At 45.9% G+C, this 144,179-nt stretch overlaps 2 protein-coding genes across 4 annotated transcripts; one reads left to right on the top strand and one right to left on the bottom strand.

The window, feature by feature from the left end:
* Positions 1–25,413: 25,413 nt before the first annotated feature.
* On the bottom strand, positions 25,414–75,107 carry LOC144696743 (ras-related protein Rab-19-like). 3 transcript variants are annotated; one of them, XM_078568418.1, is made up of 4 exons: positions 74,927–75,107; positions 61,136–61,331; positions 59,757–59,940; positions 25,414–26,086 (listed from the first exon to the last, which is right to left on the bottom strand). In XM_078568418.1, the coding sequence occupies exons 1-4, from the start codon at positions 74,950–74,952 to the stop codon at positions 25,812–25,814; spliced, it is 681 nt and encodes a 226-aa protein (XP_078424544.1). In that variant the 5' UTR covers positions 74,953–75,107; the 3' UTR covers positions 25,414–25,811. The 3 variants fall into 3 exon arrangements, with proteins under 3 accessions (XP_078424544.1, XP_078424546.1, XP_078424547.1); XM_078568420.1 differs by having other exon boundaries at positions 59,757–59,934; XM_078568421.1 differs by having other exon boundaries at positions 75,021–75,100.
* Positions 75,108–80,181: 5,074 nt separating this feature from the next.
* LOC144696324 (lysine-specific demethylase 7A-like) lies at positions 80,182–139,858 on the top strand. The gene is made up of 15 exons (XM_078567541.1): positions 80,182–80,319; positions 101,593–101,678; positions 107,367–107,484; positions 108,937–109,097; positions 110,417–110,558; positions 113,216–113,402; positions 115,505–115,667; positions 117,274–117,361; positions 124,468–124,574; positions 125,437–125,528; positions 127,970–128,059; positions 135,854–136,078; positions 136,168–136,295; positions 138,298–138,452; positions 139,842–139,858. The coding sequence occupies exons 1-15, from the start codon at positions 80,222–80,224 to the stop codon at positions 139,856–139,858; spliced, it is 1,857 nt and encodes a 618-aa protein (XP_078423667.1). The 5' UTR covers positions 80,182–80,221.
* Positions 139,859–144,179: the final 4,321 nt, after the last annotated feature.

The following is a 144,179-nucleotide window of genomic DNA, read 5'->3' as shown; positions in this document are numbered from 1 at the left end:
GCAAGAACGGAGCTGGGCCGTATAGACTGGAACCAAGGGTTGGCGGGAAAACCTGTAGCTGAACAATGGGCTACCTTCAAAGTAAAAATGGTTTGGGCACAGTCAAAGTATATTCCCTCAAAAGAGAAAGGTAGGGCAAACAAATCCAGAGCTCCCTGGATGAAAAAGGAAATAGGAAATTAAGATAAAGAAGAAAAAGTGTCTTTATGACAGGTGCCAGGTAGAAAATACAATTGAGAACCAAACTAAATATAAAAGGCTGAGGAGAGATGAGAAGCAAGTTAAAGAAGCATTTTGGAAGGTCAAACCAAGGTAGGACATACACAGTAAATGGTAGGGCATTGAGGAGTGCGGAGGAACAAAGGGATCTGGGAGTTCAGATACATAATTCCCTGAAAGTGGCGTCACAGGTAGACAAGGTTGTAAAGAAAGCTTTTGGCATACTGGCCTTCATAAATCAAAGTATTGAGTATAGGAGTTGGGATGTTATGGTGAGGTTGTATAAGACATTGGTGAGGCCAACTTTGGAGTATTGTGTACAGTTCTGGTCGCCTAACTACAGGAAGGATATCAGTAAGATTGAGAGAGCGCAGAGAAGATTTACTAGGAAGTTGCCGGGTCTTAAGGAGTTGAGTTACAGGGAAAGATTAAACAGGTTAGGACTTAATTCCTTGGAGCGTAGAAGAATGAGGGGAGATTTGATAGTTTACAAAATTGTGAGGGGTATAGACAGAGTAAATGCGAGTAGGCTCTTTCCACTTAGATTAGGAGAAATAAACACGAGAGGACATGGCTTTAGGGTGAAAGGGGAAAGGTTTAGGGGGAACATTAGGGGGAACTTCTTCGCTCAGAGAGTGGTGAGAATGTGGAACGAGCTACCATCTGACATGGTAAATGCGGGCTCACCCTTAAGTTTTAAGAATAAATTAGATACATGGATGGGAGAGGTCTGGAGGGTTATGGACTAGGTGCAGGTCAATGGTACTAGCGGAATAATATTTCGGCACAGACTAGAAGGGCCGAATGGCCTGTTTTTTGTGCTGTAGTGTTCTATGGTTCTATGGTTCTAAGCAAAGAGGGATTATGAGAAAAGACTGGCAGCCAACATAAAGGGGAATCCCAAAGTCTTCTGTAAGCACATGGGTAGTAAAAGGAGGAGTAGGGCCGATTAGGGACATAAAAGGGAATTTACACATGGAGGCTGGGGGATTGGCTGAGGTGTTTAAAAAAATACTTTACATCTGCCTTTACCAAGGAAGCAGATGCTACCAAGGCCATGGTGAGCCCAGCAATTACAGCCCAGTCAGTTTAACTTCAGTGGTGGGCAAGATTGTAGAAGCAATTATTCAGGATTGAATTAGTAGTCACATGGAAAAATATGCATTGATTAGGGAGAGCCAGCATGGATTTCTAAAGGGGAAATCATGTTTAACCAACTAGCTGGAGTTTTTTGAAGAGGTGACAGAGGGTTGATGAGGGTAATGCTGTCGATGTGGTGTACATGGACTTTCAAAAGGCATCCGATACAGTGCCACACAACAGACTTGTGAGAAAAGTTTTAGCTCATGGAATAAAAGGGACAGTAGCAACATGGATACAAAAGTGGTTGAGTGACATGAAACAGTGAGTAATGGTCAATGGATATTTTTTGGGATGGTGGAAGGTTTGTAGTGGAGTTCCCCAGGGGTCGGTATTGGGACCCTTGCTTTTCCTGATGTATATTAATGATTTAGATCTTGGTGTGCAGGGGACAATTTCAAAGTTTGCGGATGATACGAAGCTTGGGAGTGTTGTAAACTGAGGGGGACATTATAGAACTTCAAAAGGACATAGACCAGTTGGTAGAGTGGGCAGTTAGATGGCAGATGAGGCTCAATGCAGAGAAGTGTGAGGTGATGGATTTTGGTAGGAAGAACATGGACAGACAATATATAATAAGGGATACAACTCTAAATGGGGTGCAGGAGCAGAGAGACCTGGGTGCATATGTGTATAGATCATTGAAGGTGGCATAGGAACATAGAAACATAGAAACTAGGAGCAGGAGTAGGCCCTTTCAGCCTGCTCCGCCATTCATTATGATCAAGGCTGATCATCCAACTCAATAGCCTGCACCCGCTTTCTCCCCATACCCTTGGATCCCTTTCGCCCAATGAACTATATCTAACTCCTTGAAAACATACAATGTTTTGGTCTCAACTACTTTCTGTGGTAATGAATTCCACAGGATCACCACTCTCTGGGTGAAGAAATTTCTCCTCATCTCAGTCCTAAATGGTCTACCCCATATCCTCAGACTGTGACCCGCGGTTCTGGACTCCCCCACCATCGGGAACATCCTTTCTGCATCTACCCTGTCTAGTCCTGTTAGAATTTTATAGGTTTCTATGAGATCCCCCCCTCATTCTTCTGAACTCCAGTGAATATAATCCTAATCGACTCAAAATTATGTACAAAATTATGAGTTGTATGGACAGAGTAGATAGTCAGAAGCTTTTCCCAGGGTGGAAGAGTCAATTACTAGGGGACATAGATTGAAGGTGAGAGGAGAAAACTATAGAGGAGATGTGCGGGGCAAGTTTTTTACGCAGAGGGTAGTGAGTGTCTGGAATTCACTGCCAGAGGAGGTGGTGGAAGCAGGTACGATAGTGGTGTTTAAGAGGCAGCTTGACAAATACATGAATAGGATGGGAATAGAGGGATACGGACCCCAGAAGTGCAAAATGTTTTAGTTTGACAGGCAATATGATCGGCGCAGGCTTGGAGGGCCGAAGGGTCTGTTCCTGTGCTGTACTTTTCTTTGTTCTTTGTTTTCTTTGATTCAATCTCTCCTCGTCTGTCAGTCCCGCCATCCCAGGAATCAGTCGGGTAAACCTTCGCTGCACTCCCTCTACAGCAAGAATATCCATCCTCAGATAAGGAGACCAAAACTGCACACAATATTCCAGGTGTGGTCTCACCAAGGTCCTGTACAATTGCAGCAAGACATCCCTGTTCCTGTACTCGAATCCTCTCATTATGAAGGCCAACATACCATTTGTCTTCTTTACTGCCTGCTGCACCTGCATGCTTACCTTCAGTGACTGGTGTACAAGGACACCCAGGTCTCGTTGCACATTCCCCTCTCTCAATTTATAGCTATTTAGATAATAATCTGCCTTCCTTTTTTTGCTACCAAAATGAATAACCTCACATTTATTCGCATTATACTGCATCTGCCATGCATTTACCCACTCACTCAGCTTGTCCAAAATGCAGGACAGGTGGAGAGAGCAGTTAATAAAGCATATAGTATCCTAGGCTTTATTAATAGGAGCATAGAGTACAAGAGCAAGGAGGTTATGCTGAACTTGTATAGGACACTCGTTAGACCTCAGCTGGAGTATTGTGTACAGTTCTGGGCTCCACACTATAGGAAGAATGTGAACTCATTGGAGAGAGTGCAAAAGAGGTTTACGAAAATGGTTCCAGGCATGAGAAACTTTAGTTATAAAGATAGATTGGAGAATTTGGTACTGTTCTTCTTGGAGAGGAGAAGGTTAAGAGGAGATTTGATAGAGGTGTTCAAAATCATGAGGGTGCTGGAGAGAGTAGATAGGGAAAAACTGTTCCTGCTTATAAAAGGATCGAGAACGAGAGGGCACAGATTTAAAGTGATTTGCAAAAGAAGCAAATGTGATGTGAGAAAAACTTTCTCTCACAGCAAGTGGTTCGGGTCTGGAATGCACTGCCTGGGAGTATGGTGGAGGCAGGTTCAATCGAGGCATTCAAGAGGGCATTATATGATTATTTAAATAGAAACAATGTGCAGGGTTATGGGGAAAAGGCAGGAGAATGGTACTGAGTCATAATGCTGATTTAGAAAGCCAGTGCAGACACAATGGGCCGAATGGCAGCCTCCTGCACCTTCAGTTTTTGTGAATTAAGCTGTACTGCTGCATGTGTACATGCAGTTAAGCTGTACTGCGTGTGTACACGATCATTTAACCTGTATTCCTGCACATGACACAAGCATTTAAACTGTATTGCTGCATGTGTGGGTGTGCATTTAACCTGCACTGCTGCATGTGTGGGTGTGCATTTTATTTCTGTGTGTGTGCGTGCACATGCATTTAACTTGTATTGCTATCTATCTATGTGCACATTTAACCTGAATTGCTGTGTGTGCACTCATTAACCCATACTTATAGTACGGTGTCAATTTTCACATGTACACCGATCACCACCACCTCTCTCAAACCCTCCACTGTCTCTAAATTATCACACTGCTCATCCAACATCTAGTACTGGTTGAGTAGAAATTTCATCCAATTAAATATTGGATAGACCTTTGTCTTCAGTCTCCACTCCAACCTCCATTCCCTAATCACTAGATCCATCCTTCTCCCTGGAAACTGGGACAAGTGTGAAGCTACCTACCTAGTGAATCAGTTGGGCCCTCATCTTGAGGAAGCCTCTGGGTTCCTTGATACTCATAAAACTCAGTTGGCAGCTGTGAAATTTTAAAAGTTGCGGTTGAGTCCCTATGTCATGAAAATAAATCAAAAACTGTATTCTTTTGCCATGTTTAAAAAATGGACTTTCTGCTGAACCAAAAAAGATGGCTGCTACAAGTCACATGACCACAGGGTTGGCACTTTGTTCTGGGAGCTACCACCAGGAGTTATAAGAACAACAGAATTCCTCTTTTATCCTGTGGAATTTCTTACCTCATTGTACAGATCCCTTGTAATCAACGAAAGCAGAAGAAGTGCAGACGAATGGCTCCCCCAACCTAAACTATTAGAAAAGAGAGCGAGCAAAATTGATGACACTGGAAGAGATGCAAATAACCACCTCGTTTCTCTCTTAAAGAGGAACAAAGGAATTCTGGCCAGAAGCACAGAAACTGATTGTTGGGCTGCTTTTAACCATGAATGGGCCATGTCACATGTCCCAAGCCTCTAATCATTTTTGCACAGTTTTAATGCTACATATTTAGCATCATACTGTTTATAGCAGTGCTGTTTAACATCCAACTTGTGAACCACTGAGAAGCTGGCCTTCAGTCAGAACAACAACCTCCTCGAAGCCAGTCTCTGCTGGAAGATTTCCTACCATTGCCCTCAGAACCAACCCAGTCTTGGTGTACCTACTTCATTTTGCAGTATCAACACCAACTGTTAAGGGAATCAACAACTCTGACCTTCAGCCAGCTGAACTCGAGTTCCCAGGTGAAAGAATTCCTCATTGAATCCTGACTCTGGAAATCACGTGAACTAATGTTCATTTCTGTGGTTCTTGTACTGCTACTATCCATAGTTATAAACTCAAGTTTTCTATTCGCCCAACCTCCTTTTGAATGTGAAATAATGATCATAATGGGAGTTTGCTGCGAGTAATTAGTAAATTGGATCAAACAAATCAAGGGTTTAGGAAAACACGGCTATGCATACTTAAAAAATAATTCAAAACACCTGCTCCTTACAGTCGGTGAGAGGAAATTTGCTCTCTCACTCTCCTCTGTAACAATGAGGCTCATAATCCCAATATCATGTTTAAAGCTTCAGCCCCCATCCTCGGAGTGAGTTGGGTGTCTGCCCAATTTCTGGCTTCAATTAAAGTCAGCAGTGGGGATGGTTGAAATTTTGAGGAAACCAATTTCTGAAACTTTAACCTCCCTCATCCCCCCACTTGACCACTTCCCAAACCTTCTTTTCTTCTGAATTCTTTTCTTCAGTTAAAATTCAGCTTTATAGCTCTCTACCTTCCTTTCTACTTGTCTTTCTCCCTTTATGATATTCCATGAAATCTACCCACTTGACCAAGCTTTTGATCATTGTCCCTAAATGAAATTGCAATGAGTCAAACTCGGTTGACCAAAAATTATGGTTATGTCAAAGTTGCCAACCATTCCCGATGGCAGAATAGCAAATCCCATAAAATGATGCTTGTGATAAACCAAAATTTTGCACTTGTAACTCTGGATTAGCCAAACTTGTCATTATGACCCAACCAATCAGAGTGGGGTTAGACCAACTAGAGCACAAAGAAATGGAGTGCTGGACAAGCATCATTTGACAGTGAGATCTGTCTGAGACATGACGTGCAAAATATTCAAGTATGGCTAAACCTGTGAGAAAGTTAAATGCTGTTGATCGGAGAGAAGGTGAAGTTGATACAGCAAGTGTGGCCTGCAGTGAAAAGCGCACATCACAAAGGAGTGGGAGATTCCACCATCAAGCTTGTCCACCTCAGCCATGAAGGTCATGGAGATGCTCCAGGATTTTGCACTGCAGCATAAAAATACTGAAAGCATGTTTGACTGCATTGACAACATGGTGGACTGTACTGTGCACAACTGAAGAGAGCATGCTAAGGAGAACAGGATTACAGAGTTTTCCGGAGCTAACTCCCAACATTTTTCAAAGCAAAGCCCTGGCCTTTTACAAGGTCAGCCCATTGTAAGGTGTGAACGAATTGAATAAAGACTTTTTTCACGCACTTCCGCATTACTGTGTTTTTATTTTCACTTGAATTGGTTGTTTTTGACATAGACCATTTATAAGCATAATCAGGTTACATAACAATCCATTTATGTGAGAATGGGGTTTGCTTAGCTATCACAAAGCTTCACTTAACATGAATTTGGAGGCGGTTCCAATGGGATTCGCCTCATCAAGATTTTACAGTGTGTGGCTCGGTGTTTGATTTTGCTGTGAAGCACCTTGGGGCATTTGATTATGTTAAAAACACATGAGTAGAGTAATGAATATTTTGATATGGATCCTTTTATTCGTTCATGGGATGTGAGTGTGTCTGACAAGGCCAGCATTTATTGCCTATCCCTAAATCCTAAAGGCCTCCTCTGGAGGTCTCCAGCATCTCACATGCCAATTTTCAGCCCAATTCGATTCGCTCCACGTGATATCAAGAAATGGCTGAAGGTACCGGATACTGCAAAGGCTATGGGCCCTGACAATATTCCAGCAATAATACTGAAGACTTGTGCTGCAGAACTTGCCGCGCTCCTAGCCAAGCTGTCCCAGTACAATTACAACACTGGCTTCTACGCAGCAATGTGGAAAATTGCCCAGGTATGTCCTGTCCACAAAAAGCAGGACAAATCCAACCTGGTCAATTACTGCCCCAGCAGTCTACTGTCGATCATCAGTAAAGTGATGGAAGTCAATGGGAATCAGGTGGAAAATTCTCTGCTGGTTGGAGTCCTACCTGGCACACACCAACACTCACAGGCTTGACATACCCAGGACAAAGCAACCTACTTGATTGGCACCCCATCCACTAACTTAAACATTCACTCCCTCCACCACCGCTGCACAGTGGCAAGAGTGTGTACCATCTATAAGATGCACTGCAGCAACTCACCAAGGTTCCTTAGACAGCACCTTTCAAACCCACGACCACTACCGTCTAGAAGGACAAGGGCAGCAGATAGATGGGAACACCACCACCTGAGAGTTCCCCTCCAAGTCACGCACCATCCTGACTTGGAAATATATCGCCGTTCCTTCACTGTCATTGGGTCAAAATCCTGGAACTCCCTCCCTACCAGCACTGTGGGTGTACCTACACCACATGGACTGCAGTGGTTCAAGAAGACAGCTCACCACCACCTTCTCAGTAAATTCCTGAACGGGTGGTGGAGGCAGGTTAGACCAAGCTATTCAAAAGGGAATTGGATTGCTACCTGAAAAGAGAGAATGTGGGATAAGGCAGGGGAGTGCTAGGTGGAATGCTCTTTCAGAGAGCCTGTGCAGACTCGATGGGCTGAATGGCCTCTTTCTACACTGTAAAGATTCTGTGATAGTGTGATAGTAATGCAGAAAATGTGAATTTAAATTCCACCCTGGCATTTCGAAATTTTAATTTAATTTTAAAAAGTCTGGAAATAAAAAAGCTAGTATCAGTATAAGGGACTGTGAAGATGTTGGATTATCATATAACCCAACTGCTTAAGTCATGAGTTTCAGGGAAGGAAATCTCTGTCTGGCCTAAAGTTCCCTCCAATCCCACAGCAATATGGTTCCCTCTCCTCGAAAAGCCTACCAAGCACATATCAACAGCTAAACAAGGTCCACAACAACTTTTTCTCAGGGCAACTGAGGATGGTTAATAAATGTCAGCCTTACCAGCAATGACATTCCAAGAATGATTTTTTTAAACTCACTGCTCCTCCATTAAAGTCACAACTTGCCAAGAATCACCTTTAGCTTGCAGCTCAGCAGTGTTGGACCTCACTACTCTGTATCACCCAGTAAAGGATAGATCAAATGCTTCTAGTGGAAGAATTAACTCCATTAATGAACAGCCTTCTCTCAATAGCTATGATTCATCGGCACAAAATGACCTGACACTTGGGTCCAGCTCACTGCAGGGTGGACAGGCCATCTGTGTGTGTTCACTTGCTGCTCACAGTACCTAGAATTGCACTTCCTCTCATTACTTCACAAGTCAGGTCATATTTTGACCATGTAAGGCACTTTTGTAACTTATTGAGCAGGTTTATTCAAAAATAGAATGTTAGTAGCTGACAGTATAAAGATCCCAAGCTTGAAACATGCCAATAAACCAGTTTTACAGCCATGTAGGAATGCACATAAGGGACAGAGCTAACTCAACACAGTAACACCGGGACTAATTAAAAAGTTAAAATAAACAGAGAATGAAGGCAGCGTACAGGGTATATTTATATCGCTCTGTGTCATCTCAACGCAGAGTGACTGTGAGGAGAGCTTATACTCTTCCATGGCACCGTGTCTGGACAGTATTTACAAGGCCACTGAGAACAACTTGAGGTATGAGGTCTTGATCAACAAACCGAGTATAATCGTGACTTTGCTGACTGCCTGGCCGGCAAGCTGGGTGAAAGCAGGAAATGGGACATTTCTGCCTGCTTTTTCTATATTCATTCCTGGGATGTGGGCTTCGCTGGCTGGGCCAGCATTTATTGCCCATCCCTAATTGCCCTTGAGAAGGTGGTGGTGAGCTGCCTCCTTGAACCGCTGCAGTCCATGGTGAGTGTTATCTTTTATGCTCGTGTTGGTGGGGGGCGGGGTGCAGGGGAACGGAGAGAGGGATAGAGGGAGAGAGGCAGGAATGAGCTCCTCGGGGGTGGAACAGGGAGAACAATAATGTGCCAGTTTAGAACCTGAAGGGCCACAGTCATGGCTGATAACGGTTGCTATGTCTATAATTGCAAGGCAAATGTCTCTCTAATGTGTCGTGAGGGTGCTGAAGGAAAGCCCAATAATTTTTGAGGGAGGGTACATGGACACGGCTTTCATAACCCCAGTCAATGCTGAGTCTCCATTTACATGGACACATGAACGACAGGAGAACTCATCTGTGGTCCTCCAGGAAGAGCTTCACCATGGTGGGCTGCAAAGAGGCCAGGGTTCAACCGATGCGAGCTACAGGGCTTCCCATTGGCTGTGGGGAGGCGATTGCATAGTGGTATTGTTGATGGACTATTAACCCAAAGATCAGTGGTAATGCTCTGGGGACCTGGGTTCGAAGGTGGAATTTGAATTCAATAAAAATCTGATGACCAGGAAACCATTGTCGGTTGTTGTAAAAACCCATCTGGTTCACTAATGTTCTTTCTGGCTTACATGTGATTCCAGACCCCAAAGTCACTACAAAGCCTCAGAAAAGGAATGAAACTGGACGGACCACCCGGCATCAACCTAGGCACCGGAAACGACAACAGCAATTGCAGCCCTGTCGGCCCTGCAGAATCCTTCTTACTAACATCTAAGTGCCAAAATTGGGGGAGCTGTCTCACAGACTAGTCATAGGCCTGACATAATCATCCTCACGGAATCATACCATACAGATAATGTCCCAGACACCACCATCACCGTCCCTGGGTACGTCCTGTCCCACCGGCAGAGGTAGTGGCACAGAGGCATACAGTAGCACTACTACTGACCAAGCTGGCCAAGTCCTAAGTGACATAGCTGCTAGACTGGGTCTGCAGCAGGTAGTGAGGGAAAAACATACCTCATCCTCACCAACCTGCCTGTCACTGATGCATCTGTCCATTACAGTATCAGTAGGAGTGACCACCGCACTGTTCTTGGGGAGATGAAGTCCCGCCTTCGCATTGAGGAAACCCTCCATTGTGTTGTGTGGCACTACCACCATGCTAAATGGGATAGATTTCAAACAGGTCTAGCAACTCAAGACTGGGCATCCATGAGACGCTGTGGACCATCAGCAGCAGCAGAATTGTACTCTGTACAATCTGTAACCTCATGGCCCAGCATATCCCCCACTCTACCATTACCACCAAGTCAGGAGATCAACTCTGGTTCAATGAAGTGTGCAGGAGGGCATGCCAGGAGCAGCACCAGACATACCTAAAAATGAGGTGTCAACCTGGTGAAGCTATAAGACAGGACTACTTGCGTGCCAAACAGCACAAGCAGCAAGTGATAGACAGAGCTAAGTGATCCCACAACCTACGGATCAGATCTAAGCTCTGCAGTCCTGCCACATCCAGTCGTGAATGTGGTGTACAATTAAACAACTCACTGGAGGAGGAGGATCCACAAATATCCCCATCCTCAATGATGGAGCAGCCCAGCACGGCAGCGCAAAAGGTAAGGCTGAAGCATTCACAATAATCTTCAGCCAGAAGTCAAAGTCAAAGAATCATAGAGGTCTACAGCACAGAACAAGGCCCTTTGGCCCATCGAGTCTGCACCGGTCAAACAAGTACCTAACTATTCTAATCCCATTTTTCAGCACTAGGCCCATAGCCTTGTGTGCCATGGCATCGCAAGTGCATATCCAAATACTTCTTAAATGTTATGAGAGTTTCTGCCTCTACCACTCTTTCAGGCAGTGAGTTCCAGATTCCCACCACCTTCTGGGTGAAAAAATTCTTCCTCACATCCCCTCTAAACCTCCTGCCCCTTACCTTAAATCTATGCCCCCTGGCTATTGATCCCTTCACCAAGGGGAAAAGTTCCTTCCTGTCTACCCTATCTATGCCCCTCATAATCTTATACACCTCAACCATGATCCCCCTCAATCTCCTCTGCTCCAGGGAAAATAACCCTAGTCTATCAAATCTCTCCTCACAACCAAAACATAACTAAAAGTGCAGAGTGAATGATCCATCTCAGCCTCCTCCAGAAGTCCCCAGCATCACAGATGCCACTCTTCAGCCAATTCGATTCACTCCACGTGATATCAAGAAATGGCTGAAGGCACCGGATACTACAAAGGCTGTGGACCCTGATAATATTCTGGCAATAGAACTGAAGACTTATGCTCCAGAATTTGCTGTGCACCTAGCCAAGTTGTTCCAGTACAGCTACAACACTGGCATCTACCTGGTAATGTGACAAATTGCCCGGGTATGTCCTGTACACAAAAGACAGGACAAATCCAACATGACCAATTACCGCTCCATCAGTCTACCCTCGATCATCAGTAAAGTAATGGAAGGTGTAATCAACAGTGCTATCAAACTCTCATTGCTCATTGCTAACCTGCTCACTGATGCCCAGTTTGGATTCCACCAGGGCCACTCAGCTCCTGACCCCATTATAGCCTTGGTTCAAACATGGAGCTGAAGAGAGCTGAATTTCCGAGGTGAGGTGAGAGTGACTGCACTTGACATCAAGGCAACATTTGACAGAATGTGGCATCAAGGAGCCCCTAGCAAAACTGGAATCAATGGGAATCGGGGAAAACTCTCCGCTGGTTGGAGTCATACCTAGCACAAAGGAAGATGGTTGTGGTTGTTGGAGGTCAGTCATCTCAGCTCCAGGACATCACTGCAGGAGTTCCTCAGGGTAGTGTCCGAGGCCCAACCATCTTCAGCTGCTTCATCAATGACCTTCCTTCCATCATAAGGTCAGAATTGGGGATGTTCACTGATGATTGCACAATGTTCAGCACCATACGCGATTCCTCAGATACTGAAGCAGTCCATGTCCAAATGCAGCAAGACCTGGACAATATCCAGGTTTGGGCTGACAAGTGGTAAGTAACATTCATGCCACACAAGTGTCAGGCAATGACCAGAAACTGAACTGGACTAGCCATAAAAATACTGCGGCTACAAGAGCAGGTCAGAGGCTAGGAATCCTGTAGCGAGTAACTCACGCCCTGATTCCCCAAAGCCTGTCCACTATCTACAAGGCACAGGGCAGGAGTATGATGGAATACTCCCCACTTGCCTGGATGAGTTCAGCTCCCACAACACTCAAGAAGCTCAACACCATCCAGGACAAAGGAGCCCACTTGATTGGCACCACATCCACAAACATTCACTCCCTCCACCACCGACGCACAGTAGCAGCAGTGTGTACCATCGACAAGATGCACTGCAGGAATTCACCAAGACTCTTTCGACAGCACCTTCCAAACCCACAGACACCAACATCTAGAGGGACAAGGGCTGCAGATAGATGGGAACACCACCACCTGGAAGTTCCCCTCCAAGTCACGCACCATCCTGACTTGGAAATATATCGCCGTTCCTTCACTGTCGCTGGGTCAAAATCCCGGAACTCCCTCCCTAACTGCACTGTGGGTGTACCTACACTGCATGTTCTGCAGCGGTTCAAGAAGGCAGCTCACCGCCACCTTCTCAAGGGCAACTAGTGATGGGCAATAAATGCTGGCCCAGCCAGTGAAGCCCACATCACATGAATGAATTTTTAAAAAATACTCCGGACTGGAGGGACATCTGCAAAGAATATGCTGATGGGATGGATCACTGCAATTTGTTCACAGGTCGCCTCAAGCATATATAATGCTGGCTCCAGGAAATCCTGCACTTCAAATGGCTATGGTTCAGCTGAGGATGAACCAGCAGAGGCAGCAAGAGGCAGAGGCAGCAAGAGGCAGAGGCAGCAGGAGGCAGCAGGAGGCAGCAGGAGGCAGCAAGAGGCAGCAGGAGGGAGCAAGAGGCAGCAAGAGGCAGCCAGAGGCAGAGGGAGCCAGAGGCAGGGGGAGCAACAGGCAGGGGGAGCAACAGGCAGAGGGAGCAACAGGCAGAGGGAGCAAGAGGCAGCAATTACTGTTAGATCTTGTTCTTGATTCAATATTACTTAGTACTCACCCCGACTCAATATTACTGATAGTTCCCGCCCCGCATCAATATTACTGTTAGTTTCAGTCCCTGATTCAATATTAGTGTTAGTTCTTGTTCCTGATTCAATATAACTGTTAGTTCCTGTCCCTAGGTCAATATTAGTGTAGGTTCCTGTCCCTGATTCAGTATTACTGTTAGATCCTGTTCCTGATTCAATATTACTGTTAGTACCCACCGCGGCTCAATATTACCATTAGTTCCCGTCCCTGATTCAATATTACTGTTGTTCTTGTCCCTGATTCAATATTATTGTTAGTTCCTGTCCCTGACTCAATATTACTGTTAGTACTTGTCCCTGATTCAATATCACTGTTGTTCCTGTCCCTGATTCAATATCACTGTTGTTCCTGTCCCTGATTCAATATCACTGTTGTTCCTGTCCCTGATTCAATATTACTGTTGTTCCTGTCCCTGATTCAATATTATTGTTAGTTCCTGTCCCTGACTCAATATTACTGTTGTTCCTGTCCCTCATTCAATATTATTGTTAGTTCCTGTCCCTGATTCAATATTACTGTTGTTCCTGTCCCTGATTCAATATTATTGTTAGTTCCTGTCCCTGACTCAATATTACTGTTGTTCCTGTCCCTCATTCAATATTATTGTTAGTTCCTGTCCCTGATTCAATATTACTGTTGTTCCTGTCCCTGATTCACTATTACTGTTGGTTCCTGTCCCTAATTCATTATTACTGTTAGTTCCCTGTCTCTGATTCATTATTACTGTTAGTTTCTGACCCTGATTCAATATTACTGTTATTTCCTGTCCCTGATTCATTATTACTGTTAGTTCCTGTCCCTGATTCATTATTACTGTTAGTTCCCATCCCTGATTCATTATTACTGTTATTTCCCTGTCCCTGATTCATTATTACTGTTAGTTTCTGACCATGATTCAATATTACAGTTAGTTCCTGTCCCTCATTCAATATTATTGTTAGTTCCTGTCTCTGATTCAATATTACTCTTAGTTTCTGATCCTGATTCAATCTTAAAGTCATAGAGTCATAGAAGTCTACAGCACAGAACAAGGCCCTTCGGCCCATTGAGTCTGCACCTGTCAAACAAGTACCTAACTATAAAAACAAAAAACTACTGCGGATGCTGGAAATCCAAAACAAAAACAGAATTACCTGGAAAAACTCAGCAGGTCTGGCAGCATCGGTGGAGAAGAAAAAAGTTGACCTTTTGCTTTTGCTGTTGAAGGGTCATGAGGACTCGAAACATCAACTCTTTTCTTCTCCGCCGATGCTGCCAGACCTGCTGAGTTTTTCCAAGTACCTAACTATTCTAATCCCATTTTTCAGCACTAGGCCCATAGCCTTGTGTGCCATGGCATCGCAAGTGGACATACAAATACTTCTCAAGTTTTATGAGGGTTTCTGCCTCTACCACCCTTTCAGGCAGTGAGTTCCAGATTCCCACCGCCCTCTGGGTGAAAAAATTCTTCCTCAAATCCCCTCTAAACCTCCTACCTTAAATCTATGCCCCCTGGTTATTGATCCCTCCACCAAGGGGAATAGTTCCTTCCTGTCTACCTTATCTATGCCCCTCATAATCTTATACACCTCAAGCATGTCCCCCTTCAATCTCCTCTGCTCCAGGGAAAATAACCCCAGTCTATCCAATCTCTCCTCATAACTAAAACTCTCCAGCCCATGAAGACCTGATGCCCTGGATGAGGCTGGACATGATGAATCCAGCAGTGCCTCAGAGGATGAGGAAGCACAGGGCGATGATGAGGGGCAGCTCGCTGACCCGCATTTACACCAAGGAGGCAGGGACACCCGGGACACTTTAATCCAAAGAAGCTTCAGCTAGCTCCACACACATGGATCAGCAGGAACAGCATTGCCTGGCACTTCCACTCGTGGCACTTAGGTGCCACATCTTCCACCTGATCAGCTGCAAATAAGGCCTTAGTGCAGAAACATCAATCTCCACTCTAACACTCATGATAATTATGTGAAAATGAAAAAAGCACCACAATGAAAAGACGCTCAGCCATGGTTACAAAGGTGGACTTTATTCTGTCCATAATTAAAGCCCACATGATTATTCGACAATGTTACAAAAAGGCCAACACAAAATCACCAGTGACATACCCGTGGAGGGCCTAAGCTGCCTTATGCTTACCTTTCCGGGTGCTACGTCTAGGTGACACCCCATCGCTCGGAGTGGCTTGTGAGACAGCCTGCTGACTCTGCTGTCCTATTGGCCTCGATGACCTTGGCGGGCGTCCTCTGGCCCGTGGAGCCTGTGATGGCCCCGCCTGGGAGGGAGTGGCCAGTTCCAGAACTGGTACCTCCCCAGTTGACACAGCCTCAACGGAAGCAACGTTGACTGGAAGAGGGACGGAGGGGCTGCTGCCCTCATCCGGAGCACCCTGAGAGGGGCTCGCAGTGACGACAGGCAGCTGCTGCGCCGATGTGAGGTCCAAATCTACCTCCCTGCTCACTGCAGATGCAGGGGCACCGAGTGCTGGCGCTTGGTGTCCACAACATCTCCCACAATGGAAAACACCACCTGTGGCCAGTACCGCTGTGAGGGCTTGCAGGTCATTGGATCATATTTTGATCCATTTGGCGGAAGCCCCTCTCTGAGAGTCGCCAATCTCTCATTGAAGGAATCCTGATGCTCTGCCCTGAGGGCAGATTCTTCACGTGCACTCTGCCTGGACTCCTCCGTCGCAGAGAGCAACTGAACCACTCCCTCATGCAACCCTGCCAGATGCAAACGCACTTCCTGCCGCCTGTCCTGCAGCTGCTGCATTGGAGACAACTCCAGAGGCACATCATCAGTGCCAGACTCAGCATGTGCCTCATCCCCTGCAGCCCTCTGACTGCTGGAGCCATCAGCACTCTCTGCCCCTACCATCTCCTCCAGCGATCGTGATGTGCCCTCTCCACTGTGACCCAGGACACTAACCGACGGTAAAGTCCCCACCGAGGTGTGTGTGTCTGCGCTGGTGCCTGGCTGGCTGAAATGATGTGCCGCAAGTTGCACATGTTGGCCCTCAGGTGTGGAGGGGGAGCTGCGTTGAGGACGTGTGGGTCGCTCTGGTGGTGATGCTGAAACTAACAAGGACAGTGCATAGTTAGCGTGTATTCACTTCAACCTTTCATCCCTTTCCCCCCCCACCCTCATAAGTCGCTCACCCTTAAAGACCCTTAAAAGAACATTGGTGAGGTCCAAATGAGTCAAGATGGGCCCCAAGCATTAAACGCACATGCAAACAGGCTGGTTAGATGGCCTCATGAATGGCACATGGCTTGTAAAGAACCAGAGGAGTGGAGAGAGTGCAGATGTATCTGATGTGGATGTATTGTGGCCTGGATAGTTGCGCGGCTGAGGAAACATCACAAACAGTAGCAACATTTGCCATCGATCACAGGAGATTGAGAGGTCACATTATTGGCCTTCATTCCGTAAGGAGGGGCATAGACCGGGTGGGCAGAAGGCAACATTTCCCCTTGGCGCAGGGATGAGTAACGTGGTGGCATTCATTTAAGTTGAGTGCCTTGAGGTTCACAGCTGAGGAGCTGAGGACCTTCTGGACAAAGTAATGTGGGTCACACTGGCTGAAAGGGTGCTGGAGGTCCCAAACCCCCTAGGATGGAATAGCTCTTTGGCTGTGCAGCAGCGATCCAATGGCATGTTAGACCATGGGGATAGTGGTCACAAATGGGGTAAGGTGACTTTGGAAGGTGGTGGGGAGGCTATTCCTCAAGGGGATGAGGATCCCTTCTGTATGACCCACATGTCAGAGTGTCTCAGTCTGTGAATGAGCAGTGTTGCAGCATTAACGATTGCAGCAACCATCAGTGGTTTGGATGGTGGGAACACAGAGTGGATGGGACTGTGGACCTCAAATACCTGCCCACTGGACCCCAGCCTCACCACTCCCGGCCGCCCTGGCCTCCTGCCTCCTGCCCAGCTCCATGGCCTGCTCCTCAAATGGGGAGAGGCGCTGGAGAAGGGCGCGCCCACCACCAGTCCTCAGGCATTCCCGGGCATTGTGGTTACTTTTTGCCTGCAAAACACAGGAGGATTTATTGGGGCTGATCGCTCATGTACTCTGCACGCGCACGCCGCACTCCAATTACAGTGGGCCATCTGAGGCCTCCAGCGGCTCCTGTCCACACTACTGGTGACCAGTCCCCAGAAGATAGTACGGCTGGTCCCAAACCCCTCCCCCAATGGTCCCCTTGGACATATTCGGCGTCCATCACTTTGAATAGCACACGGGTCCTAGCGCCCATGGAAAGGAGGATCAAATAGGTGTGGCGCCGATGCCAGCAGATGGGACTTGCCCAAAAGACCTTGAGGCACCCCTTGCACCATCTCATCACCATCAATATGACATGTGTTGGAGTTCTGAGTATGTGTCTACCGGCCTCCCCTGCAGCTTGCCCCCAAACTACTCAAATGCCACAGAAAAAAGGAGAACCCTTCTTCACCTCAACCACTAAGGCTGATGTAAGTATTGTCAGTTCCCATTTGCCCACCCAGCATGCACCAAATGCCCAATGCAGTAACGGCAGCAAGACATGGTGGGGGTGGGGGGCAAAGGCTAAGGCTGCCTTCTGCCTCAAATAGCCCAGACAGACATGGTACTCACCATCCAGAGCGCAGCAAATCATTGAAGCCTTTTCTGCACTGTGTGCCAGTGCGTCTGACATCATCATGGGCACTTAAAGCCTCGCCCACCCCCTCCCACGCCTGCCTGGTAACATGGGGGGGCCCTCCTCCTCCCATCCTCAGGATACAGAACATCACATCGCTGGCCCACCTCTTCCAGGAGAACAGCAAGGCATGCATCCGAGAATCTGGGTGCACAGTGGCCTCCCTCCTCCTCCACCTCCTCCTCCTCCTCTGTCCTCCTTGGAGCATTTCTACCTCTATGAGTGGCCATGGTGCACTGCCTCAAGCAGGCTGCCTGGCCACTCTTTATACAGGCTGCTGGCTCCCCATTGGAACCCGCAGTCTGAGGCCGCTCGGCCCCGCGACTATTTTCCCATTCTCCACGGGAGTCGCTTACCCGCGGTGCAGGCCTTAATTGGCCCGCCCACGAAAAATGGTGGCGTGGTCCATTTTGCCAGCGGCAATCGGCTGCCCACCCGCCACCAAGTCGGTCGGGCCTGCCCGACCGACGAACGTAAAATTCTGCCCTTTGTCTTTACTGGAATATGTTGGCCTTTACTCTCCCTATTTCCTCCTTGAATAAGTCCCACTGCTCTGACACAGATTTACCTATAAGTAGTTGCTTCCAGTCCACTTTGGCCAAATCATATCTGATCTTATTAAAATTGGTCTCCCCCCAATTTAGAACTCTGATTCCTGGCCCATCCTTGTCCTTTTCCATAACAACCTTGAATCTAACGGAGTTATGATCACTATCTGCAAAATGCTCCCATACTGATACCTTTACATTTGCCCAGCTTCATTCCCTAAAATTAAGTCCAGGACCGCCCCCTCTCTTGTAGGACTTTCTAGGCACTGGCTTAAAAAGCTCTCCTGGATGCATTTTAAGGATTCCACTCCCTCTAAACCTATCACAGTATGACTAACCCAGTTAATGTTGGGGAAGTTGAAATCCTCTACTATTAGTACCCTATCATTTTATTACAATATTTATTTATTATTTAATATTTATTATTATATTAATCTAAGTTCCAGTCCCTAGCTCATTATTACTATTAGTTCCTGTCCCTGATTCAATACTAATGGTAGTTCCAATCCCTGGCTAAATATTACTGTTAGTTCCTGTCCCTCGTTCAGTACTAGTGTTAGCCCCTGTTCCTGATTCAATATTAGTGTTAGCTCCTGTCGATGATTGAATATTAGTGTTAGTTCTTGTCCCTGATTCAATATTACTGTTAGTTCCTGTCCCTGATTTAATACTATTGTTAGTTCCTGTTGCTCATTCAAAATTTGTGTTAGTTCCTGTCCTTCGTTCAATATTACTGTTAGTTCCTCACCCTGATTCAATATTACTGTTAGTTCCTCACCCTGATTCAATATTACTGTTAGTTCCTCACCCTGATTCAATATTACTGTTAGTTATGGTCCATGATTCAATATTACTGTTAATTCCTGCTCCTGATTCAAAGTTACTGTTAGTTCCCATCCCTCATTCAATATTACTGTGAGTTCCTGTCCATGATTCAATATTACTCTTAGTATTCTGTTCCTGATTCAATATAATTGTTAGATCCTGTCCCTGATTCAATATTACTGTTAGTTCCTGTCTGTGATTCAATGTCAGAGTTGTTCCAGTCGCTGATTCAATATTATTGCTAATTCCTGTCCCTCATTCAATATTACTGTTATTTTCTGTCTGTGATTCAATGTTAGTGTTAGTTCCCATCCCTGATTCAATGCTACAGTTAGTTCCTGTCCCTGGCTCAATATTACTGTTAGTTCCTGCCCCTGATTCATTAATCCTGTTAGTTCCAGTCCCTCATTCAATGTTACTGTTTGTTCTTGTCTCTGATTCAATATTAGTGTTAGTCCCGGTCCCTGATATAATATTAGTGTTAGTCCTGGTCCCTGATATAATATTAGTGTTAGTCCCTGTCCCTGATTCAATATTACTGTTAGCTCCTGTTCGTGATTCAATGTTAGTGTTAGTTCCTGTCCCTGAATCAATATCACTGTTATTTCCTGTCTCTGATTCAATATTACCTTTAGTTCGTGTCCCTGATTCAATATCAATGTTAGTTCCTGTCCCTGATTCAATATTACTGTCAGTTCAATTCCTTGGTTCAATATTAGTCTTAGCTCCTGTTCCTGATTCGATATTAGCTTGAGCTCCCATCTCTGATTCAGTATTATTGTTCGATCCTGTCCCTCATCCAATATTAGTGTTATTTCATGTCCCTCATCAAATATTAGTGTTATTTCCTGTTCCTCATCCAATATTAGTGTTATTTCCTGTCTCTGATTCAATATTATTGTTAGTTCCTGTCCCTGATTCAATATTACTGTTACTTCCAATCCCTCATTTAATATTATTGTTTGTTCCTGTCCCCAACTCGTTATTATTGTTAGTTCCAGTCTCTCATTCAATATTACCGTTAGTTCCTGTTCCTCATTCAATATTACTGCCAGTTCCAGTCCTTCATTCATTATTACTGTTAGTTCCTGTTCCTGATTCAATATGAGAGTTCATTCCTGTCCCAGGTTCAATATTAGCGTTAGTTCCAGTCCATGATTCAATATTACTGTTAGATGCAGTTCCTGATTCAATATTAGTATTAGCTCCCTCCCCTGATTGGACATTACTGTTTGTTCCTGCCTCTGATTAATTATTATTGTTAGTTTCAGTCCCTCATTCAATATTACAGTTAGTTTGTGTTCCTCAGTCAATATTAGTGTTAGTTCCTATCCCTCATTGGATTTTAGTGCTAGTTCCTGTCCCTCAGTCAATATTAGTGTTACTTCCTATCCATAATTCAATATTACTGCTATGTTCCTGTCCCTCACTCATTATTACATCCTGTCCCTGATTCAATGTTAATGTTAATTCATGTCCTTGATTCAATACTACTGTTAGTTCCCGCCCCTGATACAATATTACTGTTTGTTCCAATTGCTGGTTTAATATTATTGTTAGTTCCAGCCCCTGATTCATTATTACTGTTAGTTCATGTCCCTGATTCAATATTACTGTTAGTTCCTGTCCCAGATTCAATATTACTGTTAGTTCCAGCCCCTGATTCAATATTACTGTTAGTTCCTGTTCTTGATTCAATATTACTGTTAGTTCCTGTCCCTGTTTCAATATTACTGTTAGTTCCTGTTCTTGATTCAATATTACTGTTAGTTCCTGTCCCTGATTCAATATTACTGTTAGTTCCTGTCCCTGATTCCATTATTACTGTTAGTTCCTGTTCTTGATTCAATATTATTGTTAGTTCCAGCCCCTTATTCAATATTACTATTAGCTCCAATCGCGGGTTTAATATTAGTGTTAGTTCCCGTCCCTGATTCAATATTACTGTTAGTTCCTGTTCCTGATTCATTATTACTGTTAGTTCTTGTCCCTGATTCAATATTACTGTTAGTTCCTGTCCCTGATTCAATATCACTGTTAGTTCCTGTCCCTGACTCAATATTACTGTTAGTTCCTGTCCCTGATTCAATATTACTGTTAGTTTCAGCCCCTGGTTCAATATTACTATTAGCTCCAATCGCTGGTTTAATATTACTGTTAGTTCCTGTCCCTGATTCATTATTACTGTTAATTCCTGTCCCTGATTCAATATTACTGTTAGTTCCAGCCCCTGATTCAATATTACTATTAGCTCCAATCGCGGGTTTAATATTAGTGTTAGTTCCCATCTCTGATTCAATATTACTGTTTGTTCCCGTCCCTGATTCAATATTACTGTTAGTTCCTGTTCCTGATTCATTATTACTGTTAGTTTCAGCCCCTGGTTCAATATTACTATTAGCTCCAATCGCTGGTTTAATATTACTGTTAGTTCCTGTCCCTGATTCATTATTACTGTTAGTTCCTGTCCCTGATTCATTATTACTGTTAGTTCCTGTCCCTGATTCAATATTACTGTTAGTTCCTGTCCCTGATTCCATTATTACTGTTAGTTCCTGTCCCTGATTCCATTATTACTGTTAGTTCCTGTCCCTGATTCAACATTACTGTTAGTTCCAGCCCCTGATTCAATATTACTATTAGCTCCAATCGCGGGTTTAATATTAGTGTTAGTTCCCGTCTCTGATTCAATATTACTGTTAGTTCCCGTCCTTGATTCAATATTACTGTTCGTTCCTGTTCCTGATTCACTATTACTGTTAGTTCCTGTTCCTGATTCATTATTACTGTTAGTTCCCGTCCCTGTTTCAATATTACTGTTAGTTCCTGTTCTTGATTCAATATTACTGTTAGTTCCTGTTCCTGATTCATTATTACTGTTAGTTCTTGTCCCTGATTCATTATTACTGTTAGTTCCTGTCCCTGATTCAATATTACTGTTAGTTCTTGTCCCTGCTTCATTATTACTGTTAGTTCTTGTCCCTGATTCATTATTACTGTTAGTTCCTGTCCCTGATTCAATATTACTGTTAGTTCTTGTCCCTGCTTCATTATTACTGTTAGTTCCTGTCCCTGATTCAATATTACTGTTAGTTCTTGTCCCTGCTTCATTATTACTGTTAGTTCTTGTCCCTGCTTCATTATCACTGTTAGTTCCTGTCCCTGATTCATTATTACTGTTAGTTCTTGTCCCTGATTCAATATCACTGTTAGTTCCCTGTCCCTGATTCACTATTACTGTTAGTTCCTGTCCCTGATTCATTATTACTGTTAGTTCTCGTCCCTGATTCAATATTACTGTTAGTTACTGTCCCGGATTCAATATTAGTGTTCGTTCCAGTCCCTCATTCAAAATTACAGTTAGTTCCTTTTCCTAATTCAATATTTCTGTTAGTTCCTGTCGCTGATTCAATATTCTTGTTAATTCCTGCCCCTCATTTAGTATTACTGTGAGTTCCTGACCATGATTCAATTTTATTGTTAGTCCCTGTCACTGAATCAATATTACTGTTAGTTCCTGTCTCTGATTCTATAGTAGTGTTAGTTCCTGTCCCTGATTCAATATTGGCTTTAGTCCCTAATTAACCACATTGACAGAGCTGAAAGTTTTATGAAATGAATAAAAAATTTTTGACACTTCATAAACATGTCCCAGCTCATGTAACATTGTCACATGAGGGTACATGTCTGAATAATTTTTATCTTTCCTTTTTTACAAACTTTAAAAGTGAACTTTATCTCTCTTTGAGGCAGCTCTGTGCCATGGAGATTTCTGCGCCCTTTCGCATGCATGCACAAAAGAGTGCAGCTCCAACTCTCCTCCGACTGCCCACACAGCTAGCACTGAGTGTTACCGGGCGCAACACGCGCTGGGCAGGCCTTAATTGGCCCGCCCACGTAAAATGGTGGCATACAGCCGATCGCGGGCAGCAATCGGCTCTGTGCCTGCTCCCGATCAACCCGCCCGACAGGCAGAAGATTCTGCCCAGAGATTTGAAAAGACTCAGGCAAAGAAACATGATACCCTGAGCAATCCAATTCGAAGTTAGTTTTCTTAACTTTAGTTCTTTGTAGATAGCAGCTTGAGGTGTAGATGCTGGAGGCTTTTTCATATTTGTTTTAGACCTTAGAATTCCTGCCCTTACACACAACCTTCTCTCCTTTATACTTATTTTCCCCTTTGAATGAAAATTCCCATTGTTTCACGATGTCTTTAGACTTTACCTCTCTATTAATAAAAATCTCTCATAGTACCAATATTACTAGTAATCTTTGGGAACAATAAACACATTGTTTCTTAACTTCTCCTGGCTAGGTGAAACATTTCACCTCTCCTTTGAAATCAATGTAGTCTGGTTTCTTAAAGAATGTAAATATTTCCTTTACACCTATGTTTACCTACTTAACATTTCAAATCTATCTTATGCTCTGTTACATCAAAGCCATCAGACCAGCCGCCTTTAATTCAATTAAGACACACACACACATATCACCCCCTGCCCCCCACCTCCCACCACCACCCCCCCCCCAAACCACCATTACTCTACAATAAATTTCAATAACATTGTGCAAATTGTTATATCTTCCTGACATGGGAGTGTTTGATGGGACAGTGTAGAGGGAGCTTTACTCTGTATCTAACCCCGTGCTGTACCTGTCCTGGGAGTGTTTGATGGGGACAGTGTAGAGGGAGCTTTACTCTATATCTAACCCTGTGCTGTATATGCCCTGGGAGTGTTTGATGGGGACAGTGTAGAGGGAGCTTTACTCTGTATCTAACCCTGTGTTGTATATGCCCTGGGAGTGTTTGATGGGGACAGTGTAGAGGGAGCTTTACTCTGTATCTAACCTCGTGCTGTACCTGTCCTGGAAGTGTTTGATGGGGACAGTGTAGAGGGAGCTTTACTCTGTATCTAACCCCGTGCTGTAAATGCTCTGGGAGTGTTTGATGAAATGAATTAGGTGCTTATCACCACTGCATTTATTTAAAGAAGGATAAGCCAATGAAAGATATCTATGGTGCCCACAAATAGCCTCTCCCAATCAAAGTGGCAGCCGGCAGAGAACTGAAGGCCCAGGAGGAGGGATCCAAACTGGGCCCTGTACAAGAGGACAAGCTGGCTGGCAGTATCACATCCAGGTATGCACAAAATTGTCCGGCTGTTTTGAGAAATTCCATGCCACTCCAGTATAAACGTGACTGAGACCGTGTTCGATTGGCAGAGAGACTGTCACTTTGATGCAGCCCGGCGGAGTTTACTGAGGGAGCGCCGCACTGTCGGAGGGTCAGTACTGAGGGGGCACCACACTGTCGGAGGGTCAGTACTGAGGGAGCGCCGCACTGTCGGAGGGTCAGTACTGAGGGAGCGCCGCACTGTCGGAGGGTCTGTACTGAGGGGGCACCACACTGTCGGAAGGTCAGAACTGAGGGGGCACCACACTGTTGGAGGGTCAGTACTGAGGGAGCGCCGCACTGTCGTAGGGTCAGTACTGAGGGAGCGCCACACTGTCGGAGGGTCAGTACTGAGGGAGCACCACACTGTCGGAAGGTCAGTACTGAGGGGGCACCACACTGTCGGAAGGTCAGTACTGAGGGGGCACCACACCATCAGAAGGTCAGTACTGAGGGGGCACCACACCATCGGAAGGTCAGTACTGAGGGGGCACCACACTGTCGGAAGGTCAGTACTGAGGGGGCACCACACTGTCGGAGGGTCAGTACTGAGGGAGCGCCGCACTGTCGGAGGGTCAGTACTGAGTGAGCGCCGCACTGTCGGAGGGTCAGGACTGAGGGAGCGCTGCACTGTCGGAGGGTCAGGACTGAGGGAGCGCCACACTGTCGGAGGGTCAGGACTGAGTGAGCGCCGCACTGTCGGAGGGTCAGTACTGAGGGAGTGCTGCACTGTCGGAGGGTCAGTACTGAGGGAGCGCCGCACTGTCGGAGGGTCAGGACTGAGTGAGCGCCGCACTGTCGGAGGGTCAGGACTGAGGGAGCGCCACACTGTCGGAGGGTCAGTACTGAGGGAGTGCCGCACTGTCGGAGGGTCAGTACTGAGGGAGCGCCGCACCGTCGGAAGGTCAGTACTGAGGGAGCGCCGCACTGTTGGAAGGTCAGTACTGAGGGAGCGCTGCACCTTCGGAGGATCAGTACTGAGGGAGTGCTGCACTGTCACCTCTGACAATCTTCATCTCTGTTGCTACAAAATCAAATTTGACACAAGAAAACAAACAAGATCCTACAACGTAGATAATATGACTTTATTTGAACAGTCCTCTCCTTGCACAGGTTCCTAAGTTACAGCAGCTGTCACAAATTGTGGAATAGATTTCAATGCTTGCATGAGGACCTGGAACATGAGGAGTTGTAGTGAGTCTGTCTCTCCTTATTTTACAGAATGCTTTTCAGTAAAGGCCCAAGAAATGACATGGACTTTCATTAGACGCATTATGTTCAAGAGATAGCTGAACAAATATCACAGCAGCAAGTGCAGAGTGACCATCACTTCTCCAGTCTTATCTCATCTATCAGCTTTAGTGATGTCCCTCAAGTTGTTCCAGGAAAGGGATCATGTCACCCTGGAGGCTGTTATGCTGCAGGATCCAAACTGTGGCCTCACCTATGATCAAACCTTGCTGCTCAATGTGGTTTACAGGAGCAGGGACTTTTCTTGGTGCTCACAGTGGCATGAAGTGGCCGTGAGTCCAGCTGGAGTGTACTCTGAGTGTTCTCGCTGGACAAGTGCAGCCCGTTCCTAGCCAGCAGCTCTCGGGTCATCAGTATAAAGGCCTCTTCAACGTTCTGTGCTTCTTTGGCTGATGTTTCCAGCACGGCCAAGAGTCCAAACTTCTCCGCAACATTGCAGGCTTCCTCGAATGGAACCTCGCGTTTTTCCTTCAGGTCAGCTTTGTTCCCTACACAGGGAGAGAAAAGGAAATCAGGATCAGTCCCAGGTCAGACAGAATCATCTAGTGAAACTGCAAAAAGCGAAGCTATTCAAGTCTTCATGCCAGCGTTGATTCTTAAAGAACCATCCAATTAGTCCCACTCCCCTGCTCTTACCCCATAGCTCTATAGAAAACAACTTGCCTTTGAGTATTTATACAATTTTCCTCTGAAAGTTACGATTGAATCCACCTCACCAGGCAGGGCATTCAAGGTCAGAACTCATGGCATTGAAAAAAATCTCATCTCCTTTCTGGCTCTCAACTTACTCCATCATCTCCAGTAGAGGGGTGGGTGATGGTGTAGTGGTATTGTCCCTGTCACTGGACTAGTAATTCAGAAACCCAGTGTAATAATCTGAGGGACCTGGGTTCAAATCCCACCACAGCAGATGGTAGAATCTGAATTCAATAAAAATCTGGAATAAAGTACATTTAAAAAGTCTAATGATGACTATGAAACCATTGTCATAAAAACCCATCTGGTTCACTGGTATCCTTTAGGGAAATTTGCTGTCATGTGACTTCAAACCCACAGCAACATGGTTAACTCTTAAATGCCCTCTGAACAAAGGCAATTAAGGATGGCAATAAATACTGGCCCAGCCAGCAATACCCACATCCCATGAACAAATAGAAAAAAACTCACCTTCTGCCACTGAAACAGTTATCTATAATAGTCATAAAAGCACAGAAAGAGGCCATCAAGTCCATGCTGACTCTGTACAATAATTCAGTCAGTCTCATTCCCCCCTGCAGGATTAATTCCCTCAAGTGCCCATCCAATTTCCTTTTGAAATCATCATCTCTGCTTTCACCACCCTCATAGGCAGTAAGTTCCTGCTCATTATCACTTGCTATGTAAAAATGTTCCTGCTCACATCCCTCCTGCATTTCCTGCCCAAAATCCGTGTCCTCTAGTCCTTGCACAATCAGCCAATGGGAACAGTTTTTCTTTGTCTACCTTATCTAAACCTGTCATAATCCTGTCCACCTTCAAATCTCCCCTCAATCTCCTTTGTTCCAAGGAGAACAGCCCCAGCTTTTCCAACCCAACCTTGTAGCTAAAATCCCCTCATCCCTGAAACCATTCTGGTAAATCTCCTCCGCACCCTCTCGAGGACACTCAGTTCCTTCCTAAAGTGTGGCAACCAGAACTGGACACAATACTCTAATTGGGGCCTAACCAGAGCTTTATAAAGGTTCAGCATAACTTCTCTGCTTTTAATAATAACTCTTTTAATGAAGCCCAAGAACCCATAAGCTTTGCTAACCACTCCCTCAGTATGTCCTGTCACCTGCACATGAACTCAGCTCCCTTTGTCCCTGCACACTCTTTAGACCTGTGTCATCAAATCTATATTGCCTCCCCTCTGCCAAAATGCATCACCTCACACTTCTCTGTATTAAATCCCCTCTGCCACTTGTCTGCCCATTCTGCTACCATAGCTATGTCCTGTTGGAGCCGATTGGTATCACCCTCACTGTTTCTGCTTCTCCAAATTTGATATCACTGGCAGATTTTGAAATTTTACTTTGCATTCCAATATCCAAGTCATTTATATACATCAAATAAAGCAGCAGTTCTCACACTGACCCTTGGGGAACACCACTGTGTACCATCCTCCAGTCTGAAAAATAACATTTACACAGCTCACTGTTTTCTGTCCTTAAGACATTTTTTAATCCAGACTGACACTGACCCTCCTATTCCATGAACTTCAATTTTGGTATCCAGTCTATGTGGTAACCTGCACATGGTGAATATGAACACCTTGATTAAATCTCCTCTTTAAAACAAAAGCAAAATACTGCAGATGCTGAAAATGTGTGATGGAGGTGGTGGTGGCATAGTGGTATTGTCACTGGACTGGTAATCCAGAGACCCAGGGTAATGGTCTGGGGACCCAGGTTCAAATCCCGCCACAGCAGATTGAGCATAACTTGCTAATAAAGCCAAGGATCCTCCCTCTTCTTTTTAAATAGTCTTCTCTGCTTATCTTGCCTAATTCGAAGATTTTTGTACCTACTCAGCAGCTCTGTCTATTCCTGCACCCCTCCTAAAATTGCACCATTTAGTTTATAAAAACAGAAAGTTCCGGAAACGCTCAGCAGGTCAGGCAGCATTTGTAAAAGGGTAAATAGAGTTAATGCCCTGGATTTTCGTCCTCGAGGTGGGCAGGGGGAGTTGGGAAAATTTCCGACTCACCCACCCTGCCAAGGGGGGATCTTTGTGGGGGGGTTGGGTGGGTGCAAGCTGGAGTCAGGCCAGCTGGCCCGGGGAGAAGTGCAGAGGCGGGCTCTTTGAAAGGCCCACCTCGGTACCATGGGACTTAGTGGAAAAGAAACAGAGAGGCATCCATTCCCCACCCCTCACACCCACTTCACTCTCCAAGCACTCCCCATGCCCCATCCATACAGTCCCGAAATATAGTCCACAGAGGGTGTCGCATTGTCATCGTCTGCTGTGCCCTTTACAACCTGGCGCTGCAATGGGGAGAGGAGCTGGCTGAGGAGGAGATGGAGGAGCTGGAGGTCTCCTCTGATGAGGAGGACGCCGACGGGGGATGAGGGTGAGGAGGTCCACGAAGGCGACAATGACGGCGATGAGGCCCTCGCACTGGCCAGACAAGGCAGGAGCTCAGGAGGCCCTCGTAGCTCCTAGATTTATGGAGGATGATGACGACATGCAATGAGGAGACACCATGGATCCTCTGTGAACGTTTGACTCCTGTCTGGCTGTTGGCAGCGCACATACCCTCAGTGATAAGGCTCCTGTCATGGAGACGCAGCGGATGCCCATAGTCCCTACGTTCCAGGAGGATGATGATGACCTGCAGTGGGGACACTCCATAGTTGATGTGAATGTCTGACTCCTGTCTGGCTGATGGCAGATCACTTGCGCTCTGTGAACAGGGTCATATCATGGAGACGCAGTGGGGAAACTTTAACTTCCCCTGATCCTGTGACACCCTTCATGACCTGAACCCTTCAGGAGCACCCTGTCACCGGACACAGATGCTGATGGGATGGGGGCCAGCTGCACCTCATGGTGCTGGGAACACACGGAGACAATGACGAAACTCTGTGCCATGGGCACAGGACATTCTGGCAGCAATGGCCAGCCCCATCAAGGCACAGGAATGACTGATGTGTCCAGTGAGTGTGAGGCTGGACCATCACTTTGGTCTGAAGGTTACACACTGCTCAGGGAAGAGGCCCTGGACTGAGACACCTGCCTTTATCTTGTGCAGAAAGGTTTCACATCTGAGTGACACAAACACTGCTCATCAGAACAAGGAGCCATAGGCAGGGAGACATTCTTGGGAGTTTATTAACAATAGTGAACAGTTTACAAGTGATTAACACCTGTGTCCATGTGGTGAATCCACATCTTCTTAACTGTCCTAACCCTGCCGCCATGTATTGTTGCTCCCCCGACATCCACAGTGGAGGTGGAGGCAGCCTGCTGACTGCTATACCCTGTCTGTGGTGACCTAGGTGGGGGTCCTTCTGGAGGGCCGAGACCTGGAACCCCCTGGCCTGCTTTCAGGTCCTGCCGTGTGGCAGTGACACCCTCCTTGGCCTGTGGAGCTGGAGCTGTTGGGGTCACAGGAAGAGGGGATTCGGATGGGCCGGACACTCCCGGAGTCACCTGGGTGGATGGCCCCAGGGTGTGCACCTGCTGATCCTCCTCCCTATGGGTGCCCAAGGGCTCCAGGCTGACTCCTTGAGGAGCAGGGGATGCTGGAGTGAGATTGAGCTGCCCCACACCCCTCTCACGTACACACTGTTGGAGGTCAACTATGGCATCAGCGATGGAATTCAGCCTGCACAGCAGCACAGGGCAGATCTACTGGACCAAGGTCTCCATAGTGGCTGCTACCCTGCCAGTGTTGACCTTGGTGCATTACCATGCCAGTGCTGTAACCTCAGCCTGAAGGCGATGGGCTCCTCTAAGAATTTTTTTCTCTCAGAGGGTTGTGCGACTTTGGAACTCTCGGCCTCAGAAGGTGGTGGAGGTGGGGTGGTTCAATATTTTTAAGGCAGAGGTAGATAGATTCTTACTAGGCAAGGGAATCAAAGGTTATCGAGGGTAGATGGGAATGTGGAACTCGAAACACAAACAGATTAGCCATGATCTTATTGGGTGGCGGAGCAGGCTTGAGGGGCTGAATGGCCTACTTCTGCTCCTATTTCGTATGTTCTATGCTCCTATAACTCATGGTTTTAAGTGTTTGTGGCTATTGAAACTTCAAAGGCCCTGGATAATTCATTCTTTTATTAGCTTGTAGCACAGACATCATTTTGTAGGAGAAATTTATGAATGGTGTACATTTCTTCACATGTTTTTACACATCCCACTTTACACTGTGGTCTTCATTGGTTCTAGAACATGTATGGTGGGTTACTAGGCATGGAAGTGCCAGAGATTGGCAGAGTGGGCAGTGGGCATGAGGGGACATATGGGTGGAAAGGCAGAGCTTGGCATAAGAGTCATGAGGGGACAGAGGGGGTGGGTGGTGTAGTACAAGGGTCTGGCATAGAAAGGGTTAACGTTGGACTGGGTACAGTACTGCCCACACTGTGATATAAAGCAACACATTACCCTAGTCCGGCGGGCAGTTTTGTACTAGACAGTGTGTACAGGCAAGCATGGAGACAGCTCTGGCTTAGACCTTATAATATATATATGGGTATTTTTTATTAATTCATGGGATGTGCGCTTTTCTGGCTGGGCCAGCATTTATTGCCCCATCTCTAGTTGCCCTTAAGAAGGTGGTGATGAGCAGCCTTCTTGAACCACTGCAGTCCATGTGGTGTAGGTACATAGTTACAAGTAGTTAATAAATACTCACTGTTAAATTATACAAGACTCAAAACCTCTTTGTGAGACTTACTGAACTACACACAACATCTTACAACATGGTGGCAGCTGTTGGAACAACCCAGAACTGCGCAGAAACTGGAGAAGAAATTTCTCTTAAAACCTGGAATATTGAAAATGCAGCACTGACTTGACAAAAAACACCAGAAGCGAAACACTGTGGGGGGATGGGGATAGGGATGGAGAGAAGCTCCAAAGCAGGACTGGAGGCAGAAGGCAGAAATAAAACTCTGCACTGCAGCAGAAAACTCCATTGAATCCCATGGAAATCCAGCTTCAATACTCAAAGAGTGCGGAGTCTGAAGATCTAGCAGCGGTGAGCTAAAAATGATTAAGTTCTTGGCTAGAACAAGTTTAAAAAGCTTTTGAGTCAGCAGCAGTTAGAACGCTGTTTTAAAATGCACCACAAACTGTCCAAATCCCGAATCGGTGCCTGGACAGGTGCCAGCCGAGCTCGCTCTGATTGGAAAAAATGTAATTGAACAAACAATCAGCAGTTAAAATACAGGCAAAAGCTGGGGGTTGATGCTTCATGACCCTAGAATGCTTAGATATTATGGGGAAGGCTCAGAAAGGTCAATTCAGGGAGTCGCTGCTAAAAATGTTAAAACCCAGAAACCACGAACGCCATTAATGTGGGAACCCGCCAAAAATGACATGTGTGGAAAACATTGTTGAGGCAAGGTGTACTGCGCCATCTTGGATTTCATTATAGCATTTAAAGGTACACACACTTTTAATTTTAAAAGACCATGGATCAAAAATCTATCTTACCAGACCAGTTTGGACTCATCCAAAGCCCAGACCAGTCACAAAATTGGGGATGTTAGATGAACAGATTCCTTAGATACATGATAGCTTCAGGTCCAGGAAAAAAGGCAGAAACTAACAGGTTAACACATTGCTTTATTCAGTAGGTCCAATAGATGACAATATAATACCTACACTAGAAATCAATGAATCCTCAGCAAAATTTGACACATTTTAATTTGAGCAGTAACAAGATCCTTGAAAGAGCAAAGCTTAACAAACATGTCCAACAGCCAGGAGAATCTGTTGACTCCTTCATTAATGATCTGCACAGAATGGCTGAAAGCTGTGACTATGGTGACCTGAAATCAGACCTAATCAGGGACAGAATTGTTGTCAGAGTGGCAGGTGATGCACTCTCAGACATGCTTCAAGCAAAGGGAGATCTGACCCTTGAAAAGGCCATTTAGATTGTCAGGCAATGCAAAATCTGTTTACAGCACAGATCCATCTTAAGGGGTGAAGACAAGCCATGGTACAGAGCAACCCCATTGTCTATCTAGTAAAAGAGCAGAGGAGCAGGGAAGCAATACGGGTGAAAAGAGGGTGTAGAAGAGCAGGCAAAAAGAGGACCCAGAGGCAGTATCAGCCATCTAGAAGTTATCCAATCCAGTCCAATCTGTGTCTCAAGAGCAGAGCGACCAAATTCTGACAGAACTCAAAGTGTGCCATCACAGGAAAACAGAGAAGTATTTGGTTGGTAAATATTTTATTCATTTGTCTTTAAAACTGGCATAATTTATTGGTAATTGTAAGGTTTCATTAGCTGTGGTAAGATTTACTAGCAATAGTAAAGTTTGTTCGGAGTAGCAGTATTTATTAATTATAAATTACATAAGGATAAATTAATTAATAATAAAGATGGCAGGGCAGGTGATGTGTTGCGACTTCAGAATATGGGATTTCCTGGACACTGGGGTGATCCAGGGCAAACACATCTAAGTGTCTGCAGGTTTAGGAGCTTCAACTCAGAGCCATTGAGCTGGAGGCCAAACTGCAGACGCTATGATGCATCAGGGAGGGGGAAAGTTACCTAGAGATTTTGTACCAGGAGGCAGTCACATCCCTTAGGATAGGGTTTTCTAATTTGGTCAGTGGTCAGGGACAGGAAGGTGAGAGTGTGAGTGAGGCGGGTATGGGGACCTAGAATATAGAAATGGAGGAGCCTCAGTTTTATGTCTTGGGTAAATGCGGTCGTTGGCCAACTGAACTTTAACTGCACGCCTTCCTGTGTTCTCAATTTCTGCTTGCAATCAATAATGGGGAGAATTATCGGTGGGGCCTGAATAAACAGTGATGGTTTATTGAGACATAGGGCAGAGCACCAGATCATACGCGCTCACTCAGAAACCTCCAGAACTAGACTTACAGTTACCAGTTGCCCGTGCTGTACAGTGATTTGTCAGTGCTGTCACATGATCAGTACACTCTTAAAGGGACAAGGTACCTCACTTTACCACATCCCTCCCCTTTTACTTAAAAGTACAACTAACAAGTTTAAAACACATCAACTGTTTACACAATAACTATCTCTCAGGAGGTTTTCTCGGACGTGTTCAGCCTCTCAGTTCAACAACCTCAGCTGGTTTTTCCAGGACCTCTTTTTCAGGGGACAGTTGTCCACTAGGTTCCTCAGTGGAAATCGGCAGGTTTGTCTCCCCGACCCCCTCAGGTCTCACAGGCCCCACCGATAATTCCAAATCATGTGACCTGTCCTCAAGCGTAGATGAAGACTGCATTTCTTCTTGTGGGACTGGTGTTCTTTTGTGGAGATGATCCATGTGTCGTCTAATTATTTGGCCGTTACCAATACATTATAGGAGAGGGGTCCAGTTACTGCACTCACTTCACCTAACAGCCAACAGGGCCCATCTCCAAAGTTCTTCGCGAAGACTGTATCTCCCACCGTGAAAGTTCTTTCACAACCATGACCATCCTGCCTGGTCTTCTGCATCTCTTGGCTTTTCTCCACCCTCCCCTCTAAATTCAGCCAGATAAGGGTCAGGTGGCTGCGGAGATGCCAGTCTCAGTGTGTGGCGTGTATGCGAACAAGATCCAGGACAATCTCGTGTTGATGGAATCCCCTTCCATCTTTTTCATCCTAGATTTAAAGGTGTGGACTGCCCACTTCGTCATGCCGTTATCCCCACTTGTGTGAAGCGTTTGAGTGCCTCTTCTAGATTTGCTAAGTGTTCATCGTCAGTCAGTCCCGTGACCAATACGTCATCCAAGTAAATGATAACATGGGGCAATCCTTGGAGCAAGTTTTCCATAGTTCTTTGGAAAATAGCACACGCCGAGGAGACCCCAAAGGATAGACGTGTGTGTTGACGCAATCCTCGGTGTGTGTTGACGCAATCCTCGGTGTGTGTTGACGCAATCCTCGGTGTGTGTTGACGCAATCCTCGGTGTGTGTTGACGCAATCCTCGGTGCGTATTAATGGTGACAAATTCCCTGGAGTGCTTTTCCAACTCTACCTGCTGGTAGGTATGGCTCGTGTCTAATTTAGAATATGTGGTGCCCCCTGTCAACTTCAAATACCCAAGATTGAGGAATTGTATCGGGTGTCTATCCAGTTTGGCCACCTTATTGACACTTAGCTTATTGTCACCGCATAAACGCATGCTTTGGTCTGGCTTCAGTATAGGTGTGACGGGTCCCTCCCACTCAGAAAATTGCACTGGCTGTAGGAAGCCCAATTTTTCCAGTCTGTCCAGTTCGGTTTCAACCTTGTCCCATAGAGCATAAGGGACTGGTCTGGCTCTTATAAACCTGGGGGTTGTCTACATGTATCCTGGCCTATAGCCCCCGAGTTCTTCCTAACTTGTCACTGAAAACAGAGGCATACTTTTACAACAATTCCCGTAAGTCTTTCATTGTAATTTGAAAAACTTTGGCCCATTTCAATTTAATCTTTTCGAGCTAGTTGTGGCCTATAAAGCTGGGTCCCTCTCTGGCTACCACTAACAAGGGCAATCTTTCAATTTGATCTCCATATGTCACCGAGGCTCAACATAACCCTTTCAGTCTTATGTCTTCACCCGTGTATATCCTCAGCTTTATGTCCGAAACTTCAAAGGATGGGTTCCTTTACTCAGATATCTAATTGTATGCTCTCCAATGACAGACATCGACATTCCCGTATCAACTTCCATCTTAACGGGTTGTCCGTTAACTGTAATGACTGCTTGGATTGGCTGTTCTACCCACTTTGAGGTTATATAATGAATGGATGTCTTATTCTATTTCTTCTGGCTCTTCCATGAGGCATATCTCACAATTTTTCCTTCTGCCTTTATAGTGTTGTTTTATCCTTTCTCTGCAGTGCCACATTATGCGGCCATAGTGATGGCAGAAAAAGCACTTGACTTGTTTGAGTTGTCGTTTGCTCACAGGAGGCCTGGATGTATTTCTCTCATTCATTTTGTGGGTTTTCACTGCAGTATCATTGTTTTTTTAATGATCTGGAGCTAGGGAGCGTTTCTTTCCTTTCCGTGGAGTCCGAAGTTTCCGCACCTTTTGTTGTGGGATTGTCCCGCTCAACTGGATGGACGGCGCCATTTGTATCTCTTTTTTAATTTCAGAATTTTTAACATCACTCTCCATCATGGTAGCTAATTCTAATGCCTTATTGAAGTCTAGACAAGGTTAGGCGAGCAAACGCCTTTGGATAGTATCATCTCAAATCCCGTATATCAGCCTGTCTCTCAACATATCACTAATGGACGTTCCGAATTCACAATGCTCAGTTAATGCCTTTAAGATGGCCACATAGTCAGCTGTTGTCTCCTCCGGAATCCTGTTCCTTGAATTGAACTTGAAGCGTTCATAGAAACTGAGGGCCTTAGTCTCAGGTGGTTTTGTACAATTTTTATTAACTCGTTGAAAGTTTTTGAGTCTGGGGCGCTAGGGGACGTAAGGCTGCGGATCAGTCCGCACGTTTTGCTCCCGCATGAGGACAAAAGAATCGCCTTCTTCTTCTCCTCCCCCGCGATGTCGTTAGCGGTAAAAAAGAACACTAGGTGTTCGTCATAGTGAGAACAGTCATCTGCAATAGGGTCGAATGGATCGACACGCCCGAACTGCGGTATTGTGAACAACTGCAAGGAGACTGCACTTCTGATAGGCTTTCCAGATGATGACGAATTTAGGTGTTTGGCTCACCATGGAGTCGCCTTCTCTCTGGGGTCTCTTATAATTTTCAGTCCATAGCTGTTTTTCATATATTTACCAGTTTAAATGTATTGCTGCTTTAAGCACAGTCACTTTTTCTTTTAACTCTGTCTCTGCAGCTATGGGCTTTTCTCTGCTGGATTTTGTGCTCTTTTCAGGTTTTGGCAGGATCTCCGCGATCGTGATTGTGCAGGGTTTTTAATGTTAAACTGCAGCACTGCTTTCTGCTCTGATTGCCGGCTGTCGCCTATTTTACAAGTTCAGTACAGGTGCTCTTTCCAATGCTTTGCTCACCTGTCTTGAAATGAGCTCATTGGCCAACTGAACTCTAACTGCTCACCTTCCTATGTTCTCCTTAATTGCTGTTTGCAATCAGTAATGGGGAGAAACTGATGTAAGAATAAACAGTGATGGTTTATTGAGACATGGGGCAGAGACCAGATCATACGTGCTCACCCAGAAACCTTCAGAACTAGACCTGCAGTTCCCAGTTGCCCATGCTGCACAGTGATTCATCAGTGCTGTCACATGATCAGTATTTGCATTATGTTAAAGGGACAGGGTACCTCACTTTACCACACTCAGACTTTGCAATTGTCCAACAGGTTTGAGGTTCTGAAGCAGTCCTTGTCCAAATGCAGCAAGACCTGGATAATATCCAGACTTGGGCTGACAAGTGGCAAGTAACATTCACACCACACAAATGCCAGGCAATGACCATCCCCAAAAAGAGAGAATCTAACCATCATCCCTTGACATTTAATGGCATTACCATCACTGAATTCCCCACTATCAACATCCTAGGGGGTTACCATTGACTAGAAATTGAGCTGGACTAGCCATATAAATACTGTAGCTACAAGAGCAGGTCAGAGGCTAGGAATCCTGCAGCGAGTAACTCACCTCTTAACTTCCCAAAGCCTGTCCACCATCTACAAGGCACAAGTCAGGAGTGTCATGGAATACTCCCCACTTGCCTGGATGAGTGTAGCTCCCACAATACTCAAGAAGCTTGACACCATTCAGGACAAAGCAGCCCACTTGATTGGCACCACATCCACAAACATTCACTCCCTCCACCACCGACGCACAATAGCAGCAGTGTGTAACATCTACAAGATGCACTGCAGGAATTCACCAAGGCTCCTTAGACAGCACCTTCCAAACCCACGACCACTACCATCTAGAAGGACAAGGGCAGCAGATAGATGGGAACGCCACCACCTGGAAGTTCCCCTCCAAGTCACGCACCATCCTGACTTGGAAATATATCGCCGTTCCTTCACTGTCACTGGGTCAAAATCATGGAATGCCCTCCCTAACAGCACTATGCGTGTACCTACACCACATGGACTGCAGCGGTTCAAGAAGGCAGCTCACCACCACCTTCTCAAGGGCATTTAGGAATGGGCAAAAAATGCTGGCCAAGCTAGCGAAGCCTAAATCCTGTGAATGAATAAAAAAAACAGTTTGTCTGGATGAAAGTGGTGGCTGCAAGGCGGATGAGTAAACTGACCATTCGAAGGGGTTGGGGGTGGGGGCAGGGTTTAATAGGAATATAGTGGCAGTTGGGGAATGTATAGTCAGGGGGATTGACACTGTTCTCTGCAGCCCAGAGCGAGAGTCCAGACGGCTGTGTTGCCTGCCCGGTGCCAGGGTTCAGGACATCTGCTCTGGGCTGGAGAGGAACTTGCAGTGGGAGGGGGAAGGTCCAGTGGTCATAGTTCACATAGGTACCAACAACATAAGTAGGAGTATGAAAGAGGTTCTGCTTGGGGATTACGAACAGATAAGGGCTAAATTAAAAAGCAGCAGAACCTCAAAGGTAATAATCTCTGGATTACTACCTGAGCCTCAAGTTAATTGGCGTAGGGTAAACCAGATTAGAGAGTTAAATACGTGGTTTAAAAGTTGGTGTGGGAGAAATGAGTTCCGATCCATGGGGCACTGGCACCAGTACAGGGAAAAGTGGGAACTGTACCGCTGGGACAGTCTTCACCTGAACCATGCTGGGACCGGTGTTCCAGCAAGTCATATAACTAGGGCAGAAGATAGTCGGGCCAAGAGACCAAATTTGGGAAGATATGATAAATTAAATTGAGAAGACAAGGCAAAAGAGCAAGGTAGGGATAAAGGAAATGATGATGAGTGTGTGGCAGGAAAGGACAGGGTTGTACAAACCTAAGAATGCGCCAGCAGATAAGGCTAGAGGTTACAAAAATAGTAAAAAGACAGAACTAAAGATTTTGTATCTGAATGCACATAGCATTCATAACAAAACAGATGAATTGACAGCACAAATAGAAATAAATAAGTTATGATCTGATGGCCATTACAGAGACATGGCTGCAGGATAACAAGGACTGGGACTTGAACATTTAAAGCATACATGACATTTAGGACGGGCAGGAAGCTAGGAAAAGGCGGAGAGGTAGCTCTGTTAATTAAGGATGACGCTGGTACAATAGAGAGAGAAATATGACCTTAGTTTTGGAGATCAAGATGTAGGATCAGTTTGGGTAGAGGTGAGAAATAGTAAAGGTAAGTCACAGTGGTTTATAGGCTCCTAACAGTAACCAACTGTAGGACAGGGTATACAGGGAGAAATAATGTAGGCTTGTGAGAAAGGTACGGCAATAATCATGGGCAATTTTAACCTACATATAGATTGGACAAATCAGATTGGCAAAGGTAGTCTGGGTGATGAGTTCATAGAGCATTTTCAAGACAGTTTCTTGGAGTAGCATGTTCGAGGCCCAGAGAGCAGGCTATACCAGATCTTGTAATGTGCAATGAGACGAGATTAATTGATGACCTCAAGTGAAGGCACCCCTAGGTAGCAGTGATTCAATTTTACATTCAGTTTGAGGGAGAGAGGAGTGGATTTTTAAAAAAATTCAGTCATGGGGTGTGGGCTTCATTGCCCATCCCTAATTGGGCATTTAAGAGTCAACCACATTGCTGTGGGTCTGGAGTCACATGTAGGACAGACCGGGTGAAGACGACAGATTTCCTTCCCTAAAGGACATTAGTGAACCAGATGATTTTTTACGACAATCGGCAATGGTTTCATGATTGTCAGATTTTTAATTCCAAATTTTTATTGATTCAAATTTCACCATTTGCCGTGGTGGGATTCGAACTTCGGTCCCCAGAGCATCATTCTGGGTCTCTGGAATGCTAGTCCAATGATAATACCACCATCTCCCCCTAAAGAGATCTAAGGCTACTGTTTTAAACTTAAATAAGGACAATTATGAGGGTATGAAGGTAGAGCTGGCTAAAGTGAACTGGGAAATGTGGTTAAGGGATAGGTCAGTTGAGATGCAGTGACAGACATTTAAGAAGATATTTCACAACACTCAGAAAAGGTACATTTGAGTGAGAAAGAAAGACTCCAAGGGAAGGAAACACCGCCTATGGCTGACTAAAGAATTTAAGAATAGTATTGAATTGAAAGAAAACGCGTATAATTACACAAAGACAGGTGGCAGGTCAGAAGATTGGACAGAATATAAAGAACAGCAAAGAATGACTAAAGATTAATAAGGAAGGAAAAATTAGAGTACAAGAGAAAGCTAGCTAGAAATATAAAAACAGATAGTAAGAGTTCTACAGGTATTTAAAAAGAAAAAAAGTAAAGTGAGCACTGGTTCTTCTGAGAGTGAGAATGTGGAATTAATAATGGAAAATAAGGATATGGTGGATGAATTGAACAGACATTTTGCATCTGTCTTCACTGTAGAGGATAGAAATAACATCCCAGAAATAATTGAGAATCAGGAGATGAAAGGGAGGGAGGAACTTAAAACAGTTATAATCACCAGGGAAAGGGGACTGAGAAAATTATTAGAACTAAAAGCTGACAAGTCCCCAGGTCCTGATGAACTTCATCCTAGGGTCTTAAAAGAAGTGGCTGCTGAGATAGTTGGTGCATTGGTTTTAATTTTCCAAAACTCCCTAGATTCTGGAAAGGTCCTATCAGATTGGAAAATAGTGAATCTGACTCCTCTATTCAAGAAAGAAAGGAGACAGAAAGCAGGAAGCTTCAGGTCAGTTAGCTTAACATCTACCATATGGAAATTGCTGGAATCCATTATTAAGAAGGTTATAGCAGGACACTTAGAAAATATCAATGTAATCAGACAGACTCAACATGGCTTTGTGAAATGGAAATCATGTTTGATTAATTTATTGGAGTTCTTTGAGAAAGTAACAAGCAAAGTCGATAAAGCGGAATCTGTGGAAGTGCTGTACTTAGGTTTCCAGGAGATATTTTACAAGGTGCCACATCAAAGGTTATTATGCAAAGTAAGAACTCATGGTGTAGGGGGTAACATGTTAGCATGGATAGAGGATTGATTAGCTAACAGGAAACAGAAAGTAGGGATGAAAAGGTCATTTTCTGGTTAACAAGATATGCCAAAGGGATCAGTGCTGGGGCCTCAACTATTTACAATTTATATCAATGACTTGGATGAAGGGATCAAAGGAATGGTTGCTAAATTTGCTGATGACACAAAGATAGGTAGGAGAGTAAGTTGTGAAGAAGACACAAGGAGTCTGCAAATGGACATAGATCAGTTAAGTGAGTGGGCAAAAATTTGGCAGCTGGAGTATAATGTAGGGAAATGTGAACTTGTCCACTTTGGCAGGAAGAATAGAAAAGCAGATTATTTAAATGGAGAGAGATTGCAGAACTCTGAGGTACAGAGGGATCTGGGTGTCCTAGTGCATGAATCACATAAAGTCTGTATGCAGGTACAGCAAATGATTAGGGAGGCAAATGGAATGGAATATAAAAATAGAGACGTTTTGCTACATTTGTACAGAGCATTGGTGAGCCCACATCTGGAGTACTGTGAACAGTTTTGGTCGTCTTATTTAAGAAAGGATTTAAATGTGTTAGAAGGGGTTCAGAGATGGTTCATTCGACTGATACCTGGGATAGGGGAGCTATCTTATGAGGAAAGGTTAGACAGCCTGGCCTATATCCATTGGAGTTTAGAAGAATGAGAGGTGATCTTATTGAAACATATAAGATCCTGAGGGGACTTGACAGGGTGGATGCTGAAGGGATGTTTCCCTTTGTGTGAGAGACTGGAACTGAGGCACACAGTTTAAAAATAAGGGGTCTCCCATTTAACATGGGGATGTGAAGAAATGTTTTCTCTCTGAGGATTGTGAATCTATGGAGCCCTCCTCCCCAGACAGCGGTGGAGGCAGGGTCAATGAATATTTTTTAAGGCAGAGGTAGATAGATTCTTGACTAACAAGGGAATTCAAGGTTATTGGGGGTAGGTGGAAAGTGGAGTTGAGACCACAGTCAGAGCAGCCATAATCTTATTGAATGGTGAGCAGGCTCAAGGGGCTGAATGGCCTCCTCCTGCTCCTAATTTGTATGTTCGTAATGCTCTAACCAGTGGGTGACCGTGCCAGCACTGTGCAGCCAAGCAAACCCACACGCATGATCAATGTCCGGCAATCTCAGCAGAGTGTGTTAACTGCAACCGCATAGGACATTGGAGAGCTACGCAAAGCTAACACACAGATGCACAGATGATTCCAAGAGGATTCACAAGGCCGAGGTACCACACCAAGAGGAAACACAACCATGCTTCTTGGGTCAGGTCAAAGATCAGGGATTTCCGTTCTGGAATGTGGGCATCTCAGTTATTACGAACCATAAGACCATAAGATGTGGGAGCAGAAGTAGGCCATTCGGCCCATCGAGTCTGCTCTGCCATTCAATGAGATCACAGCTGATCTGACCATCCTCAACTCCACTTTCCTGCCTTTTCCCCATAATCCTTGATTCCCTTACTGATTAAAAATCTGTCTATCTCAGCCTTGAATATACTTAATAACCCACCCTCTGCCATAAAGTATTCCACACATTAACTACCCTGAGAGAAGAAATTCCTCCTCGTCCTTGTTTTAAATAGGTGACCCCTTACTCTGAGATTATGCTCTCAGGTCCTAGACTCTCCCACAAGGGGAAACAACCTCTCAGCATCTACCTTGTCAAGCTCCCTAAGAATGTTATATTTTTCAATAAGTTCGCCTCTCATTCTTCTAAACTCCAATGAGTACAGGCCCAACCTACTCAACCTCGCATAAGAAAATCCCTCCATACCTGGGATCAACCTAGTGAACCTTCTATGGACTGCCTCCAATGTCAATAAATCTTTCCTTAGATAAGGGGACCAAAACTGTTCAGAATACCTAGGCGTGGTATGCCTTGTATAGTTTTAGCAAGGCTTCCCTATTTTTATACTCCATTCCCTTTGAAATAAAGGCCAACATTCCATTTGCCTCCCCTATTACCTGCTGAACTTGTTTGCTAGCTTTTTGGGATTCATGCACCAGGACCTCCCCAAATTCCTCTGTGTTGCAGCTTTTTACAGTCTTTCTCCATTTAAATAATATTCAGCTCCTCTATTCTTCCTGCCAAAGTGCATAACCTCACATTTTCCCACATTATATTCCATCTTCCACATTTTTGCCCATTTATTTAACCTGTCTCTATCCCTCTGTAGACTCTTTGTGTCATCCTCACCGCTTGCCTTCCCACCTATTTCCCTCATCCAAGTCATTAATATATATTGTAAATAATTGTGGCCCCGGCACTGATCCCTGTGGCACTTCACTAGTTACAGGTTGCAATCCTGAAAATGCCATGCATATCCCAACTCTCTGTCTTCTATTAGTTAGCCAATCCGTTATCCATACTAATATACTACCCCCAAAACCATGGACTCTTATTTTATTAAGTAGCCTTATGTGTGGTACCTTATCGAACGCCTTTGAAAATCCAAATATATTACATCTACTGGTTCCCCTTTATCTATCCTGCTAGTTACCTCCTCAGAATTTTAATAAATTTGTCAGGCATGATTACCCCTTCAAGAAGCCATGCTGACTCTGCTTGGTTAGATTATGCATTTCTAAATGCCGTGCTATTACATTCTTTATAATAGACTCGAATATTTTCCCAATGACAGATGCTAACTGGCCTATAGTTGCCTGTTTTTTGACCCCTTCCCTTTTTGAATAAGGGTGTTACATTGGCAGTTTTCCAATCCTCTGGGACTCTTGGAAGATTACAATCAGTGCATCCACTCTCTCTGCAGCTATTTCCTTTAATATCCTAGGATGCAACTCGTCAGGTCCAGGTGACTTATCGGCCTTTAGCTCCATCAGTTTCCATAGTAATTTTTCTTGAGTGATAGTTATTGTATTTATTTCCTCCCCCCCTTGGCCCCATAATTATTTAGTATTTTTGTTATTCTATTAGTGTCTTCTACAGTGAATACTGAAGCAAAGTATTTATTCAACTCCTCTGCCATTTTATATATTTAAAGAAGCTCTTACTGTCCATTTTTATATTGCTTGCTAGTTTACCCTCAAAGTTTATTTTCTCCCTCTTTTTTTTGTCATCTTCTGTTGGTTTTTAAAACTTTCCCAATTCTCTGGCTTAACACTAATCTTTGCCACATTGTATGTTTTTTCTTTAAATTCGATACTACCCTTAACTTCCTTGGTTAACTGTGGTTGGTTTATCCTCTTCTGAGAATCCTTCTTCCTCACTGGGATATATCTTTGTTGCGAGTCATGAACTATTTTCTTAAACGTCTGCCATTGTTCATCAACCGTCTTTTTTGCTAAACTCCTTTCCCAGGCCACTCCAGCCAACTCTGCCCTCATTCCTTTGTAATTACCTCTATTTAAGTTTAGCACAGTTGTTTCCAAACTAAGTTTCTCACTCTCAAACTGAATGCTAAATTCCACCATATTATGGTCACTGTTTCCTAGGGGATCTTTAATCTGAGATCATTTATTAAACTTGCCTTATTACACATTACCAGATCCAAAACAGCCTGATCCCTGGTTGGATCCACAACATACTGTTCTAGGAAACAGTCCCAATACACTCTATGAATTCTTGCTCATGGCTACCTCTGCTAATTTGATTTTCCCAATCTGCATGAAGATTAAAGTCACCCATGATTAATATACTGCCTTTCTTTATATGCCCTCATTATCTCCTGATTTATTCTCTGTCCTACAATATAGCTACTGTTAGACGGCCCATAGACTACTCCCACCAGTGTCGTCTTCCCCTTGTTATTGCTTACCTCCACCCATATGGATTCCACATCTTTTGATCCAAGATCATTTCTTGCTATCGTACTTATTCTATCTTGTACTAACAAAGCTACCCCACCACCCTTTCCTTCCTGCCTGTCCTTTCGAAAAGTCACATACCCCTGAATATTTAGTTCCCAGCTTTGATCTCCCTGTAACCATGTCTCCGTAATGGCTGTAAGATCAAACACATTAATCTCTATTTGTGCCATTAATTCATTTATTTTGTTCCGAACACTATGTGCATTTAAGTAAAGAGCCATTAATTTTGCCTTTTTACCATTTTTTCCCCCTTTGACCCTATTTACTGCGGCTTTTTTATGTTTGTAAACTCAGTCCCTTCCTGTCACACTCTGGGTATCATTACCTAAATAGCTGCCCTGCAATGCTGCCATATCCTTTTACTTGGTAAGCCTTCGTATCCCCTCTCCAGAACTCTTTCCCCCCTCCTCTATTTAGTTTAAAGCCCTCTCTACAGCCCTTGTTATTCAATTCACCAGGACACTGGTCCCAGCATGGTTCAAGTGAAGCCCGTCCCACTGGAACAGCTCCCTTCTACTCCAGTCCAGATACCAGAACACATGAAATAGCAGCAGGAATAGGCCATTTGGCCCCTTGAGCCTGCTCTGCCATTCAATAAGACCATGGCTGATTGGTTTGAGTTTCGATTTCCACATTCCCATCTACTCCCGATAACCTTTGATTCCCTTGCCTAACAAGAATCTATCTACAACAAAAACAAAAATACCTGGAAAAACTCAGCAGGTCTGGCAGCATCTGCGGAGAGGAACTCAGTTAACGTTTCGAGTCCGAATGACCCTTCAACAGAACTAAGTAAAAATAGAAGAGAGGTGAAATATAAGCTGGTTTAAGGGGGGGGGGGGGGTGGGACAAGTGGAGCTGGATAGAGGGCCAGTGATAGGTGGAGATAACCAAAAGATGTCACAGACAAAAGGTCAAAGAGGTGTTGAAGGTGGTGATATTATCTAAGGAATGTGCTAATTAAGGGTAGAAAGCAGGACGAGCATGGTACAGATAGCTCTAGTGGGGGTGGGGTGAAGGAATCGAAATAGGCTAAAAGGTAGAGATAAAACAATGGATCAAAATACATTTAAAAATAATGGAAGTAGGTGGGAAAAGAAAAATCTATATAAATTATTGGGGAAAAAAGGTGGGGGGGGGGGGGGAATCAGAAAGGGGGTGGGGATGGAGGAGAGAATTCATGATCTAAAATTGTTGAACTCAATATTCAGTCCGGAAGACTGTAAAGTGCCTAGTCGGAAGATGAGGTGCTGTTCCTCCAGTTTGCGTTGAGCTTCACTGGAACAATGCAGCAGGCCAAGGACAGACATGTGGGCATGAGAGCAGGGTGGAGTGTTGAAATGGCAAGCGACAGGGAGGTCTGGGTAATGCTTGCGGACAGACCGAAGGTGTTCTGCAAAGCGGTCACCCAGTCTGTGTTTGGTCTCTCCAATGTAGAGGAAACCGCATTGGGAGCAGCGAATGCAGTAGACTAAATTGAGGGAAGTGCAAGTGAAATGCTGCTTCACTTGAAAAGAGTGTTTGGGCCCTTGGACGGTGAGGAGAGGGGAAGTAAAGGGGCAGGTGTTGCACCTTCTGTGGTTGCATGGGAAGGTGCCGTGGGAGGGGGTTGAGGTGTAGGGGGTGATGGAGGAATGGACCAGGGTGTCCTGGAGGCAACGATCCCTGCGGAATGCCGCCGGTGGGGGGTGAAGGGAAGATGTGTTTGGTGCTGGAGTTGGCGGAAATGGCGGAGGATGATCCTTTGAATGCGGAGGCTGGTGGGGTGATAAGTGAGGACAAGGGGGACCCTATCACGTTTCTGGGAGGGAGAAGAAGGTGTGAGGGCGGATGCGTGGGAGATGGGCCGGACACGGTTGAGGGCCCTGTCAACCACTGTGGGTGGAAAACCTCGGTTAAGGAAGAAGGAGGACATGTCAGAGGAACTGTTTTTGAAAGTGGCGTCATCAGAACAGATGCGATGGAGGTGAAGGAACTGAGAGAATGGGATGGAGTCCTTACAGGAAGCGGGGTGTGAGGAGCTGTAGTTGAGGTAGCTGTGGGAGTCGGTAGGCTTGTAATGGATATTGGTGGACAGTTTATCACCAGAAATTGAGACAGAGAGGTCAAGAATCTATCTACCTCTGCCTTAAAAATACTCAGTGACCCCACCTCCACCATCTTTGGAGGCAGAGAATTCCAAAGTCGTACAACCCACAGAAAAAAAAATTCTCATCTCTGTTCTAAAAGGACGACCCCTAGTGCCCCCTAGTTCCGGACTCGCCCACAAGAGGAAACATCCTTTCCATGTCCACCTTGTCAAGGCCGTTCAGGATCTTATATACTTCAATCAAGTCACCCCTCACTCTTCTAAACTCCAGTGGAAACAAGCCCAGTCTGTCCAACCTTTCCGCATAAGACAACCCGTTTCTTCCAGGTATCAATCTAGTAAACCTCCTCTGAACTGCCTTCAAAGCATTTACATCCTTCCTTAAATAGGGAGAGCAAAACTGCACACAGTATTCGAGACGTGGTCTTACCAATGCCCTGTATAACTGGAGCATAACATCCTTACTTTTATTTTCAATTCCTCTCATAATAAAGGATAGCATTCCATTAGCCGCCTTGATTACATGCTGTACCTGCATACTAACTTTTCGTGACTCATGTACTAGAACACCTAGATCCCTCTGCATCCAGTATTCTGCAGTCGTTCTCCATTTAAGTAATACTCTGCTTTTTTCATTATTCCTGTCAAAGTGAACAACTTCACATTTTCCTACATTATACTCCATCTGACAGATTTTTGCCCACTCACTCAACCTATCTATATCCATCTGCAACTTCCTTATGTCCTCTTCACAACATATTTTCCTACCTATATTTGCATCATTTGCAAATTTAGCTACCATGTCTTCACTCCCCTTATCTCAGCCATTGATATAAATTGTAAGAGGTTGAGGCCCCAGCACAGACCCCAGCTGGTCTCCACTCGTCATTTCTTGCCAATCAGACAAAAGCAGATGAACTGAGAGCACACACAGAAATAAATAATTACAATTTGATAGCCATTACAGAGACATGGCTGCAGGGAGACATGAATTGGGACCTGAATATTGAAGGCTACAGGTATTTAGGAAGGACAGGAAGTGAGGAAAAGGTGGAGGGGTGGCTCTGTTAATTAATGATGGTATTAGCACAATAGGGAAGGATGACCCAAGTTCAGGAAACCAGGATGTGGAAACGGTTTGGGTAGAGATGAGAAACCGTAAAGGCAAGAAGTCACTTGTGGAAGTTGTGTACAGGCCCCCAAATAGTAACCACATGGTAGGATAGAACATAAAGGGTACAATAACTGGAGTTTGTCGGGAAGGCCTGGCGATAATCATGAGTGATTTTAATTTGCATGTAGATTGGAAAAATCAGATGGGCAAAGATAGCCTAGATGAGGAATGTTCTGGCACCTACCAGAGAGCAGGCTATACTAGACTTGGTATTGTGTAATGAGATGGGAGTAATTAATGATCTCATAGTGAAGGCACCCCAAGGTAGCAGTGACCACAATATGATTGAATTTTACATTCAGTTTGAGGGAGAGAGGAATGGGTCTGAGGCTATGTTTTTAAACTTAAATAAGGGCAATTATGTGGGCATGAAAGTTGAGCTGGCTAAAGTGGAGTGAAGCTAAGGGATAGGTCCATAGAAATGCAGCGGCAAACATTTAAGGGGATATTTCAGAATGCACAGAATAGATACATTCCAACGAGTAAGAAACAATCCAAGGGACGGACACGCCATCCGTGGTTAACTAGAAAGATTAATGATAGTATCAAACTTAAAGAAAAAAGCATATCATTATGCAAAGACAGGTGACAGGTCAGGAGATTGGACAGAATATAAGGAATAGCAAAGAATGACTACAGGGCTGATAGGAGGGGAAAAAGTTAGCCAGAAATATAAAAACAGATAGTAAGAGTTTCTATAAATATTTTAAAAAGAAACGAGTTAACAAAGTGAGCAATGATCCTATAGAAAGTGAGTCTGGAGAATTGATAATGGAAAACAAGGAAATGGCAGATATATTGAACACGTATTTTGCATCAGTCTTCACTAGAGAGGATACAAGTAACATCCCAGAAGCAGCTATAAATTCAGGGAATGGAAGGGAGGAATTCAGGAAAATTACAGTCACTAGAGGAGTGGTCCTGAGTAAATCGTCGGAGCTGCGGGCTGACAAGAGCCCGGGTCCGATGGACTTCATCCTAGGGTCTTAAAAGAAGTGGCTAGTGAGATAGTTGATGCATGACTTTTAATTTTCCGAAACACCCTGGATTTAGGGAAGGTCCCATTGGATTGGGAGATAGCAAATATAACTCCATTACTCAAAAAGGGAAGGTAACAGAAAGCGGGAAACTACAGACCAGTTAGCTTATCAACTGTCATAGGGAAAATGTTAGAAGCTATTATTTAAAGCAGTTATAGCAGGTCACTTGGATAAGCTCAAGGTAATCAGGCAGAGTCAACATGGTTTTGTGAAAGGGAAATCATGTTTAACCAACTTATTGGAGCTCTGTGAGGAAGTAACATGTGCTGTGGATAAAGGGGAAGTGGTGGATGTACTGTACTTAGATTTCCAGAAGGCATTTGATAAAGTGCCACATCAAAGATTATTGTGGAAAATAAAAGCTCATGGTATTGGGGGTAACATATTGGCATGGATAGAAGATTGGCTGGCTAATAGGAAGCAGAGAGTAGGCATAAATGGGTCTTTTTCAGGTTGGCAAGATGTAATGAGTGGTGTGCCACTGGGATCAGTGCTGGAACCTCAACTGTTTACAATTTATATAAGTGAGTTGGATGAAGGGATGGATGGTATGGTTGCCAAATTCGCTGATGTCACAAAGATAGGTAGGAAAGTAAGTTGTGAAGAGGACATAAGGAGGCTACAAAAAGACAGAAATAGGTTAAGTGGGTGGGCAAAGATCTTGCAGATGGAGTATAATGTGGGAAAATGTGAAATTGTCCATTTTGGCAGGAAGAATAGAAAAGTAGCATATTATTTAAATGGTGAGAGATTGCAGAGCTCTGAGGTGCAGAGGGATCCTAGTGCATGAAACACAAAAGTTTAGCATGTGGGTAAGCAGATAATTAGGAAAGTTAATAGAATGTTATTGTTTATTGTGAGGGGAATTGATTACAAAAGTAGGGAGGTTATGCTTCAGTTTTACAGGGCATTGGTGAGACCACATTTCGGGTACTGTGTACAGTATTGGTCACCTTATTTAAGGAAGGATTTAAATGCTTTGGAAGCAGTTCAAAGGAGGTTTACTAGACTAATACCAGGAATGGGAGGGTTGTCTTATGAGGAAAGGTTAGACAGGTTAGTCTTGTATCCGCTGGAGTTTAGAAGAGTAAGAGGTGACTTGATTGAAACCTTTAAGATCCTGAGGGGTCTTGACAGTGTGGATATGGAGAGGATGTTTCCTCTTGTGGGAGAATCTGGAACTGGGGTCACTGTTTAAAAATAAGGGGTCGCCCATTTAAAACAGAGGTGAGGTAAAATTTTTTCACTCCTTTGTAGCTCCTTTGGAACTCTCTCTTCCTGAAAAGGTGGTGTAAGCAGAGTCTTTGAATATCTTTAAGGCAGAGGTGGATATATTCTTGATTAACAAGGGGGTAAATGGTTATCGGGGGTAGGCAGGATATTGGAGGTTACTATCAGAGCCGCCATGATCTTATTAAATGGCAAAGCAGGCTTGACGGGCTGAATAGCCCACTCCTGCCGCTTGTTCATATGTTCGACCCATTTATGCATACTCTGTTTTCTGCTAGCCAGCCAATCTTCTTTCCAGGCTAATATGTTACCACCTACACCATGAGCTTTTATTTTCCACAATAAACTTTGATGTGAGAAAAAACTTTATTCACACAGTGAGTGGCTCAGGTCTGGAATGCACTGCCTGGAAGTGTGGTGGAGGCAGGTTCAATCGAGGCATTCAAGAGGACATTAGATGATTATTTGAATAGAAACAATGTGCAGGGGTACGGGGAAAGGACAGGGCAATGGCACGAGGTCATAATGCTCATTTGGAAAGCCGGTGCGGACACAATGAGCCGAAAAGCCTCCTTCTGTGCCATTAAAATTCTGTAGTTCTGTGATGTGGCACCTTATCAGATGACTTCTGGAAATCCAAGTACACTATGTCTACATGCTCCTCTTTATCCACAGCGCATGTTACTCCTTTAAAGAACTCCAATAAATTGGTTAAACACTATTTCCCATTCACAAAACCATGCTGAATCTCCCCGATTACCTTAAGTGCCCAGCTATAACCTCCTTAATCGATCGATTCTAACATCTTCCCCAAGACATATGTCAAGCTAACTGGCCTATAGTTTTCTGTCTCCCTCCCTTCTTGAATAGAGAGGTTATATTTGCTGCTTTCCAGTCTGATGGAACCTTCTCAGATTCTACTGAATTTTGGAAAATTAACACCAACGCATCTACTACCTCATTAGCCACCTCTTTTAGGACCCTAGGATGAAGTCCATCAGGACCCGGAGACTTATTAGCCTGCAGCTCCATCAGTTTGCTCAGTACCGCTTTCCTAGTGATTGTAATTTCACCAAGTTCCCCTCTCCCTTCCATCTCCCGATTTACAGCTATTACTGGAATGTTTTTTGTATCCTCTATAGTGATGACAAAAGAAAAATATTTGTTTATTTCATCTGCCATTTCCTTATTATCTGCTATTAACTCCCCACTGTCACTTCGAGAGGACCAACACTCACTTTACTTACTCTTTCCAGTTTAAATACCTGTAGAAACTCTTGCTATCCGTTTTTACATTTCTAGGTAGCTTCCCCTCATACTCTAATTTCCTTCTACTGATTAACTTTTTAGTCATTCTCTGCCGTTCTTTATATTCTGACCAATCATCTGACCTGCCACTCATCTTTGCACAGTTATATGCTTTTTCCTTAAGTTTGATGCTTTCCTTAGCTTCTTTAGTTAACCATGGATGGTGGGTCCCCCTCTTAGAATTTTTCTTTATAGCAGGAATATGCCTATTCTGGGTATTCTGAAACATCCCCTTAAATATCTGCCATTGCTTCTCTATTGATTTATCCCCTAACCTAGTATCCCAGTTCACTTAAGCTAACTCAGCTTGCATGCCCTTATTTAAGTTTAAAATGCTAGTCTCAGACCCACTCTTCTCCTTTTCAAATTGGGTGTAAAATTCAATCATATTGTGGTCGCTGCTACTTAGGGGTGCCTTCACTCTGAGGTCATTAATTAATTATTGGTCATCTCTAAAACTTTAAATTGGAAATGGGAGCCAGTGTTATGGTCCTCTCGCACAAGGAGCCATAGCTGGGTGACCCAATAGGCGGCATCAAACTCCCGGTGAAAAGCACTCTTCAGGCGACACTCAGGTACAAAGACAAAAGAATTCGAGAGACCCTGTTCATTGTCCACAGCTAAGAACATTCCCTTTGAAGCCAAAAAGCCTGTGTCAACCTCAACCTCCAACAGAAAACTGACAAGGTCAACCAGCAATGGGCTGTTCCAAAGTTTCAAAAGGAGTTCCCGAAACTCTTTACCAAATTGGGGTGACTGAGGATCATATCCAGGATCACATCAAGAGAGGATGCTGAACCTGTGTGCCTGTTCACACCACAAAAAATACCTCATCTGCTCATGAAGCAAGTGCAGCAAAATGTCATCTCGTCGGTCACTCAGCCAACCGTATGGTGCTCAGGGAGGCCTCAGTCCCAAAACTGAACCAGTCCATCTGTATCGGTGTCAACCTGACACAGCTCAATAAAGCTGTGGTGAGAGAAGTCCACCCGATGTCCTCAGTGGTCGACAGCCTACCAAACTCTCTAAAAGCACAGTGTTTTCATAGCGCGCCACGCACACAGTGGCTTTTGACAGGCAGCTCGTGGCTGTCCTAGAATGTTTGCAGGAAACAGGGCTGACATTGAATGAGAAATGAGAGTTCTCCAAGACTGAGACATTGTCAGCAACAGGGCTTCATGGCAGACTCACAAAAAACAAAAGCTAGTGAGTTCCTAACTCCATCCTCGATTCTGGACCTCCAGAGATCGCTGGGGATGGTGAGCCAGTTGACAAAATTTTTACTCAGTCTGGCACAGGTCACAAAACCCCTGTGCCACCTTCTCAAGAAAGACCAGGCAAGGTGCTGGGATACGCATCAAAAGCAAGCGTTTGGTTGCATCAAAGCCATGCTGCTCTCAACCGACATCCTGGCCACTGTGACCCATCCCTGCCCAGCACCATAGCAGCAGGTCACAGACCAGTCTTATTTCAGGGCCAAATGGACAGATATTGCTGGCCAGTGTATTATGCATCCAAAGGGCTGTCTGACACAGACACTAGGTACACCGTGATTGAAAAAGAAGCTCTCTTAGTCATGTCGGTGGGTGAGAAGTTTTTGGACCACATTATTGGCCTACAGATCACCATTGAAACAGACCATAAGCCACTGGTCTCACTGCTAGAGAAGATGGAGCTGGCAAAGATACCCCCCACAGAATCCAGCAATTCTGTCCTCCCCTCATGGGGTTCACATATGAGATGGTGTATGCACAGGAAAAAACAACACTGGACACACTCTCCAGGGCCACAGTGGACCTCCCAATGAGACATGATGTCAACATGAGAGGAGCTCGAATTGTACTACTAATTGGTGAGGGGACCAATGCAAGCTGAGGAGTAGGCCCACATCCAATGTTACTGTCAACAAGGATGGCACAGCAGAGACCGAGTGGCAGTACCATGAGGATTTGGTTTGAACAGCAGAAGCACTTGACCGTCATCAATGATCTGCTGGTAGACAATGAGTGGTTGATCATGGCACCTTCCCTTCAGCCACGGATCCTCCAAAAGATACACCAGGGTATCAGCAAATGCAGGGCACGGGCCCAATTTGCAGTGTGGTGGCCAAGCATTTCAAGGGCAATTGAGGACATTTTAGCGGTGTGACTGCTACACAAGCAGGACCAGAGGGAGCCCCTTATCCCCACACAGTTCCCAACCAGGCCGTTGGAGTGGCTGGGCATCAATTTATTCGTCTTCAATGGCAGATCCTCCCTCATTGGGGTGGACTACTTCTCCCGATGGGTTGAGGGGAAGCAATTGTACACAACAATCACGGTGAGAGTGTTGAAGGAGATGTTCACGAGCCATGGCATCCTGGACCAAATAGTGTCAGGTAATGGTCCACGATTCGCAAAGGAATAGTTCACCCAATTTGTCATCACTTAACGGCTTTCAACACCATACCAGCACCCCAGAAAACTCACAGTTGAACAGTGAGGCAAAAAGAGGGAAGCGCACAATAAAAAACCCTCCTGAGAAAAAATGGCAACTTCCCTGTTCACCTACAGGTCCACCCCGCGGCAACGTACACCTACAGGTCCACCCCGCGGCAACGTACACCTACAGGTCCACCCCGCGGCAACGTACACCTACAGGTCCACCCCGCGGCAACGTACACCTACAGGTCCACCCCGCGGCAACGTACACCTACAGGTCCACCCCGCGGCAACGTACACCTACAGGTCCACCCCGCGGCAACGTACACCTACAGGTCCACCCCGCGGCAACGTACACCTACAGGTCCACCCCGCGGCAACGTACACCTACAGGTCCACCCCGCGGCAACGTACACCTACAGGTCCACCCCGCGGCAACGTACACCTACAGGTCCACCCCGCGGCAACGTACACCTACAGGTCCACCCCGCGGCAACGTACACCTACAGGTCCACCCCGCGGCAACGTACACCTACAGGTCCACCCCGCGGCAACGTACACCTACAGGTCCACCCCGCGGCAACGTACACCTACAGGTCCACCCCGCGGCAACGTACACCTACAGGTCCACCCCGCGGCAACGTACACCTACAGGTCCACCCCGCGGCAACGTACACCTACAGGTCCACCCCGCGGCAACGTACACCTACAGGTCCACCCCGCGGCAACGTACACCTACAGGTCCACCCCGCGGCAACGTACACCTACAGGTCCACCCCGCGGCAACGTACACCTACAGGTCCACCCCGCGGCAACGTACACCTACAGGTCCACCCCGCGGCAACGTACACCTACAGGTCCACCCCGCGGCAACGTACACCTACAGGTCCACCCCGCGGCAACGTACACCTACAGGTCCACCCCGCGGCAACGTACACCTACAGGTCCACCCCGCGGCAACGTACACCTACAGGTCCACCCCGCGGCAACGTACACCTACAGGTCCACCCCGCGGCAACGTACACCTACAGGTCCACCCCGCGGCAACGTACACCTACAGGTCCACCCCGCGGCAACGTACACCTACAGGTCCACCCCGCGGCAACGTACACCTACAGGTCCACCCCGCGGCAACGTACACCTACAGGTCCACCCCGCGGCAACGTACACCTACAGGTCCACCCCGCGGCAACGTACACCTACAGGTCCACCCCGCGGCAACGTACACCTACAGGTCCACCCCGCGGCAACGTACACCTACAGGTCCACCCCGCGGCAACGTACACCTACAGGTCCACCCCGCGGCAACGTACACCTACAGGTCCACCCCGCGGCAACGTACACCTACAGGTCCACCCCTCCGCAACGTACACCTACAGGTCCACCCCGCGGCAACGTACACCTACAGGTCCACCCCGCGGCAACGTACACCTACAGGTCCACCCCGCGACAACGTACACCTACAGGTCCACCCCGCGGCAACGTACACCTACAGGTCCACCCCTTTACAACGTACACCTACAGGTCCACCCCGCGGCAACGTGCGCCTACAGGTCCACCCCGCGGCAACGTACGCCTACAGGTCCACCCCGCGGCAACGTACGCCTACAGGTCCACCCCTCCGCAACGTACGCCTACAGGTCCACCCCGCGGCAACGTACGCCTACAGGTCCACCCCTCCGCAACGTACGCCTACAGGTCCACCCCTCCGCAACGTACGCCTACAGGTCCACCCCTCCGCAACGTACACCTACAGGTCCACCCCGCGGCAACGTACACCTACAGGTCCACCCCTCCGCAACGTACGCCTACAGGTCCACCCCTCCGCAACGTACGCCTACAGGTCCACCCCTCCGCAACGTACACCTACAGGTCCACCCCTCCACAACTTACACCTACAGGTCCACCCCACTACATGCGGCTTAGCTCCATCTGAACTCCCTGTCTGCTACCTGAAGCAGAAAGCTCCGCAAACTCCACCCAATCCTGACAAAGAAACTAATCCCAGCCAATGATTACCAAAACCTCTAGGACAGAGAGCAGAAGCAGGCTGCCTAAAAGAAAATGTACCACATCAGACACCAGTCACATTTACACAAAGACGACAGAGTCTGGATTAAGGACCTTGATAGAGAGGCCATTATTGTCCGGAGAGACGATGACCAACCACGGTCATCCCTCATCAGTGCTCCAGCAGGTCCAATCAGGAGGAACAGGAGGAGATGCCTCCTCATCCCTCGAGCTGATTCCCCCCATTATACATTGGTGAGAAATTGATGGAGATGAGCAAACACCAGAGCCACCAAACCCAAAACAACCTCCTATTCATCAAGCTTAACCCATCGAGGTAGACAGAGTCTACCACTCCTCCAACTGTTATAAAGACAGGACCTGGATGAATTATGAAGGCTCCAGATCACCCGAGCCTGTAAACACAGGGGCTTGAGGTGGGAGAACAAGGGGTTGTAGAAGTCACGTAAATAAATTGGATAAACAGGAATGCATTGTAAATATATTGGATAAAGACTTGGCGGGAAGGTGTAGTATAGAAAGGGTTACTGTGGGACTGGGTTCAGTACCACCCACACTGTTATGTAAAATTATACATGACCCAAATCTGGAGGGCAGTCTTGGACTGGACAGAGACATGTGTAGAAGCAAGCATGGAGACAACTCCTAACTTAGACCTTGTAACTATCTACCTATATACAGTATAAGTAGTTAATAAACACTTACCGTTAAACTGTACAAGACCCAGAACAGCTTTGTGAGACCTACCAAACTACACACATCTTACAACAGGTGGGGGGTGTAACTTGGCATGAGGGACATGAGGAGGATCTTTTGAACTTACCTTTTAGAAGGTCCCCTCATGCAGACTCGGTTTCATGATCCTCTGAGCGGCCGTGAATCACAGTTCTTTAAAAATCTGGCCTGGCTCCATGAAAATTGCAGAGGAGATACCGACCTCCTCAATGGAGCTGGCCAGTTTAGGAACGCAGGTTATGGGCTTTTGATAGGAACCGGCCCGCGTCCTTTAAAGGCACACCTGAAAATCAGACAGGAATGGAGTTGGGAATCTCGGAGCCGGGGCATACCACCATTTTTAAAGGGCTCCTGAGTCATCCTGACTCAGTAAAAATCCAGGCATATGTTTCAGATCAATCAACTTCCATCAAAACTGGAAAAAGTTCAAAATTTAAAACGTTTTAAGTAAGTCCAGAGGAATGGAAAGGTGGGGTGGGGAACAAAGACAAAAGGGAAAGTCTATGTCAGGGCGGAGGTTGGAGAGATTGAGTGGCAGAAGGCAAGGCAAGAAGGCATGAAGCAATAACAGAAACACCATTCTTCCCTCGCTGATCACTGACTAATGATTAACCTACACCCATTGTCCCTCTCTGATCACTGACTAATGATTAACCTACACCCATTGTCCCTTCTGATCACTGACTAATGATTAACCATCACCCATTGTGCCTCTCTGATCACTGACTAATGATTAACCTACACCCATTGTCCCTCTCTGATCACTGACTAATGATTAACCTACACCCATTGTCCCTCTCTGATCACTGACTAATGATTAACCTACACCCATTGTGCCTCTCTGATCACTGAATAATGATTAACCTACACCCATTGTCCCTCTCTGATCACTGACTAATGATTAACCTACACCCATTGTCCCTCTCTGATCACTGACTAATGATTAATCTACACCCATTGTCCCTCTCTCATCACTGACTAATGATTAACCTACACCCATTGTCCCTCTCTGATCACTGAATAATGATTAACCTACACCCATTGTCCCTCTCTCATCACTGACTAATGATTAACCTACACCCATTGTCCCTCTCTGATCACTGAATAATGATTAACCTACACCCATTGTCCCTCTCTGATCACTGACTAATGATTAACCTACACCCATTGTCCCTCTCTGATCACTGACTAATGATTAACCTACACCCATTGTCCCTCTCTGATCACTGACTAATGATTAACCTACACCCATTCTGATCACTGACCAATGATTTAGATCCAAGGAAAAGGCATACAAATTGGCTAAAAAAAACAGACCTGAGGATTGGGAGCAGTTTAGAATTCAGCAAAGGAGGACCAAGGGATTGATTAAGGAGGGGAAAATAGAGTACGAGAGTAAGCTTGCGGGGAACATAAAAACTGACTGTAAAAGTTTCTACAGGTACGTGAAGAGAAAAAGATTTGTGAAGTCAGAAACAGGGGAATTTATAATGGGGAACAAAGAAATGGCTGACCAACTAAGTACATACTTTGGTTCTGTCTTCACAAAGGAGGATACAAATAACGTACCAGAAATGCTGGGGAACACAGGGTTTAGTGAGAGGGAGGAACTGAAAGAAATCTGTATTAGTAGGGAAGTGGTGTTGGGGAAATTGATGGGATTGAAGGCCGATAAATCCCCAGGGCCTGATAATCTACATCCCAGAGTACTTAAGGAAGTGGCCCTAGAAATAGTGGATGCATTGGTGGTCATCTTCCGAGATTCTATAGACTCTGGAACAGTTCCTTCAGATTGGAGGGTAGCTAATGTAACCCCGCTATTCAAAAAGGGAGGCAGAGAGAAAACAGGGAATTATAGACCAGTCAGCCTGATGTCGGTAGTGGGGGAAATTCTAGAGTCCATTATAAAAGATTTAATAGCTGAGCACGTGGAAAACAGTGGCAGAATCGGACAGAGTCAGCATGGATTTATGAAAGGGAAATCATGCTCAACAAATCTACTGGAATTTTTTGAGGATGTAACTAGTAGAGTTGATGAGGGGGAGCCAGTGGATGTGGTTTATTTGGTTTTTCAGAAGGCTTTTGACAAAGTCCCACATAAGAGATTAGTGTGTAAAATTAAAGTGCATGGGATTGGGGGTAATGTATTGAGATAGATGGAAAACTGGTTGGCAGACAGGAAACAAAGAGTAGAAATAAACGGGTCTTTTTCCGAATGGCAGGCAGTGACTAGTGGGGTACCGCAGGGATCGGTGCTGGGACCCCAGCTATTCACAATATATATTAATGATTTAGATGAGGGAGCTAAATGTAATATCTCCAAATTTGCAGATGACACAAAGCTGGGTGGGAGGGTGATCTGTGAGGAGGATGCAGAGATGCTTCAGTACGATTTGGACAAGCTGAGTGACTGGGCAAATGCATGGCAGATGCAGTATAATGTGGATAAATGTGAGGTTATCCACTTTAATAGCAAAAACAGGAAGGCAGATTATTATCTGAAAGACTATAAATTGAGAGAGGGGAACGTGCAATGAGACCTGGGTGTCCTTGTACACCAGTCGCTGAAGGTAAGCATGCAGGTGCAGCAGGCGGTAAAGAAGGCAAATGGTATGTTGGCCTTCATAGCGAGAGGATTCGAGTACAGGAACAGGGATGTCTTGCTACAATTGTACAGGGCCTTGGTGAGGCCACATCTGGAATATTGTGTGCAGTTTTGGTCTCCTTATCTGAGGAAGGATGTTCTTGCTATAGAGGGAGTGTAGCGAAGGTTTACCCGACTGATTCCTGGGATGGCGGGACTGACATATGAGAAGAGATTGAGTCGATTAGGATTATATTCGTTGGAGTTCAGAAGAATGAGGGGGGATCTCAGAGACCTATAAAATTGTAACAGGCCTAGACAGGGTAGATGCAGGAAGGATGTTCCCGATGGTGGGGGAGTCCAGAACCAGCGATCACAGTCTGAGGATACGGGGTAGACCATTTAGGACTGAAATGAGGAGAAATTTCTTCACCCAGAGAATGGTGATCCTGTGGAATTCGCTACCACAGAAAGTAGTTGAGGCCAAAACATTGTATGTTTTCAAGAAGGAGTTAGATATAGCTCTTGGGGCGAAAGAGATAAAAGGATATGGGGAGAAAGTGGGAGCAGGTTATTGAGTTGGATGATCAGCCATGATCATAATGAATGGCGGGGCAGGCTCGAAGGGCTGAATGGCCTACTCCTGCTCCTATTTTCTATGTTTCTGTATTTAGCCTACACCCATTATCCCTCTCCGATCACTGACTAATGATTAACCTCTGACCCCTGCCCCTTGCTATCAACTAATTGGTGACTTGTGGCCTCATTTGCTGGATTGGTGTGGGCAGACATGAGGTTCTCAAATAAACAAAAGAAAATGCTGGAAATACTCAGCAGGTTTGGCAGCACCTGTGCAGAAACAGAGTTAACGTTTCAGGTCTGTGACCTTTCTCAGTGATTCTCAAATTCTCTCACATCCAGACAGGAATCCTACAGTTTAACAAGGCAACCAGTGTCCTGCACCCACCAATCAACATCTGGACGACATTAGCAGCCCCATATCGCTGAATCTCATTCACCCAGTGTGGCACGGAGTTGAAGGAGGATTGCTTGGTGATGTCATAAGCGATCATGGCTCCATGTGCACTGCGATAGTAACTTTGTGTGATGGTCCGGAATCGCTCCTGTCCAGCTGTGTCCCACACCTGCACCTTCACACAACAAATACACCACGTTACAGCTTCACTATCCCCAGGCATTCTGCATCCCACCACGAGGGAGCCAAACCATAACCCCTACCCGCGCCGCCACGCCCAATGCAATTAAGCAAAGTACAAGAGCACAGCACAAAGAGCAACAAACTCCCAGGAGTGAGTGAGAGACAGCGGGGATGGAGTGAGGGGGGAGTGAGTGAGAGACAGCGGGGACGGAGTGAGGGAGAGTGAGTGAGAGACGGCGGGGATGGAGTGAGGGGAGTGAGTGAGAGAGTTTGAGGACGGAGTGAGGGGGAGTGAGTGAGAGACAGCGGGGACGGAGTGAGGGGGAGTGAGTGAGAGACAGCGGGGACGGAGTGAGGGGGAGTGAGTGAGAGACAGCGGGAACGGAGTGAGGGGGAGTGAGTGAGAGACAGAGGGGACGGAGTGAGGGGGAGTGAGTGAGAGACAGCGGGGACGGAGTGAGGGGGAGTGAGTGAGAGACAGCGGGGACGGAGTGAGGGGGAGTGAGTGAGAGACAGCGGGGACGGAGTGAGCGGGAGTGAGTGAGAGACAGCGGGGACGGAGTGAGGGGGAGTGAGTGAGAGACAGCGGGGACGGAGTGAGGGGGAGTGAGTGAGAGACAGCGGGGACGGAGTGCGGGGGGAGTGAGTGAGAGACAGCGGGGACGGAGTGAGGGGGGAGTGAGTGAGAGACAGCGGGGATGGAGTGAGGGGGAGTGAGTGAGAGACAGAGGGGACGGAGTAAGGGGGAGTGAGTGAGAGACAGCGGGGACGGAGTGAGGGGGAGTGAGTGAGAGACAGAGGGGACGGAGTGAGGGGGAGTGAGTGAGAGACCGCGGGGACAGAGTGAGGGGGAGTGAGTGAGAGACAGCGGGGATGGAGTGAGGGGGGAGTGAGTGAGAGACAGCGGGGATGGAGTGAGGGGGAGTGAGAGAGACAGCGGGGATGGAGTGAGGGGGAGTGAGTGAGAGAGTTTGAGGACGGAGTGAGGGGGAGTGAGTGAGAGAGTTTGAGGACGGAGTGAGGGGGAGTGAGTGAGAGACAGCGGGGATGGAGTGAGGGGGAGTGAGTGAGAGACAGCGGGGATGGAGTGAGGGGGAGTGAGTGAGAGAGTTTGAGACCGGAGTGAGGGGGAGTGAGTGAGAGAGTTTGAGGACGGAGTGAGGGGGAATGTGCGTACATTGCCCCACCTTTACTCTCTTGCCCTCGATAGTCAGTGTTTTGACGATAAAGTCGACTCCGATTGTGTTCTGCTGTTTCTCGATGAAGACTCCAGTTTTGAAACGATGGACCACACAAGTCTTGCCAATGTTGGAATCTCCGATCAGCACGATCTTAAAGAGGTAGTCAAAGGCTTCGTCTGCACCAGTCCCTATTGTATTCATACTGCAATGAACAAGTACTTAAATGTATCAATTGGTAATAAAATGTCCATCAAAATTACTGGTCCTAATAACTTCTTTCAAATTGCATTAGACACAGAATGATGACAGCACAGCTGGAGTGCTTTCGGCCCATTGTTTATGTGCTGGCTCTCTCAAGGAACAATTCACCTCGAGTCACTCCCCTACCTTCTCCCCTTAACCCAGCACATTCTTCCTTTTGAGATAATGATCCAATTCGTCTTTGAATGCCTCGACTGACCCTGCCTCTTCCATGCTTTCAGGGAACTCATTCCAGATCCTAACCACTCTCCGTGTGAAAATGTTTCTTCTCATGTTTTGGCAAATCAGGAGTGATTCCCAGTCTCTGGCCTGGCCTCATAGTCACAGTATTTATGTGATTGGTCCAGTTCAGTTATTCTGCCTTTCCCCTGGTGGATGGTGAAAATCCATCCAAGTCTTCAGCTGCCAGAGGGCTCAATGTGTGGTGATGGGGCACATAATCCGAGGAGGATGAGTTTTATGCTGAATTGGGTTATGTCAACTGGTACATCATGAAGCTAGTGGTTATTGGTCTCCTTTAACTCATGTTAGGGAGAGGGGCAGCCAATCACAGCCCCAGGAGCTGCCTCCTTCTGGTCCTAGACACTCAGCAGCAGGAAAAGTTTCTTCATCTACCCTGTCAATTCCTTTCAAAATCCAAAAAACCCTCAAATTATTGTTTAAGCTTCTAACATCCAGCGAATGCAAGCATTGATTATCTAACCTTACTTCATAATCTAACCTTACTTCATAATCTAACCTTACTTCATAACCCAACACTTGGAGACCTGGGGGACATTGTGCTGCACTCTTTCCAAAACCAATATATCCTTTCTAAACAATCAATCAACTAATCAGATCGTGCTTTAAGTTTAAACTAACAGTGTCTTTGTAGAACCTTGTCAATGGTCACCTAGAAGCACATGTAAACTGCACGGTTTCCATTAGCTACTCATCTTAATTTAGTTACTTACTCAAAAAATCCAATGAAGTTTGTTAGACATGACCAACCTCCCTACAAACAGTTCAAGTTTCTCTTCAGTGTTCAGCCACTTAACTGTAACTTCCAATATCTTCATCACAACACAGACATCAACCTGCAGGTCTATATTTTAATGTGGTTTTCCCTCACCCACACATTTCTAAAAACTGTAGAGTTACGTTTGCAAAATTTCTCACCTCAAGGCACAATTACAGGATCTATTATTTATTTGTTCATGAGATGTGGGCATCACTGATTTATTTCCCATCCCTAATTGCTCTTGAGGTGGTGGTGGTAAATCGCTTTCTTGAACCGCCGCAGTTCATGTGGTGTAGGTACACCCACAGTGCTGTTAGGGAGGGAGTTCCAAATCAAGATGGCATGTGGTTTGGAGGGGAACTTGCAGGTGGTGATGCTCCCATGCTCCCATGAGTGTGCTCGGTGGTAGAAATCACGGGTTTGGAAGGTGCTGTCTAAGGAGCCTTGGTGAATTCCTGCAGTGCATCTTGTAGCTGGTACACACTGCCGCCACTATGCGTCAGTGGTGGAGGGACTGGGCGTTTAAGGTGGTGATTGGGGTGTTGATTAAGACTTTATCCTAGATGTCCGAGCTTCTTGATAGGATGTAAATGCATTAGAAGCAGTTTAGAAAAGGTTTACTAGACTAATACCTGGAATGGGCTTGTGAGGAAAGGTTGGACAGGCTAGGCTTGTATCCGCTGGAGTTTAGAAGAGTGAGAGGCGACTTGATTGAAACGTATAAGATCCTGAGGGGTCTTGACAGGGTGGATGTGGAGAGGATGTTTCCTATTGTGGCAGTATCGAGAACAAGGGATCGCTCATTTAAAATGGAGATCAGGTGAAATGTTTTCACTCAGAGGGTTGTGAGTCTTTGGAATTCTCCCTTCGTGAAAAGGTGCTGGAAGCAGAGTCTTTAAATATCTTTAAGGCAGAGGTGGACAGATACTTGGTAAACAAGGGGGGTGAGGGGTTATTGGGGGTAGGTGGATGCAGATTTCAGGTTACTATCAGGTCAGCCATGATCTTATGAAATGGCGGAGCAGGCTCGAGGGGCCGAATGGCCTACTCCTGGCCAGGGCCGACTCCTGCTCCTTGTTCATATGTTTTTACATTCACGCAGGCAATTAGGGAGTATTCCATCACACTCCTGACATGTGCCTCGTAGATAGTGGACAGCCTTGGGGAATCAGGAGGTGAGTTACTGACACAGAATTCTTGTAGCCACAGATTGATATGACTAGTACAGGTCAGCTTCTGATGAATGATGACCTCAGGATGTTGATTTGGGAATGTTGGAAGGTACTGGCTAAAGCACCTGAAATTTCCTGACCCACATCCTGTAAACACTTGACGTGGCAACGATCAGTATCTGTGGCTTTGTCAGTCGTTAGAGAATCGTTGAATTGTTACAGGAGGTAGCCATTGGGCCCGTCATATCCATGTTGGCTCTCTGTAAGATCAACTCACCAAGTCCCACTCCTTGCCTTTTCTCCTGATCGTTGCAATTATTTCATTTCAAATAATTACTTAAGTCTCGATGAAAGATACCCTTGAATCTGCCTCCACCAAACTCTAGAACAGTGTATTCCAGATCCTAACCACTCACTGTCTCCCCAACACTCTCAGACAGTGTATTCCAGATCCTAACCACACACTGTCTCCCCCATACTCTCACACAGTGTATTCCAGATCCTAACCACTCACTGTCTCCCCAACACTCTCAGACAGTGTATTCCAGATCCTAACCACTCACTGTCTCCCCCACACTCTCAGACAGTGTATTCCAGATCCTAACCACTCACTGTCTCCCCCACACTCTCAGACAGTGTATTCCAGATCCTAACCACTCACTGTCTCCCCCACACTCTCAGACAGTGTATTCCAGATCCTAACCACTCACTGTCTCCCCAACACTCTCAGACAGTGTATTCCAGATCCTAACCACTCACTGTCTCCACAACACTCTCAGACAGTGTATTCCAGATCCTAACCACTCACTGTCTCGTCCAAACTCTCACATAGTGTATTCCAGATCCTAACCACTCACTGTCTCCCCCACACTCTCAAACAGTGTATTCCAGATCCTAACCACTCACTGTCTCACCCACACTCTCAGACAGTGTATTCCAGATACTAACCACTCACTGTCTCCCCCACACTCTCACACAGTGTATTCCAGATCCTAACCACTCACCGTCTCCCCCACACTCTCAGCCAGTGTATTCCAGATCCAAATGGCTCACCGTCTCCCCCACACTCTCACACAGTGTATTCCAGATCCTAACCACTCGCTGTCTCCCCCACACTCTCAGACAGTGCATTCGAGATGCTAACCACTCCCTGTCTCCCCCACACTCTCACGCAATGTATTCCAGGTCCTAAAGACTCACTGTGTTCCACACACTCTAACGCAGTGCATTCCAGATCCTAACCACTCGCTGTCTCCTCCACACTCTCACACAGTGCGTTCCAGATCCTAACCACTCGCTGTCTCCCCCACACTTTAACGCAGTGCATTCCAGATCCTAACCACTCGCTGTCTCCCCAACACCCACAGACAGTGTGTTCCAGATCCTAACCACTCGCTGTCTCCCCAACACCCACAGACAGTGTGTTCCAGATCCTAACCACTCGCTGTCTCCCCCACACTCTCACGCAGTGTATTCCAGATCCTAACCACTCGCTGTCTCCCTAATGCTCTCAGGCAGTTTATTCCAGATCCTAACTACTCACTGTCGCCCCCACGATCTCAGACAGAGTATTCCAGATCCTATCCACTCACTGTCTCCCCCAAACTCTCACGCAGTGCATTCCAGACCCTAACCACTCGGTGTCTCCCCCACACTCTCACACAGTGCATTCCAGATCCTAACCACTCGCTGTCTCTCCCACACTCCGAGACAGTGTATTCCAGATCCTAACCACTCACTCCTTTTACCACAGTCTCACACAGTGTATTCCACATCCTAACTACTCACATTCTCCCCCACACTCTCACGCAGTGTATTAAAGATCCTAACCACTCGTTGCTTCCCCCGCACTCTCACACAGTGTATTCCAGATCCTAACCACTCACTGTCTCCCCCACACTCTCACACAGTGTATTCCAGATCCTAACCACTCACAGTCTCCCCCACACTCTCACACAGTGTATTCCAGATCCTAACCACTCGCTGTCTCCCCCACACTCTCACACAGTGTATTCCAGATCCTAATGACTCACCTTCTCCCCCACACTCTCACGCAGTGAATTCCAGATCTTAAGCGCTCACTGTCTCCCCCACACTCTCACACAGTGTATTCCAGATCCTAACCACGCACTGTCGCCCCCACGATCTCAGACAGAGTATTCCAGATCCTATCCACTCGCTGTCTCCCCCAAACTCTCACGCAATTCATTCCAGACCCTAACCACTCGCTGTCTCCCCCACACTCCCACACAGTGCATTCCAGATCCAAAACAGTCGCTGTCTCCCCCACACTCTCCGACAAAGTATTCCAGATCCTAATCACTGAAATCCTTCCCCCACACTCTCACACAGTGTATTCCAGATCCTAACCAGTCACTGTTTCCCCGGCACTCTCAGACAGTGTATTCCAGATCCAAATGACTCACTGTCTCCTCCATACTCTCAGCTAGTGTATTCCAGATCTTAACTGCTCGCTGTTTCCCCCACACTCTCACGCACTATATTCCAGATCCTAACCACTCGCTGTCTCCCCCAAACTCTCACACAATGTATTCCAGGACCTAATCACCTGCTGTCTCCCCCACACTCTCTCACAGTGCATTCCAGATCCTAACAGCTCGCTGTCTCCCCAACACCCTCAGACAGTGTATTCCAGATCCTAATAACTGACCGCCTCCCCCATACTCTCACACAGTGTATTCCAGATCCTAACCACTCGCTGTCTCCCCCACACTCTCAGACAGTTCATTCGAGGTGCTAACTACTCTCTGTCTCGCCCACACTCTCAGACAGTGTATTCCAGATACTAACCACTCCCTGTCTCCCCCACACTCTCACGCAATGTATTCCAGGTCCTAAAGACTCACTGTGTTCCACACACTCTAACGCAGTGCATTCCAGATCCTAACCACTCGCTGTCTCCCCAACATCCACAGACAGTGTGTTCCAGATCCTAACCACTCACTGCTTCCCCCACACTCTCAGACGGTGTATTCCTAATGCTAACCACTCGCTGCTTCCCCCACACTCTCAGACTGTGTATACCAGATCCTAACCTGTCACTGTCTCCCCCACGCTCTCAGACAGTGTATTCTAGATCTTATACACTCACTGTCTCCCCCAAACTCTCACGCAATGTATTCCAAGTCGTAAAGACAAACTGTCTCCCCCACACTTTAACGCAGTACATTCCAGACCATAACCACTCGCTTCCTCCCCCACACTCTCACACAGTGCATTCTAGACCCTAACCACTCACTGTCTCCCCCGCACTCTCACACAGTGCATTCTAGACCCTAACCACTCGCTGTCTCCCCCACACTCCGAGACAGTGTATTCCAGATCCTAACCACTCACTCCTTCTACCACAGTCTCAGTCAGTGCATTCGAGATCCTAACCACTCACTGTCTCCCCCGCACTCTCAGACAGTGTATTCCAGATTGTAACCACTCGCTGTTTCCCCCACACTCTCACACAGTGTATTCGAGATGCTAACCACTCTCTGCCTCCCCCACACTCTCACACAGTGTATTCGAGATGCTAACCACTCTCTGTCTCCCCCACACTCTCACACAGTGTATTCCAGATCCTAACCACTCGTTGCTTCCCCCACACTCTCAGACAGTGTATTAAAGAACCTAACCACTCGTTGTCTCCCCCACACTCTCAGACAGTGCATTCCAGATCCTAAACACTCACTGTCTCCCCCACACTCTCAGACAGTGCATTCGAGATCCTAACCACTCTGTCTCGCTCACACTCTCACACAGTGTGTTCCAAATCTTAACCACTCGCTGCTTCCCACACGCTCTCAGACAGTGTATTCCAGATCCCAAGACTCACCGTCTCCCCCACACTCTCAGACAGTGCATTCCAGGTCCTAACCACTTGCTGTCTCCCCCACACTCTCACACAGTGTATTCCAGATCCTAACTACTCCCTGCCTCCCCCACACTCTGACGCACTGTGTTCCAGATTTTAACCACTCACTGTCTCACCCACACTCTCACACAGTGTATTCCGGATCCAAACTACCCCCTGCCACTCCCACACTTTCACACAGTGTATTCCAGATCCTAACCACTCACTGTCTCCCCCACAATCTCACACAGTGTATTCCTAATGCTAACCAGTCGCTGCTTCCCCCACAATCTCACAGTGTATTCTAGATCCTAACCACTCGCTGTCTCCCCCACACTCTCACAGTGTATTCTAGACCCTAACCACTCGCTGTCTCCCCCACACTCTCAGACAGTGTATTCTAGATCCTAACCACTCGCTGTCTCTCCCACACTCTCACAGTGTATTCTAGATCCTAACCACTCGCTGTCTCCCCCACACTCTCACACAGTGTATTCCAGATTCTAAAGATAACCGTCTCCTCCACACTCTCAGTGTATTCTAGATCCTAACCACTTGCTGTCTCTCCCACACTCTCACAGTTTATTCTAGACCCTAACCACTCGCTGTCTCCCCCACACTCTCACACAGTGTATTCCAGATCCTAAAGGTAACTGTCTTCCCCAGACTCTCACACAGTGTATTCCAGAACCTAACCACTCGCTGCTTCCCCCACAATCTCACACAGTGTATTCTAGATCCTAACCACTCACTGTCACCCCCACACTCTCACACAGTGTATTCCAGATCCTAACCGCTCACTGTCTCCCCCACACTCTCACGCACTGGATTGCAGATCCTAAACACTCACTGTCTCCCCTGCACTCTCAGACAGTGAATTTTAGATCCTAACCACTCGCTGTCTCCCCCACACTCTCAGACAGTGTATTCCTAATGCTAAGCCCTCGCTGCTTCCCCCACACTCTGAGACAGTGTATTCCAGATCCTAACCACTCGCTGTTTACCCCACACTGTCAGATAGTTTATTTGAGATCCTAACCACTCTCTGTCTCGCCCACACTCTCACACAGTGTATTCTTGATCCTAAAGACTCACTGTCTCCCCCACTCAGAGTAGACAGTGTTATCCAGATCATAACCACTCACTGTCTCCCCGACACTCTCAGGGTATTCCAGATCCTAACTACTCACTGTCCCTCCCATACTGTGACAGTGTAATCCAGATCCTAACCACTCACTGTCTCCTCCACACTCCGAGACAATGTATTCCAGATCCTAACCACTCGCTGTCTCCCCCACACTCCGAGACAATGTATTCCAGATCCTAACCACTCGCTGTCTCCCCCACACTCTCAGTCAGTGTATTTCAGATCCCAAAGACTCACCGTCTCCCCAACACTCTCACGCACTGTTTTCCAGATCCTAACCACTCACTGTCTCCCCCGCACTCGCAGACAGTGCATTCCAGGTCCTAACCACTTGCTGTCTCCCCCATACCCTCACACAGTGTATTCCAGATCCTAACTACTGCCTGCCTCCCCCACACTCTGACGCACTGTGTTCCAGATCCTAACCACTCCCTGTCTCCCCCACACTCTCACACAGTGTATTCCGGATCCTAACTACTCCCAGTCTCCCCCACACTCTCACACAGTGTATTCCAGATCCTAACCACTCGCTGTCTCCCCCACACTCTCACACAGTGTATTCCAGATCCTAACCACTCGCTGTCTCCCCCACACTCTCACACAGTGTATTCCAGATCCTAACCACTCGCTGTCTCCCCCACACTCTCACAAATTGTGTTCCAGATCCTAACCACTCGCTGTCTCCCCCACACTCTCAGACAGTGTATTCCAGATCCTAACCACTCGCTGTCTCCCCCACACTCTCAGACAGTGTATTCCAGATCCTAACCACTCACTATCTGCCCCACACTCTCGGACAGTGTATTCCTGATCCTAAAGACTCACCGTATCCCCCACAATCTCTGACAGTGTATTCCAGATCCTAACCACTCACTATCTGCCCCACACTTTCAGTGTCTTCCTGATCCTAACCACTCGCTGCTTGTACCAGACTCTCACACAGTGTATTCCGGATCCTAACCACTCTCTGTCTCCCTCACACACTCCGACAGTGTATTCCAGATCCTAACCACTCGCTGTCTCCCTCACAGTCTCAGACAGTGTATTCCAGATCCTAACCACTGTCTGCTTCCCCCACACCCTTAGACAGTGTATTCCAGATCATATAGACTCACTGTCTCCCCCACTGAGAGTAGACAGTGTATTCCAGATCCTAACTACTCACTGTCCCTCACACACTGTGACAGTGTATTCCAGATCGTAACCACTCGCTGTCTCCCCCACACTCTCACACAGTGTATTCCAGATCCTAACCACTCGCTGTTTCCCCCACACTCTCAGACAGTTTATTCGAGATCCTAAGCACTCTGTGTCTCGCCCACACTCTCACGCAGCGTATTCTCGATCCTAAAGACTCACTGTCTCCCCCACTGAGAGTCGACAGTGTATTCCAGATCATAACCACTCACTGTCTCCCCGACACTCTCAGTGTATTCCAGATCCTAACTACTCACTGTCCCTCCCATACTGTGGCAGTGTATTTCAGATCCTAACCACTCACTATCTGCCCCACACTCTCAGTGTCTTCCTGATCCTAACCACTCGCTGCTTGTCCCAGACTCTCACACAGTGTATTCCGGATCCTAACCACTCGCTGTCTCCCTCACACTCTCAGACAGTGTATTCCAGATCCTAACCACTCTCTGCTTCCCCCACACCCTTAGACAGTGTATTTCAGATCCTATAGACTCACTGTCTCCCCCACTGAGAGTAGACAGTGTATTCCAGATCCTAACTACTCACTGTCCCTCACACACTGTGACAGTGTATTCCAGATCTTAACCACTCGCTGTCTCCCTCACACTCTCAGACAGTGTATTCCAGATCCTATAGACTCGCTGTCTCCCCCACACTCTCAGACAGTGTATTCCAGATCCTATAGACTCACTGTCTCCCCCACACTCTCAGACAGTGTATTCCAGATCCTAACCATTTAATTTATCCCATCTCCATCAAATTCTCAGGCAGTGTATTCCAGATCCTAACTAGTTCCTGCACAAAAAAGATTTTTCTCATGTCACCTTTGGATATTTTGCCTTTGCACTTAAATTAGTGTCCTCTACTTCTCAACCTTTTTGCCAATGAGAACAGTTTTTCTCTGCACTGTGTTATGACCAATGCAGGAACTGCAGTACCGCCATTAAGGATGAGTGCCCATATCCATCTACATGTACTCTGTCCTGACCCCTCATGATTTTGAACAGCTTCATCAAAGGTCCTCTAAACCTTCTCTTCTCCAAGGAGAACAGCCCCAGTTTCTCCAATCTATTTCCATAACGGATATTCCTCATCCCTGGAACCATTCTTGCAAATCTTTTGTGCACCTTCACCTGCCTTCACAGTCTTCCTATAATGCGGTGCCCACAATTGGACACAATACTCCAGCTGAGTCCATACCAGGCTCACAATAACTTCTTTTTGTGTTCCATGTGTCTAATTATATAGCCCAGGATCCTTTATGCTTTATGAACCACTTTCTCAATCTGCTCTTCACAAGTTATGTACATATAGCCCCAGGTGCCTCTGTTCCTTCACTGCTTACACTCTTTATATTGCCTCTCCTCATTCTTCCTACAAAATGCATGGCTGCACTTCTCCTGTAGTAAATTTCATCTGCCACATGGCTCTGCATTTCACCAGCCTCTGTCCTCTTGAAGTCTATCACTATCTTCAGTTCACAATACTTTTATGTCAACTGAAAATTTTGAAATTGTGCCCTGTACGGCCAAGTCTACGTTATTCAGAGATCATGAAAAGCAGGGGCCCTAATACCGACCCCAGGGTAACCCCTTCCTTCAGTCCAAAAAGGAACTGTTCACTCCTTCTCTCTATTTCCTGTCACTCAACTCAATCATTGTCTTTTTATTCCACAAGCTCTAATGTTGCTGACAAACTTAAGTGGCACTTTATCTAATGTCTTTTCGGAGTCTGTATACATCACATCAACCATATTACCCCCATCAAAGCTCTTTATGACTTCATCAAAAAATTCAATCCAGTTAGTTAAACATGATTTGCCTTTAACTGTGCTGGAGTTCTTTCATTAATCCACATTTCTCCAAGTAACTAATTTTTGTCCTGGATCATCATTACTAAAAGCTTTCCCACCACTGAGGTTAAGCTGACTGACCTGCAGTTGCTGGGTTTATCCTTACATTCTTTTTGGGACATCTGTAATTCTCCCATTGTCTGGCACCACCCCTATATCTAAGGAGGACTGGAAGATTCCAGCCAGTGCCTCTGCAATTTTCACCCTTACTTCTCTCAACTTCCTCATTGCATTTCATCTGGTCCTGTTGAGTTATCAGCTCTAAGTACAACCAGCATTTCTAATCTCTCAATTTTTAGCCCAAGCTGTGTCTCTCACTATGGCTTTGGTAAAGATGCAATATCATCATTTCGTACCTCAGCATGCCCTCTGTCTTTCTGTATAAATCCCCTTTTTAGTGTCTAATTGGCCCTACCCCTGCTTTTACTCCCCTATTACTAGGTATATGCCTATACAAAACCTTTAGATTCCCTTATTTTACGAGCTACCAGTCTCTCCTCATACTCTCTCTTTGCTTCTCTTTTCGTTTTTTACTTCCCCTTTGAACTTTCTATATGCAGCACTTGTATTGTCAATCTGACATCTGCCATGTGCTTCATCCTACTCTCTATCTCTTTCATTATCCAGGGAGCTCTAGATTTGTTTGCCCTACCTTTCCCCCTCGTGGGGACATACCTTGACTGTACCTGAGCCATCTTCTCTTTAAAGGTAGCCCATTGTTCTGTTCCAGTTTTATCCACCATTGTTTCATTTCAGATAACCTGGGCCAAATCCCTTCTCACTCCGCTGAAATTGGTTCTCCCTGTTAATTATTAATACTCTGGATTGCTCCTTGTCCTTTTCCATAGCTAACCTAAACCATATGGTACAATGATCATTGTCACTTATATGTTTCCCTACTGCCTCATTTTCTAGAATCAGGTCCAGATCTAGCAGTCCCTCATTCCTTGTTGGGCTGGAAAATTTTCTTGTTCAATTCTTTCGTACTCTCTCCCCTTAACACTCTTATTATCTCAGTTATTATTAGCATAATTAAAGTCCCCCTTTATGACTACTCTATAGTTTTTGTGCCTGTCTGTAACTTCCTTGCAAATTTGTTCCTTCATATCTTTCCCAGTAGTTGGTGACCTATAGACTACACCGGGCAATGTAATTGTATTGTTTCTTAACTCTAACCAAATAGATTCTGTCCCTGACGCCTCGTGGACATCCTCTCTCCAGCACTGTAATACTCATACAGCCACCTCTCCTCCTTTCTTTCCTTCCCTATCTTTCCATCGTCTTATATCCAGGAATGTTTAATACACAATCTTGCTTGCTCAGCTGTTTAATGACAGGAACGTGGCTACAAGAAGTAACTAGCAGCAGCTGATACCTGGGAGCATGTGTCTGTCTCCACAGAGCAATACCACTACCTCCTCTATTCTTCTGGGTAACAAATGACTGATTCCTCTATATTCCTGCAGTGTGCACTGACACCCAGGGTCTGCTCCCATATAGTCACTGCCAACTGAAGCTTCCTGGATCAAGCTGGGGTCCTCGATGGGGTTTTACAGAATGGGGACGCTGGATCCCCATTTCCAGTGAGAGGCTGCAGTCTTCTATTTGATTGGATAAGTCTCGTGTAGTTAGGCTGTGAATCCCTCTTCTTTTTGGTCTGGCCCAGAGGTAGGGATGCTACCACCATGCCACAAGAGCACACTTGTGCTGTATCATTCTATGATTTTGTGACTGCGAGGTTGATAGAGATAATTAAGACGTGATGCATTTTTGTAGGAGGAATAAAAAGGCCACATACAGCTTGGATAATTAGAGTTTGAGTGGGATAGAGGAGTGCAAAAGGACCTAGGGGATCACTGAGAAGTAACGAGGCAGTTTAATAAAGTGAAAAAAAAGCAAACCAAGCACTGGGGTTCATTTCTTGAGGGATAGAATTAAAAAGCAGGGAGACCATGTTAAACGTGCATAGAGCATTTGTCACATGGTGAACGGTTCTGGTCTCCATGTTACAGAAAGATTAGAGGTGGTCTCCATGTTACAGAAAGATTAGAGGTGGTCTCCATGTTACAGAAAGATTAGAGGTGGTCTCCATGTTACAGAAAGATTAGAGGTGGTCTCCATGTTACAGAAAGATTAGAGGTGGTCTCCATGTTATAGAAAGATTAGAGGGGCACTGGAGAAGATGAAAAAAAATGACAAGAATGATACTAGAACTGAGAGAATCTGCTTATCATTAGAGGCTGATCATGGTGGGACTCTTCTCTAGGCTGAGGGCTGATCAGACAGAAATCTTTGAGATATTAAAAGGTTATAATAGGATAAATGTAAAGATTCTAGAACCAGGGGATATAGATTCAAGGTAAGTGGCAGAAGGTGTAGGGAGGACATGAGGAAGAACTTTTTTACGCAGAGGGTAGTGGGTGCCTGGAATTTGCTGCCCAAGTTGGTGGTAGAGGGAGAAACTCTAAACTCTTTTAAAAAGTACCTGGATCTACACCTAAAGTGCTGTAAACTACAGGGCTATGGGCCAGGTGCAGGAAGGGGGGGATTAGAAAGGGCACCTGGGTGTCCTTGGGCTGGCATGGACAAGATGGGCCGAATGGCCTCCTTCTGTGCTGTAACTTTTCTATGGTTCTATGGTGTGTGTGTGACCCACTGACAGCTGCTGTCCATGTTGTTTAGTTAGGAGACTCTCAGTGGGGATATGATTTAACCGCCCTGTCCCCTGTGACCTCCCTCAGCCTCTCTATTAATAGGAGCTCCCAGCCAATCTGAGCTCTCTAAACCATATTCCAAACTTTCCATTTGTAAAAACAAAAAACTACTGCGGATGCTGGAAATCCAAAGCAAAAACAGAATTACCTGGAAAAACTCAGCAGGTCCGGCAGCATCGGTGGAGAAGAAAAAAGTTGACGTTTCGAGTCCTCAAGACCCTACAACAGAATCTGTATCCCACATTTTAAACATCAATCTCCTCATTTCAAAATGTTATTTTAGCTTCATTTTACGGGCACTATTTCCTGTTGGAGGATCTCTGCTTTGACTCCTGCCCATTCCCTTGCCCAAACTCCAGAGGGAAAGGGTTCCTCCCCAGCCACAGGTAATCGCAGCCTTTTCAATGGGGAACTCGGGCCGAAAGTGAAAACCAGATCAGCCTCCCGAACAGAGACGACACTTGTAGCTGGAGAAACAATGAAAGTCGGGGTGAGGCTGAAGACATGTCAGCACATTCCCCATTGCACACAACTGCGTGGCTGGGCTCGCCCGCTGTAACCACAGACAGAGACATGGGAAGCTCTCACTCACCTGGACAGGTACAAATCCAACTTCATCAAATTACCCTGGATTGCAATACAGCACCGAGGCCAAGACTGAGGGTATAGATGGTAAAGAAACTTACTTTACACCATTTATCTGTCTGTTTCTTCCGGAGAGGCGGCGAACTGGCTGCTATATTAAAGCAAACTGCCTCCCTCACCTGTACAACACACCTAGAACTGCAACTTCCGGAAACCTGGGCTGCTGGGGTTTGTAGGAGCAACAGACATGACAGGCTGCTGGTGTGGGGGAATGGAGATCACAGGCTGCTGGTGTGGGGGAATGGAGATTACAGGCTGCTGGTGTGGGGGAATGGAGATCACAGGCTGCTGGTGTGGGGGAATGGAGATCACAGGCTGCTGGTGTGGGGGAATGGAGATCACAGGCTGCTGGTGTGGGGGAATGGAGATCACAGGCTGCTGGTGTGGGGGAATGGAGATCACAGGCTGCTGGTGTGGGGGAATGGAGATCACAGGCTGCTGGTGTTGGGGGATGGAGATTACAGTCTGCTGGTGTGGGGGAATGGAGATCACAGGCTGCTGGTGTGGGGGAATGGAGATCACAGGCTGCTGGTGTGAGGGTATGGAGAATACAGTCTGCTGTTGTGGGGGAATGGCGATCAGAGGCTGCTGTTGTGGGGGAATGGAGATTACAGGCTGCTGGTGTGGGGGAATGGAGATTACAGGCTGCTGGTGTGGGGGAATGGAGATCACAGGCTGCTGGTGTGGAGGAATGGAGATTACAGTCTGCTGGTGTGGGGGAATGGAGATTACAGGCTGCTGGTGTGGGGGGATGGAGATTCAAGGCTGCTGGTGTGAGAGAATGGAGATTACAGGCTGCTGGTGTGGGAGAATGGAGATGACAGGTTACTGGGGAGTGGGGGAATGGAGATTACAGGCTGCTGGTGTGGGGGAATGGAGATTACAGGCTGCTGGTGTGGGGGAATGGAGATCACAGGCTGCTGGTGTGGGGGAATGGAGATGACAGGCTGCTGGTGTGGGGGAATGGAGATGACAGGTTACTGGGGAGTGGGGGGATGGAGAATGCATGATGCTCATGTCAGGGGATGGAGATTGCAGGCTGCAAGTTTGTGATAATGGAGATTATAGGCTGTTGGTATGGGGGAATGGAGGCTACGTCCTGCTGGTGTTGGGGCACAGTGATTACAGGCTGTTGCTGGTGTGGGGAATTATGGATTGTGTCGCTGGTGTGGGGGAATGGAGATTACTGGCTGCTGGAATTTAGGATTGGAGTTTACTGGTTGGCGTGTGTGGGGAAATGGAAATTTTGGGCAGCTCATGCGAGGGAATGAGGAGTACAGACTGCTGGTGTGAGGGAGTTAGGATTACAGGCTACTTGTGTGGGGGGATGGAGATTACAGGCTGCTGATGTTGGGAAATGGAGATTAAAAGCTGATAGTGTGGGGAAATGGAGATTGCAGGCTGCTTGTACATACCAACATATGAATTAGGAGCAGGAGTAGGCCACTCGGTCTCTAGAGCCTGCTCCGCCATTCAATAAGATCATGGCAGATCTGAATGTAACTTCAATCCTACGTTCCTCCCTACCCCTGATAACCTTTCACCCCTGTGTTAATCAAGAATCTATCTTGCTCTGCCTTAATAATATTCAAAGACTCTGCTACTCTCGCCTTTTCAGAAAGAGAGTTCCAAAGAGTCTCAGCCCTCTGAGAGAAATAAATTCTCCTAATCTCTGTCTTCAGTGAGCGACCCCTTATTTTTAAAGAGCGACCCCTAGTTCTAGATTCTCTCACAAGAGGAAACATCCTCTCCACATCCACCCTGTCAAGACCCCTCAGGATCTTAAAGGTTTCAATCAAGTCACCTCTTACTCTTCTAAACTCTAGTGGATACAAACCTAGTCTGTCCAACCTTTCCTCATAAGACAACCCGCCCATTCTAGGTATTCGTCTGGTAAATCTTCTCTGAACTGCTTCTGATGCATTTACATCTTCATTAAATAAGGAGACCAATACTGTGCACACTACTCCAGATGTGGTCTCACCAGTGCCCTGTATAACAGAAGCATAATCTCCCTACTTTTGTAATCAATTCCTCTCACAATAAATGATAATGTTCTATTAGCTTTCCTCAGTACCTGCTGTACCTGCATATCAACCTTTTGTTATTCATGCTTATGTTAGGAAATGGAGATAACAGACTGCTGGTTTGGAGGAGAAGAGATTACATGCTGCTGGTGTTGGGGAATGCAAATTACTGGCTCCTGATCTAAGGGAATAGAAATTGCAAGCTGCTGGTGTGGGAGACAGGTGAATGAAGGGTGCTGTTGTAGGGGAATGGGATAACAGGCTGCTGCTGTGGTGGAATGGAGATTACAGGCTGCTAGTGTTGCTGAAAGAATATTACTGTCTGGTGGTGTGGGGAAATATGGATGACAGGCTACTGGCATGGGGAAATGAAGATTACAGGCAGGCGTGTGTGGGGGGATGGAGATTATGGTCTGCTGGTTTGTAGGATTGGAGATTATTTGGCTGCTGGGATGGGGGAATAGGTATTATAGGCTGCTGGTGTTGGGAAATAGAGATTACAAACTGCTGGTGTTGGAGAATGGAGATTACAGGCAGCTGGTGTTGGAGAATGGAGATTACAGGCTGCTGGTGTGGAGGAATGGAGATTGCAGGCTGCTGGCATGATGGGAGATTACAGGCTGCTGCTTTTGGGCAATGTAGATTACAGGATACTGGTGTGGGGGAATGGAGATTACAGGCAGCTGGTGTGGGGGAATGGAGATTACAGGCTGCTGGTGTTGGAGAATGGAGATTACAGGCTGCTGGTGTGGAGGAATGGAGATTGCAGACTGCTGGCATGATGGGAGATTACAGGCTGCTGGTTTTGGGCAATGTAGATTACAGGATGCTGGTGTGGGGCAATGGGGATTACAGGCTGCTGAAGTTGGGGAATGGAGACTACAGGCCGATGGTGTGGGGGAAATTGGTATTACAGGCTGTTGATATGGGTGAATGCAGATTAGAGGTTGCTGGTGTGGATGAATGTAGATTTAAGGCTGCTGGTGTTGGGGAAGGGGTATTACAGCCCTCTGGCAAGGGAGAATGGGGTTTACAAGCTGCTGGTGTGGGGTAATGGGGATTACTGGCTGCTGTTGTGTTGGAATGGAGACAACATGCTGTTGGTGTGCCGAAATGGAGATTAGAGCCTGTTAGCGTGTGTGAATGGTGATTACAGGCTACAGGAATTGGAGAATGGAGATGAAAAGACTGCTGCGGTTTGGGGGGTGGTGGTGGTGGAAATGGAGATTACAAGCTGGTGGTGTGGAGGAATGGAGGTTGCAGTCTGCAGGTGAGGGGAATGTATATTACAGGTTGAAGGTGCGGGGGAATCGGGATTACAGGCTACAGGTGTGAAGGAATGGGAATTACAGTTTACTGGTGTGGAGGAATGGAGATTAGAGGCTGCTGGTGTGGGGGAATGGGGATTACAGTCTGTTGGTGAGGAGGAATGTATATTAAAGGCTGAAGGTGTGGAGAATGGAGATTACAGACTGCTGGTGTTGGGCAATGTGGATTACAGACTGCTGGTATGGGGGAATGGAGATATCAGGCCAACGGTGTTGGTGAATGGAGATTGCAGACTGCTGGTATGGGGGAATGGGGATTATAGGCTCCTGTTGTGGATGAATGGAGATTACAGGCTGCTGTTGTGTGTGAATTGTGATTACAGCCTGCTGATGTGGGGAAAATGATAATTACAGTCTGCTGGTTAGGGGGAAATGGAGATTACAGGCTACTGGTCTGATGGAATGGAGATTCCAGGCTGCTGATGTGGGGGATGGGGATTACAGGCTGCTGGAGTTGGAGAATGGAAATTACAGGCTGCTGGTGTTGGGCAATGTAGATTACAGGCTGCTGGTATGGAGGAATGGAGACAACAGGCTGCTGGTGTGGGGAAATAGGGATTACAGGCTGCTAACGTGGCTGAATGGGGATTGCAGGCTGCTGGTGTGGGGAATGGGGGTTACAGGCTCCTGGTGTCGGGGATTGGAGACTATAGGCTGCTGGTGTGGTGGAATGGAAACTATGAGCTGCTGCTGTTAGTGATTTTAGATTACAGGCTCCTGGTGTGGGGGAATGAGGTGAACCAGCTACTGGGAATGGGGATTACAGGATCCTGGTATGGGGCATTGAGATTTCAGGAAGCTGCTTTGGAGGACTGGCAATTACAGGCTGCTGCTGTGGTGGAATGTGTACTAGAGTCTGCTGGTGTGGGTTGAAGAGAAGGTTGAGAGGAGGTCTAAAAGAGGCGCTCAAAATCACAAGGGGTCTGGACAGAGTAGATAGGGAGAAACTGTTACCATTGGCGGAAGATCAAGAACCAGAGGGACACACATTTAAGGTAATTGGTAAAAGAAGCAATGGCAGCATGAGGAGAAACATTTCCACATAGCGAATGGTTAGGATTTGGGATGTACTGTCTGAGTTTATGTATTATTATTATGATTATGTATGGTGGAGGCATAGTCAATGGTGGTTTTTAAAGGAGAATTAGATCATTAGGTGAAAAGGAAAAATTTGCTGGGCTACAGAAGGAAGGCGGTGGAGTGGCAATTGGTAAATTGCTCCTTCAGAGAGCCAGCACACACAGTGTGGGCCGAACTGCCTCCTGCTGTGCTGCAATCATTCAATTCCAGGAACCCACATCCAGGGTTAAAGAGGGAGAGTGAGCCTGAGGCTGGTGGGGGAGGGGCCCTACACAACTGATTGGCTGGATTGTGTTGGACTCACAATTTGAGTGGACCGCTGCGGTGCCCGTCCTGTGACGTCACAAAACAGCACGTGCTTTTGTTATTCCCACCTCCTGTGAGTTATGATTGGCTAAGTTGTTTCCAGCTGAGCCATTCCTCATGCTCCTCTTCCCTGATGGGCGTGGGTTTCATCTCAACTGACCAATCACTGTTGATAGCTTCCCAGTCAGGTTAGAGCTCATTTGTGATTTGATGGTGAATAGGCGGGACTACGTCAACAGACTTGATGTTGATTGGTTAATGCTCTGTCAATCTATTTGCAGGCCTTTGTGTACGACCCGTAACAGAAGAGGGGCGGGCCCAATCCTTCGGTTTCCTTATTGGATTGGCGTAGCTGCTGTCAATCCCTGTCAAGTGTTCACAAGGTGCATTGCAGTTGGTTGATGGAGTGCCAATCATATCCGCCCCGCCCATTTCCGGCGGCAGTGGGCGGTGCTGCTGGGTTTTTGTTCTGGGCCCAGTGTGTGGCCCAAAGTTTACAAGATGGCGGCAGTGCCGGTTTACTGCCAATGTCGGCAGCCGTACGATGCCGGACGCTTCATGATCGAGTGCGATGTCTGCAAGGACTGGTTCCACGGCAGGTAACCGGCTCCGGGGGCTGGTGGGCTGGGAGAAGGTGCTCCTGGATATCAGAACCGATCCACACTCCACCACAAAGGGGCTTGTTCGAGCCGGGGCCTGGGACCGGCTGAGCTGGGGAGGGTTGGGCAGGGTTGGGGGTTGGGTGAGGTGAGGTGGGGTTGGGTGAGGTGGGGGTGGGGTTTGGGGTGGGTAAGATGGGCAGAGCTCCTCCCCCCTTCTCTTGCCCCCCCCTTCTCTTGCCTCCCCCCCCTTCTCTTGCCTCCCCCCTCTTCTCTTGCCTCCCCCCTCTTCTCTTGCCTCCCCCCCCCTCTTCTCTTGCCTCCCCCCCCCTCTTCTCTTGCCTCCCCCCCCCTCTTCTCTTGCCTCCCCCCCCCTCTTCTCTTGCCTCCCCCCCCTCTTCTCTTGCCTCCCCCCCCCCCCTCTTCTCTTGCCTCCCCCCCCCTCTTCTCTTGCCTCCCCCCCCCCTCTTCTCTTGCCTCCCCCCCCCCTCTTCTCTTGCCTCCCCCCCCTCTTCTCTTGCCTCCCCCCCCCCTCTTCTCTTGCCTCCCCCCCCTCTTCTCTTGCCTCCCCCCCCCCTCTTCTCTTGCCTCCCCCCCCCTCTTCTCTTGCCTCCCCCCCCCTCTTCTCTTGCCTCCCCCCCCCTCTTCTCTTGCCTCCCCCCCCCTCTTCTCTTGCCTCCCCCCCCCTCTTCTCTTGCCTCCCCCCCCCTCTTCTCTTGCCTCCCCCCCCCTCTTCTCTTGCCTCCTCCCCCCTCTTCTCTTGCCTCCTCCCCCCCTCTTCTCTTGCCTCCTCCCCCCCTCTTCTCTTGCCTCCTCCCCCCCTCTTCTCTTGCCTCCTCCCCGCCTCTTCTCTTGCCTCCTCCCCGCCTCTTCTCTTGCCTCCTCCCCCCCTCTTCTCTTGCCTCCTCCCCCCCTCTTCTCTTGCCTCCTCCCCCCCTCTTCTCTTGCCTCCTCCCCCCCTCTTCTCTTGCCTCCTCCCCCCCTCTTCTCTTGCCTCCTCCCCCCCTCTTCTCTTGCCTCCTCCCCCCCTCTTCTCTTGCCTCCTCCCCCCCTCTTCTCTTGCCTCCTCCCCCCCTCTTCTCTTGCCTCCTCCCCCCCTCTTCTCTTGCCTCCTCCCCCCCTCTTCTCTTGCCTCCTCCCCCCCTCTTCTCTTGCCTCCTCCCCCCCTCTTCTCTTGCCTCCTCCCCCCCTCTTCTCTTGCCTCCTCCCCCCCTCTTCTCTTGCCTCCTCCCCCCCTCTTCTCTTGCCTCCTCCCCCCCTCTTCTCTTGCCTCCTCCCCCCCTCTTCTCTTGCCTCCTCCCCCCCTCTTCTCTTGCCTCCTCCCCCCCTCTTCTCTTGCCTCCTCCCCCCCTCTTCTCTTGCCTCCTCCCCCCCTCTTCTCTTGCCTCCTCCCCCCCTCTTCTCTTGCCTCCTCCCCCCCTCTTCTCTTGCCTCCTCCCCCCCTCTTCTCTTGCCTCCTCCCCCCCCTCTTCTCTTGCCTCCTCCCCCCCCTCTTCTCTTGCCTCCTCCCCCCCCTCTTCTCTTGCCTCCTCCCCCCCCTCTTCTCTTGCCTCCTCCCCCCCCTCTTCTCTTGCCTCCTCCCCCCCCTCTTCTCTTGCCTCCTCCCCCCCCTCTTCTCTTGCCTCCTCCCCCCCCTCTTCTCTTGCCTCCTCCCCCCCTCTTCTCTTGCCTCCTCCCCCCCCTCTTCTCTTGCCTCCTCCCCCCCCTCTTCTCTTGCCTCCTCCCCCCCCTCTTCTCTTGCCTCCTCCCCCCCCTCTTCTCTTGCCTCCTCCCCCCCCTCTTCTCTTGCCTCCTCCCCCCCCTCTTCTCTTGCCTCCTCCCCCCCCTCTTCTCTTGCCTCCTCCCCCCCTCTTCTCTTGCCTCCTCCCCCCCTCTTCTCTTGCCTCCTCCCCCCCTCTTCTCTTGCCTCCTCCCCCCCTCTTCTCTTGCCTCCTCCCCCCCTCTTCTCTTGCCTCCTCCCCCCCTCTTCTCTTGCCTCCTCCCCCCCTCTTCTCTTGCCTCCTCCCCCCCTCTTCTCTTGCCTCCTCCCCCCCTCTTCTCTTGCCTCCTCCCCCCCTCTTCTCTTGCCTCCTCCCCCCCTCTTCTCTTGCCTCCTCCCCCCCTCTTCTCTTGCCTCCTCCCCCCCTCTTCTCTTGCCTCCTCCCCCCCTCTTCTCTTGCCTCCTCCCCCCCTCTTCTCTTGCCTCCTCCCCCCCTCTTCTCTTGCCTCCTCCCCCCCTCTTCTCTTGCCTCCTCCCCCCCTCTTCTCTTGCCTCCTCCCCCCCTCTTCTCTTGCCTCCTCCCCCCCTCTTCTCTTGCCTCCTCCCCCCCTCTTCTCTTGCCTCCTCCCCCCCCTCTTCTCTTGCCTCCTCCCCCCCCTCTTCTCTTGCCTCCTCCCCCCCCTCTTCTCTTGCCTCCTCCCCCCCTCTTCTCTTGCCTCCTCCCCCCCTCTTCTCTTGCCTCCTCCCCCCCCTCTTCTCTTGCCTCCTCCCCCCCCTCTTCTCTTGCCTCCTCCCCCCCCTCTTCTCTTGCCTCCTCCCCCCCCTCTTCTCTTGCCTCCTCCCCCCCCTCTTCTCTTGCCTCCTCCCCCCCCTCTTCTCTTGCCTCCTCCCCCCCCTCTTCTCTTGCCTCCTCCCCCCCCCTTCTCTTGCCTCCTCCCCCCTCTTCTCTTGCCTCCTCCCCCCTCTTCTCTTGCCTCCTCCCCCCCCTCTTCTCTTGCCTCCTCCCCCCCCTCTTCTCTTGCCTCCTCCCCCCCCTCTTCTCTTGCCTCCTCCCCCCCCTCTTCTCTTGCCTCCTCCCCCCCCTCTTCTCTTGCCTCCTCCCCCCCCTCTTCTCTTGCCTCCTCCCCCCCCTCTTCTCTTGCCTCCTCCCCCCCCTCTTCTCTTGCCTCCTCCCCCCCCTCTTCTCTTGCCTCCTCCCCCCCCTCTTCTCTTGCCTCCTCCCCCCCCTCTTCTCTTGCCTCCGCCCCCCCTCTTCTCTTGCCTCCTCCCCCCCTCTTCTCTTGCCTCCTCCCCCCCTCTTCTCTTGCCTCCTCCCCCCCTCTTCTCTTGCCTCCTCCCCCCCCTCTTCTCTTGCCTCCTCCCCCCCCTCTTCTCTTGCCTCCTCCCCCCCCTCTTCTCTTGCCTCCTCCCCCCCCTCTTCTCTTGCCTCCTCCCCCCCCTCTTCTCTTGCCTCCTCCCCCCCCTCTTCTCTTGCCTCCTCCCCCCCCTCTTCTCTTGCCTCCTCCCCCCCCTCTTCTCTTGCCTCCTCCCCCCCCTCTTCTCTTGCCTCCTCCCCCCCCTCTTCTCTTGCCTCCTCCCCCCCCTCTTCTCTTGCCTCCTCCCCCCCCTCTTCTCTTGCCTCCTCCCCCCCCTCTTCTCTTGCCTCCTCCCCCCCCCTCTTCTCTTGCCTCCTCCCCCCCCCTCTTCTCTTGCCTCCTCCCCCCCCCTCTTCTCTTGCCTCCTCCCCCCCCCTCTTCTCTTGCCTCCTCCCCCCCCTCTTCTCTTGCCTCCTCCCCCCCCTCTTCTCTTGCCTCCTCCCCCCCCTCTTCTCTTGCCTCCTCCCCCCCCTCTTCTCTTGCCTCCTCCCCCCCCTCTTCTCTTGCCTCCTCCCCCCCCTCTTCTCTTGCCTCCTCCCCCCCCTCTTCTCTTGCCTCCTCCCCCCCCTCTTCTCTTGCCTCCTCCCCCCCCTCTTCTCTTGCCTCCTCCCCCCCCTCTTCTCTTGCCTCCTCCCCCCCCTCTTCTCTTGCCTCCTCCCCCCCCTCTTCTCTTGCCTCCTCCCCCCCCTCTTCTCTTGCCTCCTCCCCCCCCTCTTCTCTTGCCTCCTCCCCCCCCTCTTCTCTTGCCTCCTCCCCCCCCTCTTCTCTTGCCTCCCCCCCCCTCTTCTCTTGCCTCCCCCCCCCCTCTTCTCTTGCCTCCTCCCCCCCCTCTTCTCTTGCCTCCTCCCCCCCCTCTTCTCTTGCCTCCTCCCCCCCCTCTTCTCTTGCCTCCTCCCCCCCCCTCTTCTCTTGCCTCCTCCCCCCCCTCTTCTCTTGCCTCCTCCCCCCCCTCTTCTCTTGCCTCCTCCCCCCCCCTCTTCTCTTGCCTCCTCCCCCCCCTCTTCTCTTGCCTCCTCCCCCCCCTCTTCTCTTGCCTCCTCCCCCCCCTCTTCTCTTGCCTCCTCCCCCCCCCCTCTTCTCTTGCCTCCTCCCCCCCCCCTCTTCTCTTGCCTCCTCCCCCCCCCCCTCTTCTCTTGCCTCCTCCCCCCCCCTCTTCTCTTGCCTCCCCCCCCCCCTCTTCTCTTGCCCCCCCCCCCCACTCCTCTAAGTGTTTATGCCAGAGTTAGACGGGGGGGGGGATGCAACTTCTCTGTTTTTGAACAAGGGCACTATGTGCCAGCGTCTCATTAGATAGTGGATCATGGTATTCGGGCATGAATTTGCCCAAAATATTATTGATGGAAATGCTAGAAATCTGAATTTGTTTCAGTTCCCCTGTAGAGTGCAATGTTCTTTTGATAGATTTCACATTGTGTTCCTTCAGAGGCTTGGGACTTGCGTTGCCAGCTTTGGTGACTGTCTGAAGGGTGAACAGTGAATCCTTTTGCAAATGCAACATGCACCTTCCCTTTCCTTGGTGGTGATACTATGGTTGTAACTTGAGCTGCTTTGCAAGATTAGAGGCTAAGGAATGTGTTGGTGAATTGCTGGAAAGTACATATCTGATGGATGTGCTCCCTTTTATAGATGTTTGTACTTGTCAGTTTTTAAAAACATATTCCAAACAAAGTGAAATTGAAGAAAAAGTGTATGAATTGTACTGTTGTGGGAGAACTGGTGACTGAGATCAAGGCTCAGTATGTTGAGATTCTCTCAACTTCTCTCTCCCCCCGCCCCCCCACCTTAGACCAGCTTATATTTCACCTTTCTCCTAACTATACTCAGTTCTGCCGAAGGGTCATGAAGACTCAAAACGTTAACTGATTTCTTCTCCACCGATGCTGCCAGACCTGCTGAGTTTTTCCAGGTAATTCTGTTTTTGTGTAGAAGCAAATATTGAAGCAGCTCCTAGCTTGGACCTTTCACTGTATCTATGCATATAGTTTCTAGTAGTTAATAAATACTTACTGTTGAACTACCCAAGACCACGAATACCTTATGACCTAGACTGGAGAGGAGAGGCCAGCGAGAGCAGTATAAAGAGGGGTGAAAAACAGAAGCCGAAACTGGAGAGGAGAGGCCAGCGAGAGCAGTATAAAGAGGGGTGTGAAAAACAGAAGCTGAAACCGGAGAGGAGAGGCCAGCGAGAGCAGTATAAAGAGGGGTGAAAAACAGAAGCTGAGACCGGAGAGGAGAGGCCAGCGAGAGCAGTATAAAGAGGGGTGAAAAACAGAAGCCGAGACCGGAGAGGAGAGGTCAGCGAGAGCAGTATAAAGAGGGGTGAAAAACAGAAGCCGAGACCGGAGAGGAGAGGTCAGCGAGAGCAGTACAATGAGGGGTGAAAAACAGAAGCCGAGACCGGAGAGGAGAGGTCAGCGAGAGCAGTATAAAGAGGGGTGAAAAACAGAAGCCGAGACCGGAGAGGAGAGGCCAGCGAGAGCAGTATAAAGAGGGGTGAGAAACAGAAGCCGAGACTGGAGAGGAGAGGCCAGGCCAGCGAGAGCAGTATAAAGAGGGGTGAGAAACAGAAGCTGAGACCGGAGAGGAGAGGTCAGCGAGAGCAGTATAAAGAGGGGTGAAAAACAGAAGCTGAGACCGGAGAGGAGAGGTCAGTGAGAGCAGTATAAAGAGGGGTGAGAAACAGAAGCTGAGACCGGAGAGGAGAGGTCAGCGAGAGCAGTATAAAGAGGGGTGAAAAACAGAAGCTGAGACCGGAGAGGAGAGGTCAGCGAGAGCAGTATAAAGAGGGGTGAAAAACAGAAGCCGAGACTGGAGAGGAGAGGTCAGCGAGAGCAGTATAAAGAGGGGTGAAAAACAGAAGCTGAGACCGGAGAGGAGAGGTCAGCGAGAGCAGTATAAAGAGGGGTGAGAAACAGAAGCCGAGACTGGAGAGGAGAGGCCAGCGAGAGCAGTATAAAGAGGGGTGAAAAACAGAAGCCGAGACCGTAGAGGAGAGGTCAGCGAGAGCAGTATAAAGAGGGGTGAAAAACAGAAGCCGAGACCGGAGAGGAGAGGTCAGCGAGAGCAGTTTCAAGAGGGGTGAAAATCAGAAGCCGAGACCGGAGAGGAGAGGCCAGCGAGAGCAGTATAAAGAGGGGTGTGAAAAACAGAAGCCGAGACCGGAGAGGAGAGGTCAGCGAGAGCAGTATAAAGAGGGGTGAAAAACAGAAGCCGAGACTGGAGAGGAGAGGTCAGCGAGAGCAATATAAAGAGGGGTGAGAAACAGAAGCCGAGACCGGAGAGGAGAAGCCAGCGAGAGCAGTATAAAGAGGGGTGAAAAACAGAAGCCGAGACCGGAGAGGAGAGGTGTACCCTCTGGACCTTCAGGCGGTGGAGTTTGAGGTGATGTCACGATTGAAAAAGTGACGCGACGCAGGGAAGGCAGCTGATTGGTAAGCAGGGTCAGGTGAAGACTTCTACTTTTTCTACTAATTAAATTGCTGCAGTCCATTAGCTTAAACAAAATAAGGTGAGGACTTTGGACTGTAGTGGGAGTGTTTGGAGTGGAATAAAGCCCCTAGCGTAATTAGTATTCTTTAAAAGGAGCAACTAATGAGCTTAATCCAAAGGGAAGTCATGGCAGCAGAGCTTGCACCTGTGATATGCTCCTCCTATGCTATGTGGGAAGTCAGGGACACTGAAAGTGTTCCTGGCGACCATGTGTGTGGGAAGTGTGTCCAGCTGCAGCTACTGGCTAACCGCATTTTGGAGCTGGAGCTGCGGGTAGATGCGCTGTGGAGCATCTGCGATGCTGAGATTATCGTGGACAGCATGTTCAGTGAGGTGGTCACACCACTGGTAAAGGGGATGGGTGACCACCAGGCAGAGTAGGGGAACGCAGGTAGTGCAGGAGTCCCCTGTGGCCGTCGCCCTCTCTAACAGATATACCGTTTAGGATACTGTTGGGGGAGATGACTTCTCAGGGGAAGGCAGCAGGAGTCAAGTCCATGACACCACAGGTGGTTCTGCTGCACAAGAGGGGAGGAAGAAGAGTGGCAGGGCTGTAGTGATAGGGGATTCAATAGTAAGGGGAACAGACAGGTGTTTCTACAGCCGCAAAAGAGACTCAAGGATGTTATGTTGCCTCCTGGTGCCAGGGTCAAGGATGTCACAGAGAGGCTGCAGGGCATTCTGAAGGGGGAGGGTGAACAGTCAGTGGTCATGGTACATATTGGTACCAATGACATAAGTAAGAAAAGGGATGAGGTCCTACAAGCTGAATATAGGGAATTAGGATGTAAATTAAAAAGTAGGACCTCAAAGGTGGTAACCTCAGGATTATTATCAATGTCACGTGTTAGCGAGAGTAGAAATAACAGGATATATCAGATGAATACGTAGCTGAAGATATGGTGTAGCGGGGAGGGATTCAGATTCCTCGGACATTGGGACCAGCCCTGGGGAAGGTGGGACCAGTACAAACTGGACAGGTTGCCCCTGGGCAGGACCAGGACCAGTGTCCTCCGGGGGGTGGGGTGGTGTTTGCTAGTACTGTCGGAGAGAGTTTAAACTAGAATGGCAGGGAGGTGGGAACCTGAGCAGGGGGACAGAGGAGGGAGAAACAAGGATAGAAATGAAAGCTCGAAAAGTAAGAAGCAAAAGTGGGAGGCAGAAAAAACAAGGGTGAAAAACAAATAGGGGCATAGTGCAGAATGAAGCCAAGATGACGAACAAGGTTAAAAAGACAAGTCTAAAGGCATTGTGTCTTAATGCGCGGAGCATTCGCAATAAGGCAGATGAATTAACGGCGCAAATAGATATAAATGGTTATGATATAGTTGCAATTACAGAGACATGGCTGCATGATGACCGAGGATGGGAACTGCACATCCAGGGGTATTCAATATTTAGGCAGGACAGACAAGTAGGGAAAGGAGGTCGGGGTAGCACCGTTAGTAAAGGAGGAAATCAATGCAATAGTGAGGAAGGATATTGGCTCAGAAAATCATGTGGAATCTGTTTGGGTGGAGATAAGAAACACCAAGGTGCATAAAACATTGGTGGGGTTGTCTATAGGTCCCCAAACAGTAATGGAGATGTAAGAGAAGGCATTAAACAGGAAATTAGAGATGCATGCAAAAAGGGGACAACTGTAGTCATGGGTGACTTTAATCTACATATAGATTGGACAAACCTAACTAGTAATAATACTGTAGAGGAAGATTTCCTGGAGTATGTAGGTGATGGTTTTTTTAAACCAATACGGTGAGGAACCAACTGAGAGTAGCTTATCCTAGACTGGGTATTGTGCAATGAGAGAGGATTAATTAACAATCTTGTTGTGTGGGGTCCCTTGGGGAAAAGCTGAAATTGAATCAGAAACTAGGGTCCTGAATCTAAATAAAGGGAACTATGGGGGCATGAGGCGTGAGTTGGCAATGATGGATTGGGGAACTTTACTAAAAGGGCTCATGGTGGATAGGCATTGGCTAATATTTCAGGAACGTATGCATGAATTACAACAATTATTCAATCCTGTCTGGCGCAAAAATAAAGAAAGAAAGGTGGCTGAACCATGGCTTACAATAGAAATTAGGGATAGTATTAGATCCAAAGAGGAGACATATAAAATTGCCAGAAAAAGCAGCAAGCCTGAGGATTGGGAGCAGTTTAGAATTCAGCAAAAGCGGACAAAAGGATTGATCAAGAAGGGGAAAATGGAGTATGAGAGCAAACTTGCAGGGAACATAAAAACTGACTGTAAAAGCTTCTATAAATATGTGAAGAGAAAAAGATTCATGAAGACAAATATAGGTCCCTTACAGTCAGAAACGGGGGAAATTATAATGGGGAACAAAGAAATGGCAGAAGAATTGAACACACATTTTGGTTCTATCTTCACAAAAGAGGACACAGATAATTTCCCAGAAATGTTAGGGAGCCAATAGTCTAGTGAGATGGAGGAATTGAAAAAAATTAGTGTTTGTAAAAAAATGGTGCTAGAGAAATTAATAGGGTTAAAGGCTGAAAAATCCCCAGGGCCTGATAATCTACATCCTAGAGTACTAAAGGAAGTGGCCCTGGAAACATTGGATGCATTGGTGGTCTTCCAAAATTACATAGACTCTGAAGCAGTTCCTACAGATTGGAGGGTAGCAAATGTAACTCCACTATTTAAAAAAGGAGGGAGAGAAAAGACAGAGTTACAGAAAAGTTAGCCTAACATCAGTAGTGGAGAAAATGCTAGAATCTATTATGAAAGACGCGGTAATAGAACACTTGGAAAGCATTCTGGCGCACTGACCTCTACCTCCCAGAGGCTGAGCGTCAACTCGCAGACGCTTCCTCCTACCTCCCCATGGACCATGACCCCACCGAACATCAAGCCATTGTTTCCAGGACTGTTACTGACCTCATCTCCTCTGGAGATCTTCCTTCCACAGCTTCCAACCTCATAGTCTCCCAACCTCGGACAGCCTGCTTCTACCTCCTACCTAAAATCCACAAACAGGACTGTCCTGGCAGACCAATTGTGTCAGCCTGTTCCTGCCCCACGGAACTTATTTCTTGCTATCTTGACTCCATTATCTCTCCCCTTGTCCAGTCCCTTCCCACCTACATCCGTGAATCCTCTGACACCCTACATCATATCAACAATTTCCAGTTCCCTGGCCCCAACCGCCTCCTCTTCACCATGGACTTCCAATCCCTTTACACCTCCATCCCCTGGATGATCTGATCGCTCTCCGTTTCTTCCTCGAACAGAGGCCCGAACAATCCCCATCCACCACTACTCTCCTCCGTCTGGCTGAACTTGTTCCCACACTGAACAATTTCTCCTTAAACTCCTCTCACTTCCTCCAAATAAAAGCTGTGGCTATGGGTACCTGCATGGGCCCCAGTTATGACTGTCTCTTTATGGGGTATGTGGAACATTCCTTGTTCCAGTCCTACTCCGGCCCCCTCCCACAACTTTTTCTCCGGTACATCGATGATTGCTTCAGTGCTGCTTCATGCTCTCATCTGGACCTGGAAAAATTTATTAATTTTGCTCCCAATTTCCACCCCTCCATCATTTTCACATGGTCCATCTCTGACACTTCCCTTCCCTTCCTTGATCTCTCTGTCTCAATTTCTGGTGATAGACTGTCCACCAATATTCATTACAAGCCTACCGACTCCCACAGCTACCTCGACTACACCTCCTCACACCCCGCTTCCTGTAAGGAGTCCATCCCATTCTCTCAGTTCCATCACCTCCGTCGCATCCGTTCTGATGATGCCACTTTCAAAAACAGTTCCTCTGACATGCCTTCCTTCTTCCTTAACTGAGGTTTTCCACCCATGGTGGTTGACAGGGCCCTCAACCGTGTCCGGCCCATCTCCCGCGCATCCGCCCTCACACCTTCCTCTCTCTCCCAGAACCATGATAGGGTCCCCCTTGTCCTCACTTATCACCCCACCAGCCTCTGCATTCAAAGGATCATCCTCTGCCATTTCCGCCAACTCCAGCATGATGCCACCACCAAACACATCTACACTTCACCCCCCCCCCGGTGGCATTCCACAGGGATCATTCCCTCCGTGACACCCTGTCCGCTCCTACATCACTCCCTACACCTCAACCCCCTCCCACGGCACCTTCCCTTGCAACCGCAGAAGGTGCAACACCTGCCCCTTTACTTCCCCTCTCCTCACCGTCCAAGGGCCCAAACACTCCTTTCAAGTGAAGCAGCATTTCACTTGCACTTCCCTCAATTTAGTCTACTGCATTTGCTGCTCCCAATGCGGTTTCCTCTACATTGGAGAGACCAAATGCAGACTGGGTGACCGCTTTGCGGAACACCTTCGGTCTGTCCGCAAGCATGACCCTGTCGCTTGCCATTTCAACACTCCACCCTGCTCTCATGCCCACATGTCCGTCCTTGGCCTGCTGCAATGTTCCAGTGAAGCTCAACGCAAACTGGAGGAACAGCACCTCATCTTCCGACTAGGCACTTTACAGTCTTCCGGACTGAATATTGAGTTCAACAATTTTAGATCATGAATTCTCTCCTCCATCCCCAACCCCTTTCCGATCCCCATTTTTTCTAATAATTTATATATATTTTTCTTTTCCCACCTATTTCCATTATTTTTAAATGTATTTCCATGCATTGTTTTATTTTTGCCTTTTAGCCTATTTGGATCCCTTCTCCCCACCCCATTCCCACTAGGGCTAACTGTACCTTTATTATCACATTCCTTAGATAATATCACCAGCTTCAACACCTCTTTGTCCTTTTGACTATGACATCTTTTGGTTATCTCCACCTATCACTGGCCCTCTATCCAGCTCTACTTGTCCCACCACCCCCCCTTAAACCAGCTTATGTTTCACCTCTTTTCTGTTTTTCCTTAGTTCTGTTGAAGAGTCATACGGACTCGAAACGTTAACTGTGTTCCTCTCCGCAGATGCTGTAAGACCTGTTGAGTTTTTCCAGGTATTTTTGTTTTTGTCTTGGAAAGCATTAATGGGATTAGACAAAGTCAGCATTTGTTTATGAAAGGAAAATCATGCTTAACTAATCTACTGGAGTTTTTTGAGGATGTATCTAGTAGAATAGATAGGGGAGAACCAGTGGATGTGGTGTATTTGAATTTCAAGAAGGCTTTTGATAAAGTCCCACATAAGAGGCTAGTGGGCAAAATTAAAGCACATGGATGGGGAGGTAATACACTGGCATGGGTTGAGAATTGGTTGACAGACTGGAAACAGGGAGTGGGAATAAATGGGTCTTTTTCCGGATGGCAGGCAGTGACTAGTGGTATACTGCAGGGATCAGTACTTGGGCCCCAGCTATTCACGATATACATAAATGATACGGATGAGGGAACCAAATGCAATATTTCCAAGTTTGCTGATGACACAAAACCGGGCGGAGCTGTGAGGAGGATGCAAGGAGGCTTCAGGGCAATTTAGACAAGTTGTGTGTGTGTGGGCAAACACATGGCAGATGCAGTATAACATGGATAAATGTGAAGTTATATGCTTTGGTGTGAAAAACAAAGGCAGAGTATTATTTAAATGGTGAAATATGGATGTACAAAGGGATCTGGGTATCCTTGTATACCAGTCAGTGAAAGTAAACAGGCAGGTGCAGCAAGCAACTAGGAAGGCAAATGGTATGTTGGCCTTCATTGCAAGAGGATTTGAGTTCAGAAGTAGTGATGTCTTACTGCAGTTATACAGGGCCCTGGTGAGACCACACCTGGAATATTGCATGCAGTTTTGGCCTCCCTACCTAAGAAAGGATATACTTGCCATAGGGGGAGTGCAGTGAAGGTTCACTAGGCTGATACTGGGGATGGCAGGGCTGTCGTATGAGAAGAGATTGGTTCTACTGGGCCTGTATTCACTAGAGTTTAGAAGAATGAGAGGGGATCTGATTGAAACATATAAAATTATAACAGGGCTAGACAGACCAGATGCAGGCAGGATGTTTCCCCAGGTTGGGGGGGTCTAGAACCAGGGGCCACAGTCTCAGGATACAGGGCAGGCCATTTAGGGCAGAGATGAGGAAAGATTTCTTCAGAGGGTGGTCAACCTGTGGAATTCTCTACCATAGAAGGCTGTGGAGGCCGGGTGTATTCAAGAAAGAAATTGATAAATTTTTGGATATTAGGGGCATCAAGGGGTATGGAGAGAAAGTGGGAATATGGCATTGAGATAGAGGATCAGCCATGATATTGAATGACGAAGCAGGCTTGAAGGGCCAAATGGCCTACTCCTCCTCGTTCCTGTGTTTCTCCCAAACTGCGCCCGACACCTTACACCAGGCACCACACTTAAATGGTCATTAATGTACCGGCAAAAGAGTTGAGGAGGGGGCCCAAGTAGGACCAGAGTAAAGAATGTTCCACATATCCCACAAAAAGTCAATAGCTAGGACCTGTGCGAGTACCCATAACAATCTTTCATTTGGAAGAAGAGAGATAAGTTAAAAGAAACTTGTTCAATGAGAGAACAGGTTCAGCCAGGGGGAGGAGGGTGGCGACCGATGGAAACTGTTTGGGTCTCCATTCAATGAAGAAGTGGAGAGCCCTCAGGACATCCTGATGGAAGTTTAGAGAGATTGGGCATCCATGGTGAAGAGGAGATTGTTAGGGCCAAGAAATTGTCAAAAGAAGATAGGGTATCAGAAGAGTTACAGATGTAGGTGGAGGAAAATTAGTGAAGATAAGAAATGAGTTCAGTGGGCAGGTGCAGGCTGAAATGCTAGTTCGAACAGAATGGTCTTGTTTGTGGATCTTGGGAAGAAGGTTTGGGGTTGGTGAGTCTATGGTGGTGAAGGGGGGGAGTTGGGGGGGAACATCTCTGCCTGGAAACAATGGCTTGATGTTCGGTGGGTGCGTAATGTCCTAGGTGGAGGTAGGAGGTAGTGTCAGAGAGTGTGTTGAACTTTTGCTTGGTAGGGGTTGGTACACCAGACAACAACAGCACACCCCTTGTCAGTTGGTTTGATAACAATGTTAATGTTGGAGTTGAGGGAAAGGTGTGCAGTGAGTTCATAGGTTAAGAGTGAGTGAGGGGATAAGAAAAATTGAGATGGCCGATGTCATTGCCAGTGGTTCTCAATTAAAAAAGACCAGAAGGAGAGGTCTGCGTGAAGGGAGAACAGTGGTGACTGGTAAAAGGGGCTCCAGTGTCAGGGGAAGACTCCTGGACAAAGAAATGAGCATGGAGGTGAAGGTGATGGAAGAAGAGCTCAAGGTCCTGCTGAGCTCAGTTCATCCTGGGGGTTACCATTGAACAGAAACAGAACTGGACTAGCCATATAAATACTGTGGCTACAAGAGCAGGTCAGAGGCTGGGAATCCTGTGGAGAGTAACTCACTTCCTGACTCCCCAAAGCCTGTCCACCATCTAGAAGGCACAAGTCAGGAGTGTGATGGAATACTCCCCGCTTGCCTGGATGAGTACAGCTCCCACAACACTCGAAGCTTGACACCATCCAGGACAAAGCAGCCCACTTGATTGGCACCACATCCACAAACATTCACTCCCTCCACCACCGACACATAGTGACAACAGTGTGTATCATCTACAAGATGTACTGCAGTAACATGCCAAGGCTCCTTCAACAGCACCTTCCAAACCCACAACCACTACCATCTAGAAGGATAAGGGCAGCAGACACATGGGAACACCACCATCTGGAAGTTCCCCTCCAAGTCACTCACCATCCTGACTTGGAAATATAGCCCCGTTCCTTCACTGTCGCTGGATCAAAATCCTGGAACTACCTTCCTAACAGCACTATGGGTGCACCTACACCACATGGACTGTAGCTGTTCAAGAAAGCAGCTCACCACTACCTTCAAGGACAATTATGGATAGGCAATAAAGGCTGTCCCAGCCAGCGATGCCCACGTCCTGTGAAAGAAAAAAAACCCAGCTGATCTTAAGCTCTTTTGTCTGTGCCCTATCCCATTAAGACCAGATTCACGTTTCCGGTTCTTTGTGGCATGCATCTGGCGAGCTTCACTTCTTCCATGGCTTTGAGGTGAATACACGCTGTTCTTGCCGCCTTGGGACTGTTCATAACTTCAGTCATGTATTGGGTGGTGGTAGGACAATGGAGATGTAAGAGAAGGCATTAAATAGGAAACTAGAGACTCATGCAATAAGGGTACAACTGTAATCATGGGTAACTTTAAATATAGATTGGACGAACCAAACTAGCAATAATACTGTGGAGGAGGATTTCCTGGAGTGTGTACGTGATGGTTCTTTTAGACCAATATAGTGAGGAACCAACCAGAGAGCAGGCTATCCTAGACTGGGTATTGTGCAATGAGAAAGGATTAATTAACAACCCTGTTGTGTGGGGTCACTTGGGGAAGAGTGACCATAAAATGATAGAATTGTTCATTACCGTTACTCCCTTGCACTCTCTGTCTCTCCCCCCCACCACGAGCTTGTGCCCTCTCTAACTCTTTCCCCCCCTCGTGCTTTTGCCCCCCCCCCCCCCCCCCCATGCTTATGCCTTCTTTCTCACAAAATGCTATCAGGTTCATCAGGCTTGCTCTACCCTTTACAAATCTATGCTGGCATGCTCTGATCAGCTGAACGTTTTCGAGGTGTCCAGTCGCACTAGATTCCAGTGATTTCCTGACAACAGGTTTAGGCCAGCAGCTCTATAATTCTCTGGCCACCTCTCTTAATTAGTGGAGTAACAGGCCAGCTGTGGCTTGGAGTGGCTTCTAAAGTGGCTCGGATTGTGGTGGGTCCTGGCAGCGATGTCGGCAGCACTGATCAGGAAGAGGTTGGATCTCATGAATGGAGATGTGAGAGTTTCAGGTAAAGGGCAGGGCAGAAAGAAGGCCATTTATGTGGTGCTGACTGTCTGCGTCTGGTTAATACAAACAAGAAAGGAATAAAGAAGCAATTAGAGAGAATTTAGGGACAAGGGAAGAAGAACAGCAAAGCAACTGACAAGGACAAAATAGTGAAGTCAGCGCTGGAGGAGTATTGGAAGAAAATAGCAGCAGACCACACTGAGGAAAATCTCCAGTATATGCTCGGCTCAAAGTTCCTGACTGGGGTCAGTGTTACTCAAAAGGTTTTGATGTACAATCAAGGAAGGAAAGCAAAGGGTCGCCCAGAGAAAAAGGAAGAGAATAGCATATTCACCAAGAGTGAATTTAGAAATTTTGAGAGAGTATTTTGGGATGCCCTAATCTCACCGGGAAGTTGACTTTTGATGAAAAGAGTAGGACAGCTGGATGCATTTGTTGAGCAGAGATCACAACACCTAATTAGCTCAAGTCTTAACTATAAAGACTGTACTGGGAACTGATCTGATGCATGAGAAGGAGAGAGACTGTAGGAGGAATGAAAGTCTTAACTATTCCCTAGATCAAGACCAGCCTACAAACTCTGTTGGTGTCTAGTAATTGTTAAAACCCATGATTTGTTATTTCTCAGAGTTTCCCTGCAACATGCAAACATTCGCAGTAAGTATAGAGTAAACATTGTGTTGTACCAGAAAAAAAACAGGCAGGATTGTGATGATGTTTCTTGGACATCCAAATGTTTGGAGCCCAGTCTACATGGCCTTGCAATTTACTGTCAACCCTGAATTACCTGGCTTTTAATGCTGTGTCCAAATTCTCTGATACCTGGTGGACTGTAATGCTGTGTTTCAATACTGTACCTTCAAAATGTGTTTTCTGACTCTGGATGATGAGGATTATTTGTGACACAGTTGCAGAATAATTTATAATGCTTTATTTGTTTAAACATAGAAACATAGAAAATAGGAGCAGGAGTAGCTCATTTGGCCCATCAAGCCTGCTCTGCAGTATGATCATGGCTGATCGTCTATCTTAACACTGTACTCCTGCACTATCCCCATACCCCTTGATGCCTTTAGAGTCCAGAAATCCATCAATTTCCTCCTTAAATACATTCAGTGATTTGGCATCCACAACCTTCTATGGTAGAGAATTCCACAGGTTCACCACCCTCCAAGTGAAGAAGTTTCTCCTCATCTCAGTCCTAAATGGTCTACCCCATATCCCGAGACTGTGACCCCTTGTTCTAGACCTTCCAGCCAGGGGAAACATCATCTTTGCATCTAGTCTATCCCTCCCTGTCTGAATTTTATATGTTTCAATGAGATCCCCCCTCATTCTTCTTAACTCCAGTGAATACAGACCTAGTCGGCCCAATCTCTCCTCAAAAAACAATTCTGCCATCTCAGGAATCAGTCTGGTGGACCTTCGCTGTATTCCCTCTATGGCAAGTATATCCTTTCTTAGGCAAGGAGACCAAAACTGTACATATTACTCCAGGTGTGGTCTCACTAAGACCCTGTACAGCTGTAGTAAGACATCCTTGCTCCTGTACTCAAGTCCTCTCGCAATGAAGGCCAACATACCATTTGTCGTCTTAACTGCTTGCTGCACCTGCATGCTTGCTTTCAGTGATTGGTGTACAAGGACACCCAAGTCCCCTTGTACACCAACATTTCCCAATCTATCACCATTTAAATAATACTCTGCCATTCGGTTTTCCTACTGAAGTGGATAACTTCATACTTATCCACGTTACACTGCATCTGCCATGTATTTGTTCATTCACTCAAATTGCCTTGAAGCCTCTTAACAATCTCCTCATTGTTCACATTCCCACCAAGTTTCATGTCGTCGGCAAACTTAGAAATATTACATTTGATTCTCTCATCCAAATCATTGATATATATTGTGAATAGCTGGGGCCCCAAGCACTGACCTGCGCTATCCCACTAGTCACCAGCTGCCATTCCGAAAAAAACCCATTCATTCCTACTCCCTGTTTCCTGTCTGCTAACCAATTCTCAATCCATGCCAGTATATTATTGCCAATCCCATGTGCTTGAATTTTGCACTCTAACCTCTTATGTGGGACTTTATCAAAAGCTTTCTGAAAATCCAAATACACCTCATCCACTGATTCCCCCTTAACTATTCTGTTAGTTGCATCCTCAAAAAAAACTCCAGTAGGTTTGTCAAACGTGATTTCCCTTTCACAAATCCATGTTGACTTTGTCGAATCCCATTGATATTTTCTAAGTGTCCTGTTATCACATCCTTTTCATAGACTCTAGCATTTTCCCTACTACTGATGTTAGGCTAACTGGTCTTTAATTTGCTGTTTTCTCCCTCCTTTTTTAAATAGTGGGGCTACATTTCCCACCCTCCAATCTGCTGGGACTGTTCCAGAATCTATAGAATTTTGGAAGATGACAAACAACGCATCCACTATTTTCATCGTCACCTCCTTTAGTACCCTGGGATGTAGATTACTGGGCCCTGGGGATTTATCAGCTTTCAGTCCCATTAATTTCTCCAGCATTATTGTTTTAGTAATACTAATTTCCTTCAATTCCTCCTTCTCACTCGACCCTTGGTTCCCTAGTGTTTCTGAAAGTTATTTGTGTCTTCCTCTATGAAGACGGAATGAAAGGAGCTGTTCAATTGCTCTGCCATTTCCTTGTTCTCTATTATAAATTCTCCTGTTTCAGGCTGTAAGAGACCTACATTTGTCTTCACTAATCTTTTTCTTTTTACATACTTATAGAGGCTTTTACTGTCCGCTTTTATGTTCCTTGCATGTTTACACTCATACTCTATTTTTCCCCTCTTAATAAATCTCTTGGTCCTCCTTTGCTGAATTCTAAACTGCTCCCAATCCTCAGGCTTGCTAATTTTTCTAGCAACTTTATACGACTCCTCTATCCTTAATTTCTTTTGTTAGCCATGGTTGGGCCACTTTTCCTGTTGTGTTTTCGCACCAGAAAGGAATGTATAACTGTTGCAATGCATACATTTATCCCTTAACTATTGCCTGCCCACCAACATGCCTTTTAACAAAATTCCCCAGCCTATCTCAGCTAACTCACGCCTCATACCTTTGTAGTTTCCTTTAAGATTTAGGACCCTAGTTTCAGATCGGACTACTTCACTTTCCATCCTAATGAAGAATTCTATCATATAATGGTCACTGTTCCCTAAAGGACCCCACAGAACAAGATTATTAATTAACCTCCTCATTGCACAATACCACATCTAGGATAGCCTGTTCCCTAGCTGATTCCTCGATATACTGGTCAATAAAACCATCTCGTACACACTCCAGGAATTCATCCGCCACAATATTATTACTAATTTGGTTTGCCCAGTCTACATGTAAATTAAAGTCACCCATGATCACTGTAGCACCCTTGTTTCTAATTTCCTGTTTAATGCCGCTCCCTACCTCCCGTTTGGAGGCCTACTGATGTCTTCTGCCCCGTATTGCTTCTTAGCTCCACCCAGACTAACTCTACATCTAGTTTTTCTGAGCCATAATCCCCTCTCACTATCGCACTGATTTCATCCATAACTAACAACGCCATGCCGCCTCCTTTTCCTTTTTGCCTGTCCCTTCTATCGAGTCCCCTTGGGTACTCAGTTCCTAGCCTTGGTCACCCTGCAGCCATGTCTCCATAACTGCAATCATATCGTACCTGTTTACTTCTATTTGCGCTGTTAATTCATCTGCCTTATTGCGAATGCTCCGTATAAATTCAGATACAGTACCTTTCGACTTGTCGTCTTAACATTTTTGCACATTTTTTGTACTATGGCTGTATTGCTGCTCGCCTTTGTTTCCTCTGCTTTCCACTTTCTACTTTTCTGTCTTTCATTCCTATCTTTGTTTCCCTCTCTTGTGTCTCCCCGCTCAGGTTTCCATCCCCTACCTCTAGTTTAAACCCCCACCCCCACAGTACTAGCGAATACCTCTGCGAGGATATTGGTCCCGGTCCTGCTGGGGTGCAACCCGTCCAGCTTGTACAGGTCCCATCTTCCCCAGAATCGGTCCCAATGTCTCAGGAATCTAAATCCCTCCCTCCTACGCCATCTCTCCAGCCACACATTCATCTAACCTATTCCCGATCTCGCTAGCATGTGGCACTGGGAGTAATCCTGAGATTACTACCTTTGAGGTCCTGCTTTTTAATTTATTTCCTAGCTCCCTATATTCTGCTTTCAGAGCCTCATCCCTCTTTTTATCTATGTCGTTGGTACCAATTTGGACCATGACCTCTGGCTGTTCACCCTCCCCCTTCAGAATGCCTTACAGCCGCTCAGTGACATCCTTGACCCTGGCACCAGGGCAGCAACATTCCATCATGATGTCACGTCTGCGGCTACAATAGAATCCCCTATCACTATTGCTCTCCCACTCTTTCTCCCCCCCCCCCCCCACCCCTCCTCTGTGCATCTGAGCCAGTCGTTTGCCACTGACTTGACTCTTGCTGCATTCCCCTGAGAAACCATCGCTCCAGCAGTATCCAAAACGAGAAATCTGTTGGAGAGGGAGATGGACCCAGGGGACTCCTGCATTACCTGCCTAGTGCTTTTACTATGTCTGGTGGTCACCCATTCCTTTTCTGCCTGTACACTCTCTGCCTGCGGTGTGACCATCTCACTGTATATGCTATCCATGAAGATATCATTCTTGTGGATGCTCTGCAGTAACTCCAAGCACAGCTCCAGCTCCGAAACACTGATTTCGAGTACCTGCAGCTGGAGAGACTTCCTGCACACATGATTGCCCTGGGCACTGGAAGTGTCTCTGATTTCCCATGTTGCACAGGAGGAGCATTCCACTTGTCTGAGATGCCCTGCTATGACTTATCCTTAAATTACTCCCTTTACTACTTCTATCTTAGAGAATATTAAGGACAGAAGAAATACTTGCCAGGTCCTACTTACCAAATAGGCTCTTCTTACTGAGGAAAGCTAAGAATTGAAAGGATCATGTCCTGCCCTCTTCAGCGAACTCCCTCTCTTACCAAACTCCAACTGAAGCACTCTAATGCAGCCCAAAGTAGCGTTCTAGTGCAGACAAAAGCAGCATTGTAGATGGCTTGCTTTTATGCTGTCTGAATTTAGCTTCTGAAACCTGTTTAAAGTGGTTTATTTTTATTTACTGTCTATTGAAAATCCTGTTTTGGCTCGTAACTAAGTGTCAAACTGTCTGCAAAAGCTGATTAATGCTACCATATCTAATAAGTAAATAATAGTTATATAGTCGCTCGGTAGTACAGAACTTGAATATTGCTGAAATGAGAGACGTCAGAATTTTTTTAATCTTGCACTCATCAGGACAAACACAAGAAAGGTGAGATGTTGCTGTGGAGAAAACAACAGGCGAATCGTAGTTGACTTGCCAACCAATCAGCACCCTTTTCTCCTATAGTATAAATATTTGTGATTGTTTGAAATTTGCCATTCTTGTGTTTGTCCTGATGAGTGCAAGATGAAAGTCTTCATCATATTTCTCTTCAACAATATTCAAATAATAGTGGAAATTGTATTGCTGATTTTTTTTTTGCCCTCCAGCTGAGGGGCACTGAGACCATTTTCGCACCCCAACAGTACCTAGGTGAAATCCGATTGGGAATGAAGCCCAGGGCTTTATACTGCCTTTGTCAACTGCAAAGTCCAGGGGTAGAGGGTGTTAGAATATTCCATGCGTGGAATTGGTGGCCTTTCAAAGCAAAATTTAGTCTAGGTTGTGCTGGTCTATTCACTCCAAATGAAGATTGGGATGGCCACAACAGTTCTTGATCCTGCCATTGTACTGTGCCAAGAATATACATGCCTGAGCTCCACACTCTGTGTAAGGATTGTGTTCAGATCTGCATTTTGTGTTCTGTATTTCAGCTGCGTAAAAGTGGAGGAGCATCAAGCTGTTGACATTGACTTGTACCATTGTCCCAACTGTGCCATTTTACATGGAGCCTCTTTGAGTGAGTATAAATCTGGAAATATTTGCAAGTAAGCATCTTACTTTCTAGGAAGAGTCATATTGGACTCTGCTTCTCTCTGCACAGATTCTGCCAGACCGGTGTATTTCCAGCACTTTCCAGTTTTTATTTCAGGTTTCCAGTATCTGCAGTACTTTGCTTTTATCTCACCTTTGCAGTTTTCCTTTTGAACCTTTTTTAGATTGCAGAATGCTGATTTTCATTCTTTCAATCCCTCTCCATCCTGACTTTGTGATGTTTTGTATTTTAAAAAATGGGGAGATCTTCGCAAGATGGGTTTTTTGGTCCTTCCCAGACACTGCAACCTGAAGCAGGTCACAGTGGAATTAGCCTGACTGCAGGCATCTGTGTTGAACCTGGCCTAATTCCTGGGTATTGTGGGCGAGCTACAGATATGAATAATGTTTGGAAATGTTAGAAACATACCAGTGAGCTGTCATGTAAGCAGGTGGAAGGGACTTTGCAAAGAGGGAAACAAAATGTCCAGGTTAACAGTAAAGGGAGCAGTAGGGCATCTTGGATTTTGAGCAGTGCAACTGTTCCTGGATCATGTTTGGAAGAGGAAGTGATGCTTTTCTTTCAAATGGGCATGATGACTGATTGGAGTGTTGGAAAGGAGGTGTGGCACAAAGTCACAAAACATGTGAATGCCAGCATCATGTACACTAGGAACTGACAGTATGAGACTCTTGCTGAGGGCTTTTACGGGGAAAAAAAATCCAGCACCTCACACTCCATCTTTCCCACCCATGGAACCAGCAATTTTTGGGGCCTGTGACATAAGGAAGGAGCCCTGAGTAGCATATTACCTGGCAGTGGTGTTAAAACGAAGGGATGCCCCTTGACATTATGCATTTGTGAGCGAAGTCGTTCAGGTGGCTGAGGTGGTGGTGGGGGAGCATTTTAATGATAGCGACCACAACATGGTACAATTTAAGCTTGTTATGGACAAAGAAATTGACAAGTTGCTAAAAAATGTTTTGGATTGGGGGAGAGCGGATTTTATTAAAATAAGGCAGGATCTGGCCAAGGTAGACTGGGAACAGCTACTTGTGAGGAAACCTACAGAGGAGCAGTGGCCGGCGGGGGGTGTGTTGGGGGAGGGGGGGGTGTTCAAAAAGGAACTGGGGAGGGTGCAGGCTCAACATGTTCCCTCTAGGAAGGAATAACAAGCCCAGAGAACCACGGATGACCAGCGATATTCAGGATATGATGAGAAGGAAAAGAGAGGCTTTTAGCAGATACAAGGAAAGCAAATCAGCAGAGGCATTAGTGGAGTACAGTAAGTGTAGGGTGGAGCTTAAGAAAGCAATTAGGAGAGCAAAGAAGGGATATGAGAAAGCTCTGGCTGGTAAAAGTAGGGAAAATCCCAAGATATTCTGTAAGTACATCAATGGGAAGAGGGTAACCAGGGAAAGAGTAGGGCGCATAAGGGACCAAGGGGGCAATCTATGGGTGGAGCCAGAGGACATTGGTAGTGTTGAACGAATACTTCTCATCCGTCTTCACCCAAGAGAATGAGGATGAAGGTATCGAACTTGGGGAGAGAGACTGTGAGGTTTTTAAGCAAATTGATATAGGGGGTGACAAGGTATTGGGGGTGTTGGCAGGCTTAAAAGTGGACAGATCTCCAGCTCCAGATGATTTGTGTCCCAGACTGCTGAGGGAGGCGAGGGAGGAGATCACAGGGGCTCTGACCCAAATTTTTAATCCCTCTTTGGCTACGGGGGAGGTGCCAGAGGACTGGAGAACAGCTAATGTGGTTCTGCTATTTAAGAAGGGTTGTAGAGAGAAGCCAGGGAACTACAGGCCAGTGAGTCTCATCTCAGTGGTAGGGAAACTATTGGAGAAAATTCTGAAGGAGAGAATCTATCTCCACTTGGAGAGACAAGGTTTGATCAGGGATAGTCAGCATGGCTTTGTCAGAGGGAGGTCATGCCTAACAAATTTGATTGAATGTTTTGAGGTGACCAGGTGTGTAGATGAGGGTAGTGCAGTTGATGTAGCTTATATGGATTTCAGCAAAGCCTTTGACAAGGTCCCACATGGGAGACTTATAAAGAAGGCAAATGCTCATGGGATACAGGGTAATTTGATGAGGTGGATTCAAAATTGGCTTAGTTGTAGGAGACAGAGGGTGATGACAGGAAGATGCTTTAGTGACCGGAAGCCAGTGTTCAGTGGCGTACCACAGGGATCTGTGCTGGGTCCCCTATTATTCGTTATTTATATAAATGACATAGATGACTATGTGGGGGGGGTAGGATTAGTAAGTTTGCGGATGACAAAGATTGGCTGGGTGGTTAACAGTGAGGTTCAGTGTCTTGGGCTACAGGAAATAAAGACGGGATGGACAAATGGGCAGATAAATGGCAGATGGAATTTAACCCTGAAAAGTGAGAGGTGATACACTTTGGAAGGAGTGATTTGACAAGGAAGTATTCAATGAACGGCATGACACTATGAAGTTCTGAGTAACAAAGGGAGCTTGGCGCGTGTGTCCATAGATCTCTGAAGGTGGAGGGGCATGTTAGTGGGGTGGTGAAAAAGGCATATGGGACTCTTGCCTTTATCAATCGAGGCATAGATTACAAAAGTAGGGAGATCATGTTGGAGTTGTATGGAACCTTGGTGAGGCCACAGCTGGAGTACTGTGTGCAGTTCTGGTCACCTCATTATAGGAAGGATGTGATTGCACTGGAGGGGGTGCAGAGGAGATTCACCAGAACCTTGTGACAATGGGCATTGGAGTATAAGCTGATGCCTCCAAAATGTGTTTGAATCTTTCTTTGTGTTGGTTGAAAGCTTCCTCTTCCTTTAGTGCTACATCGACTGTCTCTGCCTCAGCAGAGAATGAGTCACGAGACTCTGTTTCATTTTTGATTTCTGGAACATGCCACTGATACTATATTCTTGTTCTATAATTTCATTCAGTCACCTGACAGGGGTCATTTTGTGATGATTGATGTGTTGATTTTCATGAGATTCAAGGAAAGTGTTCAGCTTGGGAAAAGGAGGCTTGACCAGAATAATGGAACTGACTGTTAAACTGCCAGTGGGTCTCGTCATTTAACACCCACTTTTTCGACTGAGAAAAGATGGCCTCTCAGAGCAGGTGGTTTCTCATTGAAGGAATGTTGCAGGAGGCTGACAAATGCAGATTTCTAGGAGTTAATAGGTGACTGAATAAAGGCACATTTTGTCAATGGGACAAAGTCCCAGCCATCTATACTGGACAGTGGGGATTCAGCTCCAGATCCTGGGATGGGTTTATTTAAATAATTGGGACAGATAGCTGCCGCATTGTTCAGGTACCATATGATTGGGTTCTATAGCTAAGAAGAAGGTGCTAGGAAAACTGAAAGGTCTGAAGGTGGATAAATCACCCGGACCAGATGGATTACACCCCAGAGTTCTGAAGGAGATAGCTGAAGAGATAGTGGGGGCGTTAGTGGTGATCTTTCAGGAATCACTCGAGTCAGGGAGGGTTCCAGAGGACTGGAAAATCACTAATGTAACCCCCTTGTTTAAGAAGGGAGTGAGGCAAAAGACAGGAAATTACAGGCCGATTAGCCTGACCTCGGTCGTTGGTAAGATTTTAGAGTCCATTATTAAGGATGAGATTTCAGAATACTTGGAAGTGCATGGTAAAATAGGGCAAAGTCAGCATGGTTTCATCAAGGGGAGGTCATGCCTGACAAATCTGTTAGAATTCTTTGAGGAGGTAATGAGTAGGTTAGACAAAGGAGAGCCAATGGATGTTATCTACTTGGACTTCCAGAAGGCCTTTGACAAGGTGCCGCACAGGAAGCTGCTCAGTAAGATAAGAGCCCATGGTGTTAGAGGCAAGGTACTAGCATGGATAGATGATTGGATGTCTGGCAGGAGGCAGAGAGTGGGGATAAGGGGTTCCTTCTCAGCATGGCAGCCGGTGACTAGTGGAGTTCTGCAGGGGTCAGTGTTGGGACCACAACTTTTCACTTTATACATTAATGATCTAGATGAAGGAACTGAGGGCATCCTGGCTAAGTTTGCAGATGATACAAAGATAGGTGGAGGGACAGGTAGTATTGAGGAGGCGGGGAGGCTGCAGAAGGATTTGGACAGGTTAGGAGAATGGGCAAAGAAGTGGCAGATGGAATACAATGTGGGGAAGTGTGAGGTCATGCACTTTGTTAGGAAGAATAGAGGCATAGACTATTTCTTTAAATGGGGAGAGAATTCAGAAATCTGGGGTGCAAAGGGACTTGGGAGTCCTAGTCCAGGATTCTCTTAAGGTTAACTTGCAGGTTGAGTCAGTAGTTAGGAAGGCAAATGCAATGTTGGCATTTATTTCAAGAGGACTAGAATATAAAAGCAGGGATGTGCTGCTGAGGCTTTATAAGGCTCTGGTCAGACCACATTTAGAATATTGTGAGCAATTTTGGGCCCCGTATCTCAGGAAGGATGTTCTGGCCCTGGAGAGAGTCCAGAGGAGGTTCATGAGAATAATCCCAGGAATGAAAGGCTTAACACATGAGGAATGTTTGAGGGCTCTGGGTCTATACTCGATGGAGTTTAGAAGGATGAGGGGGGATCTGATTGAAACTTACAGAATACTGAAAGGCCTGGATAGAGTGGACGTGGGGAAGATGTTTCCATTAGTAGGAGAGACTAGGACCCGAGGGCATAGCCTCAGAGTAAAGGGAAGACCTTTTAGAACAGAGATGAGGAGAAACTTCTTTAGCCAGAGAGTGGTGAATCTATGGAATTCATTGCCACAGAAGGCAGTGGAGGCCAGGTCATTGAGTGTATTTAAGACCGAGATAGATAGGTTCTTGATTGGTAAGGGGATCAAAGGTTATGGGGAGAAAGTGGGAGAATGGGGTTGGGTAACTTATCAGCCATGATTGAATGGCAGAGCAGACTTGATGGGCCGAAAGGCCTAATTTCTGCTCCTATGTCTTATGTTCTTATAGCTGTAATTCCTCAATGGACTCAGATGCTGCAAATTTGAATTGCAACCTGAGAACACACGAGCAGTTCAGCTCATTGGTCACCTGCTGAACAGTGTAATTATTTATTGGAAGTAAATAGGAGCCCTCCCAGACAAATATCTAAGGTGACATACAAGGGTCTAAATAACAGGCTCCACTGGATAGCGAATAATTGGTGGCCTGGCTTTCACCAATTATATTTCTTTGAATCTTGAGATTTGAAACCCTTTTCCCTTTCTGTACTTGCTGTTTGGATTGAGCCAGATATGTAAGTGTAATACTCAAGTTAATTTTGCCTTACATGTGCCCATCAAGCATTCAAAACATACCAGGCAATGTGATTAAACCACAGATGAGAAGGACCATTGCTTGCCAGCTTGCACTCTCAGCTGTCTCTAGTGTGTCCATTGCATAGTTCCTGAACTGTGTGCAGTGAATGCATAATGTTTGAAAGAATTAAACTGGAGCTTCTGTTAGGTTGAGTACTTACTGAGTTCTGCAAATGTTGGATTGAGTATTTGTTGAATAATAATGTTGGATTGATGCCTTTGGGATGCGTGAGTAAGTTCTATAGTTCAAGTTTGTCTTTGCTTCAGTTGTGCTGATATAAATCCTGCCACTGACCAGGAATGATGTCTTGTGGACATTTGAGTAGACCTCATTTGCTATTTTGTGCTTTGCTCTTGAATAACAGTGAAGAGACGGAACAACTGGCACCGACATGACTACACTGAGACTGCAGATTGTGTTAAACTGATACAGGCAGGGACACCGGTTTTCATCAGGGAGCTCCGAGCACGGCATTTTCCTAGGTATGGGAAACCTTTCATAATTTGATGTTCTAATCATGGTTATAAGGTGTTGGGTAAGGCTTGGCTATCTGTGAATGACTGACTAAAAATACTTCACCCCAGTATTCCTCTCCAGTGTACCTGGTGACCGTGTCACTGGCATTGCACAAAGGCAGTGATGAACTGGAGATCTGTTGTGTGTGGTCCTTCTTCCTGTGTGCTGTCCTGTGATTTCCAGCATATCCCAAAGCAATGCAACACCATTTGCCTGCAGGGTTAAGCATGGTAATAAAAAGCTATTCTCAGCCTGCTGACTCATTCCCCAGTCATGTGTCTACAAATGTGTTTGCAAGGTTGATCCAAGTGGGACTCAGACCTGGAGCCATCTTTACATTGATGAACTGATAGGGTCAGGCAACAAGATGATCAAGACCAAAAAACAAGTATCCTCGTGGTTGAAAAGGTACAATTGGATTTTGGGCCTGTAGTTGGCTACTATTCTGTACTGGAGTTGTCAATTTCTGATACTGAACTGGACCCCAAATGTGGGCACACCTCAGTGCAGATCTGATGTGCACCTGTCAATGTGAAGGGAAGAGCAAAGAAATGCTTGTATTTGTCTACCACCTTTCACAACCATTGGACTTCTCAAAGTGCTTTACAGCTGATGAAGTACTTTTAAAGTGTAGTCTTAACGTAGGAAAATCTTAGAGGAGGGGAGAGGGAAGGGGAAAAGAATGGTAGGGAAACTGGATAACAATAAGAGCGGTTGAACCTAATGTTGGAGAGCAGAGAGAGGGGTTTGACATTTAGGAATGGATAGTTAATATAGGTTAGTAAGGGGGGGGAAAATTGTCAAGTGCGACATGAGTGGACCAACGAGCAAGCTTTGGAATAATTATGTTTCGAAGTGGCAAAGACATGGTTAAGAGTTTTAGTAGTTAGACTGAGGTAGGCATGGATAGAAGAATGTAGCAGTGACTGGATGTGGGGCCTGAAGCTCAGCTCTGGGACAGATAGAGATCAAGGTTTAGCACGGTTTGGTGTGTAGAAATTAGATCCAAACAATTCTAATTTTCTGAAAGTGAGAACTTTGCTTTAAGCAAGAGATTAATTCAAGTATGGCGGGGATATGATGCAGTTCCCCACCCCCAGTCTTTGAACACCATACCATGGCAGACATTTAACTTACTCCCAATCCTCTACCAGTAATATTGTAACGAACCAGAGGGGTGCAGAAGACTGCTCTATATTTATTTCCTTTCAATCAAAACCTGACTTGTGCAGTTTCCAAATGGAAGCATGGGTGAAGTTATGATTCACCTTGTGTGAGAACATGAGTGTGCATCCATGCCCGACTGCACGGTGCCTTTGGTGGACTATGGTGTTTCCCTGTTGTCCCACCATGAGTAGAGGATGTTTATCTACTGGTTCTCATGAGCTCCGTAATGTCCATATGTTTGTTTCTAACAGTGCCAGTGAAATCATCATCAAGATGCACGGTACCCAGCTGACGCACAAGTACCTGGAAAAGCACGGGTTTGAATTTCCCATCATGGTGTCCAAGATAGATGGACTTGGAATTGCTCTCCCACCAAGCACCTTTTCTGTCAGGGATGTGCAAGAGTATGTGGGTAAGAGATGGCTGCACCCAGTATTAACACATGATACAGCCACAAGCAAAGTTCGACAATGCTGCATGTTTGCAGTGTAGCCTCCTGATCCTGGATATTGGAGGGTGGGGGTGGGGAATAGATGGAACATCTCAGAATGTTGCATCCTAAGTGCAGCAGAGGCCAGCCAGTTGCCACCCATAGCCCTGCAAAGTTTTCCCCTTGAAGTATTTATCTAATTTTCTTTTAGAAGCTTTTACTGAATCCACTTCCCCATTCTTTCATTCTAGATCATCAAAACTTGGCCTAAAAAAACAAAATCTGATATCTCCTCTGGTCCTTTTTCTAATCACCTTAAATTAGTTAGTTTCTTCGTTTACTCTATCATAACTCTTCATAATTTTAAATTAAATCTCCCCTTAGCCTTCTCTGCTCTAAGGAGAACAACCCCAGTTTCTCTGGGCATCCATATAGCTAAAGTCTCTCATCTCTAGTACCATTCTACTAAGACTCCTCAACACCCTCACCAAGACTTTTATATCCCTTCTAAAATGTGGTTTCTAGGGTTGAATGCATTACTCCAGCTGAGTTAGAAAGGTTTACTGTAAAATCCTTGTTTTTGTACTGTTTATAAAGCCAGCTATTCCAATGCTTTTTTTTTAAAAAAGCCTTCTCAATTTGTGCTGCCACCTTCAAATGCCTGTGTGCTTGCACCCCTGGATCTCTGTTCCTGCACCCTCTTTAATCCTTGTGTCCTGTTCCTGAGCTGATTTTCCAACCCCCTCATTCTAATTATCATTGACCATATTTTGGTCTCCTTATTATCTTTCAGGCTTTACCCATCTAATTCTTTCGCAGTTTCTTGCTACACAAACAATTTCTCATGTCCTACCTTGCACAAAATCATGCTCACATATCACCCATAATCTTATCAATTTCACAAATTGCCTCCAAGACCTTGCCTACCATTTCTCTTCCAGTCCTACATTGTAATTCACACCTTTTGCTCTTCATATATCTTTCTGCACTCTCTCCCCAACTATGCAATTCTCTAAGTCCCCTCAACCATCTATCCCCTTCCACCTCCTCCAACTCCAGTCAGCCATTTATCCACTTCTCCTTGGCTGCGGATTCAACTACTGCCCTAATTCACTGGTCAGTGCCTGATCGCTTCCTCCCCAGACTTTCTCGTGAAACCCCATGGAATATTTTGCGGTGTTACATCTACAATGTAGGCTGTTATTTGAGCTGTTTCACGGCTGTAGTTGGTTGAAGGGTTATCCTTGTCTAAATAACATGGCTTCCAGATATATCTGAATATTAATTTTTAATCTCTCAAGGTGGTGAAAAGGTGATCGATGTGATCGATGTGGCTCGGCAAGCTGATTGTAAGATGAAACTGCAGGAGTTTGTAGAATATTACACTGCCCTCCATCGAACAAAAGTATTAAATGTCATTAGCTTGGAATTTTCTGATACGAAGTAAGTTGCTTGTGGCTGGATATTTGGAAATGTAGCTGTATAGTGTTGGCATTTGCAATGTAAAGAACCTTTAACAGTTTGTAAACACCTGGCTGTTTTCTGGGCCGACAGATATGCGTGTATTTATCTAGCATCTTCCATGTTCTTGGGGTCATCCCAAAGTGCTTCAGGGCCAATGAAACACTTCTGAAGTGCAGACATTTTGTCTTTGGCAAATGGAACAGCCAATTTTCAGACAAGTTCCCACAAGCAGCAGAGAGACGAATGAACATTGAGAAAATGAAGATTCAAAAGTGATGGACCTTTATAACCTGTGATTACAGCGAAAAGCACAGTGTTAGTTTTCTAACACTGACAACATCCAGCTCTACCTCATCACCACCTCTCTTGACTCCCTCCACTGTTGCTAAATTATCAGACTGCTTATCTGACACCCAGTGCTGGATGTAGAAATTTCCTCCAATTATATATCGGGAGGACTTTAAGTCCCCACTCCAAACTCTGTTCCCCAGCTACTGATTTCATCCCTCTCCCTAGCAACAGTCTGAGATTAAGCTCGTCTGTTCAAAACCTGAGATGAACTCTGACCACATTTGTGTCATCACTAAGACTGCCTATTTCCACCTCTAGCATCACCAAAATTTGCCCCTGTCTCCGCTTATCTGCTGCTGAAATCCTAATTGATTGCTTTATTATTCTAGACTTGATCATTCCAACACACTCTCGGCTGGTCTCCCACTTTCTAACCTCTGTAAACCTGCGGTCATCCAAAACTCTTCTGCCTATGCCTTAAGTTGCATCAAGCCCTGTTCCCTGTCTCTCCTGTGTTTGCTGACCTACGTTTTCTCCTGGTCAGGCAACGTCTCAATAATATAACATAAGAAATAGGAGCAGGACCAGGCCATTCAGTGCCTGAGCCTGCTCCATCATACATTCATGGCTGATCTGATTGTGGCCTTAACTTCTCTTTCTTGACTGTCCCCATAACCCTTGATTTCCTTAGATCAAAGATCTATCCAACTCAATCTTGAATATATTCAATGACTCAACCTCCACTGTTCTTTGGGGAAGAGAATTCAAAAGACTAATGTCCTTCTGAGAGAAGAAATTCCTCCCCAATTTTGCCTTAAATGGGAGACCCCCTAGTTCTAGATTATCCCATGAAGGAAAAACCCTCTCAGCATCTACCTGTTGAGCTCCCTCAGAATCTTATGTTTCAATAGGTCCACCTCTCATTCTTCTAGACTCCCATGATTATAGACCCAACTTGCTCAGCCTTTCTTCATATGACAACTCCTTCATTTCTGGAATCAATCTAGTGAACCTTCTCTGAACTGCTTCCAATGCAAGTATATTTCTCCTTTGATAAGGAGACCAAAGCTGTATGTAGTACTCCAGATATGGTCTTGCTGCCCTTTACAGTTGATTGAGCAGATTTTAAAATTCCCAACTCTGTTTTGAAATCCCTCCATGGCCTCAGCCCTTCCTATCTGTAATCTCCTCTGGCCCAAAGCCCTTCAAGATATCTGCACTCCTCTGATTCTGGCCTCTTGTGCATCCCTCATTTTAGTCGCTCCATGCCTTCAGCTGTCTAGGCCCCAAACTCTGGAATTTCCCCTGTCACATCTCTACCCCCCTACCTCTCCCTCCTCCTTTAAGAAGCTCCTTAAAACTACTACTTTGACTAAGCTTTTGGTCATCCTACCTAATATCTCCTTGTGTAGCTCAGTGTCATACTTTATTTTATAGTGCTTCTATGATGTTCCTTGGCACGTTTTATTATGTTAAAGCTGATAAATAAATAGAATTTGTTGTGATTGACCCTCCTGCAGGATGCCCAGCCTGCACCGTGTATGACCTGGATGTTAACTGGAACAGGTTACGAAGGATGGCAGAGATGGGAAGGATGGAATCCTTACTGCGTTTCCCTGCAGGCTGTGAATATTTTTAACCTCGCAGTGTGTCTTTTGTCTCTGCCAGGTTCCCTGCCTGAAGGTTACCTGGAGTGTGGTCCAACATTGACCCCAGTGGCCTTTGTATGGGTTGACCTGGTGTTTGGAAGGGGGTGGTGGAAGTGGGGAAGAACTTTTTCCCCTTGACCCCACTTGACAATAGTGCTGTGAAGGTACTTCCTCCCTAAGCTGGTCCAGCCTCTCTTCAGCTGCTGAGTTTCCAGAAGTTCACTCTAAAAGTTGCAAATGAGGTTAAACTGAGGCTGCCAGACTCATTAAAATATTTAAATTGGAAACTGATCTTCTGGGAGCAGTTTGGCTGCCCCCTCATGTCCTGCCCCCAGAAAGCACCAAGGGATGGGTATGGTCAGGGTTCACATTTTTAAAATCTGAGTCTCTCTGCAACGTCCCCCCCCCCCCGTCCCACCCACAACACAACCACCACCGAAAAGCCCTCGAGCTACAGTCCTGTGGCATTGCAATGCTCACCTCTACTTTGGCCCTTTTCAACCTTGGTTTTGTTTTACCTGTCATTTATATAAGAAACGTTGCGTAAAAACAAAACCTACCAAGAGTCAAATTTCTGTCCTGCGAGGTGAGGCACTGTTACTGGTTCTACTGATGCTGATCTCAGTTGCACTGTGCTCAGCGATTTTCTATCTGCACCCTGTATCAAACTGCTGTTTTATTTTGGTTTGTACACAGGATGTCGGACCTGGTGGAAGTTCCTGATGTTGTTCAGAAGCTCTCGTGGGTAGAAAATTACTGGCCAGAGGATTCCTTTTTTCCTAAGCCCTGCGTTCAGAAATACTGCCTGATGGGAATGGAGGATAGTTATACTGACTTTCATATTGACTTCGGAGGAACCTCTGTGTGGTATCATGTACTGTGGGTAAGAAGGTCTCTTGGCAAGCTTGGCTCATTGAGATCCCCTATCCCACTTCCCCAGTTCACCCTGAGAGTTTCAGCACCTTTAGCAAGGGGGCATAGAGAGACAGCAGCTTCAGGGTAAGGCGGGAGAGAGAGAGACAGACAGACAGTCAAAGTCAGCACCTTCAGTAGTGGGGAGGGGGGAGAGAGAAAGAGAAAGTTAGCACTTTTGGAGGAGGGAGGGAGAGAGTCAGGACCTTTGCGAGAGGGGAATGTGCAGTCATGCTATGTTTTACCTTCTACATCTGAGAGTTTATCCTCTTGCAGACTAATCCTCATCAATTTCAGAGAATCTTGCAGCACTGAGGAATGCCCAGGTGCAAGGAAGACTTGGCTCTGCTCTCTCTCCTTCCTCGGGTAGATGGAGGGCTGGGCTCTGCTCTCTCTCCTTCCTCGGGTAGATGGAGGGCTGGGCTCTGCTCTCTCTCCTTCCTCGGGTAGATGGAGGGCTGGGCTCTGCTCTCTCTCCTTCCTTGGGTAGATGGACGACTGGGCTCTGCTCTCTTCTTCCTCGGGTAGATGGAGGGCTGGGCTCTGCTCTCTCTCCTTCCCCGGGTAGACGGAGGGCTGGGCTCTGCTCTCTCTCCTTCCTCGAGTAGATTGAGGGCTGGGCTCTGCTCTCTCTCCTTCCTCGAGTAGATGGAGGGCTGGGCTCTGCTCTCTCTCCTTCCTCGAGTAGATGGAGGGCTGGGCTCTGCTCTCTCTCCTTCCTCGAGTAGATGGAGGGCTGGGCTCTGCTCTTTCTCCTTCCTCGGGTAGATGGAGGGCTGGGCTCTGCTCTCTCTCCTTCCTCGGGTAGATTGAGGGCTGGGCTCTGCTCTCTCTCCTTCCTCGGGTAGATTGAGGGCTGGGCTCTGCTCTCTCTCCTTCCTCGGGTAGATTGAGGGCTGGGCTCTGCTCTCTCTCCTTCCTCGGGTAGATTGAGGGCTGGGCTCTGCTCTCTCTCCTTCCTCGGGTAGGTGGAGGGCTGGGCTCTGCTCTCTCTCCTTCCTCGGGTAGGTGGAGGGCTGGGCTCTGCTCTCTCTCCTTCCTCGGGTAGACGGAGGGCTGGGCTCTGCTCTCTCTCCTTCACCGGGTAGACGGAGGGCTGGGCTCTGCTCTCTCTCCTTCCTCGGGTAGATGGAGGGCTGGGCTCTGCTCTCTCTCCTTCCTCGGGTAGATGGAGGGCTGGGCTCTTTGCTTTGGGCCTTGCCTTAGATGTTGGCCTCTCCTGTACCCCTGAAACTTGTCCTGCCGTCTGGTTGCAGGCTGGTGACTGCTCTGCCATTCTGACCAGTAGGTGGACTGCTGCCTCTAAGCTGGGTATGGTCAGTAAAGCACCTGTCCTTGAAACCAAGGCTAGTGGGTGTGTTTTGCATGACAAATGCAGGCCTTGTCAGTGATGCTCCCGTTGCTTGAATGAATAAAACATAAAACTTGTTCCACTGCCATAACTCACTGTGGTTTAAAATAGATGCAACAGCTGAAAGTTCCCCATTTGTTTCAAAAATAAGCAAAGTTTTTGAAAATTAAGACTTCTTCCATTGAAGCATAGAAACTTGGAGTTGGCTACCCAGTTGGGAGCAGTTGCCTTGGCCCCAGAGATGGATCATGCAAAACTCAGCTGGAGCCCCTCACTACTTGGAAAAGAGGCTTCTAGCAAAGTCAGCAGATTAGCATGGTTTCCTGGGCCCCGGCAGCGCTCGGTTCTGCTTGCAAGATGATCCACAACATCTCCTCCCGCAGACTATCCATGCCCATCTTGAATACCTTCCTCCAGCAAAGTACCAATAGCCATTTCCATCACACTCTTGTCAGTAGAAATCAGATTTCTTGGAAAATCTAGAAAGGTTTGGTGAATAGGTGTTATCAAAAGTAAAAAATTCAAACGAGGGTTATTTGGTTTTGGGGCACTGGTAACGAGTGGAAGTGGCTGTGCGTTGGCATCATGTTCTGGATGGCCGCATGCCACGTTTCAGCAAATAGTGGGCACAGAGAGGATTCAGAGTCTGAGTGATCCTTTTTGACCCAATGACTGAGGTTGACACTAAAGTCCCAAAAGCTCAATTATTTTCTTCTTTGCAGGGGGAAAAATTATTTTACTTGATAAAACCAACCAATGCCAATCTTGCACTATATGAAAGTTGGAGTGGTTCTGTCAACCAGAGTGAGACGTTCTTTGGAGACCAGGTGGACAGATGCTACAAGTGTGTACTACAGCAGGGACAAACGCTCTTCATCCCTACAGGTACATAAGAATATAGGGTAGTGCAATAGTCATGGCAGCAGGGGCTTTCCATTCTGCCCAGTGCGACATCATGATGACAGCTTTCCTAATCGCCAGGGCGAAACTAACAGTAAAAGGCAACAGGGCAAAATCTGTCCAACCACTGTTAGCTCACCTTGGATTCAGGGTTCAGGCGGAGTGAAGTTTGGGCTCTTCTTTCATATTTTGCAGGTGGATGGAGGGCCTTGCTCTCCCTCCCTCCCTCTCTCTCCCTCTCTTTTTCCTCCCCACCCCTCACCCCCACCTGTAGGTGGAGGGAGGGGCTGAGCTCCTTGCACCCGCCCCCGCCCGCTCCCCACCCCCCCCTGGCCGAGCTGATAGCCAGCAGGCACCATGTGATGGCAAATGAGGCTTTGGGCACATTACTGAAGACAGGCTGAGGAACAGGTTAGCTATATTAAATAAAAACAGAATTACCTGGAAAAACTCAGCAAGTCTGGCAGCATCGGCGGAGAAGAAATCAGTCAACGTTTCGAGCCCTCATGGCCCTTCGGCAGAACTGAAGCATAGTTTCAACAAGGGAGAAATATAAATTGGTTTAAGGTGGGTGGGGGGGAAGAGGCACATTGAGGGTGTGGTGTGAGCAGATAATCAAAAGATGTCAGAGACAAAAGGGTCAAAGAGGTGTTGAAGGTGGCGGTCTTTGTCTGAGAAAAGTGCTAATTAAGAATGGAAGACAGGATATTCAAAGTACAGCTCTAGTGGGGGTGGGGTGGAAAGACTAAAGGTTTTAGTTTTAGATTTAAAAATAATGGAAATAGGTGGGGAAAGAAGAATCTATATAAATTATTTAAAAAAAAAAAGGCGGGTGGGGGGGGAAAAGAAACGGGGTGGGGATGGGGGGAGGGGGAGTTTAAGATCTAAAGTTGTTGAATTCAATATTCAGCCCAGAAGGCTGTAAAGTGCCTCTTTGACCCTTTTGTCTCTGACATCTTTTGATTATCTGCTCACACCACACCCTCAATGTGTCTCTTCCCCCCCACCCACCTTAAACCAATTTATATTTCTCCCTTGTTGAAACTATGCTTCAGTTCTGCCGAAGGGCCATGAGGGCTCGAAACGTTGACTGATTTCTTCTCCGCCGATGCTGCCAGACTTGCTGAGTTTTTCCAGGTAATTCTGTTTTTATTTTGTTTTGGATTTCCAGCATCCGCAGTAGCTTTTAGCTTTTTGTTTTTATCTTAGGTTAGCTATATTGTTGAGTAGACCCTGCCAAGACTGACTGAGAGATGTACTTGCAAATCATGGATCACAAACCTCTCCACTTAACCCTGAGCTTCTCACTCTTAGCTCCTGCCACGAATTCCACCCCTTGTCATTAATTCCACCCCCTCATGATTGTAACAGGTTGCACTAAGTCATGTTTAACTGCTTGACGCTGAGTTTCAAACCCCAAATCCTCTCAACCATCAAGACCACCTATTTCCATTTAACACCCTGTTGTTGTGCATTTCAGCCCAGGTTTGTCCTTTTCCCTGTTCTCCAGGCTATATTTTAACCCAGGTTTATTTTCTAAATTCTTTGAATTTGCTGTGTATTTTAATCTGGGTTTGCCCTCTTTCCCTAGGCTGGATTCACGCTGTCCTGACCTCCAAGGATTGCATGGCTTTCGGTGGAAACTTCCTGCACAATCTCAACATTAGCACACAACTCAGGTTAGTGGCCATCCTCAATGCCCTTTTCTGTGCTTGCTGCTTCACTCTCCCACACCCGATACCACGTCAGGTAGACTCTGAACTTGCTAGTGCATTTATCAAAATTCCTTATTGACCCTAGTGACCATTGCATTTGGGGTGTTTGAACCAGTTGGATCCCTGAGTATGAACAGTGGAGCTGAACTTTGCCATGGTTCAACATGTGATGTTGGTTGTGAGACTGACCTTTGATTCAGTGAATTTACACTTGAGCAGAGGTTGGGGCAGCAGCCATTGGTCCATAATCGGGGACAGTGGGGATGTTTTTCTGTGCCCCTCTCCCCTAGCACTGAACAGCCAAAGTGAACTGAAGTACACTCTACCTATCAGGGTCAACTTGTGCCCATATTTGATACATCAAGCTACTAATAAAACCCTTGCCCTGACTTGCTGCCCCAGTAGGGTTTGTGCTGCAAGATGGGAGTGAAAAGACCTTGGGGTTCAAAGGTGCATTGTGATTGTCTTGCCTTAATGGATCCACTGGCTCGATCCTATACTCCAGCTGATCTGAGGGAGGTCCGATATTGCTGGAGGAGCCCTGGAAAGAGTTTCAGCACACCTGTTGCATTTTATTACGACCACCTTGTTATCATTTGAGAGTTTGGTGTCCAATGTGTGGCAGCAGGCATGGTGATGGCCTGCATGATGCAATCCCAACTTCAGTACCAAGCGGCCAGTCCTTAAGTGGAATTTAGAAGAGTTGGAAACAAGAGAACGTGTGACCATGGATACAGGATTCTCAAAGGCTGTATTTTGCTGATGTCTCCCTTAATGTGCTGCTGCAGCAGTGAGGAGTCAGAGAGAGAGAGAGAGACACTTCCCCAGCCACATGAGGAAGAAACCTGCTGTCACAAAGATGGTGTGGCTGGAGGTGGCCCAAGAGGTCAGAAGCCAGAGCATTGTGCTACACTTCTGGTTTTAGTCAGTACCCAGTTTTGCCTCCCAGAGGCTGTGTCTGCTCCTCCACAAGTGCATGTGGAACAATCTTTGCCAGGGACTTCACAGGTTTCAAAACACAGATAGTCAGCTAAGAACATCTCAGCAGTAAGAGTATGGATGTGGACAGCCTGCCTCCAGCTCATCTGAAACCATAGGGATGCACCACATAGGAGCAGTAAGGAAATGCAAAACTTTGTGGTTCTGCAAGGGATGCACAAAAGTGTCTGAGGAAATGTTCAATGAAATCAGAAAATGCTCAGCAGGTCTGGCAGCAGTGGAAAGAGAAGCAGAGTTAATGTTTCAGATTGATGACCTTTCATCAGAACTGAAAATGTTATATTCTTGAGTAGAATCTCTCAAATGTTATTATTTTGAATAACTTTCCTACGTCCATTCTTGGCTGCAGGGCGCCAAGTCATCTTTTAATTTGCTTAATGATGAACTTGAAGACACAAATTGACAAGAACCTATGGGGATGATGTACAAGGGATAACTTCTTGTTTACAGGTTTGCTTTGTGACAGTAGAATTGGGGGTGGGGAGGGTAGGCAGCAGGAAGAGTGGCTGATTCATGTGGTTCTTACAACAGTCCACAGGAGCAACCTATATCAATAATCCCAAAATGTTTTCATCTGTGGATTATTTAGGTGGGACAAAAGATGCCTTGGGCTACCTATTAACCCACCCACTTCAGCTTGCCACCAGAAAAAAACTCAGAACTAATTGGAACTTATGGAGACTATACATATTTCTAGTTTCCCCTTAAATGCATCCAAACTGATTGCTTCAACCACTGAGGTAGTAAGCTCCACGTTGTCAGCACTCTTTGGGTAAAGAAGTTTCTTCTCGATTCCCAATTGGATTTCTTGATTACTATTTGATGGTCTTTAGTTTTACTCTGTTTGATGATGCCATACTGGAATCCCATATGGAAGTTCACTTGCAGCATCTTGTAGATTGGTTTCCCCGGGCCTGCAAGGAGTTTGGACTGGTGATCAGCATCAGGAAGACCAAAGTTATGGGCAAGGGTGTCAAGACTCCTCCTTCTAGCAACATTGACAAGCTCGCTCTGGAGGTGGTTGACAGCTTCACATGCCTTGGATCAACAATTACCAGCAACCCTGTCCCTTGATGCTGAAATCAGCACCAGGTTACCCAGGTCGCAGCTGTTATCTCAAAACTGAGAAGTTGAGTGTGGACATCAAACTAACCAAAAATACCATTAGGAAATAGAGACAGTTTAAGTAAGTTATATTTGTATTTGTGGGTGTGAGGAATGAGTTTAAATTTGATTTCTGTATCTGTGCGTTTAAAAAGGTCAAATTCAGTTTTAGTTATATTTTAAAAGGTGCCTGCATTTCTAATGAGAGTTTTAGGACTGTGGCAGCTAGGATAAACAAGAGTAGGATAACTAGGCTGTTGCCTAGCAACAGAGGTCCAGGGATGCAGGTTCCTCTCACAGACATACACAAAGACTAAAGAAACAGCAGTTTTGATTTTCAATTTGAAGACAGCTGCCAAACAGAAACTACCTAGAAAGGACAGGTAGCCAGTCCCAAGCTAAAATTTGTTGCAAGTAGCTGCAAGAGAGAGACTGGAGCAAAAGGGACAGATAGCAAGTCCCAAGCTAAAGAAAAGACCCCAAAATCCAGGGGAGTGGAACAGGAGAAAGTCCCAAGCAGACCTTGTAGTCAAAGGATGGACAGGAACCTGGAAAAGATCCTGGTAAGTGAAATTAAGAGTGAGGGGCAGAGAGAGAGGCTCCAAGCTTCAGATTTAAAGCGAGAACAGCTTGCAAGAGGCAAAAAGGTCCAAAGAAATGGCTGAAGGTCTATAACTCTTTGCTATGGGCATGTGAAGCAGTCGCGTTGACAACTGAGTTGATGAGAGAGAACACATGGAAGATAGCAAATGCATGTGATGACTCAGGGAAGAGGAACATCGGAAGAAGTGTTCGAAATCCTGGAAGTGAACCCTTGCAGAAGGTGTCTGAGAGAAAGTGTTGGTTTGGGAGGAGATTCCAAAGCGAGTTCTTGGAGAGTGGAGATTGGAAACACTCGTGTAAAAGACGGAGTTTAGTGAGACTGATTGTCTCACAGTGTAACAAGCATTTGGGAGGGAGCTGATGAGAGATCCTTAGCATCTGTTTGAGGTGGCATCTGTCACTTGATTTCAGGTGTGTGTCTGACCACAGGTTGCCTGTTGGTACGTGAACTGTACTTACTTTGAACATTAGAGTACAAGATAGCTTTTGTAACTTGTGTTATCCTTATGAATCTGTATATATCTGTAGAGGTATAGTTGTGGGTGAAGGAGTTTTGTATCTAAACAAACAAATAAAAGTTAGGATCTATCAAGCTGGGTCCCACCCTGGGATCAGGCTTGTCCAGTAAGAACCTCAGCTGGAGATCATAACAATACAAAGTTCTATGTGTACCAGGCTAGTGCTCTTAGCACCCTCCCTTACAGTAGAGAGGCATAGACAACTGATGCGAGCCAAGGGGCGAGACTGAGACAAACACAGTAAATTGTAATTGTCGGAATTATTCTAACTTAAGACAATTAAAATAAATGAGTAAATACTGTAGTAAATGCTTTATATAAAGTATAGGGTATGTCAGTGCAGCTTGGCCTTGTGGAATGTGCATCTTGCAGGATGTGGGAAGTTGTGCAGGCAGAAAGTGCCCTGAATGACTATATCTGCAGGAAGTGTCACCAGCTGCAGAAACTTGAGCTCTGAGTTGTGGAGCTTGAGCGGCGGCTGGAGTCACTGTAGTGCATCCACAAGACTGAGGATTACGTGGATAACTTGTTTGGAGAGGTAAATATCCCTCGGAACAAGGTGTTTCAGGTGATACAGGAAAGGAAGAAAAGGGTGGGTGGGTGGCAATATTGGTTAAATATAGCATTACAGTACTGGAGAGAGAGGATGTGCAGAGGGGTCAAGGACAGAATCTCTCTGGCTAGAGGTAAGGAATGGGAGAGGTGCAATAACATTGATTGGTGTAGTATATAGACTACCAACTAGTGGAAGGAATGTGGAGAAACAAATTGGCAAAGAAATTACGGAGAGGTGCAAGAGTTAGAGTAATCATAATGGGGAGGGGCTTCAATCATCTAAATATAGACTGGGATAGGAATAGTACAAAGGGAAAAGATGGGTGAGAGTTCCTGGGATGCATTCAAGATAATTTTCTACAGCAGTATGTTTCCAGTCCAACGAGAGGACATGCATTTTTGGACCTGGTTCTGGGGAATGAGTTGGCCTAAGTGGATCAAATATCAGTGGGAGAGCCTCTAGGGGACAGTGACCATTGTATCAGAAGGTTTAGGTTAATTATGGAGAAGGCTAGAGAACAATCCAGAGCAGGGATAATTAATTGGGGGAAAGCCAACTTTGATGGGATGAGAATGCATCTGAATCAATTGAGTTGGAATCCAATGTTGGCAGAAAAGACAGTGGCTGAACAGTGGACCACCTTCAAAGAAAAAGTATTGCAGGTAGTGTCAAGCTATATTCCCTTGAAGGGGAAAGGTAGGACAGATAAATCCAGAGCACCCTGGATGACGCGAGAGAGAGAGGGGTAAAGATGAAAAGGAAGAAGTGCACGTACGACAGATGCCAGGTAGAAAATACAATGGAGAGTCAGGTTTAATATAGAAGTACCAGAGGGAAAGCGAAGAAATTAATAAGAAAACCAAGGAGAGAGCATGAAAAGAGGCTGGCAGTGAACATAAAAGGGAATCACAAGATCTTCTATAAGCATGTATATAATAAAAGGGTGGTAAAAGAATGATGAGAGACAAAAAAAGGGATTTGCATGTGGAGGCTGGAGAAATAGCGGAGTTGTTTAACGAGCACTTTGCATCTGTCTTTACAAAGGAAGAAGATGCTACCCAGGCCAAGGTGAGAGAGGTGGTAACTGGTACACTAGAATAACTTACAATCGAAAGGAAGGAGGTGTTGGAAGGTTATCTTTACTTAAAATAGATAAGGTACCAGGACTCGCTGAGATGCATCCAAGTGTACTGCGAGTGGACATTGCAGTCCTCTGGTACCTCCCCGGTGTTCTTAGAACTGCGAATGCTACACCCTTGTTCAAAAAGGGCTGCAAGGATAAAGTGGCAACTACAGGCTAGTCAGTTTGACCTCAGAGTGGTAGGAAACCTCTGGAAACTATAATGCCGGATAAAATCAATAATCACTGAGATAAGCTTAGGACAATTAAGGAAAGCCAGCTTGGGTTCATCAAGGGAAAATCGTGTTTAACTAACTGGCTGGAGTTCTTTGAGGAGGCAACAGAGAAGGTTGATAAAGGAAACTCTGTTGATGTGGTGTAAATGGATTTTCAAAAGTGCTGATACAGTGATACAACAGACTTGAGCAAAATTCTAGGTCATGGAATAAAAGGGAAAGCAGGCACTTGGATAAGAAATTGGCTGAGTGCCAGGAAAGAGTAGTGATAAATGGTTGTTCCTCAGATTGGTGGAAGATTTGTAGTGGAGTTCCCCAGGGGTCAGTGTTTGAGACCCTTGCTCTTCCTGATATATATTAATGACCTACACTGTGGTTTCAGATGATACAAACATTGGAAATGCTGTCAACTGTGATGGGCATAGTCTTGAACTTCAGAAGGGTGTAGACATGGTGGATTGGGGAAAAGAAGGCTGAGAGGAGACTTGATAGAGATATTCAAGAGACCCTGAGGGGCATGGACAGGGTGAATAGTGAGAAACTGTGTCCACTCAAGAGAACATAAAGAACTAGAGGGCTCAGGTTCAAAATAATTGGCCTAAGGAGTAAAAGTGATGTGAGGAAAAACGTTTTCACCCAGAGGGTGGTTGGAGCCTGGAACGAACTTCCTGAGAGGGTGTTGGAGGCAGGTTCGATCAAGGTACTCAAAAGGGAATTGGATTGCTACCTGAAAAGAGAGAATGTGTAATGTCACAGGGATAAGGCACGGGAGTGGGACTAGGTGGAAAACTCTTTGAGAGCCAGTGCAGACTTGATGGGCTGAATGGCCTCCTGCACTGTAAAGTGACTGTGAAGAAAGATGACCGAGCAGCTTCCACCACCACTGCCTCGGATAACAATATTGGGCGTCTCCTGGCAAGACAGAGTGCTGAATGTAGAAGTCTGCGATTACATAAGGAGCGTGTTGGCTGGCTCATGTGAGCCAAATGGATGAAGGCAACATTCCCAAAGACATGCTCCAATGTGAGCTTGCTATTGGTGCAAGAACAACAGATCGCCAGTCTGTGATAAGGATGTGTGAAAGCAAGGCCTCAAGTTGACCGGGATCAGGGTCGATTCATGGGAAATCCTTGCTGTAGTCAGTAAGGGTATGGAAAAAGTAGAGGAAAAAAGAAATGACTAGATGATGGACAAGAGCCACCAGAAGTAAAAAATCATCAGTCAATCTCGGGCTAACACTATTCATCTGTGCCACTGCAGAATCTGCCTCTACATTCACAACAGATGATATTCAATATTTGCCTGAGGCACTGGTGGTGGAAGCTGCTCAGTCATTTTTCTTGGCTTGGATAAGTTGTCCATGCCTTGCTACTGTAAAGGAGGGTGCCGCGAACACAAGCCTGGTGCACACAGGGCTTTGTATTTTTGGCTAGTTTGCTGTCTGCACTTCTCAACTTTTGACATGACAGCTGCAGCCTTGGCAATCCTGGTGCTGATTTTAGCATCAAGGAACAGGTTGCTGGTAAATGTTGATCCAAGGTTGTGATGTTTAATACAGAAGTGACGTACACCCTTGGCACAGCCCATCGTCTTCTGAGATGGCTAGATGCCATCACGATCTATAGCCCAACTTTTTGTGATTGATGTTTGTACTCCAAGATCTTTGTCCCAGGTCTGTCTTCATCTTTTCACCAGAACGGGTCATTGGTCTGAAACTTTAACTTGGTCTCCTTTGCTGCCTGACCTGCTGAGCATTTCCAGCATTTTCTGTTTTTATTTAAGATTTTCAGCATTGGCAGAGTTTACCTTTTGTATGAGGGTAATTTATAAGTCTGCTGTCTTGAACTCCAACCCCCCCCCACCCCAAAAACAAGGATACTGAAGGGGTTACTTCAGGTGGAAATTTTACTTCTCTTTGTCGTTTTCATTTCCAGGGTATATGAGATGGAGAAGCGACTAAAGACTCCGGAACTTTTCAAGTTTCCATACTTTGAGGCAATTTGTTGGTATGTGGCAAACAGCCTTCGGGAAACTCTAAAAGGTATGGGAATCAAGGAGCTAAATATGGCATTTAATTATTTCTGTGATGTATCAAATGCAGGATGCAGTTTCACCAGTAGAACAATGAGAAAGCTTTACTATGCCAAAGCAATGGGAGTATTCACATAATTTCCAAATAAATGCGGTGAATTTGAGAGGGGAGTAAGTTGGCACTTGTTAGATATCTCTGCTCAAAGTTAACAATAAGAATACCTTGCTGACCTTTAAAATTCCCCCCTTAATTGAAAATTCTTGAACTGTTCGATGTTTTTGGATAGCATTAAATTTAATGGTTAGGTTTAATCAATGTACAGGATCTCTGGATTCACATTTGATGCAGAGAAATGAGAGATCATATTTTTTGGGAGGACGAATAAGGAGATAAATAAACACTAAATTATAACGTTTAAAAAGGAGCAGAGAGACTGGCTCAGATACAGAGTCTTTTAAAGGTAAGGGAGCAACTTGCTTTGACATCATACAACAGCATAGAGGGATTGCTAAACCTATACAAATCATCAGTAGGCTACAGTTTTGAGCACTTTGCCTTTGGCAAGGATGTCAGGGCCACAGAGCCTGCAGTAGAGATTCACAAATATAATACTGGAGGGGGAGAGGCTTTAATTTTGTGAAGATAACAGAGAATCTCATTTTATTGGGGTAGAGGTTAAACAAGGACCAGATCAAATTGCAAGGTAGTTTTTGTAAGGGTTAATAGGGAGTGTGTTTATGGAGTGGTTGGTTGGACAGTATGTCAGTACTCCATCTTTTTTATTGAAACCTTTTCGTATCAAATGATTTAACGGTAACAAATAACATTGTGGCTCAAAAGTTAAATTTGAATTTTTTGATTCTGTGTTTAGAAATGAGGGAGGACAGCTGTCAGCCACAGGAATACCTAGTGGAAGGAGTCAAGGCACTAATCCCTACACTTAAATGCTGGATTCAGAAAGAGGTAACACAACTTTGTTAAAGATACTGACTAAAGAGAAATATAAATACAAAATACTGCATATACTGGAAAGCTGAAATAAAAACAAACAGTTGGAAATACTCAACAGTGGAGAGAGAAATTGCATTAATGTTTCAGGTTGATGAGCTTCCATCAATCTCAGAAACAGTGAGTAAGCTTCCAATCTTTGAGTTACAAGGGAGGTGCCAGATGATTAGAAAGTGAATGTGGCACCCTTGTGGCCAGTTTAACATCAGTGGTAAGGATTTAGAAACAATCAGGGAAAAAAAAATCAAAAGGCAGATGAAGAGGACAGAAAACAGCAAGTTGTGGTAAATAATTGTTTTTCAGACTAGAGCATGGTAGATAGTGGTGTTCCCAAAGGGTCATTGGGAGGGCAAGTGCTTTCTTGATATGTTATTTATATGTCGTGATCCCAATCAACTGCAACTGGGCATAGGTAGGATAGCAAAATGGGCAGACAAGTGATATGTAGAATTTAATAGAGAAGTGTGAAGTGATTCATTTTAGCAGAAGGGAGAGGGAGGGACAAAATAGATGAAATGGCATGGTTCTAAAGAGTGTCCAGGGACAGAGACCTAGGGTTCACATGCGTGTATCTTTAAAATGTCAGCACACATTACATAGGATATATGACAGAACAGGTCATTCGGCCCAACTAGTCTAAGTCATTGTTTATGCTCTATTTGAGTCTTTATTGAGAGGATAATTAACAAAGTATATGGGATCACAGATGCCAGTCTTCAGATCATTTGATTCACTCCACGTGATATCAAGAAACGGCTAAAGGCACTGGATGCTGCCTTGATGATGGTCATTGATGATATTCCGGCAATAGTACTGAAGACTTGTGCTACAGAACTAGCTGCACCCCTAGCCAAGCTGTTCCAGTATAGTTACAACACTGGCATCTACCTGGCCAATTACTGCCCCATCGGTCTACTCTCAATCATCAGCAAAGTGATGGACAGTGCTATCAGGTGGCACTGGGTTCCACCAGGGCCACTGAGTTCCTGACCTCATTACAGCCTTGGTGCAAACCTAGACAAAATAGCTAAACTCCAGAAGTGAGTCTGACTGTCTTTGACATCAAAGCAGCATTTGATTGAGTGTGGCATCAAGGAGCTCTAGCAAAACTGGAGTCGATGGTAATCGGGGGAGCTCTCCGCTGGTTAGAGTCATACTTAGCATAAAGGAGATAGTTGTGGTTGTTGGAGGTCAATCATATCAGTTCCAGGACATCACTGCAGGAGTTCCTCTGGCTAGTGTCCTCGGCCCAACCATCTTCAGCTGCTTCATCAATGACCTTCCTCCCATCATAAGGTCAGAAGTGGGGATGTTCACATTGCAGTGTTCAGTATCATTCGTACTCCTCCGATACTGAAGCAGTCCATGCCTGTATGCAGCAAGACCTGGACAACATTCTGGCTTGGGCTGATAAGTAGTAAGTAAAATTCATGCCACACAAGTGCCAGGCAATCTCCTCTCCTCCAACGAGAGAATCTAACCATCTCCCCTTGTCATGCAATAGCATTACCATCACTGAATTCTACCCCCCCCAACCCCCCCACCACCCCCATCAAACTATTACCATCCTGGGGGGTTACCATTGACCAGAACTGGACTAGCCATTTAAATACTGTGGCTACAAGAGCAGGTCAGCAGTGGTTGAAAATTCTGCAGCGAGTAACTCACCACCTGACAAAGCCTGTCCACCACCTGCAAGGCATAAGTTAGGAGGTGATAGGATACTGCCCTCTTGCCTGGGTGAGTGCAGCCATCACACCACTCGAAGCTTGACACTGTCCAAGGCAAAGCAGCCAGCTTGATTGGCACCTCATCCAGCACCTTAAATATTCACTCCCTTCACCATTGATGTGCAGTGTCAGCAGTGTGTACCATCTACGAGATGCACTGTAGCAACTTACCAAGGCTCCTTTGACAGCATCTTCCAAATCTGCCAACTACAAAACCAAGGGCAATAGACACATGTGGACACCACCATCTGGAAGTTCCCCTCCAAGCCACTCATCATCCTAACTTGGAAATATATCACTGCTCCTTCACTGTCACTGCATCAAAATCCTGGAACTCTCTCTTTAATAGCACCATGGATGCACCTACAGCAGATGGACTACAAGATTTCAAGAAGGTGGCTCCCCACTAGCCTCTCAAGGCAAATTAGGGATCAGCAACAATGCTGGCCTTGTCAGCAAGGTCCACATCCCAGGAAAGAATATTAAAACAAACTGTGATGGAGGTGCAGCTCCCTCGGTGGAGATCAGTTAATTAGCCAGAGAACAGAAATCAAACTGGAGACCCATTTGGGATGCATGGATTTCCTTTTTGTGAACATTATGCTTTCAATATTTCTGTCAGGGCATTGAATTAAAAATCTCTTTTAATCCATGTCTTGACTCCAGGGCTTGATTGAGCGCACGTACGAAATTCCAGATCATATCAGACCAGGGCAACTTGTCAAAGAACTCAGCAAGGAAATTCGCTTTGTGGAGGTAAAAGCAGCAGCAACTTCCTTTGACCTGTTGGAGCACTGATCACAATTGCCACTGAATGATGTGAGTTCAGTTTGTATGATTGGGCAGGAAGGACACAATCGGAAGGAATGGTCCCCTAAACAATGGCCTGTTTTGGCATTGTGCTGAAATGCTTTCCTTTACACTTCAGATAGCGTAGCCATTAAGTTGCAAGGTCAGCCCTGTAAATCAGTGCAAATAGTCCCTGATCTATTTTCCAAAAGGTAGAAGCAATGATGTTGATGAAACCATTGTGTAGCTGAGACAGGACATTCCAGATTCACAGCCAAGTTTGTGTTGTCAGCTGATATAGCAATCCTCATGCTGCCATTTGTCTCAGCTACATGTGTTCACCAGAGGAAAACCCACCTGCTTTTGCAGCTTGTGCATACCATCCAGTGACATCTGTTGGAGCATGCATTTGAGTTTCTGCGTGTGAGAGAGAGAGAGATGCACGTACACGTGTTGGATGAGAACAAGTTTGGGCTTAGTTGTCTTGTTCCATCCATCACATCTCCGCATGAGGATTGGTCATACGAACATATGAACAAGGAGCAGTAGACCATTTGGCCCCTCGAGCTTCATCGTTTAATAAGATCATGGCTGAGCTGATAGTAACCTCAAAAAAAATTTTGCCTCCTCTCCATTTTAAATGACCCCTTACTTTTAAACAGTGACCCCTCGTTCTAGATTCTCCCACAAGAGGGAAACATCCTCTCCACATCCACCCTGTCAAGACCCCTCAGGATCTTGTTTGATTCAATCAAGTTGCCTCTTAGTCTTTTAAACTCCAGTGGATACAAGCCTAGCCTGTCCAACCTTTCCTTATAAGACAACCCACCCATTTCAGGTATTAGTCTGGTAAACCTTCTCTCAACTGCTTGCAACACATTTACATCCTTCCTTAAATAAGGTGACCAATACAGTACAGAGTACTCCAGATGTGGTCTCACCAATGCCCTGTACAACTGAAGCATAACCTCTCTACTTTTGTAATCAATCCCCCTCACAATAAACATAACATTTTATTAGCTTTCCTAATTACTTGCTGTACCTGCATATTAGCCTTTTGTGAAAGACACCCAAAACCCTCTGCACCTCAGAGCTCTGAAATCGCTCACCATTTAAATAATATGCTCCTCTTTTATTCTTCCTGCCAAAATGGACAATTTCACATTTTCCCACATTATACTCCATCTGCAAGATCTTTGCCCACTCACTTAACCTATTTCTGTCTTTTTGTAGCCTCCTTATGTCCTCTTCACAACTTACTTTCTTGCATATCTTTGTGACATCAGCGAATTTGGCAACCATCCCATCCATCCCTTCATCCAACTCACTTATATAAATTGTAAACAGTTGAGGTCCCAGCACTGATCCCTGTGGCACACCACTTATTACATCTTGCCAACCTGAAGAAGATCTATTTATGCCTACTCTGTTTCCTGTTAGCCAGTCAATCTTCTATCCATGCCAATGAGTTACCCCTATATCATGAGCTTTTATTTTCCGCAATGACCTTTGATGCGGCAGTTTGAAAATCCTTCCGTACATGCACTGGTTCCCCTTTATCCACAACACATGTTACTTCCTCAAAGAACTCCAATAAGTTTGTTAAACATGATTTCCCTTTCACAAAACCATGTTGACTCTGCCTGATTACCTTGAGCTTATCAAGTGACCTGCTATAACTGCTTTAATAATAGCTTCTAACATTTTCCCTATGACAGATGATGAGCTAACTGGTCTGTAGTTTCCCGCTTTCTGTTACCTTCCCTTTTTGAGTAATGGAGTTATATTTGCTATCTCCCAATCCAATGGGACCTTCCCTAAATCTAGGGAGTTTCGGAAAATTAAAAGTAATGCATCAACTATTTCACTAGCCACTTCTTTTAAGACCCTAGGATGAAGTCCATCGGACCCGGGCTCTTGTCAGCCCGCAGCTCCGACGATTTACTCAGGACCACTCCTCTGGTGACTGTAATTTTCCTGAATTCCTCTCTTCCATTTCCTGAATTTATAGCTGCTTCTGGGATGTTACTTGTATCCTCTCTAGTGAAGACTGATGCAAAATACCCGCTCAATTTATCTGCCATTTCCTTGTTTTCCATTATCAATTCTCCAGACTCACTTTCTATAGGATCATTGCTCACTTTGTTAACTCGTTTCTTTAAAAAAATTTATAGAAACTCTTACTATCTGTTTTTATATTTCTGACTAGCTTTCTCTTGTACTCTAATTTTTCTCTCCTTATTAATCTTTTAGTCTTTTGCTGTTCCTCATACTCAGTCCAAACTTCTGGCCTTCCACCTATCTTTGTATACTTTTTCTTTAAGTTTGATACTATCTAGTTACCCACGGATGGTGTGTCTGTCCCTCGGACTTTTTCTTACTCTTTGGAATGTATCTGTTCTGCGTATTCTGAAATAGCCCCTTAAATGTTTGCCACTGCATTTCTATGGACCTATCACAGCATCTCACAGTGCAGAAGAGGCCCTTCGGCCCATTGAGTCTGCACCGACACGTGAAAAACACCTGACCTACCTACCTCATCCCATTTACCAGCACTTGGCCCATAGCCTTGAATGTTATGACATGCCAAGTGTTCATCCAAGTACTTTTTAAAGAATGTGAGGCAACCCGCCTCCACCACCCTCCCAGACAGCACATTCCAGACCGTCACCACCCTCTGGGTAAAAATGTTTTTCCTCACATCCCCCTAAACCTCCTGCCCCTCACCTTGAACTTGTGTCGCTTCATGGCTGACCCTTCAACTAAGGGGAACAGCTGCTCCCTATCCACCCTGTCCGTGCCTCATATAACCTCGTACACCTTGATCAGGTCGCCCCTCAGTCTTCTTTGCTCTAATGAAAACAACCCAAGTCTAACCAACCTCTCTTCATAACTTAAATGTTTCATCCCAGGCAACATCCTGGTGAATCTCCTCTGCACCCCCTCCAGCGCAATCACATCCTTCCTATAATGAGGTGACCAGAACTGCACACAGTACTCCAGCTGTGGCCTCACCAAGGTTCCATACAACTCCAACATGATCTCCCTACTTTTGTAATCTATGCCTCGATTCGTAAAGGCAAGAGTCCCATATGCCTTTTTCACCATCCCACTAACATGCCCCTCCGCCTTCAGAGATCTATGGACACACACGCCAAGCTCCCTTTGTTCCTCAGAACTTCCTAGTGTCATGCCATTCATTTAATACTTACTTGTCAAATTACTCCTTTCAAAGTGTATCACCTCACACTTTTCAGGGTTAAATTCCATTTGCCACTTATCTGCCCATTTGACCATCCCGTCTATATCTTCCTGTATCCCAAGACACTCAACCTCACTGTTAACCATCCGACCAATCTTTGTGTCATCTCCAGACTTACTAATCCTACCCCCCACATAGTCATCTATGTTGTTAATATAAATGACAAATATTAGGGGACCCAGCACAGATCCCTGTGGTACGCCACTGGACACTGGCTTCCAGTCACTAAAGCATCCTTCTGTCATCACCCTTTGTCTCCTACAACTAAGCCAACTATCCCTTAACCTAAATTGCTAATTCACTTTAGCCAGCTCTGCTTTCACGCCATCATGACTGCCCTTATTTAAGTTTAAAATCATAGTCTTGGACTCACTCCCCTCTCCCTCACACTGAATAGAAAGTTCAGTTCGCTGCTACCTAGGGTCGTTTTTACTATAAGATCATTATTTAATCCCATCTTGTTGCACAATACCAGGTCCAATATAGCCTGCTCTCTGGCTCCAGAACGTGCTGTTCTAAGAAACTATCCCAGAAACATTCTATGAATTCCTCATCTTGGTTACCTTTGCCCATCTGACTTTTCCAGTCTATCTGTAGATTAAATTCTCCCATGATTATCACTGTGTCTTACTGACAAGCTCCCGTTATTTCTTCCTTTATGCTCAATGCTACCATGTGGTTACTGTTAGGGGGCCTTTACATAATTCCCACAAGTGACTTCTTGCCTTTACCATTTCTCGTCTCTACCAAAATTGTTTCCATGTCCTGGTTTCCTGAACTTAGGTCATCTGTCTCTATATTGTGCTAATGCCATCATTAACTAACAGAGCCGCCCTTCCATCTTTTCCTAACTTCCTGCCCTTCCTAAATATCCTATACCCTGGAAAAAAAAATGTCCAGGTAACTTTCCCCCTCCCTGATATGCTGCAGTGTCTGCAGCCGCAAGCACTTCTGCAGATGTGTTTGCCCTGGATCACACCGGTATCCATAAGCTCCTATATCTTGCAATTGCAGCACATCACCTGCCCTGCCATCTCCAATGTGTTGATTAATTAATAACTGCTAATTAATTAATTATAATTAAAGCCTACACCCCCAATAAGTTTTGGCACTGCCAGTAAACTTTCCATTACTGATAAAATAATACAGTACTTAGAAAATTGATAAAACTAACAATACCAGTTGCTGGTTTACCTGCTCCTTCTGCTGCACCAAAGTTGGAATAAAATACTGGGGCTGAAAAAAAGAAGCACTTCTTTCCCATACTTCAATCAATTCCCCACTCTGCACACTTTACTTCTTGCAGTAAACCTCACCTAAAGCACCTCTTTCCCCCTATGCACTGAACTCCTACTTTGAACTAAATTCCAAATATATTCACTCGGTCTCTGTCTCACTCAGGCTGAAGTCTCCTCTCACTGAGTGTGCACCTCTTTCTGACCGTGTGCTTTAAAAGTCCCTCCCTTATATAGAGCTGTGATGAGTTACTCTCGAGCTTCCTGTTACAGTATTCAACACCGATGCAGGCACCTATTCAGGCAAGGGCTTTCAGGTGATTGATTGTTAACTGCCACTATGGCAGTTGCCTGTTTGACTTGGCTATTTCACTTACTTAACGCTGCTAGTTCTAGGTCAGAACCTGACTCTCACTCTACAATTGAACTTGAAAAAGATTTACTTGTTGAATTCCCACTTTGAGCCAAATTCCCAAATATACTCAAGCAAAAATAGCTGGAAAAACTCAGCAGGTCTGACAGCATCTATGGAGAGGAAGACAGAGTTAACGTTTCGAGTCCATATGACTCTTCATCAGAACTAAAGAAAAATAGAAATGAGGTGAAATATAAGTTGTTTGAGGGGGGTGGGACAGGCGGAGCTGGATAGAGGGCCAGTGATAGGTGGAGGCAAAGAAGAGATTGCCAAAGATGTCATAGACAAAAGGACAAAGGGGTGTTGACGGTGGTGATATTACCTAAAGGATGTGCTAATGGTGACATTAAGGGTAGAAGCAGGATGAGCAAGTGACAGATGGCCCTAGTGGGGGTGGGGGGAAGGAATCGAAATAGGCTAAAAGGTGCAGATAAAACAATGGATGCTGCAGTGTTCCAGTGAAGCTCAACGCAAATTGGAGGAACAGCCGATTAGGCACTTTACAGCCTTCTGGACTTTACATTGAGTTCAACAACTTCAGATCATGAACTCTCTCCTCTATCCCCACCCCCTTTCCGATCCCCCCTTTTTTTCTAGTAATTTAAACATTTTAAAAAAAATTTAAAATATATTTTTCTATTTCTATTTTCTAATAATATTTCTATTATTTTTAAATTTATTTCCATCCATTGTTTTATCTCCACCTTTCAGCTATTTTATCGTAGAACAAGGCCTATGTGTTTATTGCAGAACAAGGCCTATGTGCAAACCTCATGCAGCTTAGTAGGAACATTGCAGCTGATCGCAGCACATATTGGTTGGGTTGAACAGTCTGTTTTCCTGCCCTATGTAAATGCCTCAACAAGAATCAGCACCTTGCGGGGTAAAGAAGAACAGAGCTATCTCATTGTCATATCAACCAGCCTAAACTCAGGATATCTGGGACCCAAGTGAGGGAATAGGTGGAGAAGGCTGAGCTGTTCTGTTAAATCTCTATGATTTTAAAGGTAGTTCAAAATAATTGTGTGCCAAACTTTTGAATATCATTGTTATGCTTAATGAATAATTAATCTCTGTTTATCAATGAAGGCTCAGATTAGGACAAAACTTGGATCCTAGGAATCTGCACTGCAGGATGAAAAGTAAACTTCACTTTCCCTTTAACAAACCTCTCTTGAGACTATTGAGTTTAGAATCACAGTCTGCAAAAGTGTTTCATATATGTAATACTGTCCCTTAATATATCCCATTTATTTTGAATTACAGTGACTCTAATATTTGTAAACATTGCAGTTCCACTTTTAAATTGTGACTACACTAAAAAAAGAAATACAGACCTTTTCTTGTCACCAACCTTGATTTTTAACCTGGCCTGTGTTAACTGCACTGCTTGAGTTAGGTTTCAGTTTCGCAACGTTTTGGGTTGGTCCACAGCTTAGAACTGTAGTGAATACCAGCTGAGTGTTTCTATGGACTGGGGTTAAATCATCCCTATTTCATGTGTTGAGCATATACAGCCTATAATCAAGTTTAGCACAATTTGGCTAACAGTTTTAATGGCGGTGTATTTGTGTATGTGCATGTATATGTTGGTACCTGCACATGTGTCCCTGTGTGTATATTTACACTTTTACATGTTTGTTTTGTCATGCTCAGTACAACCATGAGGATATTGCAGATTGTAAGATCATACTTTATGAAAATGGCTGCAAAACCTGTTAAGATGGCTGCAACTAAACATGTGACTATGGGCACTTAAACTGTGGTCAGTTTGAGTCTGTGACCAATATTTAGTTGAACATGGACCTGAATAAGGGAACTTCACGGCTGCCTGTGAAATTTAAACATCTCATTGTTTAAGGGTGAACCAGGGCTTGAGGAACATGAGATCTCTAGACTGTTGGTTTCCAAGTGCTATATTGAACCAAGGAGAATATTTGAGTTCAAGTTGGGGCAGAGATGAGGGTGAATGACCGTTGTCCATCAGCTTTATATCTTGGTGGTCTGGACCCCAGAAGTGCTAACCATGCACCCATGTGACTGAAACTAACTTTCAGAGACTGCAGTTTAAACATCCTGAAGAAAGCAAATCCAGCAGAGAAGCATTGAAACACCAGGAACATGTGAAAAAGCTGAACCATCTAGGCTAAAAGTCTTCTCACGCAGCCAATGTACTGTACCTGTTCTAGCTTTCAAGTCCACTTCAGAACCAGTCTCTTGGCTGTTTGGCTACAAGAAACTACATTGTATTTTCATGAGAATCATTTGTTTCTAAAAGACCTTCATTCGAACTAAAGGATCAGCTCAATTAAGAAGACGTCAGGCCTGGATCCATGAGGAGATTGAGTTATAAGTTCCATTTTCAGAATGACAGCTTTAACTTCATTTGTACTGAATTTTATGTGTGTGATAGTGTGTATGAGAGACGAGTGATTGAGATGTTGCGTTTCAAACATCTGGGGCAAGTGTGTGATAATAAATAAAACTTTATTTTTAAAACCACCAAAAAGTGGATATTATTTTTAATTAGGAAAAATCACTCTGAGGGTAAGGAAATACTTACACCTTATTATGAATACCCTGAATACGGATTTGAAGGGACCACACAAATTTTGTCTTTACCAGTATGGATATATAATGTCTTTGTTTATACATGCCTCTGTGTGGGCACATGTGGTAGTTTTACTGGTTGAGGTTAGTATGTAGTAATCAGAATTAAGGCATTATTGGTGAAAGATGGTCAACGGAAGGGATAAAGCTACAATCAGTCTAGAGAGTATTTTGGCTGATTTTGTGCTTTCGTGCACTGTATAGAACTCTTCGTGTAAAGCATGTGTGTGTGTTTGCAGGAGATGAACATGGGAAACAAAACCATTAAATCTCAGGGAATCATAGCCCCAGTGCCAGCCACACGGGTCACTCAGGACAAGAGTTGGTCCTTCAGTGTCAGCCCAGGTAAGAGGAAATGCAGGAGACTGAGAGACCCCTCAAACAGGATACACTCGGACCTGGACATTCTGGAGCTCCATACCCGGGCAGTGTTGAAGAAGATGGAGATGGCTCAGTGGGGTGAGGTAGGTGGTATACAACTCTGCACCGTGTTAAAGATGAAGGGCCAAAAAACTCCTCTATCCATGTTCTTACAAATGTGTTTCATTAACAGGACGATATGTCTAGCTCCACATTGAGAGTGAAGATCAGTAAAACCTCACCATCATCTTTGACAGTGACTGAGAAAGGCCCCAGTGACAATAACTTGCAACTGGTGCTTTCGAAGGGAAGGATTATTAGGTATGTGCCATGTTGTGGTGTTTTCTAGAGCTTTTAAAAGAGCTTGCATTGGAAATAGCCCCACTCCTTCATCTTCCCTGTCTCCCATTGTCCTTGGCTATTCCTAGCTAAGAAAGGCAGAACACTTTAAGGGAGCTGTGGAAGTTTAAAGCACAAAAGAAGGCCATTTGGCTCATTGTCTGTGTCAGCTTCATATAAGACCAATCCACAATTTATTGCACTAGCTTTTTTTCCCATAATCCTGTATTCTCCGCTGCTTCAGATATTATCCTTTAAAAGATGCAGAAATCAGCTTCAACCATTCCCTTTGACAGTGTCCCAACTTGCAGTAATCCTCTGTATATAAAGTTTACCCAACCTCTCCCCACTTGTGAAAATTTAAATCCATTGCCACTGATTCTCCAACACACATCACCTGCCACTGTTCACTTTATCACAGAGCATCATTTTAAAAGCTCCAGTAAAACTCCTCTTGGACTTCTCTGCTCCAGTGGCTGAATAGTCAAGTATTTCAAATCTCTACTTTTCCTTCCTTGGCATTATCCTGGTGAATCAACACTGTTATGTCCTTTCTATGATGGGGCACCCAGAATTTCATAAAGTATTCTGAAGTCACCATTGTACAAATTGTAAAAAATTCTCATTACTATATTACTGTTCTATACTATGCCCCATTTCTAAAACCAAAAAATACTGTTCTTACGGCTTAATTTATCTTGATCTTTTAAGATATTGGGTTAGGTTAGTTCATCCTCATCCTACAGTGCCTTTCCATTAACTGGATATTCCCATTCCAGGTTTTTGCTCCTGAAATACATTACTTCACACTTCTCCATGTTAAATTGTGTCTGCCATTACTCTGTCACTTTCTCAAACTCTTTCACTGTTTGCAAAACCTGTCTCCTCAGCAAATGTCAAGCTTGCGCTCCCTGTGCGGATATTCAAATTATCTACGTGCATAAAGAACAAAAGGAGATCGATCCAGCATGCCAAAAATAATCCTTCTCTAACCTGTGCTACATCCATTTGCAGAATCTCTTATTTCCAGCCAACTTTCTATCCCCGCTCCTTCATTTCCTCGTAAACCAGCAAACCTCAATTTTTCTAACAAGCTCCCCATGGAACACCTCATCAAATGTCATCAAAAATCCACATACAACATACCTACTGTCTTTCCTTTATTTATTAAATCAATCACTTCTTGAAGAACTACATTAAATTGGTAAAACAGGACTGGCTTTTAACAAATTGGATTTCAAAATGCACACTAATATTATTTTGAATAATAGATTCTAAGAGATTGCACATAACTGACAATATACGTATTGGTCTTACTTCATCGTTCTTCTCATTCTTGAACATTGGCTACTTTCCACTTGCCTCAAATTACTTTAACCCTCTTCAATTTTCAAATATCTTCTGTCTGCTGCTTGGCCATCCTGTCCCCTGCAGAGTCTGACAGGCGAATGAGAGTGGGGACTGATTCGGACGTGGCGTGTGGTGTTGAAAATCTAGAGGGGAAGCCAAAAATGCTTCGGGGCTCCCCTATTCTTGAGGGGCCTGTGCATCCGGATGCCCATGGGCCATCATGTAAGGTTGCTGAGCCAAGAGATCAAGGGAGCACTGGAAACCCCTCCCCATGCAGTGTGTTATAGTTCAGGGAATTTTCTTAACAAATTTGTGGAATTCATTACACAGGAAGTAGTTGAGACCAAAACATCGTATGTTTTCAAGAAGGAGTTAGATACAGCTCTTGGGGCGAAAGGGATCTAAGGGTATGGGGAGAAAGCGGGAGCAGGCTATTGAGTTGGATGATCAGTCATGATCATAATGAATGGCGGAGCAGGCTCGAAGGGCCGAATGGCCTACTGCTCCTATTTTCTATGTTTTTATGTTTCTCTCCCCAAAAAATGTGTATTATGGATGTAAAAGCACACATACGCGGGCATCACAAAAACGCATGTGCTCCCATTCACTGAACCATCCTTTTTTAACCTTCCAGTCATAACAAGGATGAGTTGATGGAGTTTGAACAGTGCAGTGCAGACAGTGAAATTGAAGAGGAGGAGCGATCAGATGAGCAGGGCAGTGTGCTGCATGAAGCAGATAGCTCTGATTGGGAGGATGAGAAACAAGAATCTCAAAATCCACTGAACAGTAAGTCCGTACACCCAACCTCTGCCCTTTATTAAAATTGTACCTATGACTATAATTGTACTGATGGTGGTATTCAATTACCCAAGTATCAAATGGGCTAGTGTTAGATCAGTATGTTTTCAACCCACCTAGGAAAGAGAAATTGCTAGATATGATGCTGGGGAATGAGGTGGGCCAAGTGGACCAAATGTATGTGTAGGAATACTTGGTTAGAATGATTGTTCTATCATTGGCTAAGAGCAAGTAACAATCTAAAGTAGAACTTCCAAATTGGAAGAAGACTAATTTCAATGGGATGTTAAGGGATATGGACAGAATAAAATAGAATTGGCCTTGGTGAGACCACATCTGGAGCATTGTGTACTGTTGAGGCTGCAATCCGATCAGCCATGAACTTATTGAATGGCGGAGCAGGCTTGAGGGGCTGAATGCCCTACTCCTGCTCCTAATTTGTATGTTCGTATGTATGAACCAAAAACTGCCAGGAAAAATTATCAACAATGGATGACTTTAAGGAGGAGATGCTTCAGGTACAGGCTAACAAGGGTGAAAGGCAGAGGACCTAAGGCCAGAGATCCTTGGATGATGAAGATAGAGAGCATGATTAATCAAAAATAAAGAGGATTTATGTCAGGTGAATTCTTAAAGCTAGAATTAGGTCAAATAGAATAAGTTGAGGAAAACAAGACTGACAAAGAGAGGCTATGAGAATAGAATGGTGGTCAACATAAAAGGGAACCCAAAATCTTCTACGGGAATGTAAATAGTAAGTTGGTGGAATGAGGTAGATTGTCCCTAATAGGCCCCAAAGAGCATGATATATGCTTAGAGGTGAAGTAAAAGGCTAGAATACTTAATGAGCACTTTGAATTGGATTTACGAAGGAAGAGGGTGCTGATAAAATGTCGGTAGAAGTCAAGATAGTAGATGTAATGGATGAGGTGAAAATTGAAAGGGAGGATGTACTAGAAAGGATAGCTGTGCTTTGAATAAATAAGTTGGTTGGTCCAGATGGCTTGCATCCCAGATTGCTAAGGGAAGTGGGAGTGGAGGTAGCTGCAGTGCTTGTCATAACCTTGCAATCTTCTTGAGAAATGGGGAGTGGTGGTGGTTGGTGGGGAGGGGTGGGGGGGGAGGAGAGGAGGAGGTGCCAGGGAATTGGAGAGTGGCAATTGTGGCACCCTTACTTACAAGAAAGTGTAAGGACAGTCCTTGTAACTACAGGCCGATCAATTTAACATCAGTTGTTGGTAAGGTTTTAGAAATAATAGTCGGTGGGGGGGAGAATCTCCAGTCAATTGGGGAAGTTTGAGTTAATTAAGGAGAATCAGCATGGCTTTCTAAAGGACACATTGTGCTCGACTAATGTAATTGAATTTTCTAATGAAGTAACAAGAGAAGATTGATGAAAGCAATGCAATGGATGTTGTCCAAATGGATTTTAAGCAAGTATTTGGAAAAAGTACCACATAAAAGGCTGTTTAACAAAATTGAGGCTCATGAAATAGGAAGGTCAGTGTGAACATGGATAGAAAACATTGGCTTAAGGATAGAAAACAGTCATGGTAAATGGTTGTTTCTTCAGACTGGAGGATGGTGGATAGTGGTGTTCCCCAAGGGTCAGTGCTAGGACCAGTGCTTTATTTGATATAGATAAGTGAATATTGCTGATAAAAGACATGCTGTCTAAGCTTTTTGTCTTGCACTCATCAGGACACTTGGCAAGAATACCAATAGTAAAGGGAACACCAATTTATGCTGCATGAGAAGAGAGTATTGATTATCTGGCAAGTGAACTCTGGTAGAGGCGTTGTCTTGGAGAATACACCAGGGGACAGCTAACTGCCAAGCTTTTGTTCAAATTCAAACCAGGCAGATTGACACTGGTTAAGGCATTTTCATGGAGAATGAACCAGGAAATGGCTGTCCCGCGAGCTTCTGTTTTGTTGAAAAGGTGTATGTTCCTTCTATCTGCAAAGGACAGGGCCCTGTGTGTGAATATGTGTAGCTCTAAGCATGTTTAAATGAGACACACTATGAGCCCAGTTAAATTGGTTTTCAATCTAATTCTTAGCACAATCAGGATTGTTTAGCAAATGTTGTTGAATGTGCCAAATCACATCTAATGTTGAATTTTGTAAGCATGGGCTGGTTGGGTGCGAACTTAGCCTGTTTCAAACAGTCGAAGGGATGTGCTGTTTGATATGATCCAGCAGTCGTTGGGGGGTAAGGCCTACATACCTGGCATCACACCGGCACTGAAATTCATATACCATGTTACTAACTTGTGTGATAGGCAGAATGTCTTTTTGGCTTGATGGGAGCATCCTGTTAGTCGAGAACACCATATGTGTTACTACTGCATTGTATGATCGTGAAATGGCTAGCTTCACCTTTTCTCAAATTTTTGAGATACCTTATCCTTCCACTGTCATCTGAGGTAGACTGGGCACTTTTCAGGATCAAAAGTGGCGGCCTTTGGCCTATTCATGACTTTTTGCTATATATAGCAAGCAATGATCTGATCAGGGTTACCATTATCCCACAGGATGGTTTTGATGTGCCCTATTTCAGCATCAAGTTTGAATAGTAAGCAAATGGCTCTAGCCATATTTACGAGGACAACACTTGCTAAACAAACCTGATTATGCTAAGAGTTACACTGAAAACCAATTTAACCAAATAACAAGGGGAAGAAGACACTAGTGGGAGTAGTCTATAGCCCCCCCTAACAGTAGCTATGCTGTTGGACAGAGAATAAATCAGGAGATAATGAGGGCAGGTAAAAAAGGCAGGTATTTGAAGAGAAAATGATTGGTGAAGACAAATGTAGGCCCCTTACAGCCAGAAACAGGGGAATTTATAATGGGGAACAAAGAAATGGCTGACCAACTAAATACATACTTTGGTTCTGTCTTCACAAAGAAGGACACGAATAACATACCAGAGATGTTAGGGAACACAGGGTTTAGTCAGAGGGAGGAACTGAAAGAAACCAGTATTAGTAGGGAAATGGTGTTGGGGAAATTGATTAGCCGATAAATTCCCAGGGCCTGATAATCTACATCCCAGAGTACTTAAGAAAGTGGCCCTAGAAATAGTGAATGCATTGGTGGTCATCTTCCGAGATTCTATAGACTCTGGAACAGTTCCTACAGATTGGAGGGTAGCTAATGTAACCCCACTATTCAAAAAGGGAGGCAGAGAGAAAACGGAATTATAGACCAGTCAGCCTGATGTCGGTAGTGGGGGAAATTCTAGAGTCCATTATAAAAGATTTAATAGCTGAGCACTTAGAAAACAGTGGCAGAATCGGACAGAGTCAGCATGGATTTATGAAAGGGAAATCATGCTTGACAAATCTACTGGAATCTTTCGAGGATGTAACTAGCAGAGTAGATGAGGGGGAGCCAGTGGATGTGATTTATTTGGACTTTCAGAAAGCTTTCGACAAAGTCCCACATAAGAGATTAGCGTGTAAAATTAAAGCGCATGGGATTGGGGGTAATATATTGAGATGGATAGAAAACTGGTTGGCAGACAGGAAACAAAGAGTAGGAATAAACGGGTCTTTGTCGGAATGGCAGGCAGTGACTAGTGGGGTACCGCATGGATTGGTGCTGGGACCCCAGTTATCCACAATATATATCAATGATTTAGGTGAGGGAATTAAATGTAATATCTCCAAATTTGCAGATGACACAAAGCTGGGTGGGAGGGTGAGCTGTGAGGAGAATGCAGAGATGCTTCAGTGTGATTTGGACAAGCTGAGTGAGTGGGCAAATGCATGGCACATGCAATATAATGTGGATAAGCGTGAGGTTATCCACTTTGGTAGCAAAAACAGGAAGGCAGATTATTATCTGTGGCTATAAATTGAGAGAGGGGAATGTACAACGAGACCTGGGTGTCCTTGTACACCACTAGCTGAAGGTAAACATGCAGGTGCAGTAGGCGGTAAAGAAGGCAAATGGTATGTTGGCCTTCATAGCCAGAGAATTCGAGTGCAAGAGCAGGGATGCCTTGCTGCAATTATACAGGGCCTTGGTGAGACCACATCTGGAATATTGTGTGCAGTTTTGGTCTCCTTATCTGAGGAAGGATGTATTTGCTATAGAGGAAGTGCAGCGAAGGTTTACCAGACTGATTTCTGAGATGGCGGGACTGACATGTGAGGAGAGATTGAGTCGGTTAGGATTATATTCGCTGGAGTTCAGAGGAATGAGGGGGGGATCTCATAGAAACCTATAAAATTCTAACAGGACTAGACAGGTTAGATGCAGGAAGGATGTTCCCGATGGTGGGGGAGTCCAAATCCAGGGGTTACAGTCTGAGGATACAGGGTAGACCATTTAGGACTGAGATGAGGAGAACTTTCTTCACCCAGAGTGGTGAGCCTGTGGAATTTGCTACCACTGAAAGTAGTTGAGGCCAAAACATTGTTTGTTTTCAAGAAGGAGTTAGATATATCTCTTGGGACGAAAGGGATCAAAGGATATGGGGAGAAAGCGAGAGCAGTTGGATGATCAGCCATGATAATGAATGGTGGAGCAGGCGTGAATGGCCGAATGGCCTACTCCTGCTATTTTCTATGTTTCTATTGATCATGGGTGACTTTAATTTTTCTGTAGATTGGGAAAATCAAATTGGCAGAGGTAGCCATGACCAAGAATTCATAGTATATTCGGGACAGAGTCCTAGAACAATATGCTGTGGATCCAACCAGGGATCAGGCTGTTTTGGATCTGGTAATGTGTAATGAGGCAGATTTAATAAATGGTCTCAGAGTAAAAGATCCCCTAAGAAATGGTGACCATAACATGGTAGAATTTAGCATTCAGTTTGAGAGTGAGAAACTTGGTTCGGAATCAACTGTGCTAAACTTAAATAGGGGTAATTACAAAGGAATGAGGGCAGAGTTGGCTGGAGTGGCCTGGGAAAGGAGTTGAGCAGAATAGACAGTTGATGAACAATGGCAGACGTTTAAGAAAATAGTTCATGACTCGCAACAAAGATATATCCCAGTGAAGAAGAAGGATTGTAGGAAAGGGATAAACCAACCGTGGTTAACCAAGGAAGTTAAGGACAGTGTCAAAGTGAAAGAAAAAACATACAATGTGGCATACAATGTTAAGCCAGAGAATTGGGAAAGTTTTAAAAACCAATAAAAGATGACCAAAAAAATAATAAAGAGGGAGAAAATAAACTTTGAGGATAAACTAGCAAGTAATATAAAGACTGACAGTAAGAGCTTCTTTAAATATATAAAAAGGAAGGGAGAGGCCCAAGTGAACATGGGCCCCTTAGAGAGTGAGGCTGGGGAAATAATAGGGAACCAGGAGATGGCAGAAGAGTTGAATAAATACTTTGCATCAGTCTTCAGTCGAAGAAACTAATAGCATTCCAAAAAACGAAATAATCAAGGGGCAAAAGGGGGAGTGGAAATAAATACAATAATTATCACTGAAGAAAAAGTACTAGGGAAACTAATGGGACTAAAGGCCGATAAGTCCCCTGGACCTAATGGGTTGCTCCTAGGATATTAAATGAAGTAGCAATAGAGATAGTGGATGCAGTGGTAGTAATCTTCCAAGCACCCTGAGAATCTGGAAAAGTCCCAGAGGATTGGAAAACTGCCAGTGTAACACCCTTATTCAAAAAGGCGGAGGGGGGGAGACAAAAAGCAGGTAATAATAAGCCAGTTAGCCTAACGTCTGTCATTTGGAA

Source organism: Cetorhinus maximus, chromosome 22 (genome assembly GCF_964194155.1).
Source record: "Cetorhinus maximus chromosome 22, sCetMax3.hap1.1, whole genome shotgun sequence".
In the NCBI taxonomy this organism is placed as follows: domain Eukaryota; kingdom Metazoa; phylum Chordata; class Chondrichthyes; order Lamniformes; family Cetorhinidae; genus Cetorhinus; species Cetorhinus maximus.
This window is presented reverse-complemented; position numbering and strand designations above follow the sequence as displayed.

Bases quoted from the DNA above. Each gene is read 5' to 3' on its own strand.
- LOC144696743 (XM_078568418.1), bottom strand. From the start codon at position 74,952: ATGAAGTTGGATTTGTACCTGTCCAG. The intron at 59,941-61,135 runs GTGGGGCAATGT...TGTTGTGTGAAG, and splicing joins TCGAGGGCAAGAGAGTAAAG to GTGCAGGTGTGGGACACAGC. The intron at 26,087-59,756 runs GTGGGTGCAGGA...CTCCCTGTGTAG, and splicing joins TGTCGTCCAGATGTTGATTG to GGAACAAAGCTGACCTGAAG.
- LOC144696324 (XM_078567541.1), top strand. From the start codon at position 80,222: ATGGCGGCAGTGCCGGTTTACTGCCAATGTCGGCAGCCGTACGATGCC. The intron at 117,362-124,467 runs GTTAGTGGCCAT...TTTCATTTCCAG, and splicing joins AACATTAGCACACAACTCAG to GGTATATGAGATGGAGAAGC. The intron at 136,296-138,297 runs GTATGTGCCATG...TTAACCTTCCAG, and splicing joins TCGAAGGGAAGGATTATTAG to TCATAACAAGGATGAGTTGA.